Source organism: Nelumbo lutea, chromosome 5 (assembly GCF_056320005.1).
Source record: "Nelumbo lutea isolate HS-2025 chromosome 5, American lotus-T2T, whole genome shotgun sequence".
Lineage (NCBI taxonomy): Eukaryota > Viridiplantae > Streptophyta > Magnoliopsida > Proteales > Nelumbonaceae > Nelumbo > Nelumbo lutea.
In genome coordinates this window covers 45618092-45739987 of record NC_142688.1, presented here as the reverse complement: position 1 = coordinate 45739987, position 121896 = coordinate 45618092, and the positions used below count along the sequence as shown (strand labels likewise).

Genomic DNA, 121896 nt, shown 5'->3' with positions numbered 1-121896 from the left:
GGAAAGTGATGAACAGTCCTGGCAACCCGAGGCGTCATAGAGGCAAGCAACCAGGACATAACTGTGACATTCTCCTTGCGCCTCACAGCATACTCTGCACTGCCAACCTCAAGTTCCTTCTTGTTCCCATCTAAGTAGCCTGTGAGATCATGGGAACTAATAAAAAGCATTGCAGAAATGGACCACTCCCTGAAGTTGTATTCATCCAGCAGTATACTTGTAATTTGCAAGCTGTGCAGATTAGGGTTTTCCAGATTTGAAGACCTTGCAGCAGGTCTGTTATCCCTAGAAAGAAACCTCTCCAGATATTGAAGACATCCTGACTACAGCCTTTGTGTAGATGACACTGTTTAAGACTAGCCGAAGTGATCACAGTGCTGAAAAAGAGACTAGTTGCAGAATTGAAGAAGGTTTTGACAGCTCGCAACACTGTTTCAGATTTGCCAAGACTGTCACAGTTTTGAAGCAGTTCAGTTACAGCAGCAAATGAGGTGTTCTGGGCTGGTAACCGACCTGAAACTGAGGGCTCTCCACCACTGTGCTATGCAGACTTCACTTGAGCTTCGAGTACTGCAACTGTAAAGAGAGTTCTCCCCCTTACGGCTACTGCTAGGACTGCTGAAATCAGTCGTCAACTAGGTCTGTCCTATACAGACCTCTCTTAGTAGCCGAATAGCTACTATCTACTAGAAACAGTCTAGTAGGACATCAGCGTCTGGGTCTTACTTCCCTTGCACCCTACAACCAAGAGAAACCCTAAGTTCGAACATTGTTTTGTTCTCCTACAACCCTAGGGTTTCACAGCAGCAACCCAGAAAAAAAGGAAAAGAAAGACAGCAAGAGAGAAGAGATGGTGTCGGCTGTAACCAGGAAGGTGCTTAATGCTCTGATACCATGAAAACTGAAGTGTTGTAGCTGAAGCATTAGAAGAGAGGAGAAGACCAAGAGATGCTGAGAATGTCGAACTGAACTAACCCAGTCGACAGTACTATTATTTATATTAAAGTACAGTACAATGTTACATGAAATGACTAGGATGCCCCTGATTAATGATGGGTTACCCAAACAACTTAAAACACTAAACAGACTTAGGCCCATTAACACAGGCCCAGTACATAACAACCTAAACTCAAATACAGACTAATAAGAACTCTTAACAGCTGAACCATCAATACATACAAAACCTTCAACCTAACACTGAATATCCATGGAGTCTTTCCATCATGTTTTAGCCAGCTTATAATCACTTTGGAGTCACCTTCAACAACCAATTTTCTCACACCTATTTCCATGGTTTTTTGTATTCCGAAAACCATTGCTTTTAGTTCAGCTGTAATGGAGTCCCCCCAATATCCCCACCAATTCCAGCCAATTCCAGCCAATTCCAGCCAATATCCCCCCAATATCCCCCGTGTCATCTCTAATATCCTCTAATATCCCCACCAATTCCAGCCATGCCCGGTTTGCCAAAACTCCTCCCATCAAAATTTAACTTGAGGAAACCAGATTCAGGAGACCCCCAACTCCTTACTGCCTTCTTTTTTGCAGATGATAAGGATGCAACAGTCCTCCAATTTCTGAAAATATCATCCACAGTGAAATCTAAGAATAAGTCCATCGATTTTACCCATGAGATCACCTTTAGCATTATCCCTTCTATCAGTATTTCCTTGCACCTTTTCTTTCCTTAAAAAATTCTCTGATTTCTTTCCTCCCATAACATCCAAAGTACTGCTGCCCGTATCTCCACATGGTTTTCCTCTTCTTTTTGGCCACCTGAAAGTGGAGGCTTCAAACAGTCTTGCCAAGCTCACCGGGGTGTCCCACCTGCATCCAAAGAGAGAAAAACCTAAGCAATCAAAATGTTACCTGATGATGGATATGCATAACATAGATTCTTTTTAGAGGAAAAGATGATTGTATTCATCTCAGTTTCGAATATCAAAGGATACACTGGATGCCAATAAATCAGGACATACAGACCAAGTGAAAATAGAATTACAATTCGATGCATGTTTAGCAAGGGCATGAGCTACTGTATTTGCTTTTCGACTGACATGAGAGACTGAATATGAAGATAGGCGTTGAAGTGGTCCCTTGCAATCAGTAATAACAGTGTGAATACACCATGGTGGAGACAAAGAGTCCATCAATAGGAGATCAACAATCTATTTTGCATCACCTTCAAAAATGACTGCTTCAATATTCAACTCCAAAGCTCATGAGAAAATATAAGTACTCATATAGTCACAAAGCACAATACCAGCCCCAGCTTTGTTGGTTCCAACAGCATTGGCAATGTTCATCTTCAGCCATCTAATATTTGGTTTAGACCAAGGCAGAGAAGTTATAGGAGATTGATTAGAATAGTGAATCCCTGTTCTAACTCCTAGGATGAGTGGAGAAAAAAAATCCCCTACTATACAATGATGTTGTATAGACTTCTGATTGAATGGATTTTGGGCAAAAATACAATCATTTTGGTGCATCTAGATTTACCACAGTAAAATAGATTCAAATAGGAAATAAGGACAACTAAAAGTATGTTCCATGTCCCACCAGATAATAAGCCAATCCACCACACTAGTGGTCATACATTCTGTCATCTAGAGATTGAGAACAGAATCAAAGCACACAGGCTGAACAGAAGGACAATATAGGATGATATGCTCCAGTGTTTCATCATGTTCCCCACATAATGGGCAAATAGGGTCCTTGCTGCAGTGTTGCTGACAGAGTTGTTTTTGTGGGAATTACTCCCTTAATGCATCCTAGGTGAAGAGAATCACCTGAAATAAGTATAAGACCATAATTGCTTCCAGGTGAAATCACCTGAAGTCAACTCACAAATAGATGAACTAGGCTTTTCATGTAGCATATATATAAGCTTTAAACCAGAGTATATAGTGTGTATCTACCATGAGGAATTGCTAACGAAACAAAACGGTGTTTTGCATTATTCCTCGAAAGAGGAAGTTGTAGTTGAAGAACTTCTGCAGCTGTTGTGGGAGTAAACCAGGACCAAATGACTTCATTCCATTTCAGTTCATTAGGATCAATGAGCTTGGCAACCTTTGTATGAGATAAAGCCTGAATGCCAACATCTGTTAACCGGACCTTACTGGTAAGCCATGGGTCAGTCAAAATAACAACATTCCATCCATCACCCACCAATCAACGGCTTCCCAAATAAACAAACTCTCTACAAGATAGCATGACATGCCATAGTCAAGAGTGACTACTATTCCCCCTACAATACCAGAAGGAATGATTATTTAAATGCTTTGCCTTGAGGAGTTAGCCACGCAAACTTTCTTGAACCAATAACCTCCCGCAGAGTTTAGTTAACAATGCTTTGTTTTTACACTCCACATCAATTAGGCCTAAGCCGCCTTTCATTTGGTTTCAACAAAGCATTCCAAGACTTTAAATAGGTGGGTCGTTTATCACCTGTTCCCTTGCACGAAAAATCACAACAAAGTGAATTAATTTCTTTTGATACTATTTTTGGCATTAAACAAGTTTACATGTGGTATAAAGGAATGAATACTATTTTTGGCATCAACAGTAGATTTCAAATTTAGTTTGTTTACATATTTGCATATGCAACTCAATTTGTTTTCAGGTTCCATTAATCCAAGTCATTAATATGACAAACAAAATTGGATTCAAATTGGAAGTCATAAAATCTGATACATTTGCATCCAAGTATCAGTAAATAGATTCCGAATTTGATATAAACAAATCAGATTCAAATTGGAAATGGATCAAATCCAGTACTTTTACAGTCATACTCGAAAGTATAGTTCACGTACTATTTTATCACCATTATCATCTAAAAGTGGCTTCATTACCATCTTCTCTCAATTACTAGAAATGGCTTCATTTTTTATTTAGAAAAAAAAATTTTGAACGTAATATAGTTTAAATTAAATCTCCAATTACAATATCATCACACGTTACTGCAAGATCGATCTAAATAAGCAAAACTCGAATATATAAAAACAAGTGAATACATATATCCAATACCAATTAAGAATTCTACGCATGTCATCATCAATAAAGGACCACGTGTGGATGCAGAAGATTACCAAAAAAGTAACATTTGGAAACGGAAAAAAAAATAAAAATATAAAGTAAAGAACCACGGGTTAACTAAACAAAATCTTCACCTAATTCCAATAATCAATTCTAGCATGCATTTGTCCAAATCTACTGATATAATAGGCATAAGTGATGATCTTGTATCTCTTGAAGGCTTGAACACAACACAATCAGCAAGAGTTACAGAGTAGCTCATAATCATGTCTCTTCGTCTCCAATGCATTATATTAGTAACTATTCGTATGGAATCCAATAGGAACAATCTTTTATTTAATTCCATAAAAAAAATATAAAAACTAAAGATTGGTATAATAACTCAGTGAATTTTAAGAAAGCTTATTTATAGCTTTAAAACTCCTGAGAAAGAAATTAACTGAAAATGAAGTATTCGATCCGAGACAGTCAACAATCATCATAGACTACCTGCCTTGAGAAATATAATCAGGATAGTCACACTTGAGTCAGGTCCCTGAAACCAAAATATGGAATCTAAGATCCACGTTACAACCACATACTAAATTGTGCATTTTTGTTTAAGCTTCTGCACTTGTCAACACAACAATCCTACTTTATATTAGAACCAAACCCTTAGGCTGTGTTTGGAAATAATGCAAATGTGTAGAGTATAAAACGGTTCATATAAATTGTAAATTTGGGTTAATTTTGCATTGATAAATTTACCTTCTTACCAAACAAACTTTTAGCTGTAATGGATGCTAGTATGAATTCCAATAAAGCATATGCTTTTTTTATCAAAAGTCCACTTGAATGCAAATTTACTTATTTTTTATTGATGTATTTTTACATCTTATTATCAATGTAAATATGCATTGGTCTGTCATTTGTCAATGCATAAATGTAATGTTGTCAAACACAGGCAAAAGTAAACCAGAGTACAAATTTACCCTGAACTGGGATTTACACTACATTTGCATTATTTCCAAACACAGCCTTATTTCTAATTACAGAAAAACTGAAACCTATTCAAAACCAAAGGACATGATTAAGACACAAATTTTATTTGAATATTCCAAGGATCTAGTACACAGTGCTTTCTTCGTTGAACAAACAATTTGATGATTCCATGGAAACAAAATTTGGAGGAGACGCCATTGGTTTTGGGATGCTCTGATATTAAACTATAGAGGAGCTGTTTTGAAATTTTTGCTCTTCTGTAACCCTTTTTAGAGGTAATAATTTACCATTTCACACTATAAGATAATGTAGAAAATTTAAATGTTCTTATTTTAACAACTCTTAATAGTAAACAGAGAACCTGTTGATAAAAAAACACATTCACTAGTCTAATAGTTTACTATTTCAGGGATTCAAAATGAATTTGTTGGTGGAAAGTAGTGTGAGATTTATAAATTTGTCAAGATGTAGGAGCGGTATATAATAAACCAAAATAATAATAATAATAATGAAATGAAATAAGAAGCTTATGGGAAAATAAACCCTGTGTATTAGAGACATAGAACTATTTATGTTAATGGTAGGTTAATTATTTTAGTAATTTAGAAAAAAAAATTTTCTTCCACTCCAAAAAAACAAATTAAAACATAGCTATATTATAAATTTCATTTTATGAAATACTTCAATATGTTGTTAACCCTTCTTTATGAAATTTGAAAACATATTTGGACCTTGTCTTTCTTCATCATCCTTAGAAAATTTTCTTTTTCTACAAAGAACTAACAAACAACACACTAAAACACATGTTTGCTAACATTTGTCCTAGTTGAGGTTTGTCAAGGAAAGGAATTTTATAAATAAGAAATACCTCTCAACATATTATTGACCATCATCTTATTCATTTATTTCTTCAAATAATTTTGCAAAGTAATTCTTTCCAGAAGCTCTCAGGCTTCAGATTTCCCCCAATTAGGGGCCACGGTTTCACCTCACATCCTAGTATTTCTACTAAAACTGGATAACAGCCTTTTCCATATCAATTCCTGCCTCACAACATTTAACATGGTTAACGCAGTAAGACATACATTTGAATGTAGTGAATCATAGACCTTCTGGTTCAAGAATAAACCTGCTTTAGCCTGTAGGGTTCAACTCAATACCAACCCAACCCATCTTGTAATCGTTCAATTGTATTTTTTGTGATACTTTTTGAAAACTTTAGAGTCCTTAACTTAAGTTGGAAATTTGCTTATGGATACCAATGCATTGCTTCTCCAAAAGTGAAAGAAAAAACAAAAGTGAAATAAATCACATACTCATATTAGGGTTAGAAGTCAGACTAAATTACAAGAATACCTTTTATAAGTGTAAGAGTATTATGATTCGATGGGTGGGATTAGCCAAACTTAAAACTTGATTTGGGTTAAATAATCAAAACTTTAACCTAACCCAACACTGGATTTGGGTTAAAACAAACATTGAAAGAAATCTTAAGATTTAAGGTTAGGGGTTAGAAGTCATACCGAATTACAAGATTACCCTTTATATGTATAGGGGTATTATGACCTGATGGGCCAAGTTAGCCAAACTTGCACCTGACCTGGGTTTAATAATTATAACTCTAACCTAACCCTACACCCTAATAATCCTGACCCTAGCCTAACCATGCAGGGGTGAGTCAAGTCTAATTAATTACCATACGAGATTAGCCACTCTCACTAGGTTTCAATTTGGATTGTAGTCATAACAATTAAACATAACTCCAGAATATATTATTTGAGTTGGCTTGGATTGATTTGGCACAATTAAAAATGTCATAAGGCTTTTTCTACTTCAATTTTGTGTAACAAGACTTGTGCATTGCAAGGCCTCAACTAGAATGTATGCATGTATATATACATATAAGAGAGAGAGAGAGAGAGAGAGGGGAGAGCTCTTACCCATTTTTTTTTTATATTAACCTTTTGTTTTTGTATTCATACATTTTTTAGCCCATCCATTTTGTTCAGTGGATAACTATAATTTCAATACATAAAATTTAAAAAACAATAAACATTATGAGGCATAGTAGCCTCAAAAGAATGCCATCACAAAACAATGGATAAATTGCTGAAACCTCCCCTAAAGTTTTTTACCGTTGTTGAAACATTCCTTAAAGTTGGTAATTGTAATCATCTCCCCTGAAATTTTTGACACAATTGCAAGTAGACTCCCTTTGTTAAAATCATTTAATAAGAGATAGAAAAATGTCCAAAATACCCATACAATTATCAATGAGGTTGGTTTCTACAATAAAAACAATACGAATTTTATGAACAACAAAAAAAATGAGAATTTAAAGTTAAAATCCTTTGAATGATTGATATGAAGAGCAAATTTGGAAAATAAAACAATTTTGGAAAAGTGATTAAAAGGCTTGGGACAACAATTGATATGAAGAAATAATTGGGAAAACATTTTGGCCAAAAGTAATTTTATGGGTATTTTGGATATTTTTCATGCCTCTTGTTAGAGGATTCTAACTGAGGGGTCTACTTGCAACTGTGTCAAAAAGCTAAGGGGAGGTAATTGCAATTACCAAATTCGATCATAAACTTTGGGGGAGGTTTTTGCAATTTACGCTAAAACAATTTAATGGACATAATCATACATTTACTTTAAGTTTTAAATAATGCTAATGTTATTTGGCTGTTCAATTGGATAATGCCACACTACGTTTAAAAATTTACCTACTCAATCACGAGTGAATATGGGATCCACACTCATGAATATGGATAATTCCAATTCTTACCGTTGGTTGGGTGGAATATTCCATTCCTATTTTTAGTGGAATGACATTTTTTTTCTATCAAAGGGAATGACTATTCCCTCTCGCTCCATTGAGAATGACAATCCATTCTAGACAATTCCATTTTTTGTTTGAACCAAACCAAATAGGTGTAGGGGGAATGGGCCATTTCTGACCCAATTCTATAGATTTCGAATGCAAACCAAATGGGCGCTTATACATTGGAAACCATAAGTAGCATTGGGTTATTCGCACATTTTTATTATTTATTTATTAAAGCCAACTGTTAGGGGTGGGCACAAATTGAACTTTTCACGAGCTATTCAAACTCATCTGTGAAAAACTCGATTCGACTCAATTTAAACAAAGCTTCAAGTTGAGCTCAAACCCAATATGTAGGATAATCTCCTAATTGAGATGAATCGAACTAAAGCCTAATGAAGTTCGGCATGAGGCTCGAGCTTATATTATATATAATATTTTTTAATTATGTATAATGACAAATAATTCTTCTATGTATAGTTTTAAATTTTTATATGTATAATATAACAATAAATAATTATATATATTTTAATATATATACTTATTTGCATCTATAAATTTGTAGTTTTTATATGAAGAATGGCTCAATAAAAAGATCAAACTGAGCCAAACTCGAAATTATGAGCTTTTGATCCAGCCAAATTCAAGCTCATATCCCTGGTTCTAATTGAATTTGAGCCAACACTAGAGCCTCGTGTTTTTCTTTTTTTCTTTTTATTTTTTTTAGCCAAACTCAAATAGCCAAAACATTCAACTTAGCTTGGCTTGAAGCCAAGTCTAACCCTCGCAGCTATGTACCTTTAAACACTGTTATGTGGCACAGAGACCAAAAAGGTTAAAAATGGTGATAGCATATGGTAAATTTTTACATAACCCGAGACATTTAAAGCGAGCATTTTATTTTTATAAAATATCCCAACCTAAGAGAAAAACAAGTAATTGGTGAAACCACTATGGACATGTTTGTGCTTATAAAAGTAGAAAGCAATGGTATCAAACACCTATTAGATTGTTCACTCGTGATTGGTTATATAACATTTCAGCACGATAGTTGTAGATTTGGGTTTATTGGTTCATACAATAAGGCTCTCCCGACATAGTATCAGTGCTTGATACAGCAGGGAGAGTGCTAGCAATTCGTCATCTTGTTTGGTTCATTAACACAAGTATTCTATACATTATTTATATGTTTTTATCATGGTGCTACACAATGGGAGTAGCACATCCCCTATTCCCTTAGCTAAGGGTGATCATCAAAAACCAAAACCCAAAAATTGAAAAATCGAACCACAAGAATGAAATTGAATAAAAAAATCTGGTTAATTGAACCGATCAGTTGGGTTTCAATTTGGTGTTTTAAAAAATCTAAAGGTACTACTAATTTGGTTTCGGTTAATTAATATAAAAAACCAATGGTTAACTAAACTATCAGATATATATATATATATATATATATATATATATATATATATATATATATATATATATATATATTCTATATTGTATATATTTTTCATGCATTATATATGTGTGTTTTTTTTATATATGTTATTTATTAAAATAAATATATATGCATTATAGGAATGGCAACAGGGCAGGGGTTACATTCCCCATCCCCAACCTCGATAGGGATGAATTCCCTATCGGAAACCCAAATCCCCGATGTGACCATTTAGAGATGGGGATGGGGGACCTCAAGAGAGAGAGAGAGAGAGGCAACGGGCAATGACAGATGAAGGAATATTGAAGAACTGGGTTTTAGTTTTCAGTTCTTTATTCTTTGAGTCTATCTGTCCTCTATCAAGTGGTAGTTGGTGACAATAAATGTCTGATAGGCAAGTGGCGGTAGCGATGATGGTTGGCGAGTCAGTGATGAAGATGAAGGAAGAAGAAGAAGTGAATAACTAGGGTTCAGGGTTCTCTCTTTGTCGAGTGTTTTTTAGAATAAATAGTATTAGTTTTTGTTTTTAAGTTTTAATCTTTTACAAAAAATGAAGAATATATAATATAATAATATTATAGAAATAATATAATATTATATATATATATTAATCAAGGCCGGGGTTGGGCGAGGGTTGCATTCCCCATCCCTATCCCCAAACCCAATCGGGGATTCAGGGATAGCCCCATCCTCGACCTCAACCACACCAAAGTACCCCCCATACCCAACCCCGTCAGGTCGGGGAGACCAAGTACCCATTGGAGACACGGAAAATGGCCGCCCTTAATGCATAATATATGCAAATACTTATATTTATAATATACAATATATCATATATTATTTATTCTAATACTTCCGATATATAGTTATATATTTATTTATAACATATATTAAAATTTTTAAAATTTAAAAAACCGAAGAACCAAATCAGTGAAAAATTGGACTGACGAATCGATTAACCGATTGATTTCATTTTTTAGTATTTCAAAAACCAATGATACCAGCTCGATTCGATAAAGGTCCCACGGTTTGGTACCGAACCGTGAGCACCTCTCATTGGTTGCTATTGTTGTGCCACACTGCCACAGTTGGCTCTGTGGAACGGCACAACCCATAGATTCAGAACCAATTGGCTGAATTAGCTCGTTTCTTTCCATTTTTCTGTTCTATTAATGATCTTTGACTTCCATATAAATATATATTTTTTACTTTAGTTAGGGTTTGCGAAGCGATAGCTGACCGTTGACCCGACCACGGGAAGAAACCGAACAACGTACATTAACATTACTGAAGCATGGTTCATCCAAACGGTTCAACCAATCCTTGCTACTCAAGACCGTGGTTCAGACCCAACACAGGCACCACAGCTCCCACCCATATAGTCTTCGTGGAACTCCAAGTGGGGAAGTTCCATTTCATGTTCATTTCCCAGTTTCAGTCTCTCTTTTCCTTCTCTTGTAGGCGAACTGTTCCTGCTGCTGCTTGTTACCAGCTAACTGAGGCTTTCTTCGTCCGATTACTCTCTTCCAGTGTCGCACCAGCAATGGTAGAGAAACCGAAGCCCGAGCCCCAGCCAAGTCATGCCAAAGACGAAGCTTATCTTGAATCCGTCATTCAGAAACGTATTCGCCTCTTCGAAGCCATCAAAGCCAAGCAAATCGAGGAGCAGCAACGCATAGGTGGAGAGCCAATTAAGTAAGAATAAAGATCCAAAAATTTATCTCTCATTTATTTCAGTTCTTCGATTTCATATACTTCGTTTTGAGCTTCTGGTCTGGGTACTATCGGAACACTGTTCGTGTTCTTCAACCTTAAAAATGAATGGAGAAAATGGAGTTTAATTCTAAGCATTACTACGGATTTCAACCGCATTCTACTTGAAAAATACATTTCTTTTGCCATAAAAGTTTTTGAATACCCATCGGATTCCTTATTAAGTATGTTTTTTTTTTTTCATTTCTTCTACTCTTCAACAATTTTCAGTAAAAATCAAGTCTAGGTACTTCATTAGGATGTTTTGTGCAAGTCGCTATCTTGAATTGGACCCATATCACATGAGTCAAGTAGAGATTTATATATGTCTGTGAACATTGGGTGAATGCAAAAGGACTCTTTCCAAGAAGAATAATTTTGTTTATTTGAAAGATGAATTATTTTGTAAATTTTCCATTTGTAGAAGTAGCAGTTTGTGAAGAATTTTAAAATTTCGGGATCCAAGTTGAAGAATTACCTTGTTGGTTTTAAAGAAAAAACAAAATATATTGTTAGAAAATGGAAATTTGTTTTATGTTTCTAATAAATTTGGGTATCCTTACGTTGTGTAAATTATTGCCTAGTCGTCTTTTGACAATATTGATGTCATTCTTTTCTATTGTTACATTCGATATCCCGCCATCTATTCCCTTTCATTCAAGCATATGCAACTCTGGCAATTGTATTTTTCCTTAACTTCGTTTTTCTTTTGAATTTTCAGGATAACATTGCCGGATGGAACTGTCAAGGAAGGCAAGAAGTGGATATCCTCACCTATGGATATTGCAAGGGGCATCTCAAAAAGTTTGGCTGCAAATGCTTTAATATCTCAGGTGGATATTATTTATTTATTTATTTATTTTTATTTTGGAGAATTTCCCCTTTGGTTTTTCTTTTTATTCATAGGATCCAAATTCCAAATCAAGACACATGAGTCTTATGCTGTAGCAGGTCTTCCTTTTTGTACTATGGTTCAATCAAGGACCGGGTTATACAGTTTTTCTCCTTTTTCTTACATGATCTCCTGCTTTTGTAATAAAATAACTGCTTATTCTGTGCTTATGTGGATGTCAGAATATTTGCTCTTACTTATTACACTCTGTTTGATGGGACATGTCACATCTTTAAGCAATTTCTTTCTGATATGAAACCAACATCTCTCTTAAATTAAACATTTGAATTTCCACTCCACCCATTTCATGCTATTAATTTTGAATGGAGCACGGTGGTCAGTTACTGGGTAACAACAAATATATATATATATATATATATATATATATATATATATATTTGGTAAGTAGATAAATGGTGTTTATATTGTATTGATATCCATCAAAACCTGGGAAGGAACTTAAGATTACAAAAACTTTACAATGGAAGTCTGAAAACCATGTCTATGATATACATGAATTATCCTTTGTACATTGAAAGTTGGATTAAATATTAGATCCTCTTACTGATTTAATCAAAGGTGAAACCATAAAAAAATCCTCTAAAATCAAGTATCATATACTTGGTAGAAGAACCACCTGGGTATTTGTGTAATTTTTCTGTGCAGTTTTTAAGTTAAGGTAATTTAATGTTCCTTTTTGTTAGATTGTGCAGCTTAGAAGGTTTTATTAATTTGTCTGCCCATTTTGATTTTTCCCGTCATACAGGTCAATGGAACACTTTGGGACATGTTGAGGCCTCTAGAAGGTCACTGTGAACTGAAGTTGTTTACATTTGAGACAGATGAAGGGCGTGACACCTTTTGGCATTCTAGTGCTCACATCCTTGGACAGGTGCTTGCTTTAGAAATTTCTTCTTACACATGAATTCAGTTATAGGCAGTGTTTTAAAAATCATCTGGGTCAAACAGGTAAACCCATAATGTCATAAATTATAAATAAAAACATTAAAATATAAATAGAAAAAATGCAGCAAAAAAGAAAAACAGAATACTGCAGAAAAGTTGTGTATTGTCTATAGTATTATATATTCATCATATTAAATAAACAGTGTAAAAATACGAATTATTGTTATTAATGATAGAAATAGCTAAAAATACAGAAAAATGCAGAAAAATAAAAGACTAACAACTTTCTGACCAGCTGATGGGTTGAATAGTTCAATGGTTTGACTGGCTGGTCACTGGGTTGTTTACTTAGTAAATGGTTTTTAGCAAAAAAGGCAGGTCAAGGAATAAAGGGAGTAAGGGACCTAGATTGCCAGCCAGGTGACAGGTTGACTATCTTATTGATAACAATGGGTTGAAAACCTTGGTTATAAATATATCTCTACAAGTCAGATTTATTTGACCCAGAGATCCTGGGAAATGTTGATTTGGTTAAGATGCAACTGCATTGGGGTATATTGATGCATTCATGTTGAAGCATAATAAATGTATAATTTATGAGCAAGGAACAACCATACCAGCTGGAAAGTTTAATAATCTGGATGCACTATGGAACTCCAACAACCAAAAATTGCAATACTGAATCTACTATAAGTATGTAGGCTTTTGGGGAATAAGGATAAAAGCACCCCTTGCCATTTCTCTCGAAGAGGCCAGCAGGCCTCAGATAAGCAATAACAAATCAACCTTATTACCAAATCTATACCAAAATAGAAAGGCAGCCAAGCTATGATAAATAGCATCCAGGCTGACCTACCTTCATACGACACAACTCAAAACACCAGAAAAGGGCCATTAACCAATAACCAATGTTAGTCCCAGCTATCTGAGGTCTTGGGAGGGGTAGGTTTGGTATGGTCCTAACCTTTGTCATTTTTTTGCACAAAGTGGTTTTCTTCAGACTTGAACAAGCAATTTCACAAATGCCAGTCTGAGGTGTTACCATTACTCCAAGAGTTCAATTAATGGCTGCTACCCAACTCAAAATACCAGATAGAAATAAAAACATACCTACTGATTCAATCCTCACCCTAAAGGCCTAAACCATAACCTACACCCCACAAAACAAATTACACCAGAGATTTATAAACATCTATACAGTAACACGTATACTCAATATATTTTTTTGATTGTTAACAGTCAATTTTATTACTTGAAAGAAGAAGAAGAAGAGCTGTTTATTGTATTACAGGTTTGACGAGAAGAGAAGAAAAAAGAGAGAGAGAGAAGAAAGAAGGGGTTCGGTGGTGAATGATCTGCTGCCCCATACACTTCTTTATTTATAGCTTTTAGGATCCTTACAAGAATAGGAAATAAATAAAAAAAAAAGAAACAATAAGGCCAACCTGCCCAACTTAATAGAAATTAGAAACTTCTAATAATAGAAATTAGAAACTATAAAAGAAATTAGAAACAACTAGGTGTGGGTATGAAACCATACATGCTAGAGCCTGAGTGTGGGTATGGAACCCCACACTTGTGGCTAACCAACTATTTCCTCACTCCCTCTCAAGTTGGGAGTAGATATTTGTCATGCCCAACTTGCGTAGATCTGTCTCCAGTTTGCCTTTTGTGATTGCTTTGGTGAAGAGATCAAGTAACTGCATGTCTGAGGTAATGTAAGGAAAGCATACTTCTTGAGATGCGACTCACTCTTGGATAAAATGTCTGTCAACCTCGATATGCTTAGTCCTGTCATGCTATATTGGGTTGTGGGCAATATTAATTGCAACTTGATTATCACAATACAACATTGGAGGCTTCTCATAATCAACCTCCAACTCATTAAGCAAGCATCTTAGCCATAACATTTCTGCAACACCATTGACCATGGATCTGTATTCTGCTTCTGCATTGGAGCGAGCAACGACATTTTGTTTCTTGCTTCTCCAGGAAACAAGATTTCCCCCCACAAATGCATAATATCCAAAGGTGGACCTCCTATTATCAACACATCCAGCCCAATCCACATCTATATACACTTCTATTTTCATATGACCATTATTCTTGAAGAGTATACCTCTCCCTGGACATCTCTTTAAGTAGGCAATGATCAATTTTACTGTAAGGAGATGGGTGGTCCTAGGAGAATGCATGTATTGACTGACAACACCGATGGCATAGAAATATCTAGTCGAGTTAGACAGAGATAAAGAAGTTTCCCAACCAGTGTCCTCAAGGAGTTCTCCACTTTCTGCACTTATCTTATGGTTAGGCTTAATGGGAGTATCAATAGGTTTCACTCCTAACTTGCCAGTTTCTTCCAATAAGTCTAGAACATACTTCCTATGGAAGATGAAAATGCCATGCTTAGATCGAGCTACCTCAATTCCTAGGAAATAGTGTAATTTTCATAGGTCTTTCACTTCAAATTCCTTGTGAAGGTGTTGTTTAAGGGTTTCAATTTCACTAGTGTCACTTTCTGTCATCACAATGTCATCTACATAGACTGCAAGTAGAGTCAGGGAATGACCTATCTTCTTAAATAAGAGAGTGATCTGACTGAGCTTGTATGTATCCAAATTTGTCCAAAGCCAGTCTAAACCTATCAAACCAAGCCCTTAGGGATTGCTTCAGTCCGTACAAGGCCTTCTTCAAAAGGCAAACATTCTTTCCTGCTTCTGTACTATAAAAACCAGGGGGCAACTCTATGTATACTTCCTCTTGCAAGTCTCCGTTGAGGAAGGCATTCTTAACATCCAGTTGAAATAGTGGCCATGAGAAGTTTGCAGCAATGGATAGAACTCTGAGTGTTCATTTTTGCAACAGGTGCAAAGGTTTTTATATAGTCTATGCCATAAGTTTGTGTGAATCCCTTTGCAATCAATCTAGCCTTATACCTCTCTACAGTACCATCAACATTATATTTCACAATAAGTGTTCATCAGCATCCAACAGGTTTCTTCCCTTCAAGCTGGTTAACTAGTTCCCATTTGTTGTTCTTGACAAGAGCATCCATCTCTACTTGCATTGCTTCCTTCCATTTAGGTAAGAGCTTCTTGCACTTTTCCGGGTATAGGAATAGTAGAAATAGATGCCAAGTAAGATCTGTAGGATTCTGAGAGACAATTATGGGAAAGGAACTTGGAGATGTAATGGGCAGTGGATGAGGTGCAACGGCGCTTCTCTTTACCAATAACAATTGGAAGATCAAGGTCATCTCTTGGTGAAGAATGAACCTCTGTAATAGTGGGATCAACAGTGAGAGCAGTAGTAGTGTCTGGATCTGGAGCTGTAGAAGATGTTGGAACTGGCTTGGATTGTTGTTGAGTACGGGAATCAACCTACCTCCACCACTTTCTGTGATACTCTCAATTCCTTGCATTTTTGACAATCATCTTCGCAACTCCCCCCCTTAGTAACCGGGACAGGTAAAGGAACTGGCTCATAATTCCTCAAAGAAGGTGACATCCATGGACACAAAGCGCTTCCCTGAAACTGGCACATAACAGCAATATCCCTTTTTGATTTTGTGCGTACCCAAGGAAAATACACTTAGTTGCTTTGGGATCAAACTTGGAGCAATGAGGTCCAAGGATTTGAACAAAACAAGTACACCCAAAAGTTTTGAGGGGCTGGATATAGAAGACTGAACGGGGTTTGCATGTTTAGGACCCGTGAAGGAACCTTATTAATGAGGTATATGGTTGTATGGATTGCATCTCCCCAGAAGCATATGAGAACATTGGTTGAGCATGATGCTTCTGGCTACCTCTAAAATATGTCTGTTTTTTCTTTCAACAACCCCATTTTGCTGAGGTGTGTGAGGATAGGTGCTCTGATGAATGATCCCATGATCAAGGAGATAGGATGCCAAGGGTTTTGCAAAGTATTCATTGGCAATATCCAATCTAAGAATCTTGATCTTGGTTTCAAATTGAGTTAGGATCATCTGATGGAAAGCTTGGGTCAAAGAGGGGACCTCATCTTGAGAGTGCATAAGATAAACCCATGAAAAACGGGTATAGTCATCTACAAATAATGAGAAATATCTGTCCCCCCATGGTGGGAGTATGGTAGGGCCCCCAAACATCGGTATGCACAATCTCAAAAGGAAAAAGACTCAAACAAGTTTGGAAAAAGACTCTTTAAATAATGAGAAATATCTGTCCCCCCATGGTGGGAGTATTCACAACTTTCACATTTTTAACCCAGACACTTCTACTGACTCAAACAAGTTTGGAAAAAGACTCTTTAAAGACCCAAAAGATAAATGACCTAAGCGGTTGTGCCAAAGCATAGTCTTACTATAAGACTGAGAAACGAACAATTTCCTTGCTTCACTTTGCTCCCCCTGTGAATGTTCCAGTAGGTAGACTCCATTCATCTCACAGCTAATCCCAATTGCCTTCTTCGTTTCCAGATCCTAAAAAATACATCGATCAGGGAAAAAAAGTTACCGAACAGTTTTGATTTTTAGTAATACTATTAATTGAAAGTAAGTTAGCACTGAGCTTGGGAACATGCAAAACTGAGGATAGGGTGATGGTATCTGATAATCGATGTCTCCCTTGCCAGAAATTGGTACAAGAGAGCCATCAGTAATAGAAACTTTGGCTTTGCCAGGGGATAAAAAATAGGTGCTAAATAGAGTAGATATGCTGGTCATATGATCTGAAGCACCTGAATCTATTACCTAGGAAGGTCTAGTATTACCTGGGACAGAAGCATGACAGGCAGTGGCTCTTGTACCTATATGAGCAAGGGCTGAAGTATAGGTTGTTGAGTTGATATAGGCTGAACTGAATTACTAAATTCATTTTCTAGCTGAGTCAGAGCAACTCAGACTGCAACTAGGGTATCTAGAGTAGTGCCTCTTGTGCCTGATGAAGTTGTACTATCAATGTTGACAACCATGTTAGCATTCCCTTTCTTATTTCTGAGCTTTGCTAGAACTAGATGAGGGTGCAACTTCCAACAGGTGTCCTTAGTATGCTTAGGTTTCTTGCAGTGTTCACATACTAAGTCCTTCTTTGCTTCTTTCTTCTCTTTACCCCCCCAGATTTAGGTCTAGCTTCTACCAAGGCTGATTCGAAGGGCTGTTGCTGCAACATAACCTTTCTCCTAGTTTCTTCACTATGCATTAGGGAATAGGCTTGTGACAAAGTCACACTATCTCTTGTTAACAACTGTTGTCTCACAATGTCATATTCAAAGTTCAGACCAGCTAGGATCTCAAAAACTCTGTTAGTTTCAACCTGCTTTCTATATGTTTGTGCATCTTTCTGACTCTCCCACTCAATTGTTTCAAGATGGTCAATTTCATGCCACAAGGATTTTAAGGTTGAAAAGTAAACAGAGACCTGCTTCTCTCCTTGCCTTAGATTTTTAACCTCACATTTTAGCTCATAAGTCCTAGCAATATAAGAGGCTGACAATAGGCTTCCTTCATAACATCCCATATTTCCTTAACTGTTTTGGCCCACAAGTAGTTTCGGCTGATGTGGCTACATAGAGTTGCACAGCCATGTCATCACCAAAAAATTCTCTTGGACCCCCCTAGCATCAGTAGGGCCCTCCTTGGAGGGTTCCTTCACATCCCCTAGCAAGATGTTCAATTTTCCTCTACCCCCAATAGCCATCATGGCTGATTGGGCCCATTCCAAGTAGTTTGATCCATCAAACTTAACAGTTGTAATCTGAAAGGTGTTTTCAGTCATGTTACTTGAACCACCAGTCCCAAAAGCACCTTCCCCTTGGTTCTTGTACTCCATTCTAAGTTAAGAATAGGCTTTAAACTAGTGTGACAAGAAAAAACTGTATTTCAAGGCTGATAACAGCCAACTTTATGAAGAAAAAATGCCAGAAAACTGATTGCTACCTTCAGTCTTCAAACTTGATCAATCGACTACTGTCAGCACCTTTGATCAAAGAACCAAGAAATCGGCACCTCCAATCTTGATCAAGAATCGATCTTGATCACTCAATTCCTGCCTGATTCTTCCTGATTACAAGAAGCTCTCTCCAATCTTAGGACAGCTGCTAAAGCCTTCTTGCAACCTCCAAGAATCAGCCGAAATAAGATCTTTCTGAACTTTCAGCCCTAAGCAATTCTCATGTGGTCGTCTGAATTAAATCCGAAACCCGAGATCTAAGAAGAAGATGAAGAACTGTTTACTGTATTACAGGTTTGAAGAGAAGAAGAAGAAGAAAGAGAAAGAGAGAGAGAGAGATAGAGGAGAAAAGAAAGAAGGGGTTCGGTGGTGAATGATCTGCCGCCCCATACACTTCTTTACTTATAGCTTTTAGGATCCTTACAAGAATAGGAAATAAAAAAAAGGAAACAATAAGGCCAGCCTGCCCAACTTAACAGAAATTAGAAACTAATAAAAGAAATTAGAAACAACTAGGTGTGGGTATGAAACCACACACACTAGAACCTGAGTGTGGGTATGGAACCCCACACTCGTGGCTAACCAACTATTTCCTCATTATTAATTATAGAAAGAGAATGTGTGTAAGAATACAATACAGTGCTTCCCTCTCTTGGGATCCATTGAACCTGAACTCTCAACTCTCTTACCAGCTTTCAGATATTCCATAATAGATTCTTATATTTCCATGGGCCTGATATCCCTTAATATGTATATTCTTATATTTCTTGATGGCACATGTAATTGCTGTTTCTGTGTGTATCTTTTTCTTAATAAATATTACTTACCTTTTCCAAAAAAAAATATTCGATATTGGTCATTGCATATATTCAAGATATTGATAAAAAAAGTATATAAATTGATAAGAAAAACCTTTTTAAAAAAATAATATTGATAAAAAACTACATAAATTGGCCATTGCAATGCGTCTACTTCTAAACGTGAAGGGTCAGATATATATGCATATGCATGTAAAGTTGTAAATGTCTAATCATTCATTGAGAATGAGAGAATCATCATTATTCCCATGCAGATAAGTTTGTAGCCTCAAGTTTCTTGTTTTTTGTCTGATTTTTTATAAATGCAATAGCAATATAATAATTAGTACCGTGAACTCTTGGATGATGATCAGGAAGGAGTTCAGGGAAGTGCCTTTTCCTCTTGTTCTGTCTTATTCCTTTTTTTTTTTTCCTTTTTTTCCCTCTGTATGTGCAACAGTGAAAATTGATTGCTTTACTTTAACTTTCTTAAGATCCTTTTTGTCCTATGTATAGCTTCTTACTGTACACGGTCTCTACTTTGTATATGTTGCTTTTATGACTAGATTACCAATGCCACTCAACCTTGTTTTGAAAAAAAAATGATTTGTTAGTTTTCCCCCTTCTCCCATGAAAAATGTTTAATGCAAGCAATCATATCTTTGACTTTAGCAAGTTCATTTTCTTTTTAACTAGATATTGGAGTCAGATCCGTGGGATTACAAGGATTTCAAATCAGAGGCCAACACCCTAATGAGCACTTCCACAAGTTTGATATCTTGTTCTCATGTTATAGATGTCAAGTTTGGATGAGAACTTGCTTGCATATACTGCACTATATTTTGGTCTTAAGTTCTGTTAGCTTTTCTAGTTTCTATTGCCAACTTGATTAAGTTCTTTATTTGATAATTAATTTCCTTTTGCTACTGCTTGTTTTTAGCTTGAGATTTCTTGGTTTAATTGGATTTATCTTCTCTTGATTACAGTCCCTTGAGATGGAGTATGGATGCAAGCTATGCATTGGACCCTGCACCACAAGGGGGGAGGTAATGCCATAACTTTGCTAGGAATTGGAAAGATAATTTGGGGGGGGGGGATAATTTTTCCCTTTTTGGAGCCTAGTTCTTTGTTTAAGGCACTCATTGTCTTTTTCTCTAAATATTTAAGCATCAGAATTTTTTTCTCTACTTAATGATTAAGAAATTGATGTAATAAATCTATAGCAGCATTTGGTCCTAAATCTGATTATTTATTATTTAGTTTTTTGTTATTGTCCTGTGGATTTTGAGTTGTGTTACTTGTTATGCTGTTATATTTGTTTGCTTTTATTTGAAGTATTGTCCATATCTTTTGAAGCAGAAGATATCTTTTTTTTTTTTTTGATGAACAAAGACAGTTTTATTACTTCAAAAGATAATGGAGATCTCATACAACAGCCTGTGGAGAGGCACAAACTGCAGATTCTCTCAACTGATTACAAAGAAACTTAAAAAGGAAAAGATAAGCATTACAGCTGAGCCCAAAACAGAACTTCCCTATTTGTCCCTTGCTTAGCTAAGCCATCAGCCAAAGCATTTGCTTACCTCCCCACCCATATTGTACTAACAGACATATTCCTTGTCAGCCACTTAAAATTTTTTGACTTCATTTCTGTAGCACCATATAGTTTCCTCAGGGTTCTACAACCACCCCACCACTACCTTGGAGTCCCCTTCTATAAAAAGCTATCCTACTCCTAATTGATTTGCAAGTTGCACTCCTTGTATGGCTGCTAATAGTTCTGCTCTGCCTGAATCCCCAAATACCAAAGGACCTGAATAGAGAACTACAATATCTCCAGCCCCATTTCTCAAGACCCCTCCCATTCCAGAGTGCCCTGGATTGCCCTGACTACTCCCATGAAAATTCAGGCGGTGGAGTCCATTTGTAGTTGCCTTAGTCTTCCTATAAGAGCACCTTGCTATTGCTAGCCAATTTCTCCATAAGTCTGAAAAGGAAAAGTGATGGAAAGCAGAAGATATCTTTTGAACCCATTCTTTTGAATTTCTGCTATAATTAATCCCTTAGGTGCAGTCACTGTTATTAGGCAGGAAAACACTGAAGAACTTCAGCTAAGGAAAACTCTCCATACATGAAATCCTATATGGAGCCTTGCCCAGCTCTTGTTTAAGGACAAGAGCGGAGATACATGTGATCCTTACAGTTTGGTCCATGTGGAATCAAGTCAAGACCTTAAAAGGATAATTAACAATGAGATACCAGCCAGGCTAAACTATAAACCCAAGGACTGTTGCACTCCTTAATGATTTCAGTTGCATAAACCACCCCACTCCTAAATTCTCTAGATTTTTTTATCAGGAATTGCAACAATTTTATTAGTATGTAAAAATGGTATATGCATAATGGAGTTCTAGAAACTCCCTTCAATTAGCCTAGTCCTACTAGCTACCCAACTGTTTTCCATACAGATCCCCCAAGGGACCAACCCCCAGAAAACTTGATTCCAAATGACTCCTTGTTTTGATTACCCATCTACCAAATTGTTGGTAGATGTAGGTATCCATTTGAACTTTGATTTAAAAGGTGTGCCTAGGTGCTTAGGCAGGCGTATTTTAAGGTATATGCTTCGCCTAGGCCCCATGTGCAACACTTTCAAAATGCGAGTGCTTGGTGTGCCTTGCACTTCAGCCCATATGTGCGCCTTTTTTTATTTTTTTTTTCCACTTTTTGTTCTTTTTTGAACCTAGCGGCAAGCCTAAAGAAGTCCATGTTAGGGTCTTAACTTCTTAATCCTTACACAAAAAATGATTTTATAATTTTAATTGCCTTTTTTAGTAAGACATCTTATTAGGATGAATATACAACATTTGCTCACTCACCAAAGCTCCAAGAATCCCTATTTGCTAATATTGCGTTCATTCATTCATCCTAATAAATTATCTTCTTAAAAGGCAATTAAAATTATAAAATCATTTTTTGTGTAAGGATTAAGAATTTAAGACCCTAACATGGACTTCTTGGGCTTGCCTCGAGGGGCTTGGTACAAAGGCGGTTCGTAGAATCAAGAATGCAAGATGTTTTACATTACATTAGCTATTTGAAGTAATGCAATTGAAAAAAAAGAGTGGTGTTTTACATGTTTGAAAATGTTTTATATGTTTGATTTTATTTTTAAAATTTAATTTGGATATGCTTGACATGTTATGTTTATGTATTTTTAAAACATTTGTTCTTAAATTTAAGTTTGTATTTTTTATTAATATTATGTTTAATTTTTTATTTTTTGGCTTTTTTTTTTGTATTTTTGCGCCTTGCTTCAAAGAGGCACACACCTTATGCCTCAGGCACAAATTGCCCCTTGTGCTTTTTTCGTGCCTTGCACTTTTAAAACACTGCATTTGCAACATGTTCTAGAATCTAGCTCCTCTTCCTCCTGTCTTATCTCCCTCATGGTTCTTTTATAAACCTAAAAACCTGTATTAATTTTCTTAACCATCCCATGACTGTTTGATTCTCACTTTCAAATTGTGATTGTTGAGAGGTTTACTTGGCTAACCTCAAACCATGCAGCACAGTCATCAGTTCAGCTCTTGTATGATTCTGCAGACAATTTTAGAAGGAACAAAATTCCAAGATATAAAGCTCCATTCTACAAAACCCTCTCATGGACAATCCTGAACAAACAATGCTAGGTTTGCTCTAGAATCACCTAATGCCTTTTTTTTTTGATGATTAACAGCAATACTTTATTAAAAAAATTCAAAGAATGGATCATATACATAGTATGCGGTATGCAAAGCATCCCAAAAAAGTGTACGGCTGACTACACCCCATATTTAATTACATCCCATCTGTGCCCAAAATAGTTGAGATCTACTCACCCCTTGCTTGGCTAATGAATCCGTCAAACTATATTGGCTGATCTTGGAACCAATAAAAAACTTGATTCCATTTCTGCTGGCTAAGTATCTCCCTCATGACATGTTGGTATTGCCAAGTCCTTGGCGGTTTTATTTTATCCACCCCACCACTAGTTTGGAGTCCCCTTCTACCACTACATTCTTAAATCCCAATCGTCTCTATACTCCCTAATCACGGTCCTTGCAGTACTGCTAATAAGTCAGCTCTATCAGAATTCTCATGACTGATTGGTCCTTAGTAGATAGCTAGTATTTCTCCTTAATTTCAGTATGCACCTCCTACACTCAATGGTCCCAGATTACCAGTGCTGCACCCATCAAAGTTCAGCTTCAATTGGGTTCTCCTTGGTGGTAACCATTGAATTTGGGCTTTTCTCCTTGCTGTAGATGTTTCAGCTACCCAGTCTCATCTTCCCAATACGTCTTCTATAGAGAAAATGTGCAAACATGTCCATTGTCTTTATCCAATGCACAACCTTAACCACAAGGTCCACAACATTCTCAATAATTATTTCCTTGGTTTCTTCCCTTTCCCTTTGACTATTCTTTTATTTCTTTCTTTTCATACTGTCCATAGATGGCTGTGTTAATCTTCAAATGAAATACCTCCAAACAAAAAAGCCTTTTTGGGTAGAAGGTCCATTCCAGATTTCTTTCATCGAGAATTGATGTATTAAACCAGTGGGTGGGGTCCAGACAATGAAGCAGAAGTGCATGAAAAAGTGCCTGAGGGATTGACAGCCCATTCTCTGTGGTTTATAGAAGACAACTCAAGATACACCTTCTCAAGAATTTTCAACAAGGCCAAACTGTTAGGAACTTCACAATCTCTTAGATCCCTTCTAAAACCCAGGTTCCAGTTTGAGTTGGGGGATTGCGTAGAGATTTGGGAACCTGTCCTTCAAAGGACAAGACTCAACTCAAATATCCTCTAAAAAATTTACCCTATGACCATTGCAAAAATTATACCTGATGTGGTTTAAAAGGACAGGGCAGATGGAGGGGATTGCTTTCTGATGAGGGCAGATTTGGCCCTCCAGTAAAATTGTGACACGTGGCACCTCGTGACAACTAGGAAAACACCCAACCAACAAACTTACGAAGTTGGTGACTCACCCGGGCACCTGTCTGGCCGGCCTGGCGCGACCTGCGCGCGGCCTGACGCGCGCCTGCTCGAACTACACGCGGCCTGCGCGAACTACGCGACGCGGCCTGCGCGAACTGCGCACGGCCTGCACAAACTGTGCACGACCTGCGCGACCTGGCCGACCTGGACCAGCCTAGCGCATGATCCGGCCAAGGCGCCAGATTGACGACCTGATCTAGACATTGACCCGTCGACTGACACAGGCGCCAGCTTGACGACCTGATCTAGGCACTGTCCCGCCGACTGACACAGGCGCCGACCTGACGACCTGGCCTAAACACTGACCCGCCGACTGACGCAGGCACCCCTCTGACAACCCGGCCCAAGCGCCGACCTGGCCGCCTGACACAAGCGCCAGCCTGACGACCTCGAGGAGTTCACCACCGTACCCCGGTTCTGACCGGATGCGACGAGTCTTACCATTTGGAGGCTTTTCACCCACCTAACTCGCGAAGACTCCGGTATATAAAGACCTCACCCCCCAAAGACGAATGGGAGGAGAAAAAAGGAAAGGGAAGTAACCCTGCTCTCTAGCTCTCTCATATTATCTTCAAAGCTCTTTACAATAAGAGTGCTAACTTAAGCATCGGAGAGCCCCCACCGGGAAAGTACCCCCGGGACCTCTGATTCAGTTCTCGCAGGTCCTTCAGCTCCCGCCGCCTACGAAGAGGAGGAAAAGATGCAGTTCTCGGAAGTCCCTCAGCTTCCCCCACCTACAAGGAGGAAGAGATGCAGTTCTCGGAAGTTCCTCAGCTTCCCCCACCTACAAGGAGGAAGAGACGGAGTTCTCGGAGGTCCCTCAACTCCCGCCACCTACAAGGAGGAGGAAAAGATGGAGTTCTCGCAGGTCTCTCAGCTCTCGCCACCTACAAAGAGGAGGAAAAGATGAAGTTCTCGCAGGTCCCTCATCTCCCGCAGCCTACAAAGGAAAGAAGACCGCCTCATGCTGAGGGCAGTCGGATTACGCCGCACCAGGGAGCTCCAACATTCTCTAAGGCAGTTCGCCACCAGGGAGTTCGCCACCAGGCAGTTCGCCCCCAGGCAGTTCGCCCCAGGCAGTTCGCCACCAGGCAGTTCGCCTCCAGGCAGTTCGCCACCAGGGAGTTCGCCACCAGGGAGTTCGGTACCAGGGAGTTCGCCACCAGGCAGTTCGCCCCCAGGCAGTTCGCCACCAGGCAGTTCGCCCCCAGGCAGTTCGCCCCCAGGCAGTTCGCCACCAGGCAGTTCGCCCCCAGGCAGTTCGCCACCAGGGAGTTCGCCACCAGGCAGTTTGCCACCAAGGCAGTTCGCCCCCAGGCAGTTCACCACCAGGGAGTTCGCCCCCAGGGAGTTCGCCACCAAGCAGTTCGCCCCCAGGCAGTTCGCCACCAAGGTAGTTCGCCCCCAGGCAGTTCGCCACCAGGGAGTTCGCCACCAGGGAGTTTGCCACCAGGCAGTTTGCCACCAAGGCAGTTCGCCCCCAGGCAGTTCGCCACCAGGGAGTTCGCCACCAGGGAGTTCGCCACCAAGCAGTTCGCCCCCAGGCAGTTCGCCACCAAGGTAGTTCGCCCCCAGGCAGTTCGCCACCAAGGCAGTTCGCCCCCAGGTAGTTCGCCACCAGCCAGTTCGCCACCAGGCAGTTCGCCACCAAGTAGCTCGTCACTAAGGTAAGTCACCACCGGGTCGAATAACGAGGTACTTTGCCAAAAAATTTTACATCACAAAACATTGGTACGTGGCCGAAAATGGCTACATCAATTGGCGCCGTCTGTGGGAACTCGCTACAAAAAGCTAAGTTCTCATCCTACCAAAGCTAAGTTCTCATCTTGCCAAAACTAAGTCCTCACTTTTTAGAAATTGAAGCTATCGCTTTATAGTTTACATTTTTTATGAACTCAGAGACTATGCAGGGAGCTAACGGACTAAGTAGCTCTACCAACCTTACTTTCAATTCAGATAATGCCACATCAGTCCTCTCCGCAAGGTCCCCCCTACAAAGATGAGCTCTTCGTGGCTTCCGCGGAAGTTGGCGGCCAACTGACTACATAGGCGCTCTTACCGGTCGAGCCTTCCAAGGCTCCTGTGTGAGCTGGCAACCTAAAGTAAGTGGTGTTGCCCCCGAAGGTCGAGCCCCTAGTAGCTTCTTGTAGGAGTAGCTGACCGGCATTACGAAGCTAATGCAGGCCAAGCATACGGGCCACATTACTGCTTAAGACCCGGTCGCCTCTCCGGCACGGGCAAAAGTAAAAAAAGAGTAGATTACGAGTCGCTCCAAAAAGCCTACGGGCCACATTACTGCTTAAGACCCGGTCGCCTCTCCGGCACGGACAAAAGTAAAAAAAGAGTAGACTACGAGTCGCTCCCAAAAGCCTACGGGCCACATTACTGCTTAAAACCCGGTTGCCTCTCCGGCACGGGCAAAAGTAAAAAAAGAGTAGACTACGAGTCGCTCCCAAAAGCCTACGGGCCACATTACTGCTTAAAACCCGGTCGCCTCTCCGGCACGGGCAAAAGTAAAAAAAGAGTAGACTACGAGTCACTCCCAAAAGCCTACGGGCCACATTACTGCTTGAGACCTGGTCACCTCTCCGGCACGGGCAAAAGTCGAAAAAGAATAGACTACGAGTCGCTCCCAAAGCCTACGGGCCATACTAGTAATTGGATCAGCACTTACTAGCTCATCGACTTATGGGCCAAAAGAAATCTACTCCCTTCGCTGAGTTACTGTCAGCTCGGGAGTGGGGGGCTATTGATGAGGGCAGATTTGGCCCTCCAGTAAAATTGTGACACGTGGCACCTCGTGACAACTAGGAAAACACCTAGCCAACAAACTTACGAAGTTGGTGACCCACCCGGGCACCTGTCTGGCCGGCCTGGCGCGACCTGCGCGCGGTCTGACGCACGCCTGCACGAACTACGCGCGGCCTGCGTGAACTGCGCGACCTGCGCGCGGCCTGACGCGCGCCTGCGCGAATTGCGCGCGGCCTAGCGCGCGGCCTGCGCGAACTGCGCACGGCCTGCGCAAACTGTGCACGGCCTGCGCGACCTGGCCGACCTGGACCAGCCTAGCGCATGATCTGGCCAAGGCGCCAGCTTGACGACCTGATCTAGACACTGACCCGCCGACTGACACAAGCGCCAGCTTGACGACCTGATCTAGGCACTGTCCCGCCGACTGACACAGGCGCCGACCTGACGACCTGGCCTAAACACTGACCCGTCGACTGACGCAGGCACCCCTCTGACAACGCGGCCCAGGCGCCGACCTGGCCGCCTGACACAAGCGCCAGCCTGACGACCTCGAGGAGTTCACCACCGTACCCCGGTTCTGACCGGATGCGACGAGTCTTACCGTTTGGAGGCTTTTCACCCACCTAACTCGCGAAGACTCCAGAATATAAAGACCTCACCCCCCAAAGACGAAGGGGAGGAGAAAAAAGCAAAGGGAAGTAACCCTGCTCTCTAGCTCTCTCATATTATCTTCAAAGCTCTCTACAATAAGAGTGCTAACTTAAGCATCGGAGAGCCCCCACCGGGAAAGTACCCCCGGGACCTCTGATTCAGTTCTCGCAGGTCCTTCAGCTCCTGCCGCCTACGAAGAGGAGGAAAAGATGCAGTTCTCGGAAGTCCCTCAGCTTCCCCCACCTACAAGGAGGAAGAGATGCAGTTCTCGGAAGTCCCTCAGCTTCCCCCACCTACAAGGAGGAAGAGACGGAGTTCTCGGAGGTCCCTCAACTCCCGCCACCTACAAGGAGGAGGAAAAGATGGAGTTCTCGCAGGTCTCTCAGCTCCCGCCACCTACAAAGAGGAGGAAAAGATGAAGTTCTCGCAGGTCCCTCATCTCCCGCAGCCTACAAAGGAAAGAAGACCGCCTCATGCTGAGGGCAGTCGGGTTACGCCGCACCAGGGAGCTCCAACATTCTCTAAGGCAGTTCGCCACCAGGGAGTTCGCCACCAGGGAGTTCGCCACCATGCAGTTCGCCACCAGGGAGTTCGCCACCAGGGAGTTCGCCACCAGGCAGTTCGCCCCCAGGCAGTTCGCCACCAGGCAGTTCGGCCCCAGGCAGTTCGCCACCAGGGAGCTCGCCACCAGGGAGTTCGCCCCCAGGCAGTTCGCCCCCAGGCATTTCGCCACCAGGGAGTTCGCCACCAGGGAGTTCGCCACCAGGCAGTTCGCCACCGAGGCAGTTCGCCCCCAGGCAGTTCGCCACCAGGCAGTTCGCCCCCAGGGAGTTCGCCACCAGGGAGTTCGCCACCAGGCAGTTCGCCACCAAGGCAGTTCGCCCCCTGGTAGTTCGCCACCAGGCAGTTCGCCACCAAGTAGCTCGTCACTAAGGTACGCCACCACCGGGTCGAATAACGAGGTACTTTGCCAAAAAATTTTACATCACAAAACATTGGTACGTGGCCGAAAACGGCTACATCACTTTCCATGGGGAGTTTAAAGTATCTCTAGCATTCAAGCCAGCATCCCATCCATTAATCATTTTTCCACGAATATTCATTACCACTTTTTGTCACAATTTGTTCTCATTCAGAGGTAGTCAAAAAAGCCATTTCCCAAGCAAGAAATGACCTAATGCTTGATAGAGTGGGAGTGTGGGACCTATATTTTTAGAGAAGTTGCAGAGTATAAAGAGGTGGGGGATTGGCTTGTTGCCCATTTAGCAAAGGGAGGACAAGTCTTGGATATCTCTCTATCTATGTCTTGATGCTTTTTGATCCTAATAGTTTGGGGACCTAAAAAAGAGGACAAGTTCTTAGTGCAATACTCTACATTAATCTCTCAAAAAAAGTTTGCGGACCTAAAAAGAACCTCTGTTTTTTTATGCTTCCTTGCAACTTATGTGACTCCTTATTTTATTTTATTTTTCTGAATGAGAGTGGTTGTTTACTACAAGGATGGCCGATTTCTCAGGTTTCTATTCCAGGAGCTTCTTCTTGCATTACTTTGTACTTAATCTTTTTTACTTTTTTAATAAGAAACTTCTGATAATTTACTAACCACTAGAAAAAAGTTATGGAGTTTGACTGGATTAGAATGATTATGCACTAATATTTTTTGAACTTCTTTCACATGGTCAAGTTCCATGGAGTGCCTAATATTGTATTAGATTGCATATTTGTTTTCATGTATGTTATCAATTGATGATTCTAAAGTGCTTGGCATTGATGAGGTTTCAATTTCAAATTTAAGAATGGACAAGCTATCTTGAAGCTCTATCCATTGCATGTGTGCCATCTTTTACATGTGGTCGAGGTTTTGATCTAATGACATAACCTTTATTTTAGGAAGAATGCTGCTTCATGTGTAAAGGCTAAAGTTTCAAGATAAGAAGTTAGAAAATGGCCTTAACTGATACTGGCCTATGTGTTTGTTCTTGTTGTGTTGTGAATTCTCTTGCTTTGGATTTCTGTATCTGATACAAGAGTGTCCTATATGCATGTTTAACAGCTTTGCCTTTGTCTGCACAGATATTTGCTACATTTCTTTTTAGTGGGAATTTCAATCATATTTCAGCAAGCTTCTTACAAGATGATTTAATGCCTATTCACAGGGTTTCTATTATGATGCATTTTATGGTGATCTAGGATTGAATGAAGACCATTTCAAACAAATTGAAGCAGGGGCAATGAAAGCAGTTGCGGTACTGTCACTTTTCTCCCCTCAAGAAAGCTAGCTTTTGTGCTCATCTGGTCATATGGCAGTGTTTTTAAAATTAAGTATTTGTTTTGATTGTTTTAGTTGTTAGGAAGGTTCATTGGACTGCTCATTTGAGAAGATCTAAATGCCTTCATATTGCTGTAGGACCCAAACATTTTATTATTTCCTTTGTTTCATATATATACATACACATGCATGCATCCATCATACATGTACATATGCAGTGCACACTACAATTTCTAAAGTTATTGAAGTGGCTTTTTGAAGGACACCATTTTATTTGTCTTGTACCATAGTAACCCATCAAGAATCTAATCCAGTTTATCTGTCACACTAAGATGCTATTTAAGTTAAAATCACTTTCTTTTTCCTGCGGTAGCTTATATTAACGTGCTCGTAGTCCTTGTTTAATTGGCTTCTAACTGAAATGATTAATATGACTGAAAAATACAAGTTTGCTGCTCATCATTATTTATTTATTTATTTATAGAATTCAGCAATATAAATATTTGTGTGGACATGATAAAGATCTGTTACCTAGACTATTCAGAATTTCAAGTTGTAAACGTACCTCTATAAAGAAATGAATAAATTTAGGAAACCATAATTTACTATCTTCAGATGCTACATTCTATTCTGAATGACATGGTTTTAAGCTGTCCCATTAAAATATTACATTGATCCATGGGGCGTCTCAAAGAACAGAAGAGGTTAAGTTAAAAAAAAATAGAAGACTCACATGTTGTGGAACTTGCAATATTCTTCTTCTGGCCTTGAATTTCAGTTGTCCAATACCTCTTCTATCACTCTAATGGATGTTTGAGGGACCAATAGTTCATGCAACCTATTCAATGAGTAACTTATTACAAAAATATGTTTTAAAGAACTGAAAACGTAGGGGATGTTTGACAATGTGAATGTTTTTGTTTACACTTGTTTTCAAAATTGCTATCTTAGCCAAAAAGACATTCTCTAACTTTTTAATTTTCATATTGAGGTATGAAAACAAGATGATTTTATTTCCAAAAAACAAATCAAAATTATGTTTTCTAAAACAAAAACAAAATTTCAATCTTCAAATATTTGAAGACAAAAAACACGTAAACAACCAAGAACATGTTTCTGTGCTTTTGTTTTGAGAAACAATCTGTTTTTAAACCAGATGATTTTGATTTGGTTTTTAAATTGGCAACAAGTTGATTTGCATGAAGGGAGGAAAGGAAGAAGGAAGGGGAGTCAATAAGCAAAGGGTCAGGTCTAAGTTGATTTGCGTTAAGATAATAAGTTGGAATGTAAGTGGTTCAGGAAGATCAAGAAAAAGAACAATCAGAGAGCTATGGAGGAAAGAGAAGCCAGATATAGTAAATCAAAACTGTCTGATGTGGATAGAAGGTAGGCAAGAAGTATTTGGGCAGCTAGAGGAATAAGTTGGGCCTTCTTACAATCATGGGGGTCTTTGGGGGAATCATCACATTTTAGAGAAATGAAAATTTGGAGTGCTTGGAGGAATTGATTGGAAATATCTCGGTTTCGGTCAAATTGAAGAGGAAAGAAGATGGGTTAGTCTGGGTTCTAAATAATGTATATGGGCCCTCTTCTTATAGGGAGAGGGAGGGTTTGTGGGAGGAATTAGTAGAAATAGAGGTCTTTGGCAGGGTTCATGGTGCTTGTGAGGAGATTTTACTGTGATTAGATTCTTACATGAAACAAACAATCCTAGCCATAGTATTACCTTGTGTGTGAGAAAATTCAATCAGTCTGTGGATTATAATGATCTGCGGGAGCTGCCTTTGTTACAAGCAAATTTTACCTGGTCAAACTTTCAAGAGGCACCCATATGTTGCAAACCAGATAGATTTCTTTTCTCTTCAGATTGGGAGGAAGGTTGGAGGGGGATGGTAGCTAGAGTCCTGTTGGGAACCATGTTGGATCACTGCCCAATTAGACCGTCCCAAGAAAGAGTAGGAGGAGGCCGTTGTCCTTTTAGATTTGACAATATGCTGTTACTTCATTATGACTCAAAGTGAGAGTTATGGGAGGAGGATCAGGTGGAGTTTAGGTGGAAGGGTTATTACAAGAAGCTATAAAGGCTGAAGGTTAGGACCAAGGGTGGAACAAGGAGTTTTTTTTTTTTTTGGGTCAGAATAGAGGAAAGAAAGGATTGGGTTGCATACATGATATGGGATTTAGGTGGGTTGGAAGGGGAAAGAGGTTTAGGGCTGGAAGAAAGGTGGAGGTTAAAACAGGAATTGGAAGAGATCTTGCTAAAAGAGGAAATTAGCTGGAGACAAAAATCTAGGCATAGATGGCTAAAAGAAGAAGGTGGCAATACAAGTTTCTTCCACTTGGTAGAAAATGGTAGGAAAAGGAGAAATACTATTGCCCAATTAGAATGGAATGGACAAGTTTTATCCAGGGAAGAGGATATAGCACAAGCCTTTTGTGGACCACTCAAAGCAATATATGCTGGCCCGGGTAGAGTGAGAGAGAGTTTAGAACACTTTGTTTGGAGGAGTGGACCTAGGGAGCAGATTGATGCTTTGGAGAAAAACTTTGAAGTCCAGGAGGTAAAAGAAACCATTTTCTCTATGGAGATGTCTAAAACTCCTGGTCCAAATGGTTTCACGATGACTTTTTACCAAGATTGTTGGTGCTGATCTTTTGGAGGTTTTTGCTGACTTTTTTGAGAGGGGAAATTTTAACTCAGGAGCTAATGCGATGTTTATTGCTTTATTTCCTAAGGAGGAGGATGCAAGCCAACCAAAGGACTTTAGACCCATAAGCCTAGTGGGAAGTTTGTACAAAACAAGGTGCCTTTGTTTTTGGGAGACAAATAATTGATCAAATCCTTATTGTTAATGAGTGTGTGGATTACAAGAAGAGGAGAAAGGAAGAAGGCTTGGTTTGTAAGTTGGATTTGGAGAAAGCCTATGACTTGGTGGACTTGGAGTTCTTACTAGAAATCTTGAGACAAAGGGGTTTTGGAGTGAGATGGTGTAAAAGGATTAAGGGTTCCATATCCTCCTGTCACTATTCTATCTTGGTTAATGGAATAGTTAGGGATTTTTTTTTTCCAACTAGAAGGGCCTCCAACAAGGAGGTCCTCTTTCCCCTTTTCTCTTCACCTTAGTAGCTGGCATCCTGAGTGATTTGATCTTAAAGGCTGATGCTAATAATCTCATTAAAGGTTGGAGAGTTGGGAGGGAAGGTGTGGTGGTTACACATTTACAATTTCTGAATGATCTTGTTGTTTTTTGTGAAGGGGAGAGGAAGGAAATGATCAATCTGAACTTCTGAAGAGGGTGGTAACCCGTTTTGAAAGGATCTCTAATCTCAAAATAAACTGGGGTAAGAGTTGTGTAGCAGGAGTAAATAAAGAGGGGGAAGAAATGGAAAACCTTGCTAGGTTGTTGGTTTGTGAGGTAGGGGACTGGTCGTTACTTGGCATTACTGTTGGGGGGGGGACCCTAACTTTGAAAGCTCATGGTACCAAGTTCTGGAAAGATTCCCAAAGAGGCTTGCAGGGTGGAAATGAAATTATATCTCTTTAGGGGGAAAAATTACCTTGATAAAGTCAACCTTGAGTAACTTGCCAGTCTATTTCTTATCTACCTTCAAAATCACTACTAGAGTGGCTAACCAATTGGAGAAAATGATGAGGGAGTTCCTGTGAGAGCCAGGGGGCACAAAGAAAGACCACTTGTATTTTCTAATCCCCAGATATACTATTAAAAAAATCCAAATGACCCAGACAACATAGTGTGGGCTTTTGACTCCCTACTCCCTAGGGGAATTTTGTTGTTCCTCTGTTTTGGAAGCCTTAAATGATAGTCTCCTTTCCCCTCTGTTTTTGCCAAGTGATCTTTCAGATCACTACCTCTGTTGCTTTGCCAAGTGATCTTTTAGATCACCACCTCTGTTGCTGTCAGTCCCTGTTGTATTTTCTAATCCCCAGTTGTACTATTAAAAAAGATTCAAATGACCCAGACAACATAGTGTGGGCTTTTGACTCCCTATTTGGGGAATTTTGTTGTTCCTCTGTTTTGGAAGCCTTAAATGATAGTCCCCTTCCCCTGTTTTTTCTCCTGTAAATCTTGAGTTATCTTGATTATCTACATCCCTTGCATTCTGGCTAGCTGCTTCAATATCCAATCTGTCCTCTCTACACATCAAAGGCATAGGGAATTTCTTTTCCAATTTCCCAAAAGTCTTCCTTGCATATTCCTAGTCTTCGATAAAGTGTAATCCCAGAACTTTACTCATCTCCATCTCCTTGTCCACCACAATTTCCACATCTATTGTTCTCCCCAGCTTATGAGTTTTGTCCATGATAAAATCTTTCTCAGATGATTCACTTATATCATCATTTTCAGCTCCAGCCTCAACTAGTGGTATATTAGATGGGTCAGGCATTCAAAAGGAGAACAGGATGTGCAAACTATTGAGAGATCAGTAAATGTGTTGTATATTTAAGGCTCTCATAAGACAGTTGTCTCACATGTAATTTAAATTAAATTGTGTTTATCAAGTTGTGGTATATTAGATGGGCCAGGCATTCAAAAGAAGAATAGGACAAGTGAAATCTTGAGAGGTTTCAGTAAATTTGTTGTATATTTAAGGCTCTTTCTACCTACCAAAATGGCTCTCTCACCTGTTCTGTTTTACTTTATGAACTTACAATAGTTCAATTCAGTTATCCATTAATTGACTAACTGAATTACCTGACTGTCACACAGCAAGTCTTCTAATAGTAAATGCTTTTGTTTATATGCCGTGCAGGTATATCTCATCCTAAGCCCCTAATTGCTGTAAGATTCTTAATGTGTTGCTTCCTTCATATTGCAGGAAAAGCAGCCTTTTGAACGCATTGAAGTATCAAGAAAACAGGCTCTAGAGATGTTCTCAGAAAATAATTTCAAGGCAAGTATTGCTGCCATATTTAAATTTTGTACTGCATCATTTGAAATACCTTTTGTAGTTTTCTCTTCTTTCCTTTTCAACTTGGCTATTCTATTGAATAATGTTAAGAGATAAAACTCTGGTTCAGATTGAAATCATTAATGAGTTGCCAGAAGACAAGACAATCACTGTCTACAGATGTGGGCCTTTGGTTGATCTATGTCGTGGACCCCATATCCCAAATACGTCTTTTGTGAAAGCATTTGCTTGTTTAAAGGTGATTAAGAACATGGCATCCTGAAACTTGTACTCTTTGCGTGCAAATCTACTTTTAGTATTAATTGCATAGATGAAATTTCTAGGCTTCATCGGCCTACTGGAGGGGGAAGAAGGAACGTGAAAGTCTACAAAGAGTCTATGGGATTTCTTATCCCGATTCCAAACGTCTGAAGGTTTGTATCTAGTCATCCAGTTTTTTTTAGTTGATGTGTTTTATTTCTTTCTGTTTCAACTGCATTAAATTCACCCTTCTATGTGAAGATGGTCCTTCCTATATGTATATTTATAATTTAATACATGCATGATTGTCAGTTTACCATATTCTAGTAAGCTATTAATTAATGTTTTTTTGGTGCTTCACGAATCAGAGTTTGTTAGTATGTGAAGAAAGAATGTGATAAAATAGAAAGTGTGCCTAGCAACCCTTTTGAAAAGGTTTAGGCTAGCCCCTGCTACTTAACCCACTGATTTCCCCAGGGGCACAACCCCCAATATAATTGATTTCTATTCATTCTTTATATGACCAATTTATGCACCAAGCTATTTGCTGATCTTTGAATTCAAGTGAAGGTTGTCCTCAGCTCTGTAGTGATTTTTCATTTCTTTCACTATGTGCCTGTTAGGTGTGAACAAATGGGTAACGAGATAAGTCAAGAGGAACTGGAGGGAGAGATCAGGAAGGGAAGGGGTGAGCTAATTAAAAAAAAGGGAATTGGATCTAAGCAGAATAGTTGACAGAGAAGTGGCAGTAGGGATGTTAATTGGCCTGTTTTTTTGGGGAGGAGAGGGTTTTGCTAAAATTTCTTTTGAGCTATTTGAAAAGAAAAGTAAAAAAGAAAGGAAAGCCAAATCAAGAGAAAAAAGCAAAAGATAAAAAAGCTGGAATGAAGAAGGTGGGGAAGAAGACCAAGTTGTAATAGGGGGGGGAATGAAGATGCTAAGAAGATGGGGTGCTAGGAGATTGAAGGAAGTGCTGGAGGTCTTTGGTGAGGTACATGTTTTGAAATCAGAAGCTTGACATAGCTATCCTACATGAATCAAAGCTGGAATCTTTTGGCATAAGTGATGATCGAGATTCGGAGGAGAGGTTGGGGAGAGTGGGTGGGGTTAGATGCGGTTGGGTTGGCCATACTATGGGATTCAGGGATTTCAGGAAATCGAGGGAGTTGTCTGGGCTCTTGGTCAGGAAGAGCTTGGAAGCGACTGCGGCCTGGGGTGGAAAGCATATCACAAGTTGGGCTATTTCTCTTCAAGCATTTGAGCAAATCAGAGTTTTGGATTTTACGGAGATCTTTTTGGGTCTCCTTGAGATCCAAGCTTGTAATGTGTATCTTTTTAGTCTGGCTTGATAGTTTGGTGTGTCGATTGACACCTGATTGCAATGTATTGTTTTTTTAATAAAAGAATTTCTTCTTTATTCCCCCAAAAAAGGGTAGGTTCTACCTGGAACTGACCTTGAACTGGCCTTGAACTGACCCAACCCAACCCGAACGACCACCCGGTGAATTGACTTTGGTTGGCCTTGGTGGAACCTGCCTTGGAACCAAACTTACCTTGAAATAAACCCCAAATACTTTTGAGGATGTGAAGATTTGAACCCAAACACTCGTGGTTACAAAGGCCATGGTCTCACTTAACCAATGGGTTACTCAAGTTATTTGATCATTTGTTTTCATTTTAATATTTGAACTAGCGGAGTGCCCCTACACTGCAGGGGCTGATAAGAATACAAGAACACATTAAATAGGTACTTTTATTCATATAGGCAGATTTAGAATTAGCTATTTGAGTAAATGAAGCAAATTAATTTAGTGTTATTTAATTACATATGATAAATCAATTAATTATTAATTTATTTAATGTAATTAAATACTTAAATTACATTAATTACTCAAATTTTAAATCAAGTAATTTTACAATTACAAACAATTACCTTAAAATAATTAATATAATCTTAAAAAATACATTTAACTACGACATTTTAACAAGTGTACATTGTTATAGGGGTTGGGGGAGGGATGGGAGGGAGTGGTTGAATTCTTGGAGAGAGAGATTGACAAAAGAGGAAATGTTTTAAAATATTAGTTTGCTTTTGTTCCATGGATTTTAATTGAGACGTTGAATAGGTGTAGATGAAAAGGCCTAGCTTGGCCCAAAAATTCTAGGCTTGGTCCTAACTATTGTGTTTAGACTTGGTTTGGGCCTGGCCCTACAAATTTTTAGCCCAAGCTTTGGCCCAATACTGTAGCCTAGCCCAAGCTCACATTAGGCTCACAAATTTCCAATTCAAGCTTGGGCCCAACCAACCTAATCCCACATAACTCAAAATTCAAGGCTTAGGCCTAGCTTTTTTGTTCAGGCTTGGCCTCGGGCTTAAGTGTGCATTAGGCCCACAAGTTTCCAAGTTGGGTTTGTTTCCAATACTTCAATCCCATCCTGGGGCTTGCCTAGATGAAACATAACTAGAAGACTTAATTAATTATATTGATTAAATAAAAAATATATATTGCAAATATTTATTATCTTGTAAATAATATTAAAAGTTCATCTAATGCTTCAATCCCACCCTGGTATTGCCTATATGAAACATAATTAGAGGACTTAATTAACTAATTATATTGATTAATTAGAAAAATATATTAAAAACATTTATTATCTTGTAAATAATATTAAAAGTTCATGGAGAGAGTGGTCGAAGATAAATGGAAAATAAAAAATAAGGACCCTGAACCAAACAGGACCCGATTGGGTCTGTAATTTAGACTCAAAGTCGAGCCGATCAGGTTATCGGGTCTAACCCAATAGACCTAGTTATAACAAATATATTGAAAATATTATATATAATATTAATTTATTATATATAAATTAATATTATATATAATAGGGCCTGTAATTTTTAGACATATATATAGCTTGGGTCGGGTCTGAATTAATTCATGACTGGGTGGAACCAGATTTGACTCAATAAGAATCAAGACAATATATGATGAACCAAAAACGAACTGACCCAATTGTTTTGGGTTCATCAGGTCCAACCCGACCAATTGACTAGGGATGCAAACGGATTGGATCAGGTTCGAATCAGGGTATATCCGAATATGATCCGACACTATTAATTGCAGATCCAATCCAATCCGATCGGATATGATAAAACATGGATTGGAATTCGAATCCGATGAGGAAGTCTAATTTTTAGATATGATATGATCTGATTTGATTTTTTAAAAATTAATAAATTATTAAAAGAAAATTAAAATATAACAATTTAAATAAAGAAAAACAAAAACTACAAGTATCTTTTCAATTATTTTCATCATACATGTTTTTTATAAAAAAAATAAATAATATAACAATTTTACAAAAATGCAATATAAATAATATATTTATAAATAAATAAATAACATATATATATGTGTATGTGTGTGTTATATATTTATATAAATAAAGAAATAACCTACATATTGGACATAATCTTCTCGGATTGGATGGGGGGTGATCCAAATTCGATCCGATTTTTGTTTGGATCCTATTACTCGATTCGATCTGATCGAAGATTTGAGATGAGGCTATCCGAGTCCGAGAATATAGGATTGAACTTCCGATCAATTTTCACCCTTACCATTGATATCCCTAGAGAGAGAGAAGGGGTAATATATTATACATTTAGGGTTGGGTTTGAATTGATTCATGACTAGGTGGAATTGGTTCCGACCTAAAAGGAATTAGGACAATATATTAGGAACCGAAACCGAATTGACCCAATTGGGTTGGGTCCATCAGGTCCAACCTGTAATAAATGAGTGATAACAATTTTGTGGCAATATTGTAATTACATGTTGATGGCACTCTTGTAATTACGTGAAAACTCAATATCATTTGCACAACTAAAAAAGAGGCAATGATTTCTTTCAATTGCACTCATGTAATTAATAAAAAAATTCAAGGTGACAAATAATTTCACTTTTGTAATTAGTAGAAAATTCAAGGGGATAAATGATGGCATTCTTGTAATTAGCAAATGCTCATGAATACCACATGTTGGTTTTTAACGATAGTTAAGAAAAATAGTGTTTAATAAGGTGAGGTTGGTTTTTACACATGCATTTCCCATTCAAACCAAGACCGAGATGGGTTCAATTCTAACATGACATTGGTTTCTACACGGTTTTTACATTTAAATTTCTGTACGTGTTGGGCATGTGAAGATGAACAAGAAGAAGCCAAAGATTCCATTTCGTGAATTCTCAGGGCTCCTTTCATATGCCATTTCCTTGTAAGTATATATATGGTGTGAGCAATAAGTAATGTAAAAGGTAACATTTACAAAATTTAAATTTAAATTATAAGTTTCGAACCATATAATGGTGTGAGCAATAATCTACATATTGAGTTACACAATTTAATCAATAAAGATAACATACGTTTTAAACTATATATTTTATTTATTAAAAATTAAGGTGCCATTTGGCATGTATTTTTTGAATGATCTTTCGGAAGATTGGACAGTCAAAAGACGTAGTGAGCTTTTACATAACGATCTTGGCAGCCCAAAGATCGTTTGGGTTTATTAGGAGTTGGTTGTCTATACATACCGTGTTTAAAGATGACATGTTTGATTGTAATTTTTCGAGGATGGCCTTTTTTTGAGGTCCAACTTGATAGCTATTTGTACACCTTCTCATTGTACAAAGGATCTTTTGCTTTAATACAATCATAATTTACCTTTTCTAAAAAAATGATCGTTTGGTTGGAGGCATGTTTTTCCGCACAAAGATGAGACTTGAGCAGGTGAGAAACTCCATTTCTAGCATTTTGAAATAAGCTTGAATATAGCTTTTCGCGTCATTTTAGGGTTCCCCCAACCAAATGGCGAAAGACTGAAAAGCAAGTTGCCAGGCTTCTAAAAAGCCAACAACCTGTGTGGAAAGATGCGCCAAACAGGGCCTAAGTTTTTTAAGGACATGCTTCTTTTTTTTTTTTTTTTTTTTTGAAAGGGGAGTAAAGAAAGATCAGGTTCCACGGCTAGACCCTGGTACCGACCTTGGAACTGCTAAGGCTAGAACTGACCCTAGAATTGACCTTCACAGGGTAAGTTCTAGGTTCTACCATGGAACCGAACCGAACCGACCAATGCTCACCCCTAGTGTCTATATTTCCAGTATCATGGGCTATTGTTTTATCCAATCCACTATTACTTGAGAGCATAGTTTTCAAGGTGCCAAGGTGAGGCTAGGCGACAAGGGGGTGCTTGCCTAGGTGATGGATTTTTTTTCTTAATTAAAAAACATATATCCTAGGGTAGTTCACTATGTTCCATAACCATATTTCCTTAATAATTATCCATAATTTTCATAAGAAATTTTAAACTTCATGTTTTTTTTTGATAAGTAAAGTATAAACTTCATGTTAAGGTATAGAAAATTAACATATTCATGAGAAAAGAAGGAAGAAAGAAAAGAAAATTCAAAAATATAGGGGCAGGACCCCTATTTTTGTTATAGGAAAAGAAGAATGTGGAAGAAGAAAATGTTTTGATTAGACAAAATTTTAAGTTCTTTCTTATTGGTTCAGGTTTTGAAGTCTTTGAGGGTTCAATACAGCATTTGCAATGTCTGTATTGATTAAACCCTAAGAAATAAGAAAATAATAAAAAGAAATTAGTATATAAACACAGAAATGAATATTTTAGTTTGATAATGCCTATTTTATAATTATAATCTCAAAATATTAAGAATATAAAAGTATTTTATAACATAGTGTACAAAACTGCTTGGCAATTAGGTGAGGCGAGCCTCCAAGGGTGCCTTGTTGCCTAGGCGTTGCCTTGATAGCTATGCTTGAGAGTCCCCTTCCACTCCAATATTTCTTAAGAGAGCTACTCAATCTCAGCCCCTGTAACACTGTTAGTAGTCCAGTCCTGGTTGAGTTACCTTGGCTGATAGCTTCAGAGAAGATGGTCAGAATAATACCATGACTATTTCTGAAAACTCTACAATGCCTGATTCTCTTGAGTTGCCCAAGCTACTGCACTAGTCAAAGTTAATTTAATGAAATTATAAGCCAGGGGAGAACAATAGGTGGGTATGACATTTTTGCTACTGATGAAGTGTCAATACATGGCCATCCTCTAACGATGTCATACTTGGAAACAGCGGGTAGAACTATTCATGGGATTCACCCAGTCAGTCATAGATATGTTTTCATTTCAAATAATGCTTCTTTAGTTTGATTTTCTTCTTTAAATCTTATTGCATTTCTATCCTCTCAAAGTGTCTATAGAATAAATTCACAGTTGTCAATTAAAAAAGAAAAAAAGAACAAAAGTTGCATTTCTATCCTCTCAAAGTGTCTATAGAATAAATGCACAGTTGTCAATTAAAAAAGAAAAAAGAACAAAAGTAGAACTTCAACCAACATGATCCCACTTTTTCAATTGTTCTAAATTGTAGCTGCATATTTTTTGCAGGAATACCTTACCCAGCTGGAGGAAGCAAAGAAATATGATCATAGATTATTGGGGGCAAAACAAGAGCTCTTCTTTTGTCACCCTCTTAGGTAATGAACAAAGCTCCAAATTTAGTTAATTATACCTTGAAATTGACATTGTCTGTAATATTCACCGTTTGCATTTCCTTTCATATTTCAGTCCAGGAAGTTGGTTTTTCCTGCCATATGGCACTCGAGTTTATAACAAATTAATGGAATTTATCCGAGCTCAATATAGGGAGAGGGGTTACCAAGAGGTTAATTTTCTATATCTACAGATATTTGTCTGCCCAATATTTTCCAGTTCAGAAATTGGACTTTTATTCTAGTTTTTGTCAGGTTTTGACACCAAATATGTACAATATGCAACTCTGGGAGACATCTGGTCATGCTGCAAACTACAAAGAAAACATGTTTGTGTTTGAGGTGAGGTTTTATATTTAGTTCCTTCAGATGCCAAGTTTAAGAGTTCATGAACTTTTTTTAATGATCTATCAAGTATCATCAGATATTCAGATAGATTTGGTCGAAAAGGAAAAACAGTTTATACATCAACAACTTGATGATTGCAATTTTTTTGATCAATAACAGAATCAATTTCATTAAATGAGGAAAATTAATACAATATGAAAGGGGAAGGATAAACACTCTTAGCCCTCCCCACCTTAGAAATTACAACACAGCCCAAAATAATTATTTCTTCCCACCCCTTGTTTAGCAAATGTATCAGCAAAGGCATTTGCATCTCTTCTGACCCAATTACAAGTCACCTCTACCCCTTGTAGTAATTTAACAGCTTTCCTCTTCTTATACATGTAGCACCACCATCCAGCTTCCTCTTCTTTTCATAGCCATCTGATTACAAGCTTTGAATTGCCTTCAATTGACGATTTCCTGATATTCAGCTCTTTAGCCTTCTGAGTCCCTTCCATAATAGCCATAATCTCAGCTCTTACCGAGTCCCCAGCTCCAATTGACCTGAGTAGAATGCAATGATATTTCCTTCCTTGTTCTTGAAGATTCCTCCTATGTAAGGGTGGCCATGAGCCGAGTTGCTCATGAGCTGTTCGAGCTCGGCTCAGTCTAAACCGAGCTTTGAGCTGAACTCGAGCCTAATATATAGGCTTGTTTGCTAATCGAGCCAAGCTTGAGCTTAATAAAGCTCGACTTGTGAGGCTCGAAAGCCTAATCGAGTATGTGTACATAGGGTGTCACCTCGGCTCGGCACCTCGACTACTAAGGGAGACCTCGGCTTGGCACCTCAGCCACTGAGGGAGACCTCGACTCAGCACATTGATAACTGAGGGAGGCTGCAGCTCGGCACCTCAGCACCTCGGCAGCTAAGGGAGACCTCAGCTTGGCACCTTGGCTTCTAGGGAAACCTCAGCTCGACACTTCAGCAGCTGAGGGAGACATCGGCTCAGCACCTTGGCTGCTAGGGAGACCTCAGCTTGGCACTTCAGCAGCTGAGGGAGACCTGTAATCAATGGTAGCTGAGCTCGAACTTCTGAGCTTTTGACTTGAGCTGAGCTCGATCTCTAGTCTCTAATTTGAACCGAGCTCAAGCTTGAACTCAAGCCTGATAGTTTATTAGCGAGCCAAGCTCGAATAGCTAGATATCCGGCTCGGCTCGGCTCGAATCCACCCCTAGTCCTATGCTAGATGGACCTGAGCTGCCTTCGCTACTACCACCAAAGTTGAGCTTAATGAAGCCACTAGGGGGTGGATACCAAACAGGTCTAACCACCTCCTTATCGGGAGCAGAATCAGCTACCTCTCTCCACTTCCTCATCACCTCAATGCCCAACACATCTTTAAAGATATCCAATGACTTCACCCAGTGAACCACCTTGAGGGTAATAGCTTCAATGACAACTTCTCTGCCTCTTTTTTTTTTTTTCAAGGAATATTCTTTGGTTCCTCTCTCCCAAATAGTTCAATACACTGCTGTCCTAATGCATCTCCAAAGTAGTTGTCCCCTCTTCTTTGACCAGCTTAGGAAAGTAGAAGCAAATAGGCTTTGTACATTAGGCGGAGGGTTCCACCTGCACCCAAATAAAGAAAAGAACCATTCCCAAATTGAAGAAGAAAAAGGGCAGGAGATTAATAAGTGATAACAATTCTCACGATTGGCTTTGCAAAAGGAGCACCAGTGTGGAGAAAGGCACCAATTGGGTCTTTTTCTTTGCAATGTCTCACAAATATTTATTCTTTCCAAATACATTTCCCAGCACAAACCACCCACACTGAGTAGGTTTACTCCAAACCACCCACTTGGTGATTGCAATTTGAAGCTAGTGTTGTCAATGCCAGTATTTAGAATAACAGAATATATTCTTATTTTTATGTAGAAGTGACTTTTCTTTTTCTATTTTGTGTCATTAGTTATTTTCTCTTCTCTGTTATTTTCCAATGAGATGAAATTTGCTTCCTTTTTTCCTTGTGTTCTTTGCAGGTTGAGAAACAGGAGTTTGGACTTAAGCCAATGAATTGCCCTGGGCATTGCTTAATGTTTGAACACAGAGTTCGTTCATATAGAGGTGAACTCATCTGTTTAAGTCATTGAGTTTATCTCTTTATCTATTTGTTCCCCATATATACTATTCATGCAAGTAGAAGTTGTTCATTGCTTCTTTTAGATTGTTTACTTATTTGTGCTTAATTCCATGTTGTTTGATTGAGTTAGCTAACCTTATTGGTGGTATTCAATAGATGGTTATCATTTCAATGCTGAAACTAAACTATGCAGATTCAAGTGTAATTTTCAACAGTTTAACATCAAAAGGTTCAACTAAAATGATGTAGGATAGGGGTGGGTAATTTTTCATGGTTAAAGCAATGATAGGGCTATATAGTAGGGATTAAAGGGAAAACAGGGAAAATCTTGATTTTTTTGAAGATAAATAAAGGAGAAATTTAATTAGAAAGAAAAAGAGAAAAGATTACAAAGGGTGATGACAGAAAAGGCATCACACGAAACCCAATAATCAACCTAGCCACCCCTAATGTTAAACACATTGCCGTCTACCACAAGCCAAACCCAAATAAACCCTCAAAACCACCCACCATCAGAACCCAAAATTATGCAATCAAAGCCCAACTTAACCTTTCCTCCCATCTTTCCCAGAGCCCAGCATAGTAGTCCGCTCAAACAAATTTATCTTCCCGAATACTGATATCAGAACTCATTCACTTGACCTTGTGTTAATCTGACCCTAAATATGCCTCCCATCTTTCTCTTATCTTCTCTCCAAATCTTTTCTTGTCTTCTTTACCCTTGTGTTAATCTGACCCTAAATATGCCTCCCCTCAATCTAGCAAAAACCTTCAAAACTGTCGCAGTTCAGTTATTTTTCTGGTATCTGGATCATTTAACTGCTTCAGGAGTGGCCTTAATACTCTTCCTCACATAATTGTCATTAATCCCTTCTAGCTCTAAAACTGTATGCTTCTCGAATACTTGCTCCGCTGTCAAAACCACCCTTTTCCACTTCTTCAACTCAAGACGTATCAACAGGAATTGGAGTGTCCTCCTTATTTTCCAAAATGGAGAAAAACTTGTTCAAGAAATGGTTTTTCTTTTTGGAAAGCTAATATTGCCATAGGTAAATGCATTGGGAGGGTGCCTGGTTCGTTAGTCTATTGTTTTTCAGGTTATGACCTGCTAAAAGAAAGCTGATGGTTACTTGAAAACTTGGGCAGCAGTATTCACGTTTAGAGAGAGAAGAAAGGAGCACCAGTAAAAGATAAATAGCAAAGAATAGATGGCCAATAAGAAGAATAATAAATAGAAGGAGGAAGAGGTGAAACCCTACCACTTGGTACTTCAAACACTATTTTGAACCTTCTTCCATCTTCAGATTTTTCCTAAGCAAATTGTATTAGAGACCACAAGTATATAGTAATTGTGGCCGGCTCAGCCCCTATAATGTTGTTTTTTTGATCAATAACTGTATCAATTCACTTGTAGTCAACAGACTCTCAGAGCAGGAAGCGGAAACTGTCCAACAGTGAAGGTTGGATCTGGGTCGTTATGAGATACAAAGGGGATGAGAAGATTGGGGTTTGGGAGGGAGGGAAACCGAAGCTCCTTTGAACAGACACAGACAGTGTGAAGAGGGAGAGATCTCAGCAGCACCAGGAAGAAAGAAGTCTCTAGTGAATGACAATCATGCTCCAGAGACAATCGTAACAAAGGTTACAATTGTTTCTGGAGTAAGGGAGGAAGAAATTGGGGTGGAGACAGTAGATGAAGGCAAAGAGGATGAAGTGGAGGCGGTCATAACTTCAAACAACAAAGCTCTGCCTCTGGTAGGGATCAAGGCAGTTCCATACAGATTTGAAGATGTTTCGGCAGGAGGTGAGTGAGATCAACGTGGAAGGCCTATCCCCCGGCTCTTTCCCTCATCGTTCTTCCCCCCCTGGAGCATCTTCCGTTTCAGCCTCACCTCTGTTTTGGAATAATACTGGGGCTGTTTCCGATGGGGTAGGGAACACTATATCCATGTCAGGGGCATGAAGTCTTGTACCAAAAGAAAAAGGGGGGGAGTGGCGGAGGAAACAAGTAGAGTCTATAATAGGAAGAGAAAAACAATGAAGCTTGGGGAGAGGAAGCAGGGGAAGGAGAGAGCTGGAGTGGAGGAGCTGAGGGACGAGGTAGAAAACAATCAGGAAGAAAGAGAGAAGGTGGTAGAGAGGAAGGAGACATCAGTGGGTATCAAAGAACTAGTAGAAAGACAGATAGAGGTAGGCAAAGCCTTGGGTCTGTTTTTTCTAGGGGGAGAAGTGGGGAGAAAAACTATTGATCAGTGTGAGAGGTCTAGAAGGGAGAAACAAGAAGGAAGAGATAATGGGGGAACTGCTGAAGGAGGGGAAGAGGGGGAGGGGAGACATGCAGGGCTGACGGAAGAGAAATAGAAGGGCAGAGAGAGGGGGAGAGGAGAGCTGCGAAAATGAAGCTTCTATCTTGGAATGTAAGGGGTCTAATAGATGGGAAAAGGGGAGAAGTGGTCAAGAATCTTCTGAGAAAACACAATCCGGATGCTGTTTTGTTGCAGGAAACAAAATTGGAATATTTTGATTTAAGGTTGAAAAATGAGATATGAGGGTCAGATAGAGGAGAATGGGCTGAGGTGGATGCAGTGGGTCTGTCAGGGGGTATGGTGGTATTGTGGAACATATGGAAGGAAAGAAATAGCAAGACTTTCAAAGATAAGGTTTGTAGCATGGAGAAGATGGTTGTGGCTGCGGGCAGATCAGTGGTTGAATGGATGTTGATTCTCCCTGAATTCAGTCAATTAAACAAGGAGGATTTTGGGAGTGGGTTGGGACAGGTCCTGGGGTATCAAATATGTAATGCAGAGCCTTTTATCTAGGTTGTTAGATGGATTTTTTGTTTTGTTTGGTTTTCTTTTTTTTCGGGTGCTGTCTTATCACCTTTTTTTTGAAGGGTCAACCAAGTCACATCTTGAACAAGAAGGTACATTGGCTGAAAGGCAATATCAAGAAATAGCAGCGGGATAGGGTGTTAAATGATGAAAAATGGAGAGCTGATTGTTTAAAAATTATAATTGAGATCGATTCAGAGGAGGAAGGTGGAGTTGTAGGGGAGGCTAAGTGAGTGGAGAGACTCAAGGATAAGAAAGATTATGATTCTCTAAACAGGAGGTGAAATGGAGGCAGAAATCCATGACTCTTTTGTTGAAATTAGGGGATAATAATACCACCTTCTTTCACAAGTTTGCTAATGCAATGAGGAAGAATGACATCAAGAGACCTTGGTGGGTCATTTTAAATCAATCTTTAGAAGATGCCACGAGCAGGAACTTGGAGAGAGTTTGAGGTGGATGAGTTGAAGGAAGCAATCTTTTCTATGGATCACTTTAAGGCACCCAGGCCTGATGGCTTTACTATGGCTTTCTACCAAGATTGTAGGGAGTTGATAAAGGGTGATCTTATGCAAGTCTTTGAGGAGTTCTATCATAGATGGATTGTTAGCAGGGAGTAAAAGCTACTTTTATTGCGTTGACCGCAAAGAAGTTTGGTGCTTGCCATTTGAAGGACTTCACAATACAAAATCCTAGCCAAGGTCCTCTCCCTTTGGTTAAAAAGACCCTCTTGTCAATCATCTCTCAATTTCAAGGGGCTTTCATCCAAGATAGACAAAATATGGACCAAATACTTATTGCCAATGAATGTGTGAAGGAGTTTAAGAAATCTGGAAGGGAGGGCATTTTATGTAAATTATATCTAGAGAAAGCCTACAGTTTTGTGGATTGGGAGTTCTTGATTGAGGTACTAAGGAAATTTGGTTTTGGAGTATGATGGTGCAAATGGATTAAAAGATATTTGCAATCCTGCCACTTCTCAGTACTGGTAAATGGAGTAGTCAAGGACTTCTTTGGTGCCCTAAGAGGAGTGAGACAAAGGGATCCACTATCCCCCTTCCTTTTCACCATTTCAGCAGAGGTGTTTAGCAGACCAATTTCAAAGGTGGATGAGATGGGTCTTTTAAAGAGGTGGAGATTAGGACGGGAGAGAGTGGTGGTAACTCACCTACAATTTGTTGATGACATCATTATCTTTTGTGAGGATGAAGATGGGTTAGGTGCAAGGATTCTAAAAATGCTGATGAATCTATTTGAAAGAGTGTCAAATCTAAAAGGTGAACCTCATTAAATGTGTGGTGGTGGGGACCAACTTAGCTCAAGAAGAGATCAACTTATGGGCTGTGGAGCTAGGCTGCTTACAGAGTGATTGGCTGCTGGAGTATCTAGCCCTTCCCCTCGGTGCAAAACCTAGAAATTTAGATTTCTGGAATCCGGTAGTGGAAAGGTTTGAAAAGAAGTTGGCTGCGTGGAAGAGGAGTTATATTTCTATCGGGGGCAGGATTACTCTCATTAAGTCTACCCTCGCAAATCTTCCAGTGTATTCCTCTTGGTGTTCTATATGCCTCAAGTTATATGCCTCCAGCTGTAATGGAGTCTCCCCATTCAATAGGGCCCGAATACAGCCCCACTACTTTCCCCATGTCATCTCTCATGACCCCACCAATTCCAGCCACACCTGGGTTGCCAAAGCTGTTCCCATCAAAGTTTAATTTGAGGAATCCAGATTCAGGAGGAACCTAATTTCTTAAAACCTTCTTTTTTGCTGATGACGAGGATGCTACAGTCCTCCAGTTCCTGATTATATCATCAGAAGTAAAGTTTGAGAATAATCCCATAGATTTTACCCATGAGATCACTTTTATCATAACCCCTTCTATCAGTAATTCCTTATTCCTTTTCTTTCCTTAAAAAATTCTCAGATTTCTTTCCTCCCATAACGTCCAAAGCATTGCTGTCCGTGTGCATCTCCACAGAGTTCTTTCTCTTCTTTTTGGCTACCTGAAAGTGAAGGTGTCAAAGAGTCTTTCCAACCATTCCTAAATGCAGCTAGCAACAGGACAGGAAACAAAAATATGATGAACAGTTCACCATTTGATTCACACAAGCAGCACCAATTGGGTGAAAGGCACCATCGAGGCCTCTTCCTCTGCATCAGATCATAGGTGTTAATTGCACCATGGTAAACCTCCCAACAGAAAGCATCCACGTTGGGGGGAATAGGGTGACACCAGACTTCTCGGACAGTAGTATCCTCTTCATCAGCAAAGAAGAAAGTCTTAAGAAACTGGGACCCCCCTGATTCTAGTTTCCTCAAACTTTGATGGAAGTAGCTTTGGTAACCCAGGAGTGTCTGGAATTGGAGGGGTGATAAGAAATGGCAACGGGATTGTTGTGCGGTTGTATTCGGGCCCTATTGGATGGGGAGATTCCATTACAGCTGAACTAAAGGCAGTGGTTTTAGGGATACAAAAAGCTATGGAATTGAGAGTGAGAAAGCTAGTTGTGGAAGGCTACTCCAAAGTGGTTATAAGCTGGCTAAAGAAGAATGAAAAGATTCCCTGGTTCTTAAATAATGAAATCGAGAAGTTTAAACGCCTATCCACAGACATGCAGTTATTGATTCAGTGGACCCCAAGAGTGCCAAATGGTTTTGCAGATCAGCTAGTGAAACAAGGGGCTAACAGGGAGCATTGTTTTGGGCTCAGTTGTAAGGCTGAAAAGTCAAAAGTTGGTAGCTGGTAAAATTTAAATTCTAGTGGGGTAGGCGAGGCTACTAAGATTCTGTACTGTTTCTTAATTTTTCTTAATGAAATTCCCATTACTGATAAGAAAAAGAAAGAATAACATCAAGAAGTTACAAGTTGGAGATTCTGTAGTGGATCAGGAGAAGGACATTGAGCAGCTTTACAGTGAACCGTGTAGGGTTAGACCAACTTTGGATGGTCTCCACTTTGAGATGTTGGCTGAACACCAAGCTGCTGAGTTGGAAAATCCCTTTTCTGTAGAGGAGTTGAAGAGAGCTTTAGATGAAATGGAGGGGGACTGCTCTAGGTCCGGATGGTTTTACAAATCTGTTCCATAAAAAATTCTGGTATGTCCTAAATCATGATGACGTGGGCTTTAGAGGAGTTTCATAATTGCTGCAGCCCTTGAGAGAAGCTTGAATGCTTCCCTCATTTCCCTAATCCCCAAGAAGAGTGGTGCTGTGGAGATGAAGGACTTCTGTCCAATTAGTTTATTGGAATTGTGCACAAAATCCTGGCAAAAATTCTAGTATCACCTATGAGGGGGCCTTTGTGCATAACAAACACATGCAAGATGGGGTGCTAATTGCAAGCGAGTTAATTGATTCAAGAAGAAGCGGTAGGAAAGGTTTGGTGTGCAAAATTGACTTAGAAAAAGCCTACAACCGTGTTAATTGGGCCTTTCTGAATTATATGATTTCTAGAATGCATTTTGGCAGCAAGTGGAGAAATTGGATGAAGGTGTCTGTGACAACCCCGGGGTTCTCTGTCCTAATCAATGGCATTGCTCATGGGAATTTCAAAAGCTACAGAGGGTTATGGCAAGGTGATCCACTGTCTCCATTGCTCTTTCTTGTTGTAATGGATGGTTTAAGCAGGTTGACAGCTCAGGCTGCTGAAACAGGGTGTGTGGAAGGCTTCAAACTCAGGAACAATGGTACAGAAATTCCTCTGCTTCTGTTTACAGACGATACATTGTTCTTGTGATGCCTCGTCAGTATAGGTAATCAATTTAGAGTTCTTTCTATACTGGTTTGAGGTGTTGTTAAGCTTAAAAGTGAATCTGGCCAAGAGTGAGTTAATGGCAGTCGGGGATGTTGAAAACGTGGCTGACTTAGCGAGGCTTTTAGGCTGTAAAGTGGGGCACCTCCCTTATAAGTACTCGGGACTGCCTTCTGGGGCCAAATGCACATCAAAATCCCTGTGGACTCCAGTTTTAGAGAGTGTTGACTTGAAGCTAGCCTCTTGGAAGGCTAGGTATCTATCTAAGGGTGGGAAGGTAACTCTAATTAAAGGTGTGCTACCCAGCTACTCAGCTTCCCAGCTTATTACATGTCTGTTCTTCCAATCCCATCTGAGGTGGCTGACCTGATAGAAAGGAGGATAATAGACTTTCTGTGGAGTGGTTGGAAGGATTCGTCCAAGTATCACATGATGAGCTGGGATCAGGTCTGTATTCTGTAAACCTGTGTCATTTGGAGGTAGTTGACTATGGAGGTTTGCTACTGAGCCAAGCAATTTGTGGAGGAAGGTTATTGCTGAGAAATATGGTTTGAGTAGTAATGGTTGTGATGCAGAATTACCCTTTTCTTCCTATGGCTGCAGCTAGTGGAAAGGCATATCAAAAGTCTTTAGTAGTTTTAGCGAGGGGCTGCTTTTCAAAGTTGGGAATGGGAGGAAGGTGAGGTTTTGGTTGGCCTAGCTGACTGCTATGAGGTGAATGGTAGATCAATATGCTGGAGGTCTTCTTTTAGGAGTTTCAATGATTGGGAGATTAGTCAAATTTCTGATTTGTTAGCTCTACTGAAGAATCAACCTCTGGATGTATTGAATCAGGATTCAACACTTTGGAAATGGACCTCCAGAGGGGTTTTCTGAGTCAAATCCTTTTACAAAGGCTTGGTTGGAGCTTCAAGGAACCCTTTTCCCAGCAAGGCCGTTTGGGGTTCAGCTGCACCCTCCAAAGTTAAATTCTTCACTTGGGTGGTTGTGCTAGAGAAATGTTTGAACAAGGAAATTCTTTTGAGGAAGGGGCACCCTATCCAAGACAGATTATGTGTGTTTTGCAGCAGGGGGAAGAGTCAGCAAGTTATTTGTTCTTACACTGTAACTTCAGCTCAGCTTTGTGGAGCCATTTCTCAAGGGCTCTCTCCCTGAACCTGCACTGGTGCTGCCACTTCTCAGTCAAGGACCTTTTGCAAGAGTGGGGCATACTGGGCTTGTCTAGGAAAGGGAGAGTCTGTTGGTCTGCAGTCTCTTTGGCAGTACTGTGGGCCATCTGGTCTGAAAGAAACTTGAGGATTTTTTAACAGACAGCTTCACCAGAACCTGTGATGATTAATAGGGTTGTAGAGGATTTGAGGAGCTGGTTATCTTTTTTGAATGTAGATTTTTTGATTTGTTTTTTTTTTTTGGGGGGGGTGTAAAGTATCTTTTTGGTACATAATCTTATGTACAACCTCTTATTATCAATGAAACTTTACTTTACCTGTTCAAAAAACAAAACATGTATTTTTTATGATAAATTGAATAGTTGTATTTCATGATGCTCTTTTGCCCCTTTCACCTTTATTTGTACAAATAAAATGGTTTAGTTGTGTAATAACTAAAATTGATATACTCTCATATAATAATAATACTACTAGAGTTAGGCACAAACCTAAAACTTCCTCGTTGTCTGGGTACCACTGTAACAACTATGCATTCTTAATTGTTAAATGGTAACAATTGGAGAGATTGGTTAATTTCTCATTATGAAGGTCCCAACTGGATAGTTGGTAAAATCTGGGAGGTTCAAAATCCAGACCTGAGATCCTATCTTGTTCTCAGCATTCTGTCAACTTGTCCATTGCACATCCAAGAAAATTTAGTTTCCCATTGATGTTTGTGGTCTTTAAGTATTTGGGGAAAATGAAATAGAAGGATATTTGATGATGTAGTTTGATTCTTCAAAAGATTATATCTAGAAATTTGCACTTAATAAATGAATGGGTTTTGATCGTAAATGAACTTCATGTGTCCAAGAGGGTGGATTTTGCTTACAAATGGTGTTAGTTTTTGGGTATAGAGGGTGGAATAGTGTAAATCAGAATGGTTTCTTTCAAGTGTTCTGCACTTCTGCTACTTTTTTTTGCATTGGTTGTTTCAGCACAATTCGATACATTTTGTTTATTCTCCATGAAGATTTGTTGTAATTTTGTAATTTTTGATGGGAATGCGTCCTTCTAACTGATTTGAAATTTCTGATTCCATCATGGCTGGTGAAAGTCCTCCCTCTCCCCCAAGAAGGGTGAATCCTCTGGAATCAAAGTTCTGGTTGCAATTTGCCTCAGTCTATGGAAGGAATGAAACATAAAAGATAAGGGGCATTGAGGGATCAAGGGTTCTGGCCTTCTGGGCAATTTTGTAATATAAATGATTGGGAAAGGTGGTAGCCTTTCTAAATACAGATTGTAAAGTGCACATTAAGTTATACTTCTTAATGAAATTCCTATTAATTATCAAACAATGGAACTTTAGAAGTAAAATTGCTTGGAGGAATGGGTGGTCATAAAATTGAGAGGCTATTTTGTTTGGATCTTTTACCTTGTTAGATTTTGATGATTTTTCCCAAAGTTTTGTGATACTTAATCTATACAAAAATAAATATTTGAGGGATGTGCAGCTTTTGCCCCCTTTCCTAAAGTTGATTTACTTAGAGGGTGGCAGCATATTGCACAATAATCCACTAGTAGAACATTGCCTACCTTGCAATGGAGCCCTCTGATCCCGAACCATTTTAAGTTGAATTTTGATGGATTCAGCATAAGCGATGCCGGTTCTTCAGGAGTTTGTGAAGCATTTAGAAATAGACAAAGAATTATTATTGGCATATTCTGAGGTCCTCTAGGTGTTGGAGAATTAACAAGAGCAGAAGTGTCAGCTGTACTATGGGGAATCAGGTGGAGAAGCTCTCACACCTCAAGCGTAGCCCTCAACCTCGGGATCTAGGACCACAGGATCAAACTCCTGTCCCTTTTAAATGGCTCACATGGGCTGAAATGCAGGCCTGGAGAGAAAAGGGTTTATGTAATGACTGTGATGACAAATTTTGGCCTGGACACAAATGCAAGGGCCAACAGGTCTATCTGTTGCAGATGGGTGATTCTGTCTATGAAGAAGGGGATTAGGGTAATGCTTCTCTGTTGCCTCTCATTCCATTATTTTATCTTATACTACCAGATCCATTACAGCTAGCTATAGGTGCTTGTAACAGAATCTGACAATTCAGTTAGGCTGTTGTGGCTTAAAAGCCTTGTGGTAGTAAAACTGAGTGACATTGGGCTTCACTGGTTAAGGTCACTCCTTAGGTTGGTTCAAGGGTAGTTGATCTCTAACTGGTAGTTTGAGGAAATACAATTGTATTGACACAAAAGATGTTGTAAGTTGTAAGTGACTTTGAAAGCTTACGGGCATAAATTAAGCTGTGGAAACATGTACATTCCGCTAAGTTCCTTCAAGCACTGGATGTCATAAATTTCTAATGATAGCTAACTTTGTCATTCAATCTCAACATTGAATGCATCAAAAATATGAAATTGCAGCATAATTATAGCATGACTTTAGGATGAGATATAGAGTAAGCTATTGTCTTTGTCCGATAATTCATATTTCTGTTTGTTTATCTAGTTTTGTGAATTTTCTGATCCTATCTTTGAGTTTCCTGTTTAAATATGTAACTTATTATTTCTTCTGCTGTTCCATTATATCCTCTTCTGTTCTTTCAATAATATGCATTTTGATTATTTAGTGTTACTATTGTAGAATTACCACTTCGCTTGGCTGATTTTGGAGTTTTGCATCGCAATGAAGCTAGTGGTGCACTTACTGGTTTGACACGTGTTAGGAGATTTCAACAGGTATCCTTTCAATTGCATTGATCCATTTGCATTCCACTGAAAATTTTCTATGCATATACGTTCAAAAAATTGTCTATGCATATGGATCCCAAGGATTACAGACCTTTTCCTTTTTGGCTGCATGTCTCTTGTACTCTGGGGAAACTTCAAATGCTTGTACCATGATGTCTTATAGCACAGCATTTGCTAGTTAGCTTTATTAGTACTGCTATACTATCAGTTGGTTTCCTTGGTCTGAAATGGCTTACAACTGAGTGACATCCTATTATCTTTTAGACCCTGTCAGGGCTCCTAGCACACTTTATTTTTTTATTCTTTCTAGATTTTGCACTAAGAACCCTGCATTACTAATTTCATGGTTGTCACTCTTTACTATATTACCTATGATTCTTTTATTCCTTCATTTGCATTGGGGAGCATCCCTCCTGGTTGTTGCTATTTTGTTCAGTTTTATGCGTATTTAGTTCTGCTTGGCCTTCTCTTTTGAGAGGTTTATTTTTTTTATACCTTAACATATCTCTTTGATCTGGTTTAGCAAAAGAGAGAGTTGTTAAATTGATTCATATATAATATAGTCTATATTATTGTGCAGGATGATGCTCACATCTTCTGTAGGGAATCCCAGGTGTGGTTATGTCTATTAATATGTAGCAGATACTAAACACACATTGTATGCACACTAAAGCTAACTTATTTTTTCTCTTTGTGTTTTATACTTTCTCTAGGATAACTACTTTTGTTTAATATTTTCAGATAAAAGATGAAGTTAGGAGTGTCTTGGAATTTATAAGTTACACATATGATATATTTGGGTTCACATTTGAGCTGGAGTTATCAACGGTATGAAATTCTGGTTCCTCTTGTTCTCTACAGTTTTACAATACTTCACAGCATATTTTTCTGACATTTTGATATAATGAATAACTTTCTCATTGAGCCTACCTGAATGTTGTGTTATATGTGCTTGGTGCAGAAGATGCACAAACATGTATTTTTCGATGTGAACTGATTTGCTATTAGGAACTAAGTTCAGTTAATAAACAATGCTTTTATTTCAGATGTAAAAGTGTTTTCTATTTCCCAAAATTATAGTTTAAACATTTCACATGCCAGTAATAGCATTTTTTTGATTCATGCTAGTTTGTTCTATTTTATGCATTATGCCTTGATTAGATACTTCAGGTTCAGCTTTTCATATCCTCTGTACCATTGTTTTTAGCGGCCGGAGAAATTCCTAGGAGATATAGAAACATGGGAAAAAGCTGAAGCTGCTCTTACAGAAGCATTGAACGAGTTTGGTAAACCATGGCAGGTAAGTTGACCGTTGGCACTTTGTCTTAATTCATCTTTCTATCAAGCCATAGAAATTGTTTCCTGTGTTTGAATCCTAAAAAAGCTGGCTGTTTCAAAAGTCATGGTTATATGCAAAGTTTGATTTCTTTCCCTCCCAGCCAGTGTTTTAAAAGCTCAAGGGCCATTTTGCGCCCGAAGTGCAAGCACCTTTTCAAAGCAAGGCACAAAAATACACAAAAAATGCTAAAAAAATAAAAAGTCAGGAAATTCAAAAAATTCCCCCCCCCAAAAAAGAAAATATATAACGAAATATTAATAAAAATATATAGTTAAATTTTAAAATAAATATTTTATAAAACCTATTATCTAAAATTAAAATGCATAAACATAATATGTAAAGAGTATTCAAATGAAAATTTAAAAATAAAATCAAACATATAAAGCATTTTCAAGCATGTAAAACCCACAAATCTCTTTTATTTCTTCAACTGCATTACTTCAAGTAGCTAGAGTGATGTAAAACATATTGCATTCCTGATTCTATGAGCTGCCATTGCACCACGTCCCTCGAGGCAAATCCAAACAAGTCCGTGTTTGGGTCTTAAATTCTTAATTTTTATATAAAAAACAATGATTTTATAACTTAAATTGCCTTTTAAGAAGATATTTTATTAGAATGAATGAATAAACAGCATTAGCAAATGCGGGGTTCTTGGAGCTGAGGTGCATCAGGCGTGTGCCTTTTGAAAGGGCTGCACCTAGTACCTAGGCGAGGCACATACCCTAAAATGCGCCTCGCCTGTGCGCTTAGGCATGCCTTTTAAATCACTGTTCCCAGCGATTTAAAGGGCATAGGCAAGGTGCATTTTAGAGTATGCACCTAGCCTAGGTCCCAGGTGGAGCACTTTCAAAAGGTGCATGCCTCACTTTGCATCTTGCACCTCGGGTGCAAAATGTCCCTTATGCTTTTAAAACACTCTTTCATCGTAATGTGATTTTTCTCAGCTTCTGCTGTTGTTTGTTAGTGTTCCTAGGCTTTTCTGTTTGTTTCTGTCATTTATGCACTAAATGTGAAACACAATATTCATACTCTGCTTACATGTACATCATGTCTTTCTATTGAATACACAACTGTAAAATTAGTACCAAGTTTCAAGTCCATCAGATAAATTATGGTGTTCAATTGATGTATTTTGGGATGGTGGGAATTTGGAGCAAAAACAATATTCTTATGGTGTTTCCTGCTTCCTGTGTTGTGCTAGACTATTCAGAAAGAGGAATTAAAGAACATTGTTAGGTGAATGGAACTTTTTGAAACTGCGGTTGAATAATCAGGTAATGGGGAAAGAAAAGACGAAAAAAGTTATATTAGGTGGAATAATGGAGATTGGTTTGGATCTCCAGATGCATACACACACACACACACACTCATTCTATTACCATCACGCAAACAATGGCTCCTTAATAAGGTAATTGATATTTATTGTATTAATAGCAAAAAGAAGGTTGTATATAAAAGGATATACAAAGATAAAAAAATATAAACAAGCAGTCATAGGGGTGATCATGGGCCAGGCTGGGATAATCTTGTAATTGGTCAGTATATTTGAATTCTTTGGCCATGTAATGGTGAACTCCAATGTGAAAAAGTGATTTATTGATAACAAAATATTAGTGGAATCAAATACTTGGTTCAAGTCAGAGGATTTTAGATGGACAAACAAGATGCCGAAAGAAACTACCTACAATAAGTTCCGTCTCTATGTTTCGTACCCTTTTGTAGTATAAGGCCTGTAATGAAAACCTTGTCCATGCTATACTTGGGGGTAACATGGGAACAGAGTGTGACTTTTTCTTTTCATTGTCTTTTCCTTGGCTCCTTATCTTTTTAGTGTCTTATGGGACATGGATTTTGATCCTTTGCTTTTTAGCCTATCATAGCTCTGCTTCCTCTTGCTATTTTGTTCTGCATATTGACATTTTAATCTCTACCAATGCCCTAGTGGTATATTTTTTTTGGGGGATTTTAGATGGATGTCCTCTTACATATTCCACTGTAGATCTGTTGAGGGACTCCCTGGTTGTAAACTTGTTATGGTCTGGGGTAGACCATTGATGGCCAAAAGGAACAACTAGCAGATCAGCCAATGTGCTAGCTGATTTCTTGGCCAGGAGTGATTTATTTAAATGGGATTTGTATTGATCCTTGGCCTTCCAGAGTAGATTGGTTTTGGGTGTATGGGGGCTGACTGGGTCAGCCCATTAGCTCTTGCTTTGTTTCTCTTGTTACTCTTTGTTTCCTGTACTGTCTCTATTTTTTGATAAATATCCAGCTGAGAACTAAGAAGCTTTATTAATTATTGAAAAAGTAAGTACAAAGTACAGAGCAGGGAGATACTTATCCCACCTTGTGGCTGTTAACCACAAGGTTGGAGATACTTATCCTACCTTGTGACCAGACGACAAACAAGCTTCCTGTTCACCCATTGATGTTTGTTATTTTGGGTGATAAGGCCATCAGCTTTATCTCATAACTTTCCCAATTTTTTTTTGTTGGTATTTCCCAATGTTATTTCTTTATCATTTTGATTATTAATGGTTTCCCTTTGATCTTGTCATTGATGGAATCATTACAAGAAGAATTAAACAATTAAAGCAATTTATAATTTATCATATTGAGCTTTTCAAGTTGCAAAATTTACTATTCATTTCCAAATTTAATCCAAGAGTCTTTAAGTTTCCATTTACTTACCAAACAACTTAGATTCATTTGGGGTTTTAAGAGTCTTTGTCGGAGCTGAATTAGTGCTCTTTGGCCAGTGAAGAGTAATTTATTAATACTATTAAGGAGACATTCCTGATTTACCAATTAATGTTTCCATAAAATATTCTTGTTTCTGCCAATATATATTTGCTTCCATATTTTGTAGCACCAATTGTTGTTTATCTAGTAATTTATTGTTAAACTTCACAGATAAATGAAGGAGATGGTGCCTTTTATGGACCCAAGATTGATATTAGTGTTTTTGATGCCTTGAAAAGGAAATTTCAATGTGCAACATTACAGGTTATTGACAATGGCTCAATGAAATTTGATTTCACTGTCACGTACAGAGTTAGTAGTTTTGTGCTTAATAGGACAAATACTTGTGGTTGCAGCTTGACTTTCAGCTCCCTTCACGTTTCAACTTGTCTTATTCAGCCGAGGATGAGGCGAAGAGGGAGAAACCTGTTATGATACATAGAGCAATCCTTGGGTCTGTTGAGCGTATGTTTGCAATACTTCTGGAACACTATAAAGGAAAGTGGCCTTTTTGGCTTAGCCCACGGCAAGCAATTGTTTGCCCTGTCTCTGAGAAATCTCAACCATATGCACTGCAGGCAAGTAAATTGGTTAATAATTGAATGTTCTAGTGAACTTAAGTAGTAGTCTAAATAACACTTGTCATCTGGAAAGTGATAATGATCCACGATGCATGCTTTTATTATTTATGTTCTATATTTTTATGTTTTGTGAAACATTAATTGTGCTTTGTTCTCTCTAGAAAGCCATTCTGATGCTAAGTAAGAAAATCTAGCAAATTGATAAATTATGAAGGAAAGCCAACTTAGGTGCTAATGATGGGAAAACTATATTAGTGAATGGTGGAAGACCGAGAGGAATGAAACAAGGCTAACTCATTTTCAATTTGCTGACAATATTATATTGTTTTGTCAAGATTCCAGTGTGCTTGGTGTGAGAAACTTGCTGCTGTTAATATCTTGTTTTGAGAAAAGTTTCAGATTTAAAAATTAATCTGGTAGGAGCTGTATGGTGGGAGTTAACATGGGGGAGGAAGAGTGGAAGACATTGGGAGGTATGCGGACATCTTAGGTTGTTCTTTGATCAGTGGCCTTTGAAATATTTCGGCCTACTAATAGGATAGGAGGGAATTAGGGATCCTAGATCTTGCAGTTTTACAGATCCTATTGTGGATAGAATCCCAAGAAATTTGCCACCTGGAAAATAAGTTACATTTCTTTGGAAGGAAGTATCAGACTGAACAATTCTACATTTGCTGATCTTTTAGTATGTTGCCTCTTTGTTTTTAGGTTGCTTGCATCAGTAGCAAAAAGGCTGGAGAAGATCATGAGGGATTTCTTGTCGGAACAAGGGGTGCTTAATGTGTGGATCAAATGGTGAGACTGCTTATTGCTTACCTGTTCATTTGTTTGCTGCATTTGGGGTTGGTTTTTCTCTTTCGTTGGATGTAGGTGCATTCTTTCAATTTGTTTGGATAGGCTATTTGATTTGAATACCTTCAGGTGGCCAAAAAGAAGAGGTAGAGTGATGTGGAGGTGTACAAGGCTTCTATGGTTTGGATGATTTTGGAGGAAAGGAGTGCTCAAATTTTTGAAGAGAAGAAAGGAAGTAATGAAGCTGTAATTGAATTCATAATGGTGAGGGTGGCATATTAGGTGAAAATCGTTGAACCTGTTTTCAAACTTCACAATTGGTGATGTTATGAAGAACTGGAGAGTAGTGTTAGCTTCTTCAAAAAAGCAAAAGGTGATAAAAAACTGGGTTCCACCTGATATAGGATTTTAAAACTGATCATTTTTTTTATCAAATTTTAGAACTGAACTTTGATGATAGTAGCTTTGGCAATTTGGGACCTTATGGAATTGGAGGGGTGATAAGGGATAAAAGTGAAGTACTACAGGCTATGTTTTTGAGGACCAATAGAAGTTGGGAATTCTACCAAGGCAGAACTGATGGCTTCAGTTTTTGGAGTGTAGGAAACTATGGAAATGGGAGTGGAGAAACTTTTTATTGAGGGAAACTCAAAAGTGGTCGTAAGCTGGATGTTGAAGGCTGACAGTGCTCTATGGGTGTTCGGGAATGAGATTATGGTTACTAAGGGATATGCAAATGACCATACAACGGGCTCGTTGGCAAATTGCGTAGCTGACCATCTAGCAAAGCAAAGAGTAAATAGAGACAGTGTTTTTGGGTTCAGTTGTAAGTAAAATGTGGGAGGAAGAGTAAACAGGGTTAACCCATCTGTATTTTTTATTTTTCATCTTTAATGAATATAATTTGTTACTTATCAAAGGAAAAAGAATAACAGGAGGCTAAGAGGGAGGATGAGAAGAAAAGAAAATCATCGTCCAGAGTGTACAAAAGGAAACAAAAATACAGAACCGGACCTTTGCAAGATGACGGAGATTTAGGCGATCACAGTGGAGCATTTTCGGCTACAGAGGAGGAAGTAGATATAGATGAGACTCACAAAGTTGAGAAAACTGCAGATATGGAAATGGTGCTAAACACAGTGGTGAATGTCAGTAAAATTTTGGGATTATTCTTCTTGGGGGGGGGGACTTTGCAAAGGACACTTTCAGGGAGATGAGTGAAGATGCTAAAATCCAGTCAAAAGAGAAGAACAAGGGGATGACAAATTGCCAATTTCAGATGCTAAGGTGGCTGGTTCTGATTCTGGGAGTACCAAGCAGATTGGAAGGTGGAAGATTTTTGGAGATGTAGAGGATGGGTAAGTTTAAGAGGGATGGCCTGAGTGCTGCTCAGTTTTTTGAAAAGAATGCAAATTTTGAATTAGAAAGAATCAATGCTAAAAGGGAGGCTGATAAGAAGATGGAGAAAAATACTAATGCAGTAAGAAGATTTGGAAGACAGAAGACCAATTAACGGTGCAAGCCTCAAAAGTTTTTACCAGGTTAAGGTTGGGAGTATTTGGAGCAGGATTAAAGAGGGGGAAGAGATAGGGAAAGTCACTCAGACGAGAAGTGAGACCTCTGTTTTAGATAGTGGGCAGGTTGAGGATAAAGCTTGAGTTTAAGTTTGTCTTCGGAAGGTTGAGTGGGCCCAGGGTGTTTCTTCTCATGTGTTTATTGGCAAGGTTTGGTTGGTGCGGGAGCTGTAGTATTTTGGTTGCTTTTGTTTTTTCTAGAGATTGGTGGAAAGGGTCTCTGCATTTTGTTTTTAAGGTGTTTTCTCATTTTGTATTGTTTTCTAGGGCTGTTTTTCTGTTTAAAGGGTTAATTTTGTTAGGGTGGGTCTGTTCTTGTTTGGGTGATTCCTTATCACCCTGTTGTATTCTCTTTTCCCTTCATCTATAAAGTTTATTTTTATTTATCTTCAAAAAAAAAGAGGGATCATCAGGTAAATTGGAAGATAGTGACCCAAAGGAAGGAACTTGGGGATCTGGGTATGGAGAGATTTAGTATTAGGAATCCAGCTTTTATATGAAAATGGTTGGGATGTTGGCTTTTTTACAAGGGCAGCATTGACTCCTTGGAAACCCATTTCAGCTTTGCTTCCTCTTTTCCTGCATAATATTCACCATTATGTCTCTTATGGGAACTTGACCAAGTATTGGGAAGACCTTTCATGGGGTGATAGAACTTTAAAAGAATCTGACACCCCTCTTATTTTCTTTGTTGTCTCACAAATCTAAACTATGTCTCCTACTTTGCATTGTTCTCTCAGGTAGGTTTATCTTTGGGGTTGAGGAGAGGCCATGTTGATTTTAGGAAATGTGGTCCTTGCCACCACTAAACCTGACCATAGAATTTGGATGGCCTCTGTTTTTTTCTTTTTCTTTTTTTTTTTTCTTTTTTTGAGAAAAGGTAAAGTATGATTGTATTAAAGCAAAAAGTCCTTTGTACAATGAGAAGCTGTACAAATAGCTAACAAGTTGGACCTCAAAAAAAGGCCATCCTCAAAAAATTACTATCAGACATATCATCTTCAAATGCAGCATGTATAGACAACCAACTCTTAATAAACCCTATAGCCATATTGATGACCTCAGGTTCAGAAGAAGCTTTCTGTTCAAAAGTTCTGTTGTTTCTTTCCAGCCACACCGCCCACAGAATTGCCAAAGGGATGGAGGACCAGCAGACTTTCCCTTTCTTAGTCAACCCAGATATGTGCCATTCCTCCAGCAAGGCTTTCACTGAGGCAGGCATGCACCAACTTAAATTCAGGGTCTTAAAAAATAGCTCCAAATTTCTGAAGCAAACTTACCATGCAGAAACAAATGTCTGTCTGATTCCAGTTCCATTCATCCAGCAAGGTTTTCACTGAGGTGGGCATGTACCAACTTAAATTCAGGGCTTTAAAAAATAGCTCCAAATTTCTGAAGCAAACTTGCAATGCAGAAACAAATGTCAGTCTGATTCCAGTTCCACTTTACAAAGAGAGCATCTCAAGTCGTTGCAGATGAAACCTTTCTTCAGCAACATTTCTTTGGAGAGGCACTTTTCTACCCATACAAAAAACTTGACTTTTGAGGGTGCCACTGTCCCCCAAATAGCCTTACTGGGAAAAACTTCACCTTCTCCCACTAGAAAGTTGTATAAAGATTTAACTGAACTCTCCTACCTTGTTCCAGTTCCATACTCCTGAGTCTTGAGTTTTAAGGTTTAAAGCCTTTTTTTTTTTCTGTTGTCTCTCATTTTTTAAGGCTCTATCCCCCTTTGGAACAACCCAATTCCACCCAAAATTATGGTCTTTCGTTGAGAAGACCCTTGTAGAGATGAACTGTTCATCCCTTGTATTTTTCTTGTAAGACAAGCGGAGAATCTGCCTGCCTTTTACCTGCTTATCTTTTGCGCATTTGTTGCTTATATTTGGGAGTGGTTCTCTACTCTTTTCGTTGCAGGTGGACCTCTCCTAATGAGGTAACGGATCATTTTGAGGCCTCTTTCTTTACATGTCAAAGAGAGGAAAGACTATTTATTGATCAAAAAACTATGTGGAGATTTTTAAGGACAGCAGTCTTTTGGACCATTTGGGAATAAAGAAGTGCCAAAACCTTAAAGGGCATTGCATGATCTAAAGAAGCTATTATTGAAAACATTTCAGTAACAGTGGTGCACCATATTAAAGCTTTTAGGATCTTTGAGCAATTCTCTTTAGATGATATCTTTTGAGGTTGGCTGTGGATGGCTGCTCCTTCTTCAGCAAGAACTTTGGTTGCTTGTCTATGGCACTTGGCACCCACCTAGTTCTAATTTAGTTAAACTAAACTTTGATGGCTATAATTTGAGCAATCTAGACACATCAGTTATTGGATGAATTTTTAGAGATTTCCATGGATATATTTTAGCCATGTGCTCACGACCTGTAGGTCATAGAAGCTCTATAAGGATGGAACTGCTACAAGTGGTTGAAGGCCTGTGGTTGGTGATATCTCTCAAGAGTCAAGAGTCAAGAGTAAAATGGAACGTGACTTGTGTAAGGTTTTAAATAAGGAAAACAATGAAGGTTCGTGGTACTACAAGAACACATTCAAGGAGATAGGGCCTTGAAAAGGAATGGAGATTGAATATACTTGGATATATAAATTGCCAAAAGCTTTGGCAGTAAACAAGGGGTAAATAGGGATCAGCTATTGTGGTGGCGGTTGGGAAATAAAATTTATTCTAGAAAGACTGATTGAGTGGTAACTTGTAATTTATCAAAAAAAAAGTGGTAACTTGTAGCCTAAATTGGGGCTACTTGGCAGCTTGTACATAAACCATTCTTTATCTTATTTCGTAAAGTTGTAACTTAGCCATAAAAAGATATTACATGTTGTTATTGTTTGTGGTCCTGTGCAGATATTTATTCTGTTAATTGTTAGTCTTTGTATGATTTAATTTGCACGACTCAGAGGTCAATGGATGCTCATGTCTTTTGTTCTTTGTCTTTATAGGTACGAGATCAAATTCATCAGGCTGGTTATTATGTTGATGTTGATACAACAGATAGAAAGATCCAGAAAAAGGTAAATACTTTTATTGTTTTCTTATTGTGAGAATTGGAGATTAATTTACTTGAATTGATTTACAAATGTTGCTTAGAATGGTTTCCTCACCATTTCTTTTGGACTGCTGATTTCATAAAATTATTTTGTCTTGTTACTTAGACATTTGGTGATGAATGCTGTACTTGTGAAAATATTAGAAGAGTAAACTTCATTGTCTTCATGGTATAATGACCAAATTCTGTCAAAGAAAGAGATGAAAGGTTCTCAAAATATTTTGAAATACCTTAAATCTTTGAGTATGATCATTGATGTTATCTTCGTGTATACCGAAAGGATGATTGTCTATTGGTCCCAAAGAATAAAATCTTATATATCCCATGTGTGAGTGTATAAATATATAGCTGCCTCTTCTTTCAGAAAGAAATATCAAATATGTGATTAGCTCCACTCTCAAATAATGGGTGTGGTTGCCTCATTTAGATATGAGTACTGAGTGGTTACCTCCACTCCCTAAAAGAGTGTTCACTTCAAATGGTATGGGACTCATACCAATGATGACCAAATTTATCACATAATAGTGAGTTCGAAGCAAAATAATGGCTGTGGTTGCCTTGCACCTAGTACGTGGTAGTCATTAACTAGTAATTTTAGAAATTCAAGATTTCAGTTAGAAACTTAGGAATTAGAAAATTACAAAAAAATAATGTGAGTTCTGCTTTGGTTCTTCAAAAGGATTTAAGGGTTTAGGTTTTGATGGGATGTAATGTACAAATACAACTTGGTAGAACTTGGGGTTTTGTTACAAGAGTCGGTAAAAAGGAAATGGATTTTCTAGGATTGGATTTTTAAAATAATCAAATAGATTTATCTAGGTACTGGGTCATACCTTTTATGATGCTAAGTGGTTGCAAATACTTGAAATCTTAACTTATATCTACATGACACATCTGCAGGTCTCTCTAGAAAGCCATGTCTAATTTAAGAGAGATACTACCTTCAAAATTCACATAGCTACTTATGATGATTTTAATGGTCCATAATGAAACCTTTCGTAGAGTATTTACTGCTTTTTTCAGTGTAAAGAGCATCAATCGTTTATTAGATGGTTACTTCCAACGAACATATGAATTAGCACAGACAAACAGGTTTGGCCATACATGTGTCTTGTGAAAACCATTAGGATAACCCATAGCCTACACGAAGATTTGCTAGTCAATTAGAACACTCAGTGCTACATACCTGAGTTGGAGCTCACTAACAAACAGATCATATGCTGCTGCTAGCCTTATGTTCCAATTCGAGTTTATCCTCTCAATTATCGTAACAAGATGAAGGTAACCCCACTATTTGGGCAAGCATAATGTCTGGACAGTTCTCAACTATGAACATTTGCATCCAAATGCTTTTTAAATTTAAGAGACTATTTTTAGTACTTAAACACCCTGCATTTTAAAAGTTGTATTTACACCCTATTACTAAAACCATATGCATTAATTATATCCCTAATAAAGAAAGAAAACAATTTTGCTAATTTTCACATAGAGACCAAATTGGTTCTAAATAATTGCAGTACCACTGCTGCAACAATTTTGCAATTAACAGTCTGATATAGGTGAGAAAGTTGATTGCAAAAGACATGGCTTTTTCTGTGAATGACACTAATGTCAAAAAACCCATGGTACTATGTATTAATGAGATCAATCGTGCATAAATATGAATAGGAAGATTCAAGTAAGATCCACCAGGATTGACGTTGACCAAGGAAGTTACTGAGGGTGGCCCAAGCACTCAACAGGGTTCTTCTAGTCTGATAACTAGGATGAACTTCTGATTTAGTTAATACAAACAAACATGTGTGCTTGCTAAGTTAAAGGATGAGTATCATTTTATTACTATTACTATTACTATTACTATTACTATTACTATTGGGAATGCTGTTGGGTGGGTCTGACTTTTGTCTTAAAAATTAAAGAGCTAATAGAGGTCATAAACTTGCCAGGTTTTCCATTTTTTGTTTTTTGTTTTTCGTTTTTTGCAAAAGACAAAAACATTTGTCTGTAAAAACTTTTATTAATAGAAAGCAAAAGGCTTGATTTTAAAGACACATGTAGTGGAGATTCTCCCTTATCATAATTGGTGTATTTCATCCCAATAGTTATCCTGAAACTCATCCAAGTGTTTTCTGGATCTTTTCAGGTACGAGAAGCACAGTTGGCACAGTACAACTATATATTGGTTGTTGGTGAAGAGGAGGCAAACACTGGACAGGTTGGTTCATTCAAATAATTTATTGCATACATGCACTTGGCTATCCATTGTCTATTAATGGATTATTGATTCTGCAAATAGGTTAGCATCTTGTAAACCATTATCTTATTGTGATTGCATCAATGGGTCTTGTTCTTTGTTACTATTGGTAAAAGAGAAGAAAGTAAGACATACATCCAAACAAAAGAAAACCTATGACAGGTTCAAGAACAGTGTACCGACAAAATATCCACAAAAATCACCCCCTTAAAGTCTATCTACACCCTCACTCAAGAGTAAAGAGAACCAATCATCCTCCTCCACACCTCATCACTTTGAGTGTACTTATTATTGAAAACCGCTTGATTTCTCTCCCTCCATTGTTCCAAATCACTGCTGCTGGAATCAGAGTTTCAACTTTCTTGCCTTTTATTGGAAGCCCCTGCTTGGGCCAGCAACAAAGAGTTTTTTTGACTGTCTTGGGAAAACAACACCTGACAATGTTAGTCTTTGCAAGGATCTCCAGAAATCTTCCTTGCTTGGGGGCAGTGAGGAAAAATATGATCCGCAATCCTAGCGTATGGTTACATAGCACACAACCTGGGTCCCTCCTAATAAGATTAGCCTGAGTGATGAATCTTCCCCAAGCTGCAGTCCGTAGCATGAATGAGACCCTGGAGAGGATTGGGTGTTCTATACAACTCTGATAGGGAAGGAGCAATTGGTATGGTTATGTAAACTCCTCACCAATGATCAGTAAATATTCCCGAGGAATCCACAACGACACTCTTCAATTTTGTTCTCCCACTTTTGAGTTCTGATTCTGGATGAGCTGACGAGGAGACTTCTTCAATCTCCCTGTCCTGGGGATTGCTTTGTAAATTTGGGCACCATGTGATTTGGTTCCCTCTGGATTTGTAGCAATTGGCTACCTTAGCTTCTTTTTCTGTCACAATGGAGAACAGATCAGAGAAGATATGACTTAGGCGAACATTGTTGCTGACTTTGCTGGTGCTTTAGCATCTTGTAAACCATATTATATTTTCCAACTGAAAATGACTCATCACTTTGATTGCATCAGTGGCAGTGTTTTAAAATTGCAAGGGCCAATTTGCGCTTGAGGCGCAAGGCGAGGCATGTGCCTTTTTGAAGCAAGGTGCAAAAATACAAAAAAAAAAACTAAAAAATAAAAACAACAGAAAATTCAGAACAAAAGCCAAAAAAAAAAAAGTAAAAAAATTGAAATACATGAGCATAACATGTAAAGAGTATTTAAATGAATATTTTAAAATAAAACCAAACATATAAAACATTTTCAAGCATGTAAAACCCACAATATCTTTTTTTCCTCAATTGCATTAGTTCAAGTAGCTAATGGTGATGTAAAACATATTACATTCTGCTCCGGTTCGCTCGCTTTGCTCTCTCACTGAAGCTCCAAGAACCCCCTATTTACTAATGTTGTTAATTCATTCATTCTAACAAAATATCTTCTTAAAAGTAATTAAAATTATAAAAGCATTATTTTTGTGTGAGAACTAAGAATTTAGGACCCTAACATGGACTTGTTTGGGCTTGCCTTGAGGGATGTGGTTGGGGGTTTAGGGGGCAGAGCCCCTGGCCCAGCCACTAGGTTCAAAAAAGGCAAAAAGGCGCATGCGCACGCCTAGGCACACCAGGTATGCGCCTTTTGAAAGTGCTGCGCCTAGGACCTGGGCAAGGCACCTAACCTAAAATGTGCCTCGTCTGTGCACCTAGGTGCACCTTTTAAATCTCCTATCAGTGGGTCTAATCTCTGTTACAATTGGTTGTGTGATTTGTGTCAACTCTCTTTTGGTCTGCCTGGGTCCTGTTTTAGATTGTGTACATTGTCAGACTGGGTAGGTATCTCCATTCTTCTCTTTTGTGAAGACTCCAAATTCTCTACTTTCTATTCTTCCCATATTTTCTTAACTTTCACTTTTTAGATCTGCCTGATTTGGACGCTTGCCCTAGAGAAAAGTCAAAATATACATCACTTATATGATAATTGTTAATACATAGGGATGCTTTCTTTTAACTTATATACAATTTAATGAATGATAAGTGCGTGCTACCCTTGTCAAAAAAATGATGAATTTTGTCATTTTTATAGCATAGTTGTCAAGGCACGCAGGCAATCCTGAATTCCTGATTGTTTGTCTACTTGAGATAAGCCATGTTTTGTGTTCTTCTAATTTGATATTTAAAAGGTAATGACAAGCAATTCAATGAATTTTACATACCAAAGAAACACTAACAGACAAGCCACAACTGTCAAAGAAATATATAGCAGAAAATAAACAACAACAAACAAATTGGACCATGTAAATAAATTAAACAACTAAAAATAAAATTGAATATACAACATTTAGCATGTAACTATGGAGACATGTAACTTACTGTCTTATGGCAGAAGATTTAATAGAAGATTCAATAAATTAAACTATTGAAGCAGCATCTTAATTGCATTCGATGATCATTATCTTTTCACAGAAAGAAAAAGAGCAAAACCCTTTTTGTGGTTTCAACAATAAAACCCTTTAGGTGACTTCAAATAGCATCTTCTCATCTAGGCAAACTAGGCAATGCCTTGAAGGTGGGCCCTACTTCAGGTGAAGATTTTATATATTGTTTCCGGTGTATGTTCTCTGTTAAAGATGGAAAAAATATTTCGATATTTGGTGTAAACATATTGAAATGGCATAAAACTGAAGGTAATCAGAAAATTTTTGTGAAAGAAAAAGGGAATATTATCTGACATTCAGGAAGTGATTTAATTATAACAAAGGCATGATTATACACTTTACTCTCATGGTACCATAAACAATTGTATCACATAATTTTAGCAGGGGAAGGCATTGAATAATACACAAGACTGCATTTATTTTGAGTGTAAATTTCATTTGCAGTGAGTAAAATGTCAAGGTTGGTAAAATCTTGGTTCACTTCAGTTCAGATTTTACCTTGTCTGTTTGGAGGGTAGTAAGTTTTATTCACTCTTTATGGGAGAGGATGAATGAGGGAGAAAGATGAATGAGATTTTTTATAACCTTTGCGGTGCAAATTTTGCACCCCATGGAGATGCTAAATATGTGGTCCCAGCATAAATTTTACCCCCTAGAGGTGTGGACATGATTGCAAAATAGAGGAAAATTTGAACTTGGTGCAAAATTTAAATCCATATGAGATTGGCACTAGTAGTTGCATTCTCAGATGCTTTGAGTATCCTTGTGGATATTGTAAATAAACTCAAATATCAGCTAATCGGACTTCCAATTTGGAGCTAGTTATATCATCCCCTCCAACCCCCACCCCACCGAAAAAAAATGAGGAAAAAGAGAAAAATAGATTCATATCAGAAGTCGAAACTCTTTTAAGTTGTAGAAATTTTGAACAATGTTGTTTAACATACTCCCTCTTGTGTATAGGTGAGTGTGCGGGTCAGAGATAAGGCAGATCATTCGGTGAAAAGTATTCAGGATCTACTCACACACTTCAAGGAAGAAGTTGCAGCTTTCCGTTAGATTACCACACCTTGTAAAGAAATAGATGGGCGCTGAAGAATTATAGTACAAGGGAAGTTGGACTTATAGTATAAGGCAGATCATTCGTTTTATTCTGTTTTTTGTGTAATTGTTTTAACAATTCACTTTGTAATTTTGTTTGAGATTTTATTAAAAAGTTAGTGTGTCCTGATTATAGTATAAGGCAGATCATTCTTCACACTTAGTGTGTCCTGATTATATTTTGGGCAATTGCACATGAAAGTATAAAATCTCTCAATATGTTCATCAATTTTTATGCTTCTAGTTCCAGTCTGGATGCTGAACTTTCCATTGCTTAGTGCAAGATAAAATCGCAGCCTGACAAGTGTGAATATGTACTTTGATGAATTGCCAAAAGTTTAGTCCGTATCTCTCATTGTGAATGTGTATTCTGTTTTGCATGTTTTTATAGGGTGTCAAGTTATTGTTTTTGGGTGGTTTTGTTGATAGTTTGGAATAATTTAGATTCTGGTCAGGGGCATTTGGGTGCACATTTCTTGGGCTTTGGCCTCTTGGGTCTTTCTGTGATATAAGCTATCTTTTGTGGTTCATTTCAAGTTAGGGACTGTTCGTTTCTTCTAAATTCTTATCTCTTAAGATGAATCTTTTAACTTTAAGTGAAGTGGTTGTTCATTTCATCTTCTCTCTTGTTTCTCAAGGCTCAATTTGGAAAGGGTACAAATACAAATATGTACAGTGTTGGAAAGGGATGACGAGGATTATTCCTTGTGGAATTCGAGTCAGAATCTTTCCTGTTTTTTAGTTATTTATTTTCTTATTTAGACTGATTATTTTCTTTTTTTTGGCTGTGATTTAGTTTTCATTTTTTTTTCTAGGCTAAATTAGTGGGTTAGTTTCCTAGAATAGCTCCTAGATTGATTCTTAGAAGTTGTATATATTTGTATAGATTTTCTCAATGAAATTATAACAAAAATCTTCAAACATTTGTTTTTGTTTTCATGGTAACAGAGCCTGCAACGATGTCTAGAACGAGCCATTCTTCATCAACAGTGAACTCAACAGTAGTAGATTCAACCATGAATGCATCAAGATCCCTTGGAACCTTATTCACCACCTCTGACATAAGCCATTCTCTGCAAATTACCCAACACAAATTAAATGGGCCCAATTTTCATGAATGGTTTTAATCCGTTTTGTTAGTGATTCGAGGAAAAGGAAAATTAGGTTACCTTATTGGTGAAATCCCTCCTCCAACAAGCAGTGATGCGAGTTACAATACATGGGAAGCTAAAAATTCCATTGTCATGGCGTGGTTAATTAATTCCATGGAGTCGCAAATAGGATGCATGTATATGTTTTACAAGAATGATCATGAAATATGGAAGGCTGTTTAGGAGATGTACTTATATCTTGGAAACACGTCTCAGTGTTTTGAAATTCGTTCTCCTGCGGAACATAAGGCAGGGATCAATGTCAGTAACAGAGTACTACAACAGGCTGATTGATCTATGCCAAGAAATGTATTTGTTTTATACAATTCCATGGAAGTGTACTGATGATGGAGTACTGTACAATCAAGTCCCTGAGAAAGATCGAGTATTTGATTTTTTTCAAGGATTCGATAAAAACCTAGATGAAGTATGATGTCGTATTCTTGGAATCAAACCCCTTCTTTCACTTCGTGAGGTGTTCTTTGAGGTTCAATGAGAAGAAAGTAGGTGGAATGTCATGTTGAACCCATCCTCACACGGAATCCTAGAAGAACAATCTTAAGGATTTGCACTTGCATCCACTTGGTCTCAACCTTAGAAGAAAAAAGAAAACCACCAGTGGTGTGAACACTACAAAAAGCCGTATCACACAAAGGGGACTTGCTGGGACATTCATGGAAAACCTCCAGATTGGAAACCATGGAATCAGAGGAAAGGCAACCCTTCAGTTCATGTAGTCGAATCTGCTGAGACAAAGAAGCCTAACACAACATCTTTCACATTGGAACAAATGGAGATTTTAAAGTCTCTTCTTCACCAGCAACAGACTTCTAAGGCATCATGTTCTACACCTGCAGTAGCAATTGCACAACGAAGTAATATCTCATCATCTCTATTATCACGTAAAGATGGTCTCAATGACTGGATTTTTGACACCGCTGCATCAGATCATATGACAAGACATTATACAACTTTTTTGAATTATAAAAAATGTGATGGTGAGATAAAAGTCTCAGTGGAAAATGGGAATACAATAAGTGTGGCCAGAGTTGGAGATGTTTTTTTCCAAGGACTTTATTTGAAATATGTTCTTCATGTTCCGAGTTTAAGATATAATCTCCTTTCTATTAGTAAGTAAACTAAGGATCAAAATTGTAAAGTAACATTTCTTTGTGATCATTGTATTTTTCAGGATCCGTCTACGAGGAAGATGATTGGCAATGCTGAAGAACAACATGGTCTCTACTATCTCACTGATTCTTCTATAAGGACATAACCACATCTATCTCTTTCTGCGTCTAGTTCGTTGAATTCAAATGTAATTCTATGGCACAAATGCTTAGGACATCCTAGTTTTCAATATTTAAAACATTTGTATCCAAACTTATTTCTCAATAAAGATCCTTCTTCTTTCCATTGTGAGTCATGTATTCTTGTGAAACAATCTAGAAAAAATTATCCTATTCACAATTAGAAACCTTCCAAACTGTTCCATCTTGTTCACAGTGATATTTGGGGAGCATCACGGGTTGTGGATTTAACAGGCAAGAGACGGTTCATCACTTTCATAGATGACTATACTCGTGCTTGTTAGGTCTATCTCTTGAAGAACAAATCTGATGCCAAGTATGTGTTTCAACAGTTCCATAAAATGATAAAGAATGTGTTCCAATGCAATATTCACATATTCCACACAGATAATGGAGGAGAGTACTTTGCACAGATTCTTGGAGATTACCTCATTCAGAATGACATATTTCATCAAAGCTTATGTACATCTACCCCACAACAAAATGGGGTTGCATAACAAAAAAATCGTCATTTTTTGGGGAGAATCTATATTAACTACTGCCTATTTAATCAATAGACTTCCATCATAACCCCTCAAATTCCATACACCAGTCAGTTGTCTTCAAAAAGAATTCCCTCATATTCATTTGCTCAACTCTCTCCCACAAAAAATATTCGGGTGTTATGTGTTTGTTCATAGTACCAGTCATACTCTAAGAAAACTTGATCCAAAGGCCATCAAATGTATCTTCATAAGATACTCTCTCACTAAAAAAGGATATAAATGTTACAATCCTGTCACAAAAAAATTCTATGTATCCTATGATGTTACATTCCTAGAGGATCAATCCTTCTATTCCCATGATTCTCTTTAGGGGGAAAACTTAATTGAAGACAATAATTGGGATCCTTCGATATCTCTTCCTGTGTCTTTGCCACAGTCTCCATCAGTGTCCACTTTACCATCCTCTGAGTCTCCACCATTACCCCTACCAGATACAACCACAGGTCTCGGTCAAGGGGGAGAATCAGTCCAACAAAATGAACTAATTGTTTACTCAAGGAGGCCCCGTGTTACTTAGCAAAACCAATCATCGGAACCTATGGCGGATTCACCACAAGATTCACAAAGAGGTGCTTTTACAATTGATGATCTGGATGTTCCCATTGCTATAAGAAAGGGGGTAAGATCTTGTACTCAACATCCGATTTCAAATCATTTGTCATATTTCTGTTTATCTAACACTCACAAGGCATTTGTATCTCAGTTTGATGATGTAACAATTCCTACAAATATATATGATGCCTTGGGAGATTCAAAATAGAAGGTTGTTGTTTTGGAAGAGATGAAGGCATTAAATGACAATAATATATGGGAATTTGTAAACATGCCTGAAGGGAAGGAGTTAGTGGGTTGTAAGTGGATTTTTACGGTGAAAGTAGGCTTGGAAGGGAAAATAGAGAGATACAAGGCACGTTTGATTGCTCAAGGGTATATGCAAACATACGGGCTTGACTACGAAGAAACTTTTGCACCAGTTGCAAAATTGAACTCTATACGAGTTCTCTTGTCTATGGCAGTCAACTTGGATTGGGAATTGCACCAAATGGTTGTTTCAAAAGCTTTCCTGAATGGAACTCTTGATGAAGAAGTCTACATGAAGTTGCCTCCTGGCTTCAAAGACAAAGAAAAACCAGGATGTGTAAATTGAAGAAGTCTTTGTATGGGTTAAAACAATCTCCTAGGGCATGGTTCACTCGATTCAGCACAATTATAAAAAGATTTGGATACATACAAGGACAAGCAAATCACACCCTATTCGTAAAACAGTCAAGGGATGGAAAAAATCAATCTTGATTGTATATGTTGATGATATGGTAATCATGGGTGATGACAATGATGAGATTACGAATCTCAAGGGCCTATTACAATCTGAGTTCAAAGTTAAGGATCTTGGAAAACTTCAATATTTCCTTGGGATGGAAATTGCTAGAAGCAAAACTGATATTTTCATTTCTCAAAGAAAATACATCCTAGATCTGTTGAAGGAAACCGGGAAGCTTGGTTGTCGTCCAGATAGCACTCCACTGGAGAAGAATTGGAAGCATAAGATCTCTGAGAATGATCTTCCAGCTAACAAAGAGAGATATCAACGTCTTGTGATAAAACTAATCTATCTATTACTTACTAGGCCCGATATTGCCTATAGTGTTAGCATAGTTAGTCAGTTTATGCATGCTCCAACCGAGAGACATTGGTGTGCTGTTGATCAGATTCTTAGATATTTGAAAGGAACCCTTGGCAAGGGTATATTGTTCAAGAAAAAGTGATAACCGATTAGTTATGGGATTTGCAGATGCTGATTGGGCTGGTTCGGTTGAGGACAATAAGTCTACTATAGGATATTATACAAAGGTTTGGGAATGTTGTTACATGGCGAGGTAAGAAGCAAACTGTTGTGTCCAGAAGTAGTGCAGAAGCAGAATACAGGGCAATTGCACAATGGATTTGTGAGTTAATATTGGCTTGGACTACTGTCAGACTTAAATGTTCCACTTGATAGTCCAATGAAACTGTATAGTGACAGTAAGTCAGCAATAGCAATTGCACACAACCCTATTCAACATGATCAAATGAAGCATGTTCGCATTGACAGAAATTTCATCAAACCAGAGATCGAAAGTGGAAAAATTTGTCTATCCTATGTGCCATCTGGATCACAGGAAGCAAACATCCTCACTAAACCATTACTTAGGTCGGGTTTGAGACAAATGTATCCAAACTGGGAATGATTGATATACATTCACTAGCAGCTTGAGGGGGAGTGTTGGAAAGGGATGACGAGGATTGATCCTTGTGGAATCCGAGTTAGAATCTTTCCTATTTTTAGTTATTTATTTTCTTATTTAGGTTGTGATTATTTTCTTTTTTTTTTGGCTGTGATTTAGTTTCATTTTTTTTTCTTTAGGCTAAATTAGTGGGTTAGTTTCCTAGAGTAGTTCCTAGATTGATTCTTAGAAGTTGTATATATTTGTATAGATCTTCTCAATGAAATTAGAACAGAAATCTTCAAACATTTGTTTCTGTTTTCATACAGTGCAAAGCATACAAAATACAAGGTTTTGCACTCTACATATTTGTATTTGTACTCCTTCCAAATCGAGCCTAAAGTGCAATCATACAACTTATGTTTTCCAATGATACCCTAAAAAAGCAAACAAAATTTCTCATATATGGGGTCAAAATGGATATTTGATGATTTATAGAATTTAGAATTCAAAACAACATTCTCTACATTAGTTCAAAGGAAAGAAAAGTTCACCAATACCTTTTAATATAATTATTGCACTTTCAGTTATTAGACTTTAGAGCAAACAAACAAACCCTTAGTTTTGTTGTTAAAGAGTTGCTTGTGAGATAGAAACATTCTAGGGGCTTATGTGTAAATATTTTAATTGGCTTTTCTAGCAATTATTGGGAGATTGGTTTTGAAGAGTTGACTTATTTTGGAACCTTCCACTCTATCACTATGTATATGTGCGGGAGGTTCATATATTGCCATTGTCACTATAGTGCAATTGTTCTAGGAGGATTTTTAGTTCAAGTTCAAGTCTAAAATCCCTAAAAATCCAACTCATTTTATTGTTTTCAGCTTGCTATTTCTTATGCTTATTGCTATATACTTGAAATGTTGCATGTAATTTGTTTTTGTCCATATCACATTGATAGCTCCCAACTCCCTCGATGTTGCATTTTGGTGGCATTTGAAACTGATATCTTGTTGATACTTAAAACCTTCCTTTAATGAGAGAAAATGCTTTAGCCTCATGACACGTTGCCAACTTGCCATGGGAGTAGAGGTGTAAATCAGGTAGTGTTGCCTAAGGCCTAGCACGACCTGACCTAACTTTGGACTGGCCTGGCATAGCCTTGCACGATAGCACATGAACTGTGCCAAGCCCAGCATGATCGTGTGAGCCGTGCTAGGCTTGGAGTTTTAGGTCCGCGGGCTAGTACGACCAAGTGGGTCATGCTGTTCGTGGCCCACATGCCGGTACGACCCAACCAATATATAATAATAATATATATATAAAAATATATTTATATATTTATATATTTATATAAATTATAACTATATAATAATGTATAGTATATAATATATTAATAAAATAAATAATTGTTTTCAATTTTATTATATTAGTTTATTTAATTACTATATATATAAGCAATTGTATACATCAAAATTCATATAAAATTAAAATTTTAATTTTTTTTCAATTTTTTTAAATAAATAGCTTTGGCCCAGCCTAGCCCAAGGCTTGACCCATGGACCAGCTTGACTTGTGGCAGGGCATGGCATCGCATGGGCCTGCACGGGCTTGGGCCGTGAGCCATGCCAAGCTGACCCCCAAGTTATCCCAAGGGAGAGTGACACATCACGACACGACTTACACTTTGCATGGAACACCCACGGGCCATGCCATACCGGCCCGACATGCCCTGATTTACACCTCTACATGGGAGTGGGCTATAAGATTAATTGCAGTCATTATTCTCTTGATCATAAAGATGAACTGGGTATTGAATTGGTTTACATGTCATTCGAAATATAAGGGCTCTTGGCAAAAGTTCTTTCGTTAGTTTCATGTTCAACCCCTGTCCGTCTGAGTTCATTTCAAGTTTAGCGATGGCGTTTTGGCAGTTCTGCCCATTCTGCAGACCAATAACCTGAAAAACCATTATATGTCGATAGTTTAAAAGATGAAATTAATGAGCATATTTATGACTTGTCAGATGTTTGTCTGGGATGACCAAGAAAGAGTTCCAATCATCAACAATTCTTTTGATAAACTATGCTATCTCCGTACAAATGGCTCCAACACTTGGGGCTTATGTGGTGTATCGGCCCAACAAGGCATTGATTGGACCAGTCCAAAATTAACGGTCCAAAGTATGTATTGGATTGGATTAGACCTGGTATATTCATAGTGTATTTATATTGGATTGGGTTAGATTGAGTCAATATCTGATCCATTGATAGAAGATAAGAATATAAGTGTTAATGGATCAGGTTTGGGTTAGAATTAATCTAAATTAAAATAAATTTGAACAGATTAAACGATTCAGATATTGAATTGGATCGATCCAAAATGTTCATTGGATTGGATTGGACCTGATCCATTTGTGATGGACTCACATTGGATTGGATTGGATTGGATTGACACCCCTAGTTTCAAGGTTTAGTCTTAGGTTTTTGGAATTTAGAAGTTGGAAATTACCCAGGGGTTAGTCTTAGGTTTTTGGAATTAAAACCTACATTGTCTAGATCGATTCCAAGGTTTCAAGAACCTATTCTTATCAAAATGATATAGCCGCATTTACAATTTTCAATATGACTCGCTAATGATAATTGAATAGAAATTAGTTTAAAGCATATTGAGTAATTTTTACCTTTATTGATTTACATTACTTATTAGTTATTATACACATTCAAGTATTAAATTGAAGAAAATTTATCAATTCGCTTAAGTGTTTCAATGGACAATGATTAAGTGAGACCATGAAGTACTTTGGAACTTATTTTAAGGCAGGTTAGGTTCTAAGGTTGGGTAATTTCGGTTCCATCAAGTCCAGTTCTACTATGGTTAATTAGGTTAGATTCTAATCTAGGAAATTTTAGTTCCACCTAATTGATTACACTTTTATGACGTTGATTGATTGGTTATAAGTTCTTGTTTTATGTCATTTTGGTATCATAATCAAACCCATATGGTATTTTGACCAATCAAAACACCTCATGAATTTTGATGAACACCCTCTGATTGGTCATATTTTTTATACCCCTTGATTGGTTCTAAACTCTTTTGATACCATGTTTTTCCATTATCATAATTGAATACCCACACATACATGCATATTTATATAATTTCACTATCTATCTTTCTATCTACATTAAAATTTTATATTGTATTTTGTTTATAACCACTTCCACCTAAATAAAATTATCATTTTGCCTAATTTTACATATATTTTGGTACATATAAAATTTGGGGAAAATGGATATCACAAATTTGAGGAAAATGCAGCTGCGAGACATGTATTATGAGTTGTCATGTTGTAAAACATGTATCATGGGAACCATCAGAGGCTACCAGAAAATGAAGATAAGACAAAGGGTTTGGTTCATGGGGAGTTTCGGAATTGTTCAAAGCAAGGATCAAAGTACCAATACGTATCGGTCCTTATCGTTCCGAGACCCCTCTGATATGCCCTTATAGTGGGTGTATCGGGGGTCTGACCGGTTCAGGGGTGGAGGAATCCTAAACCGGTTTCAGAAATAAAATAAGAAAAAAAAAAAAAAAAAAAACAGTATCAATTCGCCTGTGCCCATACTCGCGTATCAAGCGTATCAATATTTTGAACCTTGGTTCAAAGCAACGGTGGTTAGGAAGGAGACATGAATGTAGTAAGGGCAAAGAGAGGAGGCTCGAAAGGATGGAGCTTGGAAGGACTGGTTGACCGGAGGAAACTGTGTCTTGAAGGGTAACCTTAATCATTTTTTCTTGGAGGTAGAGGAGAAAGGGGTGAGGGAGAGAAGAGACTTCCTTCAAGCTTGTCTAATTGGTTTGTTCGATCATCAGGACCTCGAGATAAAACATGTTTGAATTTGGGTGAGCAAGGTTTCAAATACTCTGGCAAGGGTGGAGGTAAGAAGTTGGAACAACTCCATGTGGCTAAGAGAGTTTTGAATACTGATAAGAGATGTCTAAAGGTGCCCTGTTGTCATGGGGCTAGTCGACAAGGCCCTGTGCGGCGCTCGAATGGGGTCGAGAAAGCCTACAAATGCAAGCAACAACACACAAAAGGAAACAAGAGTGCACACAAATTAGACAAAAGCCACTTGTATTGCATTAATCAGTGGTAAGCACAAGCACAAAATACAGTGTCGAGTGGATCTCGTGCTTAACCTTTACACGCTTATGAGCTCACTCGACTACCTACCTCCCCTCAAAGAGCACGTTAAGCTTTTGGGGGAGTGACAGAATAATACATCAAAATACTATACATGCATACTACTATTTACATAATTGCCTTTGGCATACCCCTTACAAAAAGAGTACAAGAACCCAACCCAAAACACTTGGATGGCGTGCTGATGGCGCTGATGGTGGCTGAACCGTCACAGTCTCCCCCACTCAATTCAATCTTCATCCTCGAAGATTCTTCCTCAGGTACTCGTCCAGCTTATCCACAAATGGAAGGATATCTTCTGCTAGCTCCTAGGTGTCTTCTTCTGTAGGTCCCTTCAACTTCACTAGGTACTCCCATTCTGATGTTTGGGAGGATTGGGACAACCTATGGTCGAGGATGGAGTCGAGGGATCATTTCTTGGGTGGTTGGTAGGATGGGTGTGGGCATTGACTTTGGTTTCGGGAGGTATCTTGGCTGTCGGCATGATAGGGTTTAAGTTGGCTTACATGAAAGACATTGTGTACTTTTAGCCAGGGGGTAATTTGAGTCTGTAGGCCGAAGCTCATACTTTGGCTATTATTTTGCAGGGTCCCTCATATTTTCTCACAAGCTCGGGGTGTACTCTTCGAAAGGACCTAAGGCAATGGGTATGGAGTTTTACTAAGGCCAGGTCACCTATTTGGAAGTTCTCGGGTCGTCTACCCAAATCGGCCCATTTCTTCATTCTCATGGAGGCTTTCTCTAGGGAGGCTCGAGTGATGTCAAGGCATTCTTTCCATTCCCTGGTGAAAGTGAGGGCTCGAGTGATGTCAAGGCATTCTTTCCATTCCCTGGTGAAAGTGAAGGTTCGAGGGCTTCTTCCTTGATGGTCATTGGCGATGCTGTGCGGACATCTTGGTAGTTGGCCGGTGATGACTTCAAAAGGACTTTGATTGGTGGAGGAGCTCTTTTGTGAGTTGACGGAGAATTGTGCAATGTCCTGCAATCGAACCCAATTCTTCTGTGTAGCTGATACAAAATGGCAGAGGTACTTTTCAAGGAGGGAGTTCATTCTCTCTGTCTGCCCATCTGACTTTGGGTGGCTGCTGCTGGAGAAGTTCAAGTTCGAGCCAAGAAGCTTGAATATTTCTGTCCAGAAAGTACTAGTGAATTGGGGATCTCGATCACTAACAATGTTCTATGGGACTCCCCAATATTTCACCACGTGCTTGAAGAAAAGGTAGGCCGTGTCTTCAGCTGAAAGGTGCCTTGGTGCTGGGGTGAAAGTGGCATACTTGGAAAATCTATCAACGACAACAATGATGGATGCATAGTCTCCCACTTTAGGAAGACCGCTGATGAAGTTCATGGAAACACTCTCCCAAGGTTGTGAGGGAGTTGGAAGAGGTTGCAGGAGTCCAAGAGGCTTGGCACGCTCAGGCTTGTCTTGCTGGCAAATCAGGCATATCCTTGTGTATTCTCGAACATCTTGCTCCATATGAGGCCAATAGTAGGCATGTTGTAGAAGTGCCAAGGTACGCTGCCACCCATGGTGTCCTGCCCATAAGCTGTCATGACATTCACGTAGAAGAGTCTTCCTCAAGTCTTCAACTCTCGGTACAAATATCCGCCTTCCCTTTGTCAAAAGAAGGCCTTCTTCAACCCAAAACCGCCTAGTCTTCCCTTCACGAGCTGTTGTCAATAGGCTCTGAGCGATGGGGTTCTTCTGGAGTCCTTCCTTGATGCTCTTAATGATGTCCAGTCTGATTTGGCTTTGCGAGGGACCTTCACCTGTGGATAGTGCTGCAAGCTCGACCTTCCTGTTAAGTGCATCAACAACCCTGTTCATCGGCCCTGGCTTGTACTCTAGAGTCATGTCAAACTCCGCTAAGAAATCTTGCCATCGAGCTTGCTTAGGGCTCAACTTCTTCAGTGACTGAAAATAACTAGTAGCTATGTTGTCAGTCTTGACCACGAACTTGGAGCCAAGCAGGTAGTGTCACCATGTGCGGAGGCAGTGGACGATGGCTGTCATCTCCTTCTCTTGCACAGTGTACCTCCTCTCTGTATCATTCAATTTGCAGCTTTCAAAGACGATGGGATGTCCTTCTTGCATCAAGACCCCACCAATGGCAAAATCAGAAGCATCTGTGTGTAGCTCATACGGCTTGCTTGGATCAGGCAAGTCGAGGACAGGTTCTGCTGAGACAACTCTCTTCAAGTCATCAAAAGCTGTTTGGCAACGTTCACTCCAGGTCCACATACTAGTCTTGTTCAGTAAGTTGGTGAGGGCAGTGACTCGTGCTGAGAATCCAGAGATGAATCTTCGATAGTAGTTCACGAGGCCAAGGAAGGAGTGAAGTTCGGTGACCCTAGTGGGCGGTTCCCAATCTTGAATGGCCTTGACTTTGGCTGGATCCATGCTGATTGTGCCTGCTCGGATTATATGTCCGAGGAAGGCCACCTCTTCTGTGGCAAAAGAACATTTCTCCTTCTTAACAAATAGATTGTTGTCCCGCAAGACCTGTAAACAGTACGGAGGTGGTCAACATGTTCCTCTAGGTTTCTACTATAAATTACAATGTCATCAATATACACAACCACAAATTGGTCTAGGTAGGGATGAAATATTATGTTCATCAATGTACAAAAGGTGGCTGGAGTATTGGTGAGCCCAAAGGGCATGACCCGAAATTTGAAGGACCCATATCATGTAACACAAGCTGTTTTGTGTTCATCTCCTTCAGCTATGCGCACTTGATAGTACCCCGACTTCAGGTCTAGCTTGGTGAAGTACTTGGCCCTGCTGAGCTGGTCAAAGAGGTCGGCCACCAAAGGTATGGGATATTTGTTCTTGATGGTGAGCTTGTTGAGAGCTCGGTAGTCAATACAGAGCCGAAGAGATCCATCATGCTTCTTTTGAAACAGGACTGGTGCTCGAAAAGGGGCCTGAGAAGGCCGAATCAATCCAGCATCCAACGACTCATTCAACTGCTTTCGTAGCTCGACCAGCTCAGGAGGAGACATTTTGTATGGCGGGCGTGCCGGTGGTTTGGTTCCAGGCTCCAACTCAATCTTGTGATCAACTTCTCTCCTTGGGGAAGCTTCTTCGGCAATGTGGGAGGCATGACATCCTGAAATTCTTCTAGTGCCATAGCAATCGCTGGCGGGATATGCCCGATTGGTGGGTCAGGCAAGTCGGAGTCCACCAATGTGGCTAGGTAAGTGGCATGTCCTTTCCGCACTCCATCCTTGAATTGCAATGCTGGGAGCATCTTGGGGGTGGACATGGTCTCTGGCACAACTGGAAACATGCAAGGAGCCTGATCTTTGAATATGCACACTTTGTTGAGGAAAGGCATGGGACCACCTTTACTTGAGTTAAGAAGTCCATGCCGAGAACAACCTGAAAATCATCCATGGGCACGACTGAGAGGTCTATCGTCCCTTCCCAGTCACCAAGTTGCAAGACCACCCCATCAGCTACACCTTGTATGGGTTTGGCATTAGAGTTCATAGCCTTCAACCATCCAACTTCCTTGGTAGGTGCGAGTTCTACTCGGGATGCCTCATCCATAGAGATAAAGTTGTGGGTAGCACCTGTATCCACCATGGCTCTTGTGGGCTTACCATTCAAGCGAATGTCTATATACATCAGTCCCGTCGGCTTGAACTTCGATGCTCCTTGCGGGCTCGTCTTCTTCTTCATTGCATTGAGTTTTCGTAGAGCCCCCATTCTTGTCTCCCCGGGTTCCTTCTCCTCATCGCTATGCTCATCATCACTAAGCTTTGCAAGCAAGGCATTGAGCTTCCCCCAAGTAGGACAATCCTTAGTCCAATGTTTTCCCTCACAAATGAAGCATGGTGCTGGAGGTGTTATCTTCACAAATTGGCCACCCCTGTATCCAGGGTCTCCTTCGGGTCTCCTGTAGAACTTCATAGTGTTGGATTTACTTGGCCTAGAGTCTCCCTTGGGCGCGTAGTAAGGTTTCCTATCACCTCCAACCTTCCCTACGCATTGATATGAGTTGGGTTTGGGGCCGTCTTTGCTTGGTCATCTGTTGTCTACCAGTTGTTCAACAACGACCATGGTTGCAGCGAGGTCCTTCACACCTCGTCTCTGGAGTTCAAGCTCGGCCCATTGTTGTAGGCCATCCATGAAGTTGAAGAGCAGGTCTTTATCTGACATGTCCGTGATCTCGAGCGATAGTGTGGAGAACTCTTTAACGTACTCATGCAATGAGCCCGTGTGTTTTAGGTTTTTGAGCTTCCGACAGGCTTGGTACTCCACGTTCTTTGGATAGAACTGGCGCTTTATCTCTCTCTTGAACACGTACAGGTATTAATGGAGCATAATCCTCGCTCCGCATCGGCACATCTCCTGCGCCACCATAACATAGCAACATCAGTAAGATACATAACAACAGTACGCACCTTGGCCGCCACCTCAACAAGTTCGGCGGCGGTGAAATATTGTTCCATTTGCCACAGGAAGTTGTCAAGCTCCCGGGCATCGCGGGTCCCTGCATATGAGGTAGGCTCGCGGACTTTGATCTTTGGAGGGGCTGGAGCAGTAGGTGTGTAGGCTGTATTGGCCATCAGCCTCTTCAGAAGGGTCACTTCGCCCTTCAAGTCTTCGAGCTGGATCTGTAGGCACTTCACTAGGTCTTCTAGTGGGTTGTCTGGCTTATTGGAGCTATCACCGGACTGGTCCTCCAATCTTTCCACGACCGAAGCTACGGTCTCAAGGTTGAGTTGAAGCTCGTCCACGCGTTCACGAGTTTCTCCAACCACTGCTTCACAGCACATGATGCGCTTGTCCATGGTCGCAAGCTTGTCAACTGACTTGTCACGCTTGCTATGCTTTGAGCTGACGCCTTTATCTTTGGGAGAGCTATCTCTAGGCTCATCCTCATAATAAACCCGTGAGATCCCTTCTTGGATCTCCTCTTGCGTATCACGATTCTTCATCGGGCTGGTGTTGTTGCGGGGCACAACAGGGACTCATTGGGCTTGACAACCGCTAGTGTCAACGTGGCTTTGATACCAACTGTCACGGGGCTAGTCGATGGGGCCCTGTGCGGCACTCGATTGGGGTCGAGAAAGCCTACAAATGCAAGCAACAACACACAAAAGGAAACATGAGTGCTCACAAATTAGACAAAAGCCACTTGTATTGCATTAATCAGTGGTAAGCACTAGCACGCAGTACAGTGTCGAGGGGATCTCGTGCTTAACCTTTACACGCTTATGAGCTCACTCGACTACCTACCTCCCCTCAAAGAGTACGTTAAGCTTTTGGGGGAGTGACAGAATAATACATCAAAATACTGTACATGCATACTACTATTTACATAATTGCCATTGGCATACCCCCTTACAAAAAGAGTACAAGGACCTAACCCAAAACACTTGGATGGCGTGCTGATGGCACTGATGGTGGCTGAACCGTCACACTGTTGCACCTAGAGCTATGGACAGAATCCGTAGGCATTTGGAAGAAGATAGAGGACATTTACTACCTTTTGGATTTGATTGTATGGGCTCCCACTACAATTATGGAGTCTTGAGGTGGCTAGCAAGACTGGAGACCTATGCGGAGGTTTCTTGGAGTTGGGTGAGTTGCCTGAGCTTAAAAGGTCGTTGAACTACATCCAGATTAAGGCTCGATGACTAGGAGTGCCACCTCACATAGTGAACCTGGTTGTAGGGGAAGGCATGTTTGTCATTACTTTTTGGCTAGAGATCTAACCTAAACATATTAGAACACCAACGGACTTTCTTGATGTTGTTTAATTGGAAAAGGAAGTTGTGCATAAATGCTTGCTTAGTTTTACAATTGAGGAGTAAATTAAATGGAAAACCGCTTTGGAAAAGGAGCATCATTAGCCATAGGAGGTAGAAATTTGGATGAAAGAAGCTTAGTTTGAGAGGAACGTTGGCGATGACAAGGATGATGAAAGCCGGTACCTCATCGAGCCGAGAAGACGAAGACACAATAACTTTATTCTTAACCATAGAATTAGGGAAAGTTCCTTTGGTTGAGATCATATCTCACTTGTCACAGCCCCAGTTCAAAATTTAAATGAGGGCAGAACAAGTGTTTTTGAAGAAGACTGCATTGACCGAGTTGCAGTGGCAGTTATGGAGCAGATTTGGATCCAAGAAAGGCGTTCAAAAATGTGGGTCAACTGGACTGGGTTCATGAGAGTAGGCTAGTTGGTCCATTGAGGTTTAAAATCCCAATTAAAAGGTGGAATGAGAGGTTTTTCACGAGTGCAGGAAAAGGAATGGAGATTTGTAACAGAGAAGAGGTGTCTTCCTCATTCTCATCGTCGTAGTCCTGTGATGCAGATTTGGAGTCCCTAAGGGGGAAGGCTCTAAAGTGTTTCCGAAGCAAGCTAGATGGAAATGAGTATGAGATTTGTTTCCAAACTGATGTCATTAACTACATCGGAGGTGTTGGGGGAGGAGAGTGCGATTCTAAGGAAACCAGTGGCATGCAATAAGGGAACTCTAAATCTGAAGCAATCAAGCTCTAAAGTATTTACGAAGCAAGCCAAATGGAAATGAGTCTAAGATTTGTTTTCAAGATGATGCCATTAACTACATCGGAGGTGTTGGGGAGGAGGGTGCGATTCTAAGGAAACTAGTGGCATGCAATTAGGGGTTTATTGAGCAAGCTCCGGTGGATCTCAATCTACACAGAGGGGGTGTTAGGTAATGATGAAGTAGAGCAGTAAGCTCCCTTGGCAATGGTCTTTATTAGAATAATAGAATAAAACAGAGTCGGTTACATGTACAGCTGTATCTTGCCACGTGTACCTTCCTATTACAACTTAGTCTTGTCTATATATGTGTCCTTATAACTTAATAAACATCAGTTCTCATTTGGCACTTGATACCTGGCTTCATGGTATCAAAGCCTTGTCCCACCATTTCTGTTAATCAATCTTGTTTTGTTAGTTCCTCTATTTCCGCCAGAGATCCAACTCTCGTTGGTTCCTCTGTTTTCACCAAAGATCCAACTCTCGTTTACTTTTCTCTTTTCTGTTTTTTCTTTAAAGGTTTTTTTGTCAGAGTGTTAGACAGTTTGTATGCCCTTAACTCCAATAAGTTTTGATGTACTTTTGATATTTAGTGTAAATAAATAAAGTACATGTTTGATTCATGTTATGTGGTATGTTTCTGTGTAAGACCCTTAAATTGGACATTTATTGAGACTCGTGTTAGTTTAAAACATTCACAACCGTTGCATAGGTCTGGGGAGATTTATCCTGCCAAGGTTGACACTGGTGTGTTGCCAAATGTTGGGGTGGCTTGTCTTAGCCGCTAGGGTGAGACCCTAGGCACATGCAGTGTAAGATTACTTGAATCTTTGAACCGGACTAGATTTCCAATATTGCCCTGGACCTTGGAGATTGATGGGCAAAACTGAAAAGTTACACCTAACCCTTAGACTCGATTATGATATTGCACTGGGTGTCGGATTGGGTTGTGTTTGATATGCCAATCAGTGAGATCCTTAGCGGGGGTCAAAACCTGGGCATGTTGAGACAGTCCAAGAGTTCATCTGAGTGGGTGATTATAGTGATAGGATCAACCCCTTTGTCGGACAAAGGTAGTGGTCGGGAATGCATTATCTCTGATGAAAACCAAACTGCCAGCAGTTGATTTCAATTGTTGGAATTTTGTTTTGCAAATTTTATATATAAGATATATATACATATACGGTTTCAAAATATTTGCAAATGGTTTTAATTCCAGGGATCCATATGAGTAGAGAGTGCAACACTGTTCCTTGCAGCCGAGGGAGAGGTCCTCTCTTGTCGGGCAGTGCTTGATCATCATGGGATGAAAGGTTAAGTGTAAGGCCATTTAGGGTTATACCTGATGGGCTAATCTTGCATCTGCCCACAGTCCCTAGGTTTTTATAAGATGGCTTGGCCCAGTGACCACTTAGTGTAAGTGTTGGGCCCCATAGAGTCCATGTGATGGGCTCAAGGGATTCACCGGACTCTCCAGTGAATTCGACTAGGCCTTGTAACAGAGGCTGGGCCGAACCCATGTGGCTGATGTGTAGACCAATGCTTGGGTCCCATGCCATACAAAGAAAACCAACTAGACAGCAGTTTGGAAGACTATTGAGCACTTAATACATGTTGGGCCTAAAGCCCATTTCGAACTGGGCTGATTTGATTAGTCACTTAAAGGGGTAGATCTAAGATTAGGTTAAGCCAAAAGGGTTGGGTCTTAACCCTACCCACTCATGGAAACCATATTCAAATTTGGATTTGAATCTGGTAACCTCCTGATGGGATCAGGAGTAGGCTGATATAATCTGCAGATAGGATTAAGAAGACTCCTTATCCAAATACAGATTTGGATTATGATAACTCCTAATGAGATTAGGAGGTTTCTTGATTACAAAGAAAGAGAAAATAACCCTAATTCGAATTACTAGAATTTGAACCCTTAGGGTTTTAGCAGAACTCTGCATTCTTGAGATAGGATCTCAGAAACCCTAAAGAAGAAAATAGCAGTTCGTCACCTTCTTCTCTAGCATTCTCCTCCAGCAGCTGCCACCATTTTTTCTACCATTATGAGTTCTCAGTAAGAGAAGATCAAGAAAGGTTCTTGATTGTTTTTGTGGTGCTCACTGCTTCCATCAAGTTCTTTAGAAGAACCTGGTCCATGGGACGAACACTGCTGGTTCGGCTCCATCATCACTGTCATCTTCAGTGGAAGCTGTTCTTGGGATTTTCTTTGGGCGTGAACACCGACGTTGGGAGATACTGTTTCTACGGATCATGTATAACCCTTCCCTTATCTTTTGGTTCAGATCTGGTTCGGTTTTGGTTCAAGTAGATCATTGAATATTGTATTCAAAATTTAGGGAATATGATTCCCAGTTGGAAGAAAGGTAGGAAATTTTTTAAAATTCGCCCACCCATTCCACAACCTTTTTTGGTGACCATATGATGAATCCTACCATTCTTTCATAGAGATCGAACTTTGTTTTCTTAGTCAGGAGTTTTTTTTTTCTCAGAATGGAGATCGGAATTAATTCTCCTTATTTCCTGCATCCCTTAGACAGTCTGAGAGCAGTGTTGGTTTCTTGTCTACTCATCGGAGATAATTTTCTGATGTATGACAAACGCACTCAAAGCTAAAAATAAATTTGGCTTTGTTGACAGATCCCTCCCATGTCTGACGTCAAGTGTGCCTGATATCGATGCTTGGATCAAATGCAACACCATGGTGGTTGCATGGATTTTTAACTCCTTGACAAGAGAAGTTTATGAGATCGTCACCTTTATTGAATCAGCTACCGATATATGGAAAGAATTACAAGAGAGATTCTCTCAAGGGAACATACCTCGAATTCATCAACTGAAGCGTGATATTGCTCTGTCTTAGCCAGGTGAACTATCTATAACCAGTTATTTCACGAAGCTGAAAGCATTGTGGGATGAACTCAATGCGCTTACGGACCATCCAATCTGTACGTGTAGGGCTGCAAATACCTTCATAATTGAGCGTGAAAAGGAGAAACTACATCAGTTTCTTATGGGATTGAATGAGTGCTTCAATGTAATCCGTTCAAGTATTTTTGGAACAAACCCTTTGTCGTCAATAAACAAGGTTTACTCCCTTGTTACACAGGAAGAACATCATCAACTTCTTGTCTCTCCTCAGGCATTGTAACTTGAGGCGGTAGCCTTCAGTGCAAATTCAGCCAAGAATGGAAACTCCAAGTCTAAATACTTCTGTGAGCACTGCAAGCGCACAAGACACACCAAAGATCGGTCTTATGTGCTCGTTGGGTATCCACTTCACTAGAATCACCACAAGAATGGAAAATCTACTAGGCAACAGGTCAATACCTTGAAGAGTGAAAAATTGGCATATTGTGCAACTATTGCTAACACTTCTACTACCTCACCATGCACCAGTACACTCAATTGATCTGTCTCTCAAGTCATGAGTCTCTTGATTTCACAGCCAATGTCACTATTGGTAAGCCTATTCCACCACCTATTGAATGGATCATGAACAAGCATCTGATCACATGATCTATTGCTCCTCTTATTTCCACTCTTTTAAGCCTATTTATACACCTATTTGGCTACCAAATGGTTTTGTCACTTATGCCACCCTTCGTAGTTCTATCATTGTTGGATCTTACACTTTGCATGATGTTCTATTTATTCCTGCATTTAATTGCAATCTGTTATTTGTTAGCAAAATCACACAACAACTGAATTGTGCGGTTGTTTTTTCTTCTCTATGTACACTTTAGGACCAAACCTCCAAGATTGTGATTGGGACGAGTGAATTTCGCCACGGCCTATACCACTTCACCTTCTCCTCTACTCTACTTCTAGAGGTTGTGAATCTTTCCACTGCTACCATCATCCTTGACCTTTGGCACAAACGCTTGGGTCATGTCTCACAAACCTGCATGGAGCTCATTCCTAGTATTTCTACTTCAAACATGAATAAATGTTGTGATACATGTCACAGAGCCAAACAAGTCCGCATACTATTTCTCATTAGCACTTCTCATAGCCCTTTTCCTTTTTTTCTAATTCATTGTGACATTTGGGGCAGCTATAAGACCCCTCACATTTTGGTGCAGGGTATTTCCTTACCATTGTTGATGACTATACATGATGTACTTGGGTTTATCTGTTAAAAAATAAAGCAGAGGTTGGCCTCCATATTATGTTTTTTTTTGCACCATGGTTGCTCGACAGTTTGATACATCTGTTAAGAACAGTCAATCTGACAATGGCATGGAGTTTCTCTCTGGACTAGTGCAACAATTCCTCCTCAATCAGGGCATCTTACACCAAATCTCTTGTGTTGCCACGCCCCAACAAAATGGGATAGCTGAAAGGAAAGATCGTCACTTACTGGAAGTGGCCAGAGAATTAAGATTTCAGGGAGACCTACCAATTTCATTCTGGGGTGAATGCTTGCTTGTTGTACATATCATAAATTTACTACCCACTCCCTTGTTGTCCAATACGTCCCCCTATTAAGCTTTGTTTCACAAGAAACCTTCTTATGATCATTTACGGGTGTTTGGATGTCTTTGCTATGCCCAAGTGATCCCCAAACCATTAGATAAATTTGTTGCTCGAGTCATACCTTGTATATTTGTTGGCTACCCTCATGGCAAAAAGGGTATATTTGTCGGCTACCCTCATGCCAAAAAGGGTTACTAGTAGGGATGTTGTTTTCTATGAGGACCGATTTCCTTATAAAATTGGTCCAATATCTTCTACCCATCATGGCCCACATTCTGTCATACCTCTCCCATCCAATCTTTATGATGATTGTGATTATTTTGTCCCACCCACTCATAATGAACCTACAATTTATTCTTCTCCATCCATTACCCATGACAACAACCTCACAGTCAATTCTACTATCATTCCACTCAACCCCATAATGAGCCAACCATCTCGTTCTCGACGCTCGACTACAGTTCCAGCTAAGTTCAATGAGTACATTTGTAAGCTTCCACCTTCCATCTCTAGGCTGAACCATGTTGCCTTGGCCATTGAACCAAAATCTTATGATCAAGCTGCCTAGGACCCTCGCTGGCACCAAGCCATGACCAATGAGATAGCAGCTTTAGAGTGCAATGATACATGGAAAATTGTTCCTCTCCCTCCAGGCAAACATCCTATTGGTTCAAAATGGGTGTACAAAATTAAATACAAAGCTAATGGTACCATTGACTGCTTCAAAGCACATCTTGTAGTAAAATGTTACACTCAAGTTGAAGGTCTTGATTACCATGATACATTTGCTCCCGTGGCAAAATTAGCCACCCTACATTGTCTTCTTGCTATGGTAGTAATCAAAGGATGGGATGTCCACCAACTGGATGTAAATAATGCTTTTTCTTCATGGAGACCTCAATGAAGAAGTCTACATGACCATGCCTCAAGTTTGTAAGCTACAAAAATCTCTATATGGCCTTAAGCAAGCCTCCAAAATGTGGTATGCAAAATTCACACATGCCCTGACATCTCTTGGATTCACACAATCCACTACGGATTATTCTCTATTCACTACTTCTTCAAAGGCGTCTTTTATTGACATCCTTGTTTATGTAGATGATGTCATCATTTCTGGCAATGGTCACGACCACATTCTACTCATCAAGAAACAGATAGATGACAAGTTTGGTATCAAGGACCTTGGCCCCTTATGGTTCTTCTTGGGCCTAAAAAAAAAATGTTCAACATCTAGAATTTTTTTCAGTAAACACAAATATGCATTTGATATTGTCCAAGATATTGGACTCCAAGACTATAACCCCTGTGCCACTCCAATGGAACAAAAAATCACATTGTTGATAGCTCTAGTCCACTTTACTCTGATCCTACCGAATACCGCAGACTAGTGGGCCAACTTGTTTACCTCATTGCCACTTGCCCTGAATTAAGTTTTGCGGTCAACCGACCAAGCCAATTCATGCATGAGCCTCATCAAGAGCATTTCTCTTCTGCCCTTTGAGTTGTTCGGTACATTAAAGGCACACTCTCTACTGGGTTATATTTCTCAGCGTCAAGCAAGCCTCAACTCCAAGTTTTTTGTGATTCTAATTGGGCGAGCTGCCCCATTATTCACCGCTCCACCACTAGTTATCTTACTTTGCTTGGGGATTCCCCCCTCTCTACTGGGTTAAAGGCACACTCTCTACTGGGTTATATTTCTCAGCTTCAAGCAAGCCTCAACTCCAAGTTTTTTTGTGATTCTAACTGGCTATCTTACTTTGCTTGGGGATTCCCCCCCTCTCATGGAAGACTAAGAAACAATACACAGTTTTACGATACTTTGCTAAAGTTGAATATTGTGCCATTGCCGCTGCATCCTCTGAAATTATCTGGTTACAACGGGTCCTTGTTGAACTCACTATTACTTTGAATAGACCTCCAATTCTTTATTGTGATAGCAAAACTGCTCTTCACATTGCTGCTAACCTAGTTTTTCTTGAAAACACAAAACATATTGAGATTGATTGCCACTTTGTATATGATATTGTCCGATGTGGAAATTTAATTACAACACATGTCTCCAGTAGTACTCAACCCATGGACCTATTTACAAAGGCTATTCCAGCTGCTGATCGCTTCCATGGACACTTATCCAAGTTGGGCATCAGACAAACTCCAACTTGAAGGGGGGGGGGGTGTTGTTTGAATAATAGAGTAAAACAGAGCCGGTTACATGTACACCTGTATCTTGCCACGTGTACCTTTCTGTTACAACTGTCTGTCTTGTCTATATATACGTGCCCTTATAACTTAATAAACATCAGTTCTCATTCGACACTTGATACATGGCTTCGATGTTATTAGAGAAAAATATCAAAATTGTAAGTCTGAATCCTCTAGTCAATCTAAGGTATGTAAGTGAAGATGAAGTGGCGTCATGGTTGTTGTCGAAATTGTTGAGCATGGGTGAATTCTTAGGGGTTTCTATTAAAGGGTTGGAGGAGGAGGAGACGAAAGCTTTGCTAGTGGCAATAGATAAGAGCTTCTTGGTGGAGAAAGGTCAAAAGAACAGGAGGCAAGCCAAAGAATTACTAGGCTGTCTTGGGGTTTGAATGATGGGGCAGGAAGTGAAAACCGAGGAAACAAGAATCTTCAAAGATGACAAGTTTGGATAACCTATGATTGGTCTCTTGGAACATTAGAGGTTTAGGCTCAGGAAAAGAAGAAATCGGTGGTAGGAATTTTTTTTAAAGAACCAAAGGATTGATATTCTAATGTTGAAGGAAACAAAGGTTCAAAATTTGAATTTCAGATTAGTAAGGAGCATTTGGGGTTCAAGTAGTGTAAATAGTTGTCGATCCTAGCAATCAACACAGCTAGAGAAGTAGCAATTATCTGGGATAATAGCAAGTTTATGTTGGTAGGTAAGGAAGTGGGTGAGTTTTCTATTTCAATTTTGTTGAAGTGTGTATTCTTCGTCCTATTCTGTAATGGTCACGACAATTTATGGAAAGAACTGAGTGCAGTAAGAAGTGGAAAGATCCCTGGGTTATTAGAGGTGGCTTTAACTCCTTAATTGAGTCAACTGATAAGGGAGGTGGTTATCAGAGAACCAAAGATATGAGTTTATTCTTTGAATTCATCCAAAAATGGGAGCTCATTGATCTTCCCCTCTTCGATGCCAAGTATGCTTGGGACCAATAACCAAGAGAAGCCTACTCTTGTTCAACTAGATAGGTCCTTAGTTTCAAACAAGTGGGAGGAACTTTTCCCAAAGACCAAAGACCTTACAGGAAGCTCTTCATAGAGTCATTTTTGTCCATGTGCCCCTTGGAGTTGATAGAAACCCCAGTCTCTTTGGTTTGGAACATTGTTGGCTGAAGGAGGAGCTGATCCAAAATATCAATTATTGGAGGGATGAGATGCACTTTGAAGGTTCGACAAGTTTTATATTATTTAAGAAATTGTAATGGCTGCAAAATATGATCAAAGCCCGGTAAAAGGATCAAGCAAAATTGTCTGAAAGGTGAAAATAGAATGTATGGAGATAATAGATGACTTAGATAAGAAAGAGGAAGATGGGGAGTTAAATGGTGCACAGAGAAAGAAAAAGTTGGAGGCTAAGAAGGAATTTGAGAAGAAGTAAAGTGGTGATGGAGCGCAATAATTAAATGGTTGAAGGAATAGGCTAATCCAATATCACCCCACATTTTTGTTTTTCTTTTCATCTAGTTTCAAATGAGTCCCACAATTTGACAGGCAACCTTGCCCACTTTCTTACAATTCTAGCCATCAAGAAATCGAATTTTGTTTCACTTTGGCTATTAAGTGGGCCCCTACGCTTGGGTTGGGGTAACCAAGTGTTGATCCATCAAAACCCACTTATGAATTTTGATAAATACCACATGGGTTAACACACTTGACATCGGTTGATGGGTAGTTTTTCGGATATCACGTCTTTTCGGTTCACAATCAAACCGACATTTTAAAGTTAATTACTTAATTATATATTTATAATCAAAATATATAATTATACTCTACACATACATACATGTATATTAAATGTTGAGGCCCACCGGCTGGTTTTATGAAAACAAGATCAGTTCACTGGTTCCCCAGTTGGAATGGCTGGTTGACTGGTTAAAACTGGCTCATGGTTTTATCAGTCCGACCGGCTGGTCCAGCCCGGTTATCTATACATGCTCCACCTGCTCTTCTCCAGTTTCAGTGGTTCATGCCTAGAAAAGGCCTAGACAGCACAGTGTATTTGCAGAACAGTACAAGAATCCCAGATTACATTTTGTGCTTTTATGTGTCAAGTGATACATCTATGTGACATTAGTGCAATTGGGTCAGCATTTGGAAGTCCTAGCCGCAATAAAATGCCAAGGAGAATGCAAATTGAACTACCTAATCATGAGTATCTCATAACCACTCGAAACTCTGATGCTTACAAGTTCAATCTTGGCAAAACTGTAGCATCCCAAGAGAATTTCTTTATTGGAGTACATTGGAGACTAGCTACAAAGCAGAGCGAGTTTCAGTAGTTCAAGTTCTTTCTCATTAGAATAGTTTGCAAGAAGTAGGGAATTGAGTTTGGATACAATAAACCTTAGTTGTCATCTTAAGAGAGGCAACTTGGAAAAGCAGCAAAGGTAGACCAAGAGATTCTACACAGGTTTAGATTAGAAAACTAATTAGATTATGAAAAATTGAAGAAGAAAAAAATTCAATCAGATGAAAGAAATTCAAAAAAGGATAGACCTTAGGCCCTGACTAGAAGAGAACAAGAGATTAGACAAAAACAATATAACCTTAGTGATCTATTAATTATTTTCTTTCTTTTTGATTTCTTTTCTTCTTAAAAGGTGAAAGTATAAAATCTCAGTTCTATAAAATGAGGAAAAGATGGAAAAACGCCCTATTCCTATACAGGGAGGGACTGTATATATGGAGGAACACCTCCCAAAATACTTAGAAAAAAGAAATAATCACAGTATCACATCTTGAAAAGATATGCAGGAGAAAAAAAGTCCACAAAGGCAGCTTAGAAAGTTAAAGCATAAAACACGTTTTTAGAAGCATAAAACACCTGTCCACACAAGTTGGTGTAAAATAGCCTAGTGATAAGGATTCTAGTCTTTAATGTGGGCAGCCTAGGTTAATTCTTACAAACTGCATATAATTTTATATTAGTGCGCTATTCTACCCATGCCATTTGCTAATAAAGCTGAAATCTGATAACATTGGTTGGGATTTGACTTTATTCGGTTCAGTTGAACCATTGCTTCAACCCAGAATTTCTGTTGTTTATTTTTATCAGCATCTCAACCCAGAATTCCGTCACACAAAATACAGCCAGAAAAGAATTTGACAAAAAAAAAAACTCATAGCCCAACCAAAGACCCTTGATTACGAAGGAAAATCCTTATTCAAACACCTGATCAGTACTTCAAAAAAAACCATAGCCATTATCCTTTTACAACTGGAGAAATAACACATTCTATCTCATTAATGTAGGGCTAGTTAATAAGGTCAGTCAGTAGCTTTTTCAAATTCCAGCGAAGTATGCTTTTCAATCTAGTGGCAGCCCTCATAGGTCATCATCAAAGCCTTCTCACAACTATATGGAGTTGGCTACAAGAATCCTGTTTTACCATTCTGAAAAAGGTTAGCAACCTAAAGCAAATGACACCCGGTTTTATCAATACCAATTCAGCAACTGTTAGTACTCAAATCTGGGTGCAGATATTGATCCCATCTCCTTTTATATGTTTTAGTCTCTTTGAGATACTCAAACCTCTTCAGAATTAACCTCTATTGCTGTGGAAGGATGGACCATACCACTCAAACATAAAAGAGCCCTTGGAGTCTACAAGAAGTAGCTATTAGGTTGAGCAAAAAACCTATTAATTACTACACACTAAAGAACTAAAACTGTTACTTTTGTTTTTTTTTTTGGTCAATTCAGAAACTCCGTTCTTTTATCAATACCAATTCAGAAACTCTATTTTTTTATCAATACCAATTCAGAAACTCTTAGTAGTCAAATCTAGGTGCAGATATTGGTTCCATTTCCTTTTATATGTTTTAGTCTCTTTGAGATGCTCAAATCTCTTCAGAAATTAACCTCTATTGCTGTGGAAGGATGAACTATACCACTCATACATAAAAGAGACTTTGGAGTCTACAAGAAGTAGCTATCAGATTGAATAAAAAAACTATTAATTACTAAAGAACTAACTAATTTAACACCAGAGGCAGTTAATATTGGCGAAAAAAGAACTTATACATTTTAACCATACTGCATATAGCACCTCATAAACGTAGACTAGTGAACTGTAACACAGACAGCATTCTTTATCAAAATTGGATTTAGATTAAAAAACACATCACTGCCAATACTGCATGGTCAATACATCGATCTACCATCACCTTCAGTGATCACATCCTTGAAGGCATCATAGGCAGCACATGCTCTTGATGGGGTACGACAACATCCAGCAAGTATGTTCCAGGGGTCTCTAACATTTTCTTAATTGCTTCCCTTAGCTCGCTCTTCTTTGTTACACGGGCAGCTGGTATATCACAAGCTTCTGCAAACTTCAACATGTTGGGAAAAATCTCTGACTCCTTTGATGGGTTCCCAAGATATGAATGACCCCGGTTTGCCTTGTAGAACCGATCCTCCCACTGAACAACCATACCCAAATGTTGATTATTTAAAAGCAACATCTTGATGGGGAGATTTTCCACCCTTATAGTGGCAAGCTCTTGGACATTCATCATAAAACTTCCATCCCCATCAATATCTACAATAATGGCATCAGGTCTGGCCACAGAAGCCCCAATAGCAGCAGGCAACTCAAAACCCATTGCACCAAATCCGCCTGATGTTAACCACTGGCGCGGCCTCTTGTACTTGTACCATTGAGCTGCCCACATCTGATGCTGCGCGACTCCAGTGCTTATAATAGCATTTCCATCTGTCAGTTCATCCATAACCTTAATTGCGTACTGAGGAGGAATGGCTTCTCCAAAAGTCTTAAAAGACAATGGATACTTGATTTTCTGTTCATTAAGTTCTTCCCTCCATGCAGAAAATCCAAACTTGAGCTTTGGTCTTCTTTCCTCTATCAACCTGTTTAACCTTTCTAGTGCCAACTTTACATCAGTGCAGATTGAGAGATGGGGTTGCTTGTTCTTCCCAATTTCAGCCGGGTCAATATCAATGTGAACAATCTTAGCCCGACTAGCAAAAAGCCTCAATTTTTCCTGTGACACGGTCATCAAATCTGACTCCAAATGCAAGCAATAAATCAGATTCATCCACCGCATAGTTGGCATAAACAGTACCATGCATTCCAAGCATCTGAAGGGATAGCTCGTCTGATCCAGGGTAAGCCCCAAGACCCATTAAAGTGGTTGCCACGGGAATGCCTGTGAGCTCCACAGAAACGTCTCAGCTCCTCGCTTGTGTTCAAACATCCACCACCAACATACAAGACTGGATTTTTGGACTCAGATATAAATCGAATAATCTGCTCCAGATGGGCATCGTCCGGTGATTTCGGCAATCTGGACAGATAACCCGGTAGTTTTATCGGCAAATTCCAATTGGGCACACCAAGCTGCTGCTGGATATCCTTCGGGATATCAATCAGTACAGGACCCGGACGACCCGAAGTTGCCAGAAGTAATGCCTCACGTACAATACGGGGGATGTCTTCAACCTCAAGCACAAGGTAGCTGTGCTTAGTAATGGATCGTGTAACCTCGACAATGGGGGTTTCTTGGAACGCATCAGTGCCTATCATCCTGCGCGGAACCTGTCCGGTGATGGCAACAAGAGGAATGCTGTCAAGCAGGGCATCGGCCAGGCTACTGACGATATTGGTGGCACCGGGACCAGAGGTGGCGATACAGACCCCCGGGCAGCCTAATGCACGAGCGTATCCCTCTGCAGCAAAGATACCACCTTGCTCGTGTCTGGGGAGTACATTACGGATTATGGAGGACCGATTGAGGGCTTGGTGTATTTCCAAGGATGCTCCACCTGGGTAAGCGAAGACAGTGGTTACGCCTTCACGTTCGAGAGCTTCCGCAAGCACATCGGCACCCTTTCTGGGTTCATCAGGCCCAAATCGGGAAACGAAAGTGGTGGGAGAGGACGAGGTGGTAGTGATGGTAGAAACAGTGGTGGCGGTGGCAGCGGCAGCAGTGGCCGCGAGTTTTGGTTTCCCATCTTAAAGGGTGTTTGTAATGAGAATAGGACGGTGGAAGGTAGGTTTTTGGTAGTTCGTGGAGATGGGAAGAGATATGTGATAATGGGGTTTCAGGGAATTCAAGGAATCGAAGGGAGAGGGTTTTGAGAGGGAGAGATACGCTGAAGCCGACGCCATTGCTGACATCGAGAGAGGTTGAGCAGGGTTTTTCAGTAGGAAGCTATACTCCACCATTGATATATATGCCAACGGAGATTGTACTCCTACCCGTGAATTTTGTTTTTGAAATGTTGGAACGAAGAAACAAAGCAAATGATATACCTGTTTACAGAAACAGGTGTTTTGGGACTCCAAAAAGGTATGCATAAATAAGTCCCCAAAAACCAAATTTTGAAACAATAAAAAAAACTAGATGTAAAAGCGTGTATTTCTAAGTACAGATACTCCTTGGCCGATACACAGGGGCATATAGATAGTTAGATACTTGCATTACTTCAAACTACAAATACAAACATACAGGAACAGGAGGCATGCGTTTGTAAATAACCCTTGAAATTAAAGACAAATAAAGCATTGCATTTTTTTTATGAAAAGTTCAAGCATTGTATTACCGACTTGTCAGATTGTTAAACACCATGTACACCAAGGGTACAATGGGATTGTACAAAAACAAATTTATGGCATTCAAACAGCACCCAAAAGATCCCAAAATATTGATAAAAAAAATTAGCACACAAAAGATCCATGTCAAAAATCTACCAGAGTTGCAAGAGTTGTAATTCTTATCCTCAACCATAAAATTTCTTAGTTTTAGAGCTGCCTTAAGAATATTGAACAGAAAAACAAAGAAACTGGCATCTCAACATCTATATAAAAGATGTGAGAAAGTTACCTAGTCATTACCAAAACAAGTGCAGGCATGTATGCCATCTGCTAAATAACAACATATGTTTTGATCAGTAACTGGATTTCAGTGGAAGAGGAATGGAAGATGATACAAAGCAAGAGGGCAGAGCTAACTAGGCACAAAGATAGAATGGAAGCAAACATGTGAGGAAAAAACAGTCCCTCATCTCAGGGAAAAAAAGGAAAATAATAGAAGAATGACCTGAAAATACTGCACATGGAGTTTGCCATGTAATCTTCCAATTTCAGGATTCCATTGAACAACACGTTCAAAGCAAACCAAGAGCTCAGGCAGCTATGATATGAGTATCTCAACAGAGTCCTGTTGTCAGATTAAGACCTTCCTATCAAAATGGCCCTAGGAAAAGATGAAAGAGCACTACTATCTACTCCAGGAATGGGGATTCAAAAAGACAAAAATGAACGCTTGGAACCAGGTCAATAGAAGAGCAAGCCAGGTTGATAAGTGAAGATCCAACTAAAATCTAATAAATGGTAAAGAGCAAGACTGCTTACTAGATTACTAGGTTGACTCTACTCTCCAGAACTGGGGAGTTTGGAATTGGAATGACTCAAGTGTTGATCTTAGATAGACAGAATAGGCCGAAACAACAAAACCAGGTTTTAACAGGTCAAATGACTCAAATTCATCCAACTGTAGCTTCCTCGATGACAAATACATCCAACCAGAAGAGGTCCTCATAAATCAGATTATTGGAAGCCTAGGAGACTGGCTGAATATCAATCCACACTTCAAGGATGATAGTCTTTCTTCTTTTCCCACCAGAAAAAATAAATAAATAATCAGTAACTGATGGTGGGCCTGCAGTCTTTGAGGATACATGCCATCTTCTTCCCCTCTATGCCCAATGGCAATGTTTTGAAAGTATATACTATTTTCTATATGAGGTAATAAGTAAACTAAAGAAATTAAAAAAAAAAAAACAAATATAAATTTATAAGATAAATGTTGATGAAAATGCACATATAACAATCAAGATAAGTGGCATGAATGAAAAACATGGCTGGGTATCAGCTAAACTGTCCTTTTAAAGACCCAGTTTTGTAGTTGAGTAGTTAGAGCATCAAAACTCAAAACCAAGTCATTTAGCTAATGAACAGTGAGAGCCTACAGCATCTTTCCATGGTTTATACAATAGTTGTGTGTTATTATAACATTTATAAGGTAGGTTCTAAATGTTGTACTAAAGTTTGTCATTCTTTGATTACCTCATGCCCAAAAACCTTGTGAATTTGACAAGTTTTGGAGTTCACTCCATGCCATAATTCTACTGACTCAGGAAGCTGATCTAAAGTCTAAACTGGGTAAGAGCACAAGTATTTTAACAAAATTTTCTAAACCAATTTTTGTTCCTTCTTTTTAATAGCAACCTTCTGTAGTCTCAAGTTCATTAACAACTTCAAATAGCTTGAAAGAACATTCAGGTAGGAAGCAGCAGGAAATCCACAATCTGTCTATGCATCCGAACTTGGAATATTGTACCTGACTAAAATGCCATTACATGTATAGCATATTAACAATGATCCTAATTGTGAAAATTATAGTTTTAAGACCACCTATTGCACAACATTGAACATTTTAATTCGTGTCAAAATTAGCAAGGAGGTTCTGATTATTTAGCAAATACAGGTGAATTCAGGCTGAACAGCATTGGAAACTATGAACCATTTTCATGAGCTATCAGATATTTTCATTACATACAAAAGCAGAGCAAATGTACTGCATTTCAGAATTAAAGCAAGATGCAACACTCCAATTTGTTTCTACTTCAAAAACCATAGCCAATATCCTTTTACAACTGGAGAAATAACACATTCTATCTCATTAATGTGGGGCTAGTTAATAAGGTCAGTCAGTAGCTTTTTCAAAATCCAGCGAAGTATGCTTTTCAATCTAGTGGCAGCCCTCATGGGTCATCATCAAAGCCTTCTCACAACTATATGGGGTTGGCTACAAGAATCCTGTTTTACCATTCTGAAAAGGTTAGCAAACTAAAGCAAATGACACCCGATTTTAAAACATAAAAATAGAAAATACCAATTCAGAAAGTCTGTTTTTTTATCAATACCAATTCAGAAACTATTAGTACTCAAATCTAGGTGCAGATATTGATTCCATCACCTTTTATATGTTTTAGTCTCTTTGAGATGCTCAAATCTCTTCAGAATTAACCTCTATTGCTGTGGAAGGATGGACCATACCACTCATACATAAAAGAGACTTTGGAGTCTACAAGAAGTAGCTATTAGGTTGAGCAAAAAACCTATTAATTACTACACACTAAAGAACTAAAACTGTTTCTTTTTTTTTTTTTTTTGGTCAATTCAGAAACTCCATTCTTTTATCAATACCAATTCAGAAACTCTGTTTTTTTTATCATTACCAATTCAGAAACTCTTAGTAGTCAAATCTAGATGCAGATATTGATTTCACTTCCTTTTATATGTTTTAGTCTCTTTGAGATGCTCAAATCTCTTCAGAAATTAACCTCTATTGCTGTGGAAGGATGAACTATACCTCTCATACATAAAAGAGACTTTGGAGTCTACAAGAAGTAGCTATCAGATTGAATACAAAAACTATTAATTACTACACACTAAAGAACTAACTAATTTAACACCAGAGGCAGTTAATATTGGCAAAAAAAGAACTTATACATTTTAACCATACTACATATAGCACCTCATAAACGTAGAAGAGTGACCTGTAACACAGACAACACATTTTATCAAATTTGGATTTAGATTAAAAAGCACATCACTGCCAATACTGCATGGTCAATACATCGATCTACCATCACCTTCAATGATCATATCCTTGAAGGCTCCACCACTTGGAATCATAGGCAGCACATGCTCTTGATGGGGTACGACAACATCCAGCAAGTATGGTCCAGGGGTCTCTAACATTTTCTTAATTGCTTCCCTTAGCTCGCTCTTCTTTGTTACACGGGCAGCTGGTATATCACAAGCTTCTGCAAACTTCAACATGTTCGGAAAAATCTCAGACTCCTTTGATGGGTTCCCAAGATATGTATGAGCCCGGTTTGCCTTGTAGAACCGATCCTCCCATTGAACAACCATACCCAAATGTTGATTATTTAAAAGCAACATCTTGATGGGGAGATTTTCCACCCTTATAGTTGCAAGCTCTTGGACATTCATGATAAAACTTCCATCCCCATCAATATCTACAATAATGGCATCAGGTCTGGCCACAGAAGCCCCAATAGCAGCAGGCAACCCAAAACCCATTGCACCTAATCCGCCTGATGTTAACCACTGGCGCGGCCTCTTGTACTTGTACCATTGAGCTGCCCACATCTGATGCTGCCCGACTCCAGTGCTTATAATAGCATTTCCATCTGTCAGTTCATCAAGAACCTGAATTGCGTACTGAGGAGGAATGGCTTCTCCAAAAGTCTTGAAAGACAATGGATACTTGATTTTCTGTTCATTAAGTTCTTCCCTCCATGCAGAAAATCCAAACTTGAGCTTTGGTCTTCTTTCCTCTATCAACCTGTTTAACCTTTCTAGTGCCAACTTTACATCAGTGCAGATTGAGAGATGGGGTTGCTTGTTCTTCCCAATTTCAGCCGGGTCAATATCAATGTGAACAATCTTAGCCCGACTAGCAAAAGCCTCAATTTTTCCTGTGACACGGTCATCAAATCTGACTCCAAATGCAAGCAATAAATCAGATTCTTCTACTGCATAGTTAGCATAAACAGTACCATGCATTCCAAGCATCTGAAGGGATAGCTCGTCTGATTCAGGGTAAACCCCAAGACCCATTAGAGTAGTTGCCACGGGAATGCCTGTGAGCTCCACAAAACGTCTCAGCTCCTCGCTTGAGTTCAAACATCCACCACCAACATACAAGACTGGATTTTTGGACTCAGATATAAACCGAATAATCTGCTCCAGATGGGCATCGTCCGGTGATTTCGGCAATCTGGACAGATAACCCGGTAGTTTTATCGGCAAATTCCAATTGGGCACACCAAGCTGCTGCTGGATATCCTTCGGGATATCAATCAGTACAGGACCCGGACGACCCGAAGTTGCCAGAAGTAATGCCTCACGTACAATACGGGGGATGTCTTCAACCTCAAGCACAAGGTAGCTGTGCTTAGTAATGGATCGTGTAACCTCCACAATGGGGGTTTCTTGGAACGCATCAGTGCCGATCATCCTGCGCGGAACCTGTCCGGTGATGGCAACAAGAGGAACGCTGTCAAGCATGGCATCGGCCAGGCCGCTGACGATATTGGTGGCACCGGGACCAGAGGTGGCGATGCAGACCCCCGGGCGGCCTAATGCACGAGCGTATCCCTCTGCAGCAAAGATACCACCTTGCTCGTGTCTGGGGAGTACATTACGGATTATGGAGGACCGAGTGAGGGCTTGGTGTATTTCCATGGATGCTCCACCTGGGTAAGCGAAGACAGTGGTTACGCCTTCACGTTCGAGAGCTTCCACAAGCACATCGGCACCCTTTCTGGGTTCATCAGGCCCAAATCGGGAAACGTAGGTGGTGGGAGAGGACGAGGTGGTGGGAGAGGACGAGGTGGTAGTGGTGGTAGAAACAGTGGTGGCGGTGGCGGTGGCGGTGGCGGTGGCGGTGGCGGTGGCGGTGGCAGCGGCAGCGGTCGCGGTGAGTTTCGGTTTCCCATCTGAAAGGGTGTTTGTAATGAGAATAGGACGGTGGAATGTAGGTTTTTGGTAGTTCGTGGAGATGGGAAGAGATGTGTGGTAATGTGGTTTCAGGGAATTCAAGGAATGGAAGGGAGAGGGTTTTGAGAGGGAGAGATGCGCTGAAGCCGACGCCATTGCCGACATCGAGAGAGGTTGAGCAGGGCTTTCCAGTAGAAAGCTATACACCGCCCACCACCAAAGAAGGTGAAGGAGAGGACACCATCACCACAGAAAACAAATAAAGGATAAAATGACTTAAATCTCCCTTCTCGGGTGATTCATCGGACAAGGACTTCCCTTCCGTGATATAAAAACCCAATTGTGCCCTTTCTTCAAAGTCATAATACCATAGGTAATATATCATTAGGTTTTAGGGAGAATGACGATTCAGCCCAGCGAGAATTCATATGCCAAGTAAGTTTGGGCTAGATGCTAGTTCGGAATTTATTTTATTTCACACGTAGGCATGTATATATATATATAAAACAATGGAGATTGTACTCTTCAAAAATTTGAAATTACATCCATTTCTTTCTATAAATTGCATCCTATTCGTGAATTTTCTTTTCCAAATGTTGGAACGAAGATATAGGGCAAGTGATATATATGCCAATGGTGAAATTAGGAGCTAATTTGTTGATTATGGGAAACCATGGCTATGGGTTTTCATAGACATGGATAGACAATAGTAACATTTAACTTAATGATAAATTTATTAAATTATCTTTATGATTTAGCTAATTAATTAAGTATAATTTTACTCTAAAAATTAATTAACACTACCCTTACTGTTTTTGACAATTAACTAACTCTACCTCTGTCTTATCTTCCATTAATGCTTCGTCACAACTTATACACATGTGACCCATGACCCATGTGACTTATACAATTTTTTTAAAACCCAATATTGCCCTCGTACCCTGAGCCTCCACTCTCTCTCTTCTAATACCTTCCCCTCCGCCTCTGCCTCTCTCTCCATTCTCGTTACTCGACAAACCCAACTTTGGCTTGCTAACACCTCTAGAAATGGCGGAAATGGATCGTTCATCTATGCCATTGCTTCCACTTATACCGATCATCACTGATGAATAGCAACTTCGATCTTGCTCTACTCTTGTCTGGAGTCATTGGAGTGACCAAGATTCAGCATCTTTTCATATTCGACGGAGCCTAGATCGTCGAGAGCATCGACGAGAACCATTGTAGCTATTGTTGAAGTCGGACCAGGAAAACCAATCTTCGTAGCTACTGCGTCGTCACCGGTGCCTCAGCTTAAAACCATCCCCTTCGTCTTCATTGTATGTACTAGAATCCGTCACTCAAAAATCTTCACCAATGGTTTTCGGATTCTCAAATGGCGAAAAGAGTTGGTCTTCATCAATTCAGTTTATAGACAAGTTTCAAACGAAAGTTGTAGCAGAGCGGAGAGAAGCCGGTGCGTGGAGGGGAGAGAAGCCAGTGCATGGAGGGGAGAGAAGTCAGACCAGGAAAACCAATCTTCATAGACGGAAGTTGCAGCGGAGCGGAGAGAAGCCGGTGTGTGGAGCGGAGAGAAGCCACGTACCAAACCCATTTGATTTGAGTATGAAGTCGATGCGTTGAGAGGCTGTCGTCGAGTAGTGAACAGAGCACTCGTCTGTATCCGAGTTGCAGTAGCAGCGGTGATGAAACAGGGACGTGGGTGAATTGGGGAGAGAGAACGAAGGGATGAAGAGAGAAGGAGAGAAAGAGAGGGAGGGAGCCCTTCATCGGTGGCTGTCATCACCTGCGACGACTGTGCCAAGAGGGAGAGAGAACGAAGGGCTCGTCGCTCGCCGAGCAATCTTCGGGCAAAATAGGAGTGGCCGTAGTCATTCTCTCTCATTCACCCCCTACTTCCTTCGAACGAAAAACAGCAGCGGTGGCACCCCTCCCGACGATTCTCCGGGCCAAACAGTAGATTCTCCAGTAGGCAAAATCCAATGTTGTGAAACGGGTTTTTAGGTGCAAAAATGATGGGGATGTAAGTGTTGAAATCATTGAGTTCGGTGTTTCTTTAAGTTAACGATAGGGTAGAGTTAGTCAATTATTAGAAACAATAAGGATAGTGTTAGTTAATTTTCAAATAATAAAGGTACACCTAGTGAGAACGTATATTTAATTGTAAGTGTATTTTTTTGATGTTCTCTTTTTTAAAATTTGAAAGAAAATAAAAATAAAAGAGTCAGAACGTATATTTAAGTCTATTTGAAAAAGTAAGATACCTTCTAAGTCAATTTATGAAAACCAAGGTATATTTAAGTCGAGTAGTGTGAGTTGCCACATCGTAGTCATTTCGAGCAACCTACAGATTCAATCAGTGATCACTAAGATTTCTGATCGGTGATCAGTAAACCTGCGCCAGCTCTATCAGCAGAATGGTTGCTTTGGAACCGATCATCGCGGGTTCAAAAGTTAAAACGGAGAGAAAGTAGGCTGTGGGTTAGTCGAGACGAATTTGCCGACATAAGAAAGCTTTAACTTTATCAGAGTCGAAGAGCAGTATGTTCGTGAATGCAATGGTCGAAAAATAAAAAGCACGCGGTTAGTACATGAGGATGATACAGCCATGCAGGGATGGAGATATCAGAGTTATCACCGTCACCAAGGCTGTAAACACGCCAGTTTTTTTACACTTAAGATTTCACAGGTAGCATAAATGTCATCGTCATCATCCAAATAAGGTTTTCTGGCATCGAGCCTGTACGGTTTTCCGGCATCAAGCCTGTTGCCCATCCATCTATAAGGTTTTTCCAGCAACAAGCGTGTAAGGAGAAGGAAGATGCTACAATTCTTGGCACTTTAATTTCAAACTCGTGAGACCAAAATAAGGAGAATCTCTCCCATGACTCATCCAGCAACTTCACTCTCTAATACAAGGTACTCTGGACCTATCATTTTTTCTATATATCATCCTTGAATCTACATCATGAAATTTCTTGCGTGGAATTGTCGAGGATGTAATAACCCTCAAACGCAAAGCCAGTTGAGAAGGTTGTACAACTCTGAAAATCCAGAATTAATATTATTCATTCCAGAAACAAAATTAACTTTTGATAAAAGCAAAAGACTAGCCAGAAATTTAAGGTATCGTCACTTTGAAATAGTGCAAGCAATTGGCTAATCAGGGGGTCTCTTTTGTGCATGGAAGGAATATTTGTCATGCCACATTCTTCATGTTCGTGTTCTAAATGCACCTCCACGGACCTACTTCTTGCTTATGGTTGCCCAAAAAGGGCACAAAGACGGGCTTTTTGGGAAGAAACTAGCAGGTGGCATGATCTTCATGACACTCCATGGATATTAATGGATGATTTGAATGACATAGTCTCTATTCAACATTACAATAGTCAAGTTGCTTAGCGATGCCGACCATCAAAAGCCCTGCAAGCTTTCATCTCTACTTTTGGGTTTATACACATTGGATTTATTGGACCTCCTTATACATGGAATAATGGATCGAGTTGCAGAAAGGCTGGATAGAGCCTTCGCAACCCAAGGTTGGTCAATGCAATCAAATAGTTGAAGAAACATGGCATGAAGCAACTAAGGGTCCAATTCGGCAGCAAATCTCAAAGAAATTGAAAATTTGCAAAGGCAAACTTTGAACTTGGAGTGTTCCAAATTTGGTCAGATTGAGGATAATTTGAAAACAATTCAAGAAAAGCTTCTTCATATGCAATTAAGGGACCTCACTTCTAGCGAATTAGAAGTATACTGCAAAGACTACAGAAGGAGTATGATGATTGGCTTAAGAAAGAGGAACAACTCTGGCATCTGAAGTCAAGGAAATTATGGTTAGCCGAGGGAGATAAAAACACTAAATTCTTTCATCAAGTAGTAAAATACATGAGACGAAGACAAGGAATAGATTGTATTAAAACTCACTCAGTCAGGTGAATGGACTACTGATAAAACTAAGACTATGCAGCCATTCAAGCACCTTCTTGAACAATATGCTAATGAGGGGGAACTCTTCACTTCAAGCCAATTGGATAACGTCTAATTCTCCACTCTTTCTGATCTCCAGATAGTTAGCTTGTTGACGCCACCTACTTTTGAAGAAGTAACTGTTGCAGTTAAGGCTATGCATCCTCACAAGACCCCTGGAGCTGATGGTTTCTCTGCTTTTTTTACCAAAAATACTAGCATATTTTGGTAATGGACATCTACAATCTTGTGCTTCAGTTCTTCCATACAGGTCAGTTTCCTATTCAGATAAATAATACAAATTTTGTGTTCATCCCTAAACAAAAAGATCCTGAAAGTCCGTGCCATTATCGCCCTATAAGCTTATGTAATGTTTTATATAAAACCATTACCAAGTGGATGGTTCAAAGAAACACCAAATGAGAAAGCAGAAAAAAGGCAAGGGCTGGCTCGCCTTGAAATTAGATATGACCATGGCTTTTGGTTGTATGGGCTGGGAATTCATTAAGGAAGTATTGAGAAGAATGAATTTCCTTGACAAGTGGATTCCATGGTAGCTCAATGTATGGAAACTCCAATCTTCTCGATCAAGTTGGGAGGGGAAGCTATGGATCACTTCAAACTCAAAAGAGGACTACGACAAGGTGATCCCCTATCTCCCTACTTATTTTATAATTGGAATGGAAGTTCTTACCCAATTGCTGAACAAAGAAGTTGCTACTGGACATATTGAGGGATTCAAATTTGGTAAGCTCTCATAGCCAATAAGTCATTTATTGTTTGCTGATGATTGTATTCTATTTTGCTGAGTAGAATTGAGACAAGTAAAGAGGCTCAAAGATATAATCATGGAGTCTGAACAAATCTTTGGACAAAAGGTAAATTTCACAAAATCAAGCATTGTTTTCAATAAAAATGTGCACAAACAGCACCGAAAATTTCTCTCTAAAGCGGTTGGTGTTCAATACTTCAAGGATATAGGCACTTACTTGGGTGTGAAGTTATGGCTTTTTAGAAATGTCTCATCTGACCATAAAAAATTGGTGGAAAGAATTTAGGCAATAACAGACACTTGGAGAGCCAAATTGCTTTCTCAGGTAGCCCGTATTACACTTATAAAGGTAGTTGCGCAAACTGTTCCTCTCTACACTACGACCACCACCATGCTTCCTAAGACAATAATCACTACAATTGACAAAATTCAAAGAAGCTTTTGGTGGCAAGGGTCATCCACCGACAACACTCTACACAGTCTCATGGGTCAAATTTTGTTTGCCAAAATCAAGACGTGGTCTGGGCTTTCAAGATACTCATTTGATGAACAAGGCAATGTTTGGTAAACAAATATGGAGAATCTCCAATCCTTATTCTCTTTGGGCAAGTAATATAAAAATTAAATACTTCTCACACACTAGCCCATTTAAAACCAAGCATAGTAGTTGGGCATCACCATGGTGGGGGCAGGTTCAAAAGTTACTTAGGGACATTCAAGCTGACCTTCTGTGGTTAGTTTAATATGGTATTCGTATAGATGCTTATTTTGATCCTTGGGTCCCAACCATGAGAGGAGGCATTCCTTCCACCTTGCAGCCATAGGTTACAAGTAATATCAAAATAAGTCATTTTCTTAACCCCAATGGAACATGAAATCTTTCTCTACTTCAAAATTCATTTACCCAGGATTCAATTAAACATATTATACAAATAACACCATCAACAAGTGTTGATAAGCTTATTTGGAAGAGAAATAAGTTGGGTACTTGTACCGTGAAATCTGCATACCAGACTTTTCTCAATCAAAATCCATCTTCTTTTGCCTCCTTTAAATGGTCACTAATTTGGCAAACCAAAGTGCCCTTCAAGTTACAAGTGTTTGCATGGAAGGTTCTATGGGGAGGAGTCCCCACAAGAAGTAAATTGAGACCATGGAATAAAAATGCAGAGGTATCATGCATTTTTTGCAATCATGAAGAGGAGAGCTTTTCACATCTATTTTTCAAATGTGACTTTACAAGAGCTGTTTGGTGTCAAGCCCAACTTGGTATAAACCCCAATATAGTGAATGGTGAACACCTACAACAACTTATTTCAGATTGGCTTCAGTCACTTAGGCAATCTTTTAATGCATATATCAGATTATGCTTTCTGTCCAAATTTCAGGTACTCCTATATATGATCTAGGAGGCACGCAACAAGAAGTTTGTCCCTAAGCCCAATAATTGTTGATTCATGTTCCATTCTCTATTAAGACAAATTAAAGTCGTTGTCCCTAAGCCCAATAACTGAGAACCATTATCTAGTATTCATTGATGAATTTTATGATCAATATGAAGGCAACGCAGGTATTTGTTTTGTCATCAAGAAATTAGATGATAGGTAGATCATTGCAGCCCAAGGGTCACCCTATAGAGCCATTGACAATTATGACGCAGAGCTTTGTGCAGTCATCAAGGGTTTAGAAGCTGCTATAGCATTGTAATGCCAATTAGTGCAAGTTTTCCTGGATGCTGAAGTAATAGTAAAAAAGTTAAACCTTCTAGTAATAGAACGTACCTGGATCGATCAAGTACATTTTGGACGGATTTTGCATCTCCAAAGTCAATTTAGGGATTTAAAATTCATTTACATATCTAGAACTAAGAACACTTTAGCTCATTTTTTGGCTTATTATGCTTGTAAATATCGAAGGCACTCTACTATGGACATGTTACCTTGTACAACTTTACTCACAATATAATTTAATCACTACTCTTTTGCTTGAAAAAAAAGGCATCTTTAAGTCTTTCACCCTAGATACAATTCTACATATGGCAAATTTCTTAATTGTACTCTTATGGTTTAAGAAGTTGACTAATTCTACCCTTATTGTATACCTATTGTCTTAAAGTACCCTTAAGTTTTTTAACAATAGTCCAAAACCTCCATTGTTGTTAACTTTCTGTCACACTCTATTCACATGTGACATTATGTGACTGGTATGATTTTATAAATTCCTAAAATTCTCTTTTAGGAAAACTCTAGAAAAACTCTACCTTTGGTTTTTAGCCAAACCTTAGTAAGGAAGTTGATGGTGGAAATGTTTGATCCTACAGTGATGAGTCAAGTGAGGGCCTTGAAGAAGAATTTTGAGGTTGAGAACAAACTTAAACCGGAGTGGAAAGTGATAATAAAAAGCATGGGGTTGAGATTAATAAGCAATTGCGGCCATATTGACATCAGTAATAGTTTATTACGATCCCCAATAAAAAAACAAACACGTCAGTGCACATTGGCATCATGTATTTCTGGTATCATAGTCGAATCACGTCAATAAAATCTACTACTATCATTGACGTAGCTTGCCTTTGGGATCTCAAAGTGCCATAACCTATCCACGATGTTGACAATATTTAACGCCAATGACAATTGTCAGAAATTTTGGGGTGCTTTAAGACAATATGTAAACAAGGGTAGAGCTAATCAATTTCCTAAACCTTAGGGATACTTTAAGAAATTTGCTCTTAAACATAAGCCTCTTGAAATTTTATTTGCAACAAAACTCCTTGAACTTTACTTTGCGATAAATACCTCTAGTCCTTAAGTTAGATGATTAAATGTGTTAAATTATCAAAGCACCCACTTAAAATGTCCTTATTTTCTTCTTCTCGTTATTTTCTCTTAAATCCTAATTGAACATAAATACATCCATTTTCTCTAAAACAAAACCAGCTAAATAATAAGAGCCATCAACCCAAAAAAAAAAAAATAAGAACCATTTTATTTGCACAAAAAAAGGGTTTTTTTTAATATTTAATTCATTTCATTGACATAACTATCTCTCTTCATCTTAAAATATAAAAATTATCTACTCATTTCTCAAATAAATCAAGAAAAAGCAAATGGAACCATAAAATTTATATTTATTAGAAAGAAACCTCTACCATTTCATTTGAATATTAAATCCAGTCACAAATTTATAAGGATTTGTAGAAACAATTGAGAGGACTTCAATGTTTTATTTAGAAATCTAATTGAATATAATTGGTTTAAATAATTGAATAAAAAATTGTTTAGGGATTTGAAAATTTTAAACAACTGAATGAGAATCCTTTTGAAGTTAACTATGGAACTCCAACACAAGAAAGCATTTGCAGTAAAGTAAAAATTTAGAAGGCCATTATCACAAATGAAAGTTCAGGGGGATCTTTATCACTGACCCCATAGTACAAGGGGACCTTTTTAATTTACCTGTTTTTTAAATACCCAAATTGTCTTCCAAAAATTTGTCTTTGACTTAGGCCCTGTTTGATTCACTTCTAAGTACTTATTCTTATAAGTACTTAAAAGAAGTGTTGGAACCACACATTAAGTGGAAAAATAAAACAATTAATAGCTATTTAGTAAACAAGTCACATATAAGTGCTTATTTTCGAAACAAAAAAAAAAAAAATACTTAACAAATAAGCATGTTGAAAGTGGCTTTTTTAAAGAACTTGTTCAAGAAGTGCTTCTTTAAAAATCGAGGATGTTCTAGTCCCTTGAAACATTTCATAATCCCCAAAGTACCCCTGCGAATGGAGAAAAACTTGTCTTCTCCATTCGCCCAGTTTGAACAGGGCAGCAACGGCTAGGACGGAAGATGTTTATTGCTTGGCTTGTCTCAGGTCTGAAATCTTGGGTGGAAATCCTACCTGAAACTCACCAGCGACGTAGGTAAGGCTCCCTAATCCTACTACTTTGGGCGTTTCAACTTTCTTTTTATCTTTTCTTGTGTATTTTAGTGAAATACAATTTTTATTTTTTATTTTTAATGATATTAAATGAAAAATGATGCATGTTGTATGTGTGTATGGTTCTACTATTGTTTGTATGAATATCTACAAATTTTTCCCATTTTTTGTTGAATATTACACAAAAAATATGTAATTATTTGAATTCATTTTGTTATGTTACTGCATATTCTGAATTTTGCTTCATTTTTTGGAATTTTAATGTGAATAAAATATGTTCTTGCATATTTTTGTTGAATATTACACACATTTTTGTGTTTGTTGATTTCTTGTATGAATATTGTGATTACATTCTTATTGATTTTTGTGATGTGTTTTACATTTTTTGATTAAACTGAAATTTCATTTATTTTTTTAATGACATGAAAATTATTATCATACTTTTTTTAGTTTCTCCTTTTATTTTATGATGTGATTTACATTTTTAACTCAAATTTCAGTTATTTCCTTATTAGTAATATGAATTAGAATTATTATCCTATTTTTTGGTAAATTTCTCTTTGTGTTTTGTGATGTGTTTATTATTATTATTATTATTATTATTATTATTATTATTATTAATTGGATCTGATGAGGGATGATTTGGCCCAGCAAGTAGCATGGTGACACATGGAGCGACCTGTCAATTAGGTGACATCTCAGCATTTTCGGACACCTCAGTTAGCCTAGTCACCTCGGGCACCTTGGGTCACTCAACTAATACTAAGGTCTGAACGGCTTGTCATATCCCCAATCTGCCAAGGTGCCACGTAGCATCCTTTTAGAAGAGAGCCAGTTGTCTCCGATCCCTTTGGGATCACGTCGCTTGTCAGCGGATCTTATATGTATCCCACCTGAATTGGACGGACTGGATAAGCTTTATCCGCTTACATAGGGCTCATCTTCGGGTGCGGAATAGACTTCGAGTCTAGTGGGCTGATGAGCTTGGAGGCATTATGTGAGGCCTATGGAAGCTCACCTATATAAAGGTATCACCATCATCTTTAGAAGGTACACGCGATCTACCTCTCTCATTAGCATTCTAAGCTCTCAGCTCTCCCAAAAAGCTCCTATGCTAACTTAAGCATCGGAGCGCCAACACCGGGTAAAGCACCTCGGGATCTTTGATCTACTTGTCTTGTAGTTCAACCTGACCGCGTAACAAGCCGACGTCTGAGCTATCTTCTAGTAGGGAGAGACCAGATTGCGGTACATCAATTGGCACTATCCGTGGGAATGCAACAAAAAGTCTAGTTCGTTCTCATCACCTATGTTTCTTCACTTTTACTGATCAATGGCTTCCTCAAGCAACAACCAGCTCGCTAATGTTAACCACCAAGTCAAAGGGGGGCAAGAGCAACCCAAGTGAACGCCCTTTTCCCTCCAATTGAGCAATCAATAGTTCCCACGAGGATCGACGTGCAATAGTTCCACGAGCTGGTGCAATACATTCGTGGCATGAACCTTCATATGCGGACTTGGGAGGAGAGGTTTGCTGCCTTCATCCAGTAGCCGCAGTAGCAGCGCCCTCCACAGCCACAGAACTTGAATTAACAATAGAACCCCCAAAACCAACAAAACATGAACCAGAACAACAAGAACCAGCATTACTAGCAACTAGGCGACTAGCAGCCCATTGTTAGAAACCATGACCAGGTCCCGGATCCACCTTATCGCCCTAACGACCGAAACCAGTTCCCAGTGGAGGATCACAACAAAGCCACGATGCCGGTTGGGACAGAAGGAAACAATACCACTGAGGTGTCAAAGAGGAGACGTCGCCGACGCTCGCGTTGCAACATTGGGAAAAACCACCTCGCTCCCACCAACAACGAGGAGGCAAAGAAGAAAGAAGAAGTTAGTCAGGTTGTCGTGCAGCCAATAGCACTACACGTGTCCCAGACCTCGACTTTGGCACCAGAGATCCTAATGGCCCCACGGCCCAAGGGTTTCAAAGCCCCAAGCCTGGAATCATACCACGGTACAATAGACCCTGTTGCTCACATTGATAGATTCCAGTTTCTAGCTTCATGGGGTAAATGACACGAGTCTCTGCATGACCTTCTTGACAACGTTTCAAGGTATAGCTTGAATGTCGTATTTGGTATTGCCCATGGACTCGATAAAGAGTTGGAGTCAGTTTACGAACCTTTTCATCATGCACTTTGCCACTAGAAAGTGGTGCCCCAAGTCCGCGACCAGCCTGTTGAGCAACATCCAACGATTGAATGAGACACTTCATGACTACATCAAAAGGTTCAACCTAGAGCATCTCCAAATCCCCAACCTCGACCTTGTAGTTCAGTTCACCACAGCGGTAAATGGCATTTGCCACCTTGACCTATGCTAGGAGGTCGAGTTGAACCCTCCATCCACCATGGAGGAGTTCCTCCACCAGGCCGATAGGTTCACCAAGGCGGAGGAGGCGCAAGGTTCCAGTTAGAGCTATCCGAGAAGAGAAAGAGAACAAAAGGAGAAGCGGGGAGCAGTAAGCAACGTCGAAAGAGAAAATCACCGAAGAGGAGCCGGTCACCCCATAGTAGGCGAAGTAGATCACCATGAAAGAGCAGGTCATCACGTCAGAGTTCTAGATCAGCTTGGTGATCTAGAACTCCAATTCAGACTCGAATTACATTGCCCTAAATGAAAAAGGGGCAAGATATTAATGCGGATCAAAACAACCGAGTACGTGAGATGGTCGCCTAGGATGACAGGAGATCCTGTCAACCACAACCCAAACAAATACTATCACTTCCATCGTGACATTGGCCATTACATAGAGAGTTTCTAGAATTTGAAGGATGAGATTGAGGAGTTGATTCATCGCGGCTACCTCAAGTAGTTCATCAAGTGCAATGAGAAAGATGCTCGACCTACTGACCAACCCATAGATGCACCAGAATTAAGCAGGCGATAAGAGCGTGATCAGCTACCTCAAGATCCACCACCACCTGAGAGGTTGATTCGCGGGGTGATCAACATGATCATTGGAGGTTCCATCATGGCGCAATGTAGTATAGAGGAAAGGAAGAAATCAGTCTAGGAATTAGAGAATGAGGACGAGAACCCATCAAAGCACCCTCAGGTGGAGGAAGTCATCTACTTCACCAAAGATGTCGCTCACAGGATCCAGTATCCACATGATGACACCCTTGTGGTCAAGATGGTGATCAACGACTTCGAGGTGAAGCGGATTCTAGTCAACTCTGAGAGCTCGATTGACATACTTTACCTGGAGGCCTTCAAGAAGATGTAGCTAGAGCGAAAGAATTTGTATCTAGCAGATGTGCAAGACGTTGGCTTTGGCGAAGACGTGGTAAGGCCTTTAGGTCGGATCGAGGTGTTGATTGCAGGAAGGTTGGAGCCCAATACGATTCGATTTGAGCACAACTTCCTGGTGGTCACCACCTCGTCCCCCTATAAGACGATCTTAGTTCAGCCCATCTTGTATACATTCCGCACGGTGGTGTCATCCTACTATCTCTCAATGAAGTTCTAGATGAGATATGAAGTGGGGATCGTATGGGGCGAACAACTGAAGTCACGAAAATTCTACTACGCGGCCTGGCCTTAAAGGGAAAAGGAAAATTGGCAGATGATGTCAAGCTGGAGCCACCCCTTGAGAAAACAGATGAGAAAGCTCAACTAATGGAGGATACCATCCTGGTCTCAGTCTCTGATACCGACCTTGAGAAGATGCTTCAAATCGGAGCTTGCCTAAAAGAATCACTTTGGTCGCAATTGGTAAGTTTCTTAGTTCAAAACTTAATGTTTTTGCATGGTCGGACGCAGAAACGCCCGACATTGGCCCATATGTAACCACTCACAAACTTAATGTTGACCCTTTAGTTAGGCCAGCCAGGCAAAAGAAAAGGAACCTCGCCCCAGAAAGGTAGAAGGTAATAGATGACGAGATTGGGAAGCTCCTTGCAACAGACTTCATTAGAGAGGTCTAGTACCCAAGCTAGGTGGCCAACCCAATGCTCATGAAAAAGGATAACGGCAAGTGGTGCATGTGTCAACTACACCGACCTCAATAGAGCCTGTCCAAAGGATAGTTTCCATCTTCCTAGAATAGACCACCTGGTATACGCGACCTCGGGGCATGAGTTGCTGAGCTTCATGGACGCATACTCCGACTACAACCAAATATGGACAGACTTATCCGACCAAGAGAAAATGGCCTTTGTAACTGAGCTAGGGTTATACTGTTATAAAGTTATGCCCTTTAGACTAAAAAACATTGGAGCAACTTTCCATTGGCTTGTAAATAAAGTTTTTTTCCCTTTGATTGGAAATTAAATAGGAGGTTATGTTGATGACATGGTCGTGAAGACCCAGTTTTCAAATGCTCTTGTGGATGATTTAAATGATGTTTTTTCAAATTCTAAGAAAACTTAACATGAAGCTTAATCCAATCAATGGTGCCTTCGGGGTCATGTCAGGCAAATTTCTTGGCTATATAGTGCATCAACATGGCATCAAAGCCAACCTGGACAAAATCAAGGCAATTATGGACATGAGACCATCAACAAAAGAAGTTCAAAAGTTAACAGAACAAATTGCCACCTTGAACTGATTTATGTCTATGCCAAATGGGCAGTGCATGCCATTTTTTAAAGCAATAAAAAGAGCGAGGACTTTGAGTGGACCGAGGAGTGCCAACTTGCATTCGACGAGTTCAAAAGGTACCTAAGTTCATCACCAATGTTAACCCAACCTGAACCTAGAGACGAATCGAAACTCTTCCTCTCCATGAGAGATAAGGTAGTGAGCTCGGTACTAATAAGAGAAGTAGACCTAGTGCAATGACCTGTCTACTATATAAGTAAGGTATTGAATGTAGTTGAGACCAAGTACTTTGACATTGAGAAGCTGGCGTTTGCCTTACTTCCAAGCCGATACCGTCGTAGTCCTAACTAATTGACCTCTGAGGCATATCCTTTAGAAGCCCAAGGTTTTAGGAAGGTTGACGAAGTGGGAAATAAAGTTGAGCGAGTACGACATCCGATATGAGCCTTGCCCAATAATCAAAGCACATGTTTTGGAAGGCTTCATCGTTGAGTGCACGTTTAGCATGCCGGCCCCTGGGGTGGCTCGGCCAGTTAACATATTGGAGACATCAACCAATGCGGTGCCCATCCTAGCCAGGGAGGTCCTGACTTGGGATGAGGAGCCCTAGATCCTCCACGTTGATGGCTCGTCTAACCAGTGAGGAAATGGAGTTGAGCTGATACTCTATGGGCCATGTGAGGTAAAGTTGAAGTATGCTCTTTGGTTCATGTTCGAGGCATTAAAAAATGAAGTAGAGTATGAGGCACTAGTAGCCAGGCTGACTTTCGCGAAGAAGGTCGGCACGAAGCATGTTGTGTTGTGCAGCGACTCTCAACTGGTGGTGAACTAGGTGAATGGGTAGTATGAGGCTTGGGAGACCGCCATGTCAGCCTATTTGGCTAAGGTAAGAGAGCTCCTGCCCGGCTTCCGCTCCTGATATATCTAGTAGATACCGAGGATAGAGAACATAGAAGCCGATGTGCTTTCAAAGTTGGCCAACGCAACCGACGTCACGCGAAGAACAGTCTACATCAAAGACCTACCATGACCTAGCATCGAGAGTGTGGCAGAGGAGGTCACTCCTATGTTGATAGCAAAACCGAGCTGGATGGACCCACTCGTTGATTATCTGCTCCATAGGACCCTACTAGCAGATCACAACACAACTCGGAGGTTAGAGCATTAGTCAGCCCTATACATCCCTATTAGAGAGAAGCTATACAAGAGGACCTTCATGCTCCCCTACTTGCACTTTTTGCGACGTTCAAAGGCAAGTCAAGTGCTATGCAAAATCCATGAAGGTCTTTGTGGAAGACACTTAGGGGTAGGGTGGTCACCCAAAAGGCACTTAGGCAAGGCTACAATTGGCCTACGATAAAGGCGGATACATTCGAGCTTGTCTTGAAATATGACATTTGCTAGAGGCACGCCAACATACCTTACTAGCCTGCCACTGACCTCAAGTACCTGACCAGCTCGTGGTCTTTCACCTAGTGAGGGATAGACATCCTCAAACCTTTCCCATCGACAATCGGGCAAAAAAGGTTCTAGGTCGTAGTAGTTGACTACTTTACGAAGTGGGTGGAGGCCAAGCCATTGGTGACAATCACAACCCGAAATATATAGAACTTCTTTTGGAGGAACATAGTGTACAAATTTGGACTCCTAAAGGTGTTGATATCCGACAACAGAAGCAATTCAAAGATTAAGTTCCAAAATTGGTGTGTTGATTTGGGGATACAACAGAATTTCACTTTGGTGGCTCAATCAAAGGCAAACAGACAGGCCGAGGTGACGAACAGGGAAATTCTCAACATACTCAAAGCTCAACTTTCTTGAGCTAAGGGTCTGTGGGTAAATGAGCTGCCTAGCATCCTATAGGCTTATTGGACTACAATTAAAACTGCAATCGGAGAAACCCCATTCAACTTGATGTACGGTACGGAGATTGTCATCTCTACTGAGATGAGTTGCGAACCAACCTCAACCTAGTGGAAGAAGTATGCAACCTGGCCTATATCCGAACTGCGGCCTACCACTAATGAGTAGCTCGGTAATGCAATGCCCAAGTCAAGAGATGCCACTTCCGAATCGACGACCTTGTACTTCAGAAGGTTATGGTATCAGAGCCCGATGTAGGTAAGTTGAGCCTGAACTGGGAAGGTCCTTACAAAGTACAACAGGTGATTGGCAAAAGGACGTATGAGCTCAAGACATTGGAAGGGAGGCAAATACCCTGTGCCTGGAATGTCAACAACCTAAGGAAATACTGCATGTGAGCTTGGGAGTCAAGCATCCATGACCTCAGTCAAATGCCTGAAAATTTCACCAAGTATGAAATTCATTAAGTCTAGATGACCACCCGCCTCGACGATCTAGTCGAGCTGCCATACATAGAGAGCACACTAGTTAAATAACACTTCAAAGGGGACGCCAAGTTGCTTTAAGCCTAAAGGCCCCCTATGCCAACCTAGTAACGACTTCGGTAATTCAATAAAGCCTAGTCGCTATGGCATATAGGCAGCCCAGACTAAGTACATTCATGCCTAGTTGGCACATAGGCAGTTCGGGGATATCCCATACTATGCCTAGTCACCTCAGCAAACAAACACTTCAGGTTAATCCCATACTATGTCTAGTCAGTTCGAGAGCTAGGCACCTCAGGATAAACCTACACTTAGATTATTCTTTTGAAGTTTCAGGTTTTAAGCAAAGTCCTAAAAGTATACATTTCATTGAAGTCCAACAAAAGTTAAATAGGAGTCATAAAAAAAAGGCGAAGAAAATAAAAAATTTTTAAACCAAACACGGAGGCTCGGTGTAATACATATGTACAAGGGGGGGGGGGGGGACCAAGAAAAGAGGCAAGGTTTCAGATATCTTGGGGCTCCTCATCTCTATCACCAATTATTGTGGTAGCATCCTCTTCGACAGCTTCCTCGACGACGTCTTCACCAGCAGCTTCCATGTCGGCCTCCTCCCCAACAACTCCCTCTTTAGTTTCGTCTTCCTCATCCTCCTTGGAGTTCGATTCTATGTCAACTTTGTCAAACATCGCCTTGGTGTAGGTTGAGGATTTAACGGGTGCAAGGTTGAGCTCAGGGTACACTGACCTCATTAGCATCAAGTAGAGCTTAAAACCTTGATGGATGGCCATCATGCCAAATTCCTCTACCTCTCCTATAACCATCTTGATGAAGCCTTAAAATCCTTCACAGCTTGAGCCTTGGCCATCTTGATTGCATCGAGGAGTAGAGCCATACGTTCAGCAAAGTGCCTTCTCGAGCCTCACGTTATCAAGCTCCATCTCTCCAATGTGTTTCCTCTTGGATACCAGCTCATCTTTTAGCTTGCCGATGAGGTCAACAGCCTGCTCCACTTGGGATTTATACTCATTCACCGTTGCCTCGGCATCAATAGCCCATGCTAGGTGCCGCTCAGATTTCTCGACAAGGGAGTGGGCCAAAGAATTTATCTGAAAAGGGGTAGAAAATTGACTAGTATAAGGAAGCAACTTGGTAACAA

At 39.4% G+C, this 121896-nt stretch overlaps 2 protein-coding genes and 1 pseudogene across 2 annotated transcripts; 1 reads left to right on the top strand and 2 right to left on the bottom strand.

Moving 5' to 3' along the window:
• The first annotated feature begins 10682 nt into the window (after nt 1-10682).
• LOC148852126 (threonine--tRNA ligase, mitochondrial 1-like) lies at nt 10683-71089 on the top strand. The gene is made up of 21 exons (XM_088944409.1): nt 10683-10985; nt 11764-11875; nt 12701-12826; nt 20557-20616; nt 30175-30264; nt 35127-35201; nt 35329-35457; nt 35543-35632; nt 41926-42014; nt 42106-42202; nt 42285-42371; nt 44401-44485; nt 54883-54977; nt 55570-55602; nt 55731-55817; nt 56197-56289; nt 59245-59337; nt 59430-59651; nt 64973-65044; nt 67223-67294; nt 70723-71089. Exons 1-21 carry the CDS (start codon nt 10708-10710, stop codon nt 70816-70818), a joined length of 2181 nt encoding a protein of 726 aa, XP_088800535.1. The 5' UTR covers nt 10683-10707; the 3' UTR covers nt 70819-71089.
• Nucleotides 71090-97480: 26391 nt separating this feature from the next.
• LOC148852125 (acetolactate synthase 3, chloroplastic-like) lies at nt 97481-102815 on the bottom strand (annotated as a pseudogene).
• Nucleotides 102816-102970: 155 nt separating this feature from the next.
• On the bottom strand, nt 102971-105443 carry LOC148852124 (acetolactate synthase 3, chloroplastic-like). The gene has a single exon (XM_088945090.1). It carries the CDS (start codon nt 105263-105265, stop codon nt 103202-103204), a length of 2064 nt encoding a protein of 687 aa, XP_088801216.1. The 5' UTR covers nt 105266-105443; the 3' UTR covers nt 102971-103201.
• Between the last annotated feature and the right edge of the window lie 16453 nt (nt 105444-121896).

What these genes read in the sequence shown, in the direction of transcription:
- LOC148852126 (XM_088944409.1), top strand. Translation starts at nt 10,708, where the DNA reads ATGTTCATTTCCCAGTTTCAGTCTCTCTTTTCCTTCTCTTGTAGGCGA. An exon ending in CAAATGCTTTAATATCTCAG is followed by an intron (nt 11,876 to 12,700) that starts GTGGATATTATT and finishes CCCGTCATACAG; the next exon opens with GTCAATGGAACACTTTGGGA. An exon ending in AAGCATTTGCTTGTTTAAAG is followed by an intron (nt 35,458 to 35,542) that starts GTGATTAAGAAC and finishes TGAAATTTCTAG; the next exon opens with GCTTCATCGGCCTACTGGAG.
- LOC148852124 (XM_088945090.1), bottom strand. Translation starts at nt 105,265, where the DNA reads ATGTCGGCAATGGCGTCGGCTTCAGCGCATCTCTCCCTCTCAAAACCC.